At 42.8% G+C, this 115,719-nt stretch overlaps 4 protein-coding genes, 1 long non-coding RNA gene, 2 other non-coding genes and 2 pseudogenes across 9 annotated transcripts in view; 4 read left to right on the top strand and 5 right to left on the bottom strand.

The window, feature by feature from the left end:
- The window catches only part of LOC129855812 (uncharacterized), a 5,229-nt gene extending 1,014 nt beyond the window's left edge, over positions 1-4,215 (bottom strand). Inside the window, exon 1 of the long non-coding RNA XR_008759562.1 lies at positions 3,931-4,215. This is a non-coding gene — a long non-coding RNA (uncharacterized LOC129855812). The remainder of the gene's footprint in view (positions 1-3,930) is intronic.
- Positions 4,216-16,467: 12,252 nt separating this feature from the next.
- LOC129855809 (SLAM family member 5-like) lies at positions 16,468-44,766 on the top strand (annotated as a pseudogene).
- A 101-nt stretch (positions 44,767-44,867) lies between these two features.
- On the top strand, positions 44,868-52,207 carry LOC129855808 (NLR family CARD domain-containing protein 3-like). Of its 3 annotated transcripts, XM_055923836.1 has the most exons (3): positions 44,868-45,182; positions 48,404-48,591; positions 48,866-52,207. In XM_055923836.1, exons 2-3 carry the CDS (start codon positions 48,513-48,515, stop codon positions 50,722-50,724), a joined length of 1,938 nt encoding a protein of 645 aa, XP_055779811.1. In that variant the 5' UTR covers positions 44,868-45,182; positions 48,404-48,512; the 3' UTR covers positions 50,725-52,207. The 3 variants fall into 3 exon arrangements, with proteins under 3 accessions (XP_055779811.1, XP_055779812.1, XP_055779810.1); XM_055923837.1 differs by having other exon boundaries at positions 44,868-48,591; positions 48,869-52,207; XM_055923835.1 differs by having other exon boundaries at positions 44,868-48,591.
- Positions 50,976-52,512, bottom strand: LOC129855810 (ecto-ADP-ribosyltransferase 4-like). Its single transcript, XM_055923838.1, has 3 exons — positions 52,430-52,512; positions 52,201-52,293; positions 50,976-51,789 (listed from the first exon to the last, which is right to left on the bottom strand). The coding sequence occupies exons 2-3, from the start codon at positions 52,264-52,266 to the stop codon at positions 51,034-51,036; spliced, it is 822 nt and encodes a 273-aa protein (XP_055779813.1). The 5' UTR covers positions 52,267-52,293; positions 52,430-52,512; the 3' UTR covers positions 50,976-51,033.
- A 792-nt stretch (positions 52,513-53,304) lies between these two features.
- Positions 53,305-78,669, bottom strand: LOC129856110 (uncharacterized; annotated as a pseudogene).
- Positions 78,670-78,995: 326 nt separating this feature from the next.
- Positions 78,996-81,196, bottom strand: LOC129854796 (uncharacterized). Its single transcript, XM_055921944.1, has 3 exons — positions 81,094-81,196; positions 80,059-80,652; positions 78,996-79,717 (listed from the first exon to the last, which is right to left on the bottom strand). Exons 2-3 carry the CDS (start codon positions 80,644-80,646, stop codon positions 79,481-79,483), a joined length of 825 nt encoding a protein of 274 aa, XP_055777919.1. The 5' UTR covers positions 80,647-80,652; positions 81,094-81,196; the 3' UTR covers positions 78,996-79,480.
- Positions 81,197-81,496: 300 nt separating this feature from the next.
- LOC129855807 (protein PAT1 homolog 1-like) lies at positions 81,497-104,589 on the top strand. Its single transcript, XM_055923834.1, has 18 exons — positions 81,497-81,612; positions 82,857-82,959; positions 89,130-89,632; positions 90,028-90,108; positions 90,354-90,560; positions 91,157-91,264; positions 91,603-91,689; positions 95,960-96,162; positions 96,374-96,518; positions 97,460-97,577; positions 97,893-97,990; positions 100,493-100,552; positions 100,956-101,101; positions 102,702-102,861; positions 103,022-103,147; positions 103,307-103,398; positions 103,722-103,871; positions 104,285-104,589. The coding sequence occupies exons 1-18, from the start codon at positions 81,598-81,600 to the stop codon at positions 104,304-104,306; spliced, it is 2,424 nt and encodes an 807-aa protein (XP_055779809.1). The 5' UTR covers positions 81,497-81,597; the 3' UTR covers positions 104,307-104,589.
- Positions 104,590-105,743: 1,154 nt separating this feature from the next.
- Positions 105,744-105,816, bottom strand: trnak-uuu (transfer RNA lysine (anticodon UUU)). The gene has a single exon. It is a non-coding gene; the product is annotated as a tRNA-Lys (tRNA).
- A 513-nt stretch (positions 105,817-106,329) lies between these two features.
- Positions 106,330-106,421, top strand: trnar-ucu (transfer RNA arginine (anticodon UCU)). The gene is given in 2 exon segments: positions 106,330-106,366; positions 106,386-106,421. It is a non-coding gene; the product is annotated as a tRNA-Arg (tRNA).
- The last annotated feature ends 9,298 nt before the right edge of the window (positions 106,422-115,719 follow it).

Genomic DNA, 115,719 nt, shown 5'->3' with positions numbered 1-115,719 from the left:
ATTGAACTCTAAGGCCTGAATGCCAAGCACCACGTTTGGAGGAAAGCTGGCACCATCCCTATGGTGAAGCAGGGAGGTGGCAGCATCATGCTGTGGGGATGTTTTTCAGCGGCAGGTACATGCGAGACTAGTCAGAATCAAGGCAACGATGAACGAGCAAAGTACAGAGAGATCCTTAATGAAAACCTGCTCCAGAGTGTTCAGGACATCAGCCAGAGCCCAGATTTGAACCCGATTGAACATCTCTGGAGAAAATAGTAAAAATCAAGAAAAACCCTTGAATATATATATACCCTTCAATATATATATATATATTGATATTATATATTGATTTTGATTTCTGTATGTTATTTTTTTTTTATTGTAAAACTACATACAATCATGGTTTATTTTTGCTTTCTTGAGTAAGGCAGCTCCAAAATGCAGGTGTTTCCGCCTAGCTTAGTGCTTTCTGTGGTAGTGGGGCAGCCAGTAGAAAATACGGAGTGTGGGGGTTGGTAATGTTCTCTAGTTGCGCCATGATTGGCTCAGTGTTCTGTCACTCATGGGGACACTACATCACTGCAAAATCTATGGGTAGAGCAAAAAAAATCAAGCCCTTTGTGCGCTGCCATAGATTTACATTAGAAGTGATGAAAATGTCAGGCCTCTCTCATCTTTTTAAGTGGGAAAACTTGCACAATTGGTGGCTGACTAAATACTTTTTTGCCCCACTACATATATAGGGTAACTAAGAAAGTAATACTAAGCATATGTTGTGTAGTAAGGTGTTAGTAACCCATGTGCCACACCTTAACAATATGGTCCCTTTCCCCCTCCTAATTTAGCCTACTATTCTGACTTGGTGGTGCACATGTAGCCTATAGCCTGTTTTAGAGAAATGTCATCATCTAATATTGTAATAGCATTCATTGTCTGCTTATGTTCCCCCTTGTTAAATCTTGTTAATTATCTTCAATTAAATAAGTGACTGTTTTCTAAGTAGCTCTGATTGTTGGTTTAAATGTCCGATACAACGTACTTCGGTGATATCGTTAACAACCTACTGCAGACCTCTTACAAATATAACTTTTTGTGTGCAGGGTGTGCTATTAACTTGATAACACTCTTTAAGAGAGACTGGTAGAACAGCTAGCATAGCTAGCCATCGCTAGCCATTCACTGGTTGAAGTTGAAGTAACATTTGAGTGTAATGGAGTGGACTAAGACCTTAATATATATCATTAAGATGTCCAGTCAAAAACATATATTTTGACCAGAGGGTAAAATAGTATGTTAATTGTGTAGATACTCCTCTATGAAAACCAATGGTCCAAACCCGCATGTCTCATTCATAATCTGTTCAAAGGTTTTTACCCTTAGCGATAGCAAAAATTAGGGTGACTAAATCAATAGAGGCCGGAGAAAAAAAAGTGGTCAAAAATCTGGAAAATTGCATTGTGTCAGCTAGGCTGGATGATGTGCGAGAATTTAAGGCTAACTGAAAGGCTCGCAGTTGAACTCATCATCTTTCTTCACAAATCTGGAGGATGTAAAACAATATAGAGGTAAGATAGATACCAATTTCGAGTCATTTCTATTTGCATTTATTCCATGTCCCCATTAGCTACTCTTCCTGGTGTCCAGTCACGATTACGCAATTACATACAAACTAAAACAGTACATAACAACATATTATTACACTCTACCACAACATATAAATAATACAAACACAATAATATAGTAATATTACAATATTAAAATGAACATAAATAACAATAACCTAGACTGATAAATGACGCTTTCATATTTGGCTACCAAATGTGATTCAAACAATAAAAGTAGCATCGACATGGCATATTCCACAAATGTTTACATTTTTACTCACAATAATGTCACAATAATGGCACATTGGCACACAAATGTGTGACTACAGTCTAAAGCATAGAACGGTTAGAGAAGATTTTGGTTGCACATGATTTAAGATACACTTACACAATTTACAGTACACTGTCTCAGAGCGAAACATTGTGTATTATGTACAGTATACAGTATACTGAAATATAAAGATTTCAACCACTAGATGGGGGAAAAGGATTGGAAGAAAAGGCCAACGTTTCCTCAAAACAAAGCTTGAAATTGTATAGGATTTTGAAATAAAAAGTTAGTAATTCACTGTTTACAGTCATACTTGTTTTCAAATGTGAAATGTACAGTTTTTATGGCATGCAGTGAGAGGACAAATGGTCACACACACTTAGACTCACTAAATAAAGAATCCACCAACCAATTACAGTGGTCCCTCCTATTTGACCCTAGAAGTAGGTTACATTAAAACCACAACATGGAGTTGTGTCTCTGGAGAAATGTCTCTGGAGAAATGTTGCCACTCTCAAACTCATAGAAGCAGCTATGGATTCAAGGAATGACAGTTTACACAGGTATTCTGAAGCCATACATTGTTTGTTTACAAAGATTTAAATGACAACGAAAACGGAGAGTGGCGTGATCTAACATAATATTTGGGGTTGCGATAGGGCGTGTAACATTGGTATATACTGTATTTCATGCATGGGTATTGATGACTGTTAAACATCAGGATTTTCTTTTTTAAATGTATGACTTTAAATGAAATGTTTGGGTAAGTCTATGACCCAGTACAACATGTTTATCTTTATCAGTTTTAATAAATCAAGAGATATTTTAAAATTGTGTAAAGTGAATTATATATTCATATTCAGTCTTAGTACTTACTAGAGTAGCAAAAAATGAAATAGCCCACAGTGCAACAACTCACTATGGTATTGACAGATTTTGTAGTTTCGGGTCATAGTAACCTGTGCTGGCACAGATATATACAAAGGCTGCACTAATGTAGGTGGAGCACAAGGAGAGTGTACAGAGTCTGCAGGAGGGAGTGATTGTATTCTTAAGGGAGGATGTGCTACAGATAAGGACAACCAATAAATTGTCCGTCATAATAAACAAAACAAGCTAATTAAAAGCTACAATTTAGCCTAGACCTACTGTTTGCGAAAAGCATTAAGAAGAGGAAAATGTCACTCAAGATCAAATGGAAAATCAAGATCTGCCCCTCAGAAATGTTTCAATACAACATACATGGTGAAAGGACAACATATCTATGGACCTTTCAATTCTAAAGGAGCCTAACAGCCATAGCTTCTAAGGAGTAGGTGGTTTTATCTCAAACGCCTGCTCTTTTTATATTATGTACACAGCTACTATCCACCGGCAAGCTAAACAATGAACAGCTATAAAAGATACAGGGGAGGCACCTACATGTGGTAACAGAACAGACATAACTGAAAAGAAGCTTTGGACCAGCAGTAGCATAGCAAACACACTAGTGAATTGGATTAGAGGATAGTTCCATTTGTTTTAACTTATACATTGGGATTTGGGACAAGACATTTAAAAAGACGGAGTATCCTGATCCTGCTACTAACTCAATGCATAGTTATTGAATTGGTCCTTATCAGTGGATGTCATCGAGGCCCCTATTTGACAGGTCTGTGAGAATGACCTACAAAGAAAGCCTGAAATTATAACATCAGCGCAACAGTTCCAGGGCATATTTCTCCCATAAAGGTGGTAGAGTTTGCGGGGAATAATAAAGGTATATTCTTTAAAAGAGTATGTATATCTATATAGGTATGTGTAGGTATATATGTGTATATGTATGCATATGTGTATGTATATGTATATGGATTTATATATTTACCCAAAAATATATGGGGGATTGGAAATGATGCAGACAATTACATTGATGGAAGCAACAATCTTTCCGCAATATTAAGCTGATCCACCACTTAAAAAACATTTTTTTTTACCTAATAGATATTATAATATCAGCCAACAGTTGCAGAGGGATTTTCTTCCATAACAACTGTGCCACTAAAAGGTTTTCTGGGTGAATCATTTTTGACTTACATTTTGTTTCAACGTCCTCTTTATGATATATAGTCCTCTACATGATGTGAGTTATCATGTCGGCCTCTCGGTGACTTCCCGTTTTGCTCCTTCATGCAACGTCATAAACTGATGTCAGGTTAGGGTTTTACTCCACGCGACTCCAATCTGGTTTACCTGCTCACTCCTCCTCAGCTCGTAGTGGGAGGGTGTTAGGGGAGGGAAGGACGGATGGAGAGGGACAGAGAAAGAAGGGGCAGAGGGAGGGGAGATAAAAAGGGGTAGGAAAGCAAAAAAAAGGGGGTTTATGCTTCTTAGAAACGTTGTGTGTGTGTGTGTGGGGGGGGGGGGGGGGTCTGTACAGTAAGTTCTATACAGCACATTTCTATCAGGACCACACCATGCTCATAGAAAGAGACGTAACACTCTGATCTGATAGAGGCAACAAGCGTAATACTCTTTGATCCCCAACAGTATTGAAAAGATGTAGCAGCTGCACTTTTTCGAGCATTTTCTTATTAACTGCATTTGTCTTGACACATGAACTACCATTTACCATTCTCCCTAACGGACATTAACACTCAGTAACCTCCGTTGTAAATGTACCTAATTCTCCTTCAGTAACCTTCATTGTATCTACATAATACCCTGGCCTTCAGGCAGGTTTTCTTTCTATCTAATGCATCATATTTCATAGGTTGATTGAAAATTTGATGCAATAGATAATCTGCAGGTGATGGCTTTATCAATCTGTCATAAAGAGCAGGGTTTACCAAACTTGGTCCTGGGCCCCCTCCCCCTGGGTGCCCTAGCACTACACAGCTGATTCAAATTACTAACTCATCACCAAGCTTTGATTATTTGAATCAGCTGTGTAGTGCTAGGGGGGAAAAACAAACATGCCCCCAGGGGGCGCCCCAGGACTGAGCTTGGGAAAACCCTGATCTAGAGAGACACCAGAATAACCTGTTCAAGTGTCAAAACACCTTGATATCCTATTCAATGTAAACACACCAGATCAACTAAACAACAACCTTATGAATAGCAAATTGAGGTACCGGTAAAGTTATATGCAGATATGATATTGATGATACATTCAGCACTGTATGTCTGATTGTGGACAGGGTAAATTATTCATTTAAACGTTAAAGCAGTTCAGGAGCTCTTTTCCAAGACACATTTCAGCCCCCTACACAGCTTGTTTCTCCCCCCACTCATACCAAGTACAATCTTCTAGCTTTCACCTGGCTGAGTTAGCCGACACAACACACCCACACAGATCTCTGGTTACCACACACAGGCCCCCAACCGTCCCACAATCTGTCTGCTCCTCCCAAACGTATTCCTGAGGAAGATGTTTTCTTTGTTCAGTCACCTGCAGCCCAGCCTTAAATCAGGGAGATTCCAAAGACTCTTCCAAGCAGCATTGTGTTACAAGTCAATTGGTTTTCCATTTCAACTAACCTACTTTCTCTCTCTAACTTTGTTCTCTGCTTTTCAAAGGATTGGTCATCCACCATCCATCAACATTCAAAGAATCTCTGGATAATATGAAGTGAGAGAATGAATGCACACAGAATGGGTTAGACAGAATCAGCTCTTTGAGAGGGACACGTACAGGATACGTGAACTGTATTACAGTAAATGTATCTTACCTTTGTTGGCCTCTTATTCACCCTATGGTGAATAACGCTGCAAAGATTCCTGGGAACACCACCAAGGCTGCTACTGGGATAACAGGACAGTATCTTCCTCCATGCCTCTTGTCTTTGTTCTGTGGAGTTGTGTTGTGTGGGGGGGGAAAGAAATACAATACATGACATACAGTGCCTTCAGAATCCAAGCTTGAATGAAACCCTTGTGCATTCGGAAAGTATTCAGACCCCTTGACTTTTTCCACAGTTTGTTATGTTACAGCCTTGTTCTAAAATTGATAAAATAGTTTTTTTCCCTCATCAATCTACACACGATACCCCACAAAGACAAAGCAAGAACAGTTTTTTAGACATTTTTGCAAATGTATATATAAAATTAATGAAATACCACATTTACAGCGGGCTCCAAAATTACTGACACCCCTGACTGGCAATGCAAAAACAATACTTAAAAAAATATAAACAATATCATTATAGAGATAAATTCAAAATACCAACATGTGAGAAATACTTGACTTTATTAGTGTTTCAATGAAACCAACCAAAATCAAACAATTATTTAATACAAAATACATTTTACCAAAATCAGGGTTTCATAATTATTGGCACTCCTCATTTAGTACTTAGTGCAACCACCTCTGGCAAGTATAACAGTGTGGAGTCTTTTCCTGTGATGTTTGACAAGGTTAAGGAACACATTTGGAGGGATTTTGGACCATTCCTCTGTGCAGATCCTTTCAAGATCCTTCACATTCTTGGGTTTGCGCTTATCAACTGCCCTCTTCCACTCAGACCACAGGTTTCGATTGGATTGAGGTCCGGCGACTGTGATGGCCACGGCAGAACATTGATTTTGTTGTCACAGAACCATTTCTTTGTGGATCTTGAGGTAAGTTTCGTTTTCTTGTCTTGTTGGAAAGTCCATCTATGGCCAAGTCCCAGCCTTCTGGCAGAGGAAACCAGATTGTCAGCCAAAATTGCCTCATATTTGGTGGAATTCATTATGCCATCAATCTTAACCAGTACCCCTGGACCTCTGGAATTAAAACAGCTCCAAAACATCACTGACCCCCCTCCATATTTCACCGTGGGTATGAGGTTCCTCTCCTTGTATGAATCTCTGTTTCGATGCCAAACATGCCGATGCTGTATCTGACCAAAACGTTCAATTTTGGTCTCATCTGACCACCTTCTGACCACCTTCTTCCAGTCATAATTTAAATTACGTTTGGCAAACTCCAAGCGCTTGCGTCTGTGTCTTGGGGTGAGAAAAGGCTTTCTTCTGGCAACCCTTACAAAGAGCCTGTGGTTGTGGAGGTGGCGTCTGGTGGTGCTTTTTGAAACCTGGTGACCCCAAGACGCCACCAAGGCCTGCAATTCTTTCACAGTGATTCTTGGGGATTTTGTTGCTTCTCTCACCATCCTCATCCCTAACCTGGGGGGTAAAATGCATTTGCGTCCTCTACCCGTGAGGTTTTCAACTGTTCCATATCTTAAAAATGTTTTAATAATTACCCTGACAGTGCTCAGTGGTATATTCAATCGTTTGTGGATCTTCTTGTAGCCATTACCAGATTTATGAAGGTCTACGACCATCTGTCTCTTTTGAACTGCCAGTTCTTTTGTTTTCTTCATGGTGTTGGATGACAGTGGGATATTGCATGTGTGTTACCTTATTTTTATACCCTTGTGAAACAGGAAGTGATGTAATGGCTCAATATAGTTCCTTAAGACTTCGATAAACTTAAATAAGTGGAATTTAATTTGCGGTTTAATTTTGGTTGATGTTATTTACAACAATCTTTAAAGGTGCCAGTAATTGTGAAACCTTGATTTGGAGGACATTGATTTTTAATTAAATCAATCAATTATTTTGGTTGGTTCCATTGAAACATGAATAAAGTACAGTATTTCTCACATGTTGGTATTTTGAGTTTCTCTGTAATTATATTGTTTGTATTTGTTTAAGCATTGTTTGTGCATTGCTAGTCAGGGGTGCCAGTAATTTTGGAGCCCACTGTACATAAGTATTCAGACACTTTACTCATTACTTTGCTGAAGCACCTTTGGCAACGATTACAGGCTCGAGTCTTCTTGGGTACGACGCTACAAGCTTGGCACACCTGTATTTGGGGAGTTTCTCCCATTCTTCTCTGCAGATCCTCTCAAGCTGTGTCAGGTTGGATGAGGAGCGTCGCTGCACAGCTATTTGCATGTCTCTCCAAATATCTTCGATCGGGTTCAATTCTGGGCTCTGGCTGGGCCACTCAAGGACATTCAAAGACTTGTCCTGTTGGAAGGTGAGCCATTGCCCCAGTCTGAGGTCCTGAGCACTCTGGAGTAAGTTTTCATCAAGGATCTCTCTGTACTTTGCTCCGTTCATCTTCCCCTCAATCCTGACTAGTATCCCAGTACCTTCCACTGAAAAACATCCCCACAGCATGATGCTGCCACCACCATGCTTCACCGTAAAGATTGTATTGGCCAGGTGATGAGTGGTGCCTGGTTTGCTCCAGACGTGATGCTTGGAATTCCGGCCAAAGAGTTCAATCTTGGTTTAAACAGACCAGAGAATCTTGTTTCTCATGGTATGAGAGTCCTTTAAGTGCCTTTTGGCATACTCCAAATGGGCTGTCATGTGCCTTTTACTGAGGAGTGGCTTCCGTCTGGCCACTGTACCATAAAGGCCTGATTGGTGGAGTGCTGCAGAGATGGTTGTCCTTTTGGAAGGTTTCCCATCTCAACAGAGGAACGGTGGAGCTCTGTCAGAGTGACCATCGGGTTCTTGGTCACCTCCTGGACCTAGGCCCCGATTGTTCAGTTTGGCCGGGCTGCCAGCTCTAGGAACAGTCTTGGTGGTTACAAACTTCTTCCACTTAAGAATGATGGAGGCCATTGTGTTCTTAGGGACCTTCAATGCTGCAGACATTTTTTGGTTTCCTTCCCCAGATCTGTGCCATGATACAATCCGGTCTCGGAGCTCTACAGATAATTCCTTCGACCTGATGGCTTGGTTTATGCTCTGACATGCACTGTCAACTGTGGAACCTTATATAGACAAGTGCGTGCCTTTTGCAAATCATGTCCAATCAATTTAATTTACCACAGGTGGACTCCAATCAAGTTGTAGAAACATCTCAAGGACGATCAATGGAAACAGGATGCACCAGAGCTTAATTTCTAGTCTCTTAGCAAAGGGTCTGAATACTTATTTAAATAAGCTATTTGGGTGTAGATTGATGAGGGGGGGGGGGACTATTTAATCAATTTTAGAATGAGTCTGTAATGTAATAAAATGTGGAAGAAGTGATGGGGCTGAATACTTCCCAAATGCACTGGATGTACAATGCCTTTAGAAAGTATTCACACCCCTTGACTTTTTCCACATTTTGTTGTGTTACAGCCTGAATTTAAAATGGATAAAATTGAGATTTTGTGTCACTGATGTACACACCATAATGTTGAAGTGGAATTATGTTTAGACATTTTTACAAATTCATTTCAAATGAAAAGCTGAAATGTCTTAAGTCAATATGTAACCAATCCCTTTGTTATGCCAAGCCTAAACAAGTTCAGGAAAAAATAAAGTCACATAATAAGTTGCATGGACTTGTTAGGTTCGAAATATTTGAGTAAGAACTCAACGTACACTATGAAATCTTAAACCAAGTTTAAAAGCCCTAAAAAGCCTCCTCATGCTTTCGCCCAGTCTTCCCTATCAGACCACAGGATCCAAGAAGTATTCCCAAGCCATGTCATTTGCACTTGGTTCCTCCTTCTTCCTCCATTGCCACCTGATAGGCACGTCACCTGATAGGCAACGATACATCTTCTCGAGGTAACTCAGCACTGTATATGCTTTCACATCAATTCCTCAAAAATTTTGTTTAGGGTACAATTACCCCAACATCAATCCTTTTATATGATGCATTAACCAATAAAGCAACTAGTGTTTTAAGTGGATCCCAGACCCAACCCATCTGCATGTCTACAGTGGAATCTAGTCTTTCTCTCTCTCTCTTTAGCTCCGAATCCTCTGTCATGGCGTCTTCTAGCTCACCCATTATGCAGCTGGATCTCACTTCCCGTGAGAAGTGTGAACCCACTGCGGAGAGACATTACGATCTTTACCGCTGCAGGTGCTGCAAGGAGTACCGTGTGTGGACCAGACCAATGCTGTTCCAACACACCGCCTGGTGTATCTTGATGTAAACTCAATCTCCAGAATTCATCCCGTGCTCTCGGTTATCTCCTGCTCCTAATGTGCCGCTTTCACCTGGGAATATACACAGTGCAACGCAGGGGTCATTTCCTGACAAAAGGACAACAGACTCTCCCATTATGGCCAGATCACCCATCTGTGACATGTATAACAGCCCCCGGTACTCCCATCGGTCTCCCAATTACCAGCTACTAGGCCATGTGGCATGAATCCTCACAATGATATCTCAACAATGCTACTAAAGTAACCCCTGCTACTACTGACACTGCCCATGACGCATACCTCAAAATCCCTCATTTGCGCCGTAGTCCAGTTCCATGCTGTTACTATATCCTCCTTCGATTACTGTCCCTACAGCAACTGCCGTGAGAATAACTACTGCATGGAATCTGTTAAGTGTTCGCTGGCTGTTATAAATGGGGCAGAGGTTAATGACGTTGAAAGAATATCCAACCTAGCAAAACTCTGAGTCACAGCTTCCCTGGAAGTTGACAATAGTGTCTGAAATGCCAACCCTATCTCTGCTACTTTCACCATGATCTGGGTATGTGTAATAGTCCCGATATTGTGCACAGTTAGCTCGTAAGAGAGGGAGGACAGCTATTTCCTGTAACAATATACGGAGTGGTATCGTATTCCCGGAGACTATCATCCCGACCTCAATTTACGAGCCCCCACAGATCTCCACCCCAGTCACATTCCATCCCAGTTAACAGCCTTATGTAAACATTCTGTCTCAAACACAGGCCTCATGTGCACCTTGCCTCCTGCTACAAATACGTTTGACCACTCTTACATTCCACAACACCTAAAAACATATTGTCTTGAAAGGGAAAGAGAAAAAGTACATGTTTAATTATTTCACACCATCCTTGATGCGACTAAAACTGGGGACAGAAACGTCCACCCGTTCCGTTCTATGCCCATGTCATGCTGGTCATTATGCACGACTCCTTCATTTTCATTCTTGGGTGTTAACGCAAGACACAGACTGAGCCTTGTATGCAATTAATTGCACCGTATCATCCAGAAATCTATATGTATCGATGTGATTTAACATAAAAATTCTGATGACATGGTAAAACAACAACAAAACATGTCATGGTTGAACCAAGCTATCATCCAGTGAGTTCTCTAATAACCTCCCTCTCGGAGGACACTTAAAGATAATGTTTCTACAGAGAAAAATCCTCCCAAGGCCCAATAAAAACCCTCTCCTTTGTTTTGTTGATGTTGAGTGTGAGGTTATTTTCCTGACACCACACTCCGAGGGCCCTCACCTCCTCCCTGTAGGCCGCCTCATCGTTGTTGGTGATCAAGCCTACCACTGTAGTGTTATCTGCGAACTTGATAATTGAGTTGGAGGCGTGCATGGCCACACAGTCATGGGTGAACAGGGAGTACAGGAGAGGGCTAAGAACACACCCTTGTGGGGCCCCAGTGTTGAGGATCAGCGGGTGGAGATGTTGTTTCCTACCCTCACCACCAAATGCTGAGCTGTAATTGATGAGCAGCATTCTTACATAGGTATTCCTCTTGTCCAGATGGGTTAGGGCAGTGTGCAGTGTGATTGTGATTGCGTCGTCTGTGGACCTATTGGGGCGGTAAGCAAATTAGAGTCGGTCTAGGGTGTCAGGTAGGGTGGAGGTGATATGATCCTTGACTAGTCTCTCAAAGCACTTCATGATGACGGAAGTGAGTGCTACAGGGCGCTAGTCGTTTAGTTCAGTTACCTTAGCTTTCTTTGGAACAGGAAAAATGGTGGCCCTCTTAAAGCATGTGGGAACAGTAGACTGGGATAGGGATTGATTGTATCTGTCCGTAAACACACCAGCCAGCTGGTCGGCACATGCTCTGAGGATGCGTCTAGGGATGCCGTCTGGGCGGGCAGCCTTGCGAGGGTTAACACGTTTAAATGTTTTACTCACATTGGCTGCGGTGAAGGAGAGCCCGTAGGTTTCGGTAGCGGGCCATGTCAGTGGCACTGTATTGTCCTCAAAGCGAGCAAAGAAGTCGTTTATTTTGTCTGGGAGCAAGACGTCGGTGTCCGCGACGAGGATGGTTTTCTTTTTGTAATCCGTGATTGACTGAAGACCCTGCCACATACGTCTCGTGTCTGAGCCATTGAATTGTGACTGTACTTTGTCTCTATACTGACGCTTAGCTTGTTTGATTGCCTTGCGGAGGGTATAGCTACACTGTTTGTATACTGTCATGTTTCCGGTCGCCTTGCCATGATTAAAAGCCGTGGTTAAAGGCTTTCAGTTTTGCGCGAATGCTGCCATCAATCCACGGTTTCTGGTTGGGGAAGGTTTTAATAGTCACCATGGGTACAACATCACCGATGCACTTGCTAATAAACTCGCTCACCGAATGAGCGTATACATCAATGTTGTTGTTTGAGGCTATCCTGAACATATCCCAGTCCACGTGATCGAAGCAATCTTGAAGCGTGGAATCAGATAGGTCGGACCAGCGTTGAACAGACCTGAAAACTGGTGTTTCCTGTTTAGTTTCTGTCTATAGGCTGGAAGCAACAAAATGGAGTCGTGGTCAGATTTTACGAAAGGAGGGCGAGGGGTGGCTTTGTATGCGTCGCGGGAATTTGGAGTGGCAATGATCGAGAAATTTGCCAGCATTCGATATGCAGATAAAATTTAGGGAGCCTTGTTTTCAGATTATACTTGTTAAAATCACCAGCTACAATAAATGCAGGCTCAAGGTTATGTGTTTTCCAGTTTACATAGAGTCCAATGAAGTTCTTTCAGAGCCGTCGAGGTGTCTGCTTGGGGGAGGGGTATACAAGGCTGCGATTGTAATCGAAGAACATTCTCTTGGTAGATAATGAGGTCGGCATTTGATTGTAAGGAATTCTAGGTCAGGTGAACGAAAGGACTTAAGTTCCTGTATGTTGTTATGATCACACCACAACTCGTTAATCATAAGGCATACACCTCCGCCCTTCTTCTTACCAGAGAGATGTTTGTTTCTGTCTGCGTGATGCGAGAAGAAACAAGGTGGCTGTACCGACTCTGATAAGGTATCCCGAGTGATCCATGTTTCCGTGAAACAGAGAATGTTACAATCTCTGATGTCTCTCTGGAAGGCAACCCTTGCTCGAATTTAGTATTAGTAGTATTCCTGGTTGTAATGTTGGTAAGTTGACGTTGCTCTTATATCCAATAGTTCTTCCCGGCTGTATGTAATAAGACTTAAGATTTCCTGGGGTAACGGTGTAAGAAATAATACATAAAAAAACAAAATACTGCATAGTTTCCTAAGAACGAGAAGCGAGGCGACCATCTCTGTTGGCGCCATAGTCCAAAGTTCACTATCACTGTTGTTGATAACACACATTACCAAAATAATTCACACTTGTCTTCCTATTTCCACATAATCTGTCACGGTTCACCGCACCAATAGGGCATAACAATCTCCTTATTGCTACTGCTCGTATACTCTAATCATGTTATCTTTTTCCTTTTCGAACCATGGATGAGGCTCTCCTCCAGACACTTTATCCACCCACTGGCACTATGCTGCCTCACAACCACTGCAGCTGAGACTTTCACCCTCTCATTACAGGTTTAGCAGGGAACCTACCCCACCCGGGTCTTACCCCCTAGGATTTTGCAGGTACTAACCTGCTCGGGCTTACCTTCCGGGACTTACCCTATACTTTATAGTAGTCACATGAACTAACCCACTATGGATTTACCCCCTAGGACTTACCCTATACAGGTACCAACCTATTCGGGATTACCTTCCGAGACCATATACCACAAAGCTACGACCGGTCGTAATACAATGGGACTACTGAATAAGCTCAGGCTTTCTAGGTCCGTATCCTATAATTGGTTCAGACTCTCATCTCTCCAAGATGTCAGAGTTAGTGATAACAGGTGTCAGAACTGTGCCTACCTTGTCTCTGGTGTCGGCTCCTGTTTCACTAATCCGAAATCTCTAGTTCAACTGCAAATCGTGGTGAACCCTGCTCTCAGCCCCAACTGTTAGGTTCTAAATATTAGAGCAAGAACTCGACAGAGACTATGAAAGCTTAAACCAAGTTAATTCATCCCGAAGGCACGAACAGCTGAACCGACCAAAACACATTTCCAATAGCGGTGGTATATGTACTCCAATTTGGGGTGGAATCTCCTCCTTCTCTCCAAACACTACATCTCTGTTGCCAGGCAGGAAATGAAGTGACGCAGGCAATAAACTGTTCCTTCTCCCTTAACGTGACCTGACCTCGACCCGCTTCATCACTAATCCACGGCTCTCTCCCCTTATCAGTGCTGCCACATGTGATCATTTTCCCTGCAATCAGCACATTCCAAGCTCAGTTGCACCCACCATATACCTTCCTCCTACATATAAGCATTAACTTCTGGTGTGGACCCTCTAGACAATAGCACTCAATATTTCAATAGTATACCTGATAATTAACCCTATTCCAAGTTTAGAAGTTAGAACCCAGTACCCATCAGACTTTACAGTATGTGCAATAATGATGTTTAACATGATTTTTGAATCACTACCTCATCTCTGTACCCCACACATACAGTTATCTGTAAGGTCCCTCAGTCGAGCAGTGAATTTCAAACACCGATTCAATCACAAAGTCCAGGGAGGTTTTCTAATAACTCACAAAGAAGGCCACATATTGGTAGATGGGTAAAAATATATTTTTTAAACAACATTGAACATATCCCTTTGAGCATGGTGAAGTTATTCATTACACTTTGGATGGTGTATCAATGCACCCAGTCACTACAAAGATACAGACGTTCTTCCTGACTCAGTTGCCAGAGAGGAAGGAAACCACTCAGGGATTTCACCATAGGGCCAATGGTGACTTTAAACAGTTACAGAGTTTAATGGCTGTGATAGGAGAAAACTGAAGATGGATCAACAACATTGTAGTTAATCTACAATACTAACCTAAATGACAACGAAAGAAGCCAGTACAGAATAAAAATATTCCAAAACATGAATCCTGTTTGCAATAAGGCACTAAAGTAAAATTGCAAAACAAATGTGGCAAAGAAATTGACTTTATTGTCCTGAATGCAATGCGTTGTGTTTGGGGCAAATCCAACACAATACATCACTGAGTACCACTTCATATTTTCAAGCATGGTGGTGGCTACATCATGTTATGGGTATGCTTGTCATCGGCAAGCATTTAGAAGTGTTTTTAGAATCAAGCAAACGGAATAGAGCTAAGCAAAGCCAAAATCCTAGAGGACAATCTTGTTCAGTCTGATTTCCAACAGAATGGGAGACAAATTCACCTTTCAACAAGAAAATAACCGAAAACAAAAGGCCAAATATACACTTGAGTTGCTTACCAAGACAACATTGAATGTTCCTGAGTGACCTAGTTACAGTTTTGACTTAAATTGGATTGAGAATCTATGGCAAGACTTGAAAAGGGCTGACTAGCAATGATCAACAACTAACTTGATGGAGCTTAATGAATAAGAATAATGGGCAAATATTGTACAATCCAGGTCTGCAAAGCTCTTCGAGACTTACCCAGAAAGACACAGCTGTAATTGCTGCCAAAAATGCTTCTACAAAGTATTGACTCAGGGGTATGAATATGTCAATAAGATGTTTCTGTATTTAATTTTCAATCAATTTGTAAACATTTCTACAAATATATTTTAACTTTGTCATTATGGGGTATTGTGTGTAGATAGATGGGTGAGAGAAAAATATATTTCATCCTTTTGTAATTTAGGCTGTAACACAACAAGATGTAGAATAAGTCAATGGCTATGAAAACTTTCTGAAGGCACTGAGTGTACAAAACATTAGGAACATCTTCCTAATATTGAGTTGCACCCGCCCTCAGAACAGCCTTGATTGCCAGGGCATGGACTCTACAAGTTGTCGATAGCGTTCCACAGGGATGCTGGCCCATGTCGACTCCAATGCTTCCCACAGTTGTGTCAAGTTGGCTGGATGTCCTTTGCGTGGTGGACCATTCTTGAGTGATGAGTTCAAAGGCACTTAAATCTTTTGTCTTACCCATTCACTCTCTGAATGGAACACATACACAATCCCATGTCTCAAATGTCTCAAGGTTTAAATATCCTTCTTTAACCTGTCTCCTCTCCTTCATCTACACTGATTGAAGTGGATTTCGCAGGTGACCATAACATCAATAAGGGATTATAGCTTTCACCTGGATTCACCTATGTTATGGATAGAGCAGGTTTTCCTAATGTTTTGTACACTCTGTGTATATACCTCACATAATAGAACATATAAGGTTACCATACAAGATGATGCACACAGTTCACTGTGAAATTCAAAAAAAAATCCACTAGAAGGTGCTCTTTAACAACCTACAGTACACTCTGGTTCATCACTACACAACAAATCTACTAACCGCTCCCAGTCTCAAGAGGGATGGGTGTTATAATCCAATGAGTTGATGGCAATAATGGAGTATATGATTTCTCACACATATGTCTTCTCCAAGTCCTCCATCTTCACAGGGTGTTGTGATGTTGACTGTGATGATGTGAATACTGACAGGTTTGGCAACACCACTCAGGGGTGTAATCATTAGTCCAAACAGTTGCAACTAAAATGAGAGTTTCTATTGGATAAATTCAGGTAGGTCCCTCCCCATTCCATTTGCTTCTGTTTGAGAAACGTTTTGCAACAGAATTGGCAAAATGAATAAACCCCAGAGGACTGCTGGTCTGGTTGAGTCTATTCTCTCCTCTCCTCTGTACAACGACAAGATCACATCTTTCAGGTTCTACACAGTGCGCACCACTGAACAGCTCGAGCTTAGTAGCAATGAACCATTTGTTCAGATGGAGAAGGCTTGCCAGACTGACATTCATGCTGCTATATTTTCTCATTGAAGGTATGTTTCTTTTGTTGTTACTGATTTGCTGCACTAACTAAAAGTGTAAGTGGGAGATGATAGATAAGTAGCCTAAACATTATATTTTTTTAAATGTTCAATGTATTAATTAGTAACTTTGGGGGAAAAAAACATTTAGGTCTATCTTTGTATGTTTGTTGTGTCTCCTGATAAGAGAGGCTAGCAGCCGTAGTGCGTTGAGCACAGACCGAATGGGAATTTCCCTAATCCCCCTCCCCCCTTTTAAGTCAAATTGTAAACGCTAAATCATTTAAACAGTGCCACATTTAAACAGTGTGTAGCATATCGCTAAGACTCATTCCAAAATAGCATTCCTCTCTCTATCCTCCTGTATCCTGTCCGAGCATTAGACAAATATTTACAGTAAGGGATAGATACAGACAGCGACTAGTTTCTTAAACTGAGCTCTTAAAGGGGAAGAAAGAGGTGTAGGATATAAAAGTTTGTGATCTATACACCAACTACAGAGTATGCCAATACTTTATTGATTCATAGAATAATTTAGATGAGAGATTAATAATCTTTTAGAAACAACAGACTGAAAACCTTTTATAGTTCTCTTAGACTGTAGCTTGTCATTTGAAACTAATTTGCAATCTATTCAAATTTTGGCCAACTGACAGAGCTCACAGGTTCACTTTGTTTAGGCTCACAGTGCCTGCCCATTGATGTCTGAAAAGACTAAAGACTATGGATGGGATAGTAAAACATGCAACTTTATGATGTTGTGACTTGGGAAATCCCTCAACAATGACGAATCATTGAAGGACAATGGGCATGGCTTTATCCCCAAATGAAGAAATGATTTGTAAGGGGGTGCGTATTGACGGCAGAGAAGTCAGACGCAGGAGAGAAAAACTGTTCCCAACGGCACAGTTTATTAAACAAAAACCACCGGGAAACATACCAAGTATAACATGGGTAAAAAAAAGAACCCTACGCACGCCAGAACCAACGTGCACAAACACTTACGATAAACAATCACTGACAAGGACATGAGGGGAAACAGAGGGTTAAATACACAACATGTAATTGATGGGATTGGAACCAGGTGTGATACAAGACAAGACAAAACCAATGGAAAATGAAAAGAGGATCAGTGATGGCTAGACGGTCGGTGACTTCGACCGCCAAACGCCGCCAGAAACAAGGAGAGGGACCAACTTTGGCGGAAGTCGTGACATTATTTCATGGATATCAATATCTAAAAGTCATTAGGTAAAAAATAATATTCAGACTCTGTGGTATTTAAGCTACATTCGGGTGGGACATTAAACAGGAAATGTTTGTGGTTTCCTGTGATTATGTGGTCAGAGGCTGTCTGACACATATATGGATGGAAGAGCGAGAGGCAGGTAGTTGGAACAGGCAATGTACTTTGTTACAAAGGTCATGGTCTGGTCACTGGTCAGCTCACCACAAATGTGATGTTCATCTGGTCATAGCGTGGGACAAAAAAGCTATGTTTTTTAGGGTGTAAGTGTCTCGCTTGAAAGTCTTAAAACTGAGAATGAAGATGTTCAAGAGCCACAAGAGCTACACTACATGACCAAAAGTATGTGGTTAGCTGCTCGTCAAACATCTCATTCCAAAATCATGGGCATTAATATGGAGTTGGTCTTCCCTTTGCTGCTATAACAGCCTCCCCTCCTCTGGGAATGCTTTCCACTACATTGCTGCTGGGACTTACTTCCAGCATTAGTGAGGTCGGGCACTGATGTTGGGCGATTAGGCCTGACTCGCAGTCGGCACTTCTATTCATCCTAAAGGTGTTTGATGGTGTTGAGGTTAGGGCTCTGTGCAGGCTCTGTGCTTCCACACCGATCTCGACAAACCATTTCTGTATGGACCTCACTTTGTGCACAGGGGCATTGTCATGCTGAAACAGGAAAAGGCCTTCCCCAAACTCTTGCCACAAAGTTGGAAGCACAGAATCATCTAGAAAGTCATTGTATGCTGTAGTTTAAGATTTCTCTTTACTGGAACTTAGGGGTCTAGCTCGAACCATGAAAAACATCCCCAAACCATTATTCCTCCTCCATCAAGCTTTACAGTTGGCACTATGAATTCGGAAATGTAGCGTTCTCCTGGCATCTGCCAAACTCAGATTCATCCGTAGGACTGCCAGATGGTGAAGTGTGATTCATCCCACCAGAGAACGCGTTTCCACTGCTCCAATGAGTCCAATGGCGGCAATCTTTACATTAATCCAGCCTACGCTTCGCATTGCGCATGGTGATCTTAGGTTTTTGTGTGGTTGCTCGGCCATGGAAACCCATTTCATGAAGCTCCCGATGAACAGTTCTTGTGTTGGCGTTGCTTCCAGAGGCAGGAACTCGGAAGTGAGTGTTGCAACCGAGGACAGACAATTTTTACACGCTATAAGCCTACTATAGGCTAATATCAACTAGCTGGCCTGGCACATCATTGCCAATGAAAGGAAGTTAGGCTCGCTAGCAAGCATTTTATCCAGGCAGCCTAGAACAACAACAACCTGAAAGCGTTGAGCCTTCTGTATGACCGTTTCCAACATGGAAGAGGAGGATGGCATTGGCGTTTCTCTAAAGGTAGGGTGAGTCAACATTTATTTTCTACTTGCATGCCAGCACGCACACTCACAGAAATTAGTACCATATTTTTATTTTATTTAACTAGGCAAGTCATGTGTTTTTTAATATATTTTAGTTGTCACTGTTTTAGACTAAGCGTAGGTGATTAGATGATGCTGAAATGCTGAAGTTGAAATGGTGCTGGAATAGTGGAGGCAGAGCCTGTTTTCTTTGCAACATCTGGTAACTCTGGGGTTCTAAATCAATAGTTGTTTAGTAGTCCGAAAATGTCGGAAACATTAACTTGCTTGACCATGCTGTAGGTCATGTAACTGTTTGTCATAAGCAATATGTTTTGTGGACTTCACCTGACAGATGTTGCTCTACGGGTTTTGATCGAATAAAGGTGTTGTTAAATGTATTCTATCATTGTGTCTTCTTAATGTCTCAGCCTTATAGGCCTGGCCTATAGGTCTGGATTCAGTCTGATGTGGTAACATTTAAAATAGTTTTTTTTTTAACATTGGATAAAAGTAGAAACTCAGAGCTGGAAAATGGTATATCATGGAATGCAGTTCAGGAACAATGTGAAAGTAATTGTTTTGAAAGTTGATAAACTTGTAACCTCACTTTTGAGAAAACGTACCTTGAATGTTTTGGTACACCTATTGGAGAGCTCTTTGTCGAGACTTATTCAGCAATGTTCACACCCTCTTAAGCCTTAGCCCCACCCAGCCAATGATTTCAAGACCAAAACTGGTGAAAGTAGTAGCCTACAATAAGGAAAAACTTGATGTAAAAATATACTTTATCTACTCCTTGACCTATGTCTTAATCTGTCTTTGAAAGTGTCCAGAAAAAAATATTTTATAATTATTAGATGATGCTTACCCAGACATTAAATTGATGGGAAAATCAATGCTATAGCAACCCCCCAGCCACATCTAGCTAAGTGGATAGGTCACTATTGTCTAGACATGTGCACATGTTCATGAAATAGCTAGATAGCTAAACAATGAACTGTAATCCCAACCCATAGCTACAGGACAAACGGATTGGCATAGAAAGCCCCCATCCATGAAGTTTGAATCTGCAGGTAGCTAAAGCTAACCAACTAGGTTCAATGTTAGCTAGCTAGCTAACATATGGCTATAACTAGCAATACAAATGGGTTTCTGAGATCGTAATAATATTACTAGACAGATCATACACATAACATTAGCTAGCGAGCCAGCAAGCTAATGTTTGCTAGCTAGCTAACAGTACACTTTAACTTGCAATGAAAACGACTTTGACTAAATTAGATGTTATGCTGGTGAATGAGGACCCAAAAGCGACTTAACAGAAACAGAGTTTTTATTCCAGTCTTAAACAAAAAACGATACTCCTGGATATATCTTAGGTAAATACAAAACAGGAAAACTGAAATCCTCTCGTCAGTAGAGAGGAACGACTGGAGACGCGACCACAGACTGCAGGTCGCTTCGGGAAGGCACAGGCCGTAGCTGACATAGACACCTGCTCACACGCAGCATCTGAAGAAGGCAAAAACACGACAGGGCGGAACAAGGACACAGAACAGCAAACATCAAACAAGGATCCGACAAGGACAGAAGCGGAAAACAGAGGGAGAAATAGGGACTCTAATCAGAGGGCAAAATAGGGGACAGGTGTGAAAGAGTAAATGAGGTAGTTAGGAGAATGAGGAACAGCTGGGAGCAGGAACGGAACGATAGAGAGAGAGAGCGAGAGAGGGAGAGGAAGAAGGCACCACGGTACCGGCGTCGAGAGAAACAGACAGATAATCCTCGAGAGCCTTACGTTCGGGAGCCGACAGAGAGTATAGTCTACCCCGAGGGGGAGTGGTACCCGGAAGGAGATCAATACAACAATCATACGACCGGTGAGGAGGAAGGGAGTTGGCTCTGGACCGACTGAAGACCGTGCGCAGATCATGATATTCCTCCGGCACTCCTGTCAAATCACCAGGTTCCTCCTGAGAAGAGGGGACAGAAGAAACAGGAGGGATAGCAGACATTAAACACTTCACATGACAAGAAACGTTCCAGGATAGGATAGAATTACTAGACCAATTAATAGAAGGATTATGACATACTAGCCAGGGATGACCCAAAACAACAGGTGTAAAAGGTGAACGAAAAATCAAAAAGGAAATGGTCTCACTGTGGTTACCAGATACAGTGAGGGTTAAAGGTAGTGTCTCACATCTGATACTGGGGAGAAGACTACCATCTAAGGCGAACATGGGCGTGGGCTTCCCTAACTGTCTGAGAGGAATGTCATGCTTCCGAGCCCATGCTTCGTCCATAAAACAACCCTCAGCCCCAGAGTCTATCAAGGCACTGCAGGAAGCAGCCGAACCAGACCAGCGTAGATGGACCAACAAGGTAGTACAGGATCTTGATGGAGAGACCTGAGTAGTAGCGCTCACCAGTAGCCCTCCGCTTACTGATGAGCTCTGGCTTTTACTGGACATGAAATAACAAAATGTCCAGCAGAACCGCAATAGAGGCAAAGGCGGTTGGTGATTCTCCGTTCCCTCTCCTTAGTCGAGATGCGAATACCTCCCAGCTGCATGGGCTCAGTCTCTGAGCCGGTGGGAGGAGATAGTTGAGATGCGGAGAGGGGGAACACCGTTAACGCGAGCTCTCCTCCACGAGCTCGGTGACGAAGATCTACCCGTCGTTCTATGCGGATGGCGAGTGCAATCAAAGAGTCCACGCTGGAAGGAACCTCCCGGGAGAGAATCTCATCTTTAACCTCAGCGTGGAGTCCCTCCAGAAAACGAGCGAGCAACGCCGGCTCGTTCCAGTCACTGGAGGCAGCAAGAGTGCGAAACTCTATAGAGTAATCCGTTATGGATCGATCACCTTGACATAGGGAAGCCAGGGCCCTGGAAGCCTCCTTCCCAAAAACTGAACGATCAAAAACCCGTATCATCTCCTCTTTAAAGTTCTGATAATCGTTAGTACACTCAGCCCTTGCCTCCCAGATAGCTGTGCCCCACTCCCGAGCCCGACCAGTAAGGAGTGATATGACGTAGGCGATCCGAGCTCTCTCTCTTGAGTATGTGTTGGGCTGGAGAGAAAACACAATATCACACTGGGTGAGAAAGGAGCCGCACTCAGTGGGTTGCCCAGAGTAACATGGTGGGTTATTAACCCTAGGTTCCGGAGACTCGGAAGACCAGGAAGTAGCAGGTGGCACGAGACGAAGACTCTGAAACTGTCCTGAGAGGTTGGAGACCTGAGCGGCCAGGGTCTCAACGGCATGACGAGCAGCAGACAATTCCTGCTCGTGTCTGCCGAGCATTGCTCCCTGGATCTCGATGGCAGTGTTGCGAGAATCCGTAGTCGCTGGGTCCATTACTGGTCGGATCCTTCTGTTATGCTGGTGAATGAGGACCCAAAAGCGACTTAACAGAAACAGAGTCTTTATTCCAGTCTTAAACAAAAAACGATACTCCTGGATATATCTTAGGTAAATACAAAACAGGAAAACTGAAATCCTCTCGTCAGTAGAGAGGAACGACTGGAGACGCGACCACAGACTGCAGGTCGCTTCGGGAAGGCACAGGCCGTAGCTGACATAGACACCTGCTCACACGCAGCATCTGAAGAAGGCAAAAACACGACAGGGCGGAACAAGGACACAGAACAGCAAACATCAAACAAGGATCCGACAAGGACAGAAGCGGAAAACAGAGGGAGAAATAGGGACTCTAATCAGAGGGCAAAATAGGGGACAGGTGTGAAAGAGTAAATGAGGTAGTTAGGAGAATGAGGAACAGCTGGGAGCAGGAACGGAACGATAGAGAGAGAGAGCGAGAGAGGGAGAGAGGGAGGGGGAGAGAGAGGGATAGAAAGAGGGAAAGAACCAAATAAGACCAGCAGAGGGAAACGAATAGAAGGGAAGCACAGGGACAAGACATGATAATCAATGACAAAACATGACATTAGAAATGTATAATATCTGAAAATGTATCTACACTCTTAACCATATGCATGGATGAACTTTTCACGGCATCGTAGCTAGCTACACCTTGTTTGGACAATTGTTATGTCAAGTCACTCCGGTCAACTGTGTGCAGAAAGTTATGTTAGTCCATCACAACTTTTTTACACTGATCTTTGAGAGCAGTTGCAACCTCTGCGTATTGTGGATTCAGCACTATCGTTCTAATACAACTCAAGAGGGTTTTCATTAATGGAACCTTTTCTAATGTCAAACATGTAAAGTGTGGTGTACCACAGGGCAGCTCTCTAGGCCTTCTACTCTTTTTTTATGTTTACAAATGACCTGCCACTGGCATTAACAAAGAGTTGCAGTCTGTTTTGGAATGGGTGACCAGTAATAAACTTCTGTAGTCCTGAACATCTGTAAACTAAGAGCATTGTATTTGGTACAAATCATTCCATAAGTTCTAGACCTCAGCTGAATCTGGTAATGAATAGTGTGGCTGTTGAACAAGTTGAGGAGACTAAATTACTTGGTGTTACCTTAGATTGTAAACTGTCATGGTCAAAACATAGATTCAATGGTTGTAAAGATGGGGAGAGGTCTGTCTGTAATAAAGAGATGCTCTGCCTTTATGACACCACATTTCAAAAAAGCAAGTCCTGCAGGCTCTAGTTTTGTCTTATCTTGATTATTGTCCAGTCGGGTGCTGCAAGGAAAGACCTAGTTAAGCTGCAGCTGGCACAGAACAGAGCGGCACTTCATTGTCATCAGAGGGGTAATATAAATACTATGCATGCCAGTCTCTCTTGGCTAAGAGTTGAGGAGAGACTAACTTCATCACTTCTTTTGATAAGAAACATTATGTTGAGAATTCCAAATTGTTTGCATAGTCAACTTACACACAGCTCTGACACACACACTTACCCCACCAGACATGCCACCAGGGGTCTTTTCATAGTACCCAAATCTAGAACAAATTCATGAAAGTGTACCGTATTATCTAGAGCCATTATTGCATGGAACTGCCTCTCATAGTGCTTAAATGAACAGCAAACCTGGTTTTAAAAAACAGATAAAGCAACACCTCACGGCACAACGCCTCCCCCCTATTTGACCTAGATAGTTTGTGTGTAGGCTACATGTAACATGTTTTAATTGATGTAGTTGTCTGTTGTCTTTTAATGTCCTGTATTATGTCATGTTTAGTGTGGACCCCAGGAAGAGTAGCTGCTGCTTTCACAAAAGCTATGGGGATCCCAAAAAAATACCAAAATCATTTTGATAAAAATAAAAAATTTAATAAAATGCCTCTCCAGTGAAGTAGTGACGTGCAATCATCGGCGCCTGAGGCTTGCACTGACACTCAGGATAAAGATGAGGCTGTGACGGTAGGAGTGACATTTGGAGGAGGTGACCCCTTACCTTTTGGCTGATCCATTTCTGGTTTCAGGGTGGGTGAAATCGGAGTTGGGTGCTGTTGAATTGGTGAAAGTAACCCGAAATTGCCTTGTGATACTTGTTTGTGTTTCTGCTGGTCAGAGGGAGCAGGCACTTCTCACCAAATTAATTGGGACAAGAGATGTGAAATGTTTTGCTCTCAAGAATAGGGTGCCATTGAAAGAAGTGATTACTGGGGTAGCGGTAAATGTGAAAGTGGACCAAATGTGAAACTGTTTGTGTTACTCATCATTTGGTGCGATGCAGACATGGTGGCATGACTGGTGAAACAGAAGAGTCATGGTTTTGAGTTTTCATGTTGAGTCTCTGCCCGACAAAGTGATATTAGGATATTTCAGTTATCCCACATGAGCTTATGTGACAAAGTGTCCGGTGCGAGAGAGGCAGGTTGAAGTTACTAGGGTTAGGGTAGAGCAGAGGGTGTTGTATGCTGAGGCAGTAAAGAAAGTTGAGGAAGATGGGTCAAGGGGGCGGGATACTGAGAGGAGTCGTGTGAGTAGTAGATCTGTATCAGTACAGAGGGATAGGCCAAAGAATGATATATGCTTCAGTAAGATTGGCTTTTAGCATTCATAGCAATGGATATCAACAGCTGCAGAGAAATATTTGGATGTACGAGATTTAATGTTGAAGTCGAAAGTTAAAATTAACATACACCTTAGCCAAATATATTTAAACTCAGTTTCACAATTCCTGACATTTAATCCAATTAAGAATTCCCTGTTTTAGGTCAGTTAGGATCACCACTTTATTTTAAGAATGTGAAATGTCAGAATAATAGAAGAGAGAATGATTTATTTCAGCTTTTCATTCTTTGATCACATTCCCAGTGGGTCAGAAGTTTATATACACTCAATTGGTATTTGGTAGCATTGCCTTTTAAATTGCTTAACTTGGGTCAAACGTTTCGGGTAGCCTTCCAAAAGCTTCCCACAACAAGTTGGGTAAATTTTGGCCCATGCCTCCTTGCTCGCACACGCTTTTTCAGTTCTGCAGTCTTTCCTGAGAAATTGTGCATTGTGTCCACTGCGCAGCACACAATTTAAATTTAGCCTTGAATGATGCATGCCAAGATATTCCAGAGATAACGGGCTGTTGATATTGCAACCACATAACTCAAACGCCGGTTTACGAGGATGAACGAAATCGCAAACAGCTTTTTATGTTCAAGCTCTCAAGAACTGTTTATCTGCTAATTTATTGGCTCTCTAGTATTTAGACGACCTGTCCCCAGGCCGGCAGTTAAGGAGAATGGGAGGCACAATTAAAGATGTCACAGAATTGCTGTATTTGAAGCACAACTCCCTTCTGCCCAGTTTCCCTGTTGTTGCTATGACAATCAAGCGGTAACTGTCGCTTCTGCAGAGAGATCCTTTTCTAAACAAAAATTCATAAAGAACTACCTACACTCTAAAAAAATGCTGGGTTATTGATATAGGACCCAGTGGGTGGGTTAATTCTCCCGCCATATCAAAGTTATCCAGCAAGCTATTGAATGAGTATTGTTGCAGCTGTAGCAAGTCTACCAGACAGTGCAGCCTGCTCATAGTGTAATTACTTTGACGGATAAATTGGCAAGTAGTTATAGCTGACCAAATACTGTGAGGAAAAGTTAGCTAACAACGCTAATTATCCAGTCAGGTTAAATAGACCTAACTATTAAAATTACATATCTCAGTCATTGAAAATTTTAGATAATGTTAGCTAGCAAGCTATCTAGCAAACAACACCATGCATGCTAGCTCAAACATTAGCTAGCTAGTTAACGTAAACTCACTCACTTTTGTACATCGCCTTGGTCCGTACAATTGACCTTATTTTAGCGCCCCATAAACGTAATACTTCCAGATCAACTGTAATGTCAATACCATTGTAAAGCACAATTTCTCCCCTTTCCAACAAAATCAATGACATGAGCTCCACGCTGCCCATTTCTACATAATTCAAGAAGGCAATGAGCTCTGTCGGGTCTTTTTAAAATTGCCGGGTGGGGAAGCGAAACTAATGCGTGATAGTGAGAAGGACAGATGTCATGTGGGAAAACTGCTTTTCTTCACTCGATCTGTCCAATTTACCACCTTATCGCCTCTAAAATGTAAATAAAACACGATAAAGAGTTTGTGTCATTACATACCTGTTTGAAGGTTTTTGTCGAATTTTAATCGGGTTTTTGTGGCGGTGCTAAAATGATCTTCAGAAGTAAACATTGTCTTTTGAGAGTCATGATCGCTTGCAGTGACGACACAAAAAATGACTAGGTATGCCGCATTACCCCGTCACTGTCCATTTCTTGTTTTTAGACGATGAGAGAAGTGCTACACCTGGTGGAGAGTGATTGTAAGACATAAATAGTTGCTTTATGCGTGCTGTACGTTACGGCATGACACATCACGATATAACGGACGGTCAGTTTATTTCAACTTTTCTCCAATATAATAGAGCCATTACCATGTCGATCAACGCTTGAATAGAAACGTAGTTCACACCCCAGATTTTGAAGTCAACACAGTCGCTACAGTCCCATTAGTTTTCTTTGCAGCCTCGTTTGAATGTCGTAGTTGCGCACATTTGTACGGAATGGGGTGAGTTTACATTATCTACTTAGCTAACGTTTTATAACTTAGCTGGCTAGCTAACAATTTATTTTATATGCTGTGTGTGGTATCAAAAATGTTAGTTTTTTTTTTTTTGTCGTTTGGCTGGCTATGTCAGCTATGTCAGTGTCTGTAGAAAGCTTGTCTTCTGTAAGCCTAACGTTAACGCTATTGTGTGGTGCTGTCACGCCCTGGCCATAGAGGCTTTTATTCTCTATTTTGGTTAGGCCAGGGTGTGACTAGGGTGAGCATTATAGTTTCTTTATTTCAATGTTTTGGCTGGGTATGGTTCTCAATCAGGGACAGCTGTTTATCGTTGTCTCTGATTGGGAATCATACTTAGGCAGCCTTTTTTCCTTTGGTGTTTGTGGGTAGTTGACTTTGTTAGTGGCACTAGCCCTAGTAAGCTTCACGGTCGTTTCTTTGTTTCTTGTTTTGTTGGCGACATTCTAAATAAAAGAATATGTACGCTCAACACTCTGCACCCTGGTCCGGTCGTTTCCACCTAGATGACTGCCGTGACAGGTGCATTGTTTCATGTCAGGTAGTTAGCTCAAACTTTAGGTTTCCCACCCAGTTTGGCTAGCTAGACCAGCTAGCTAGCTATATATTTTACTAAGCTAGGCCTATTCCCTGTCTCTGAGTTAATGTAACATGGTTGTAACTAGTTGGCAAGCTTGTATCTCATGCTTTTAGTGACTATGTTTTTTTGCCTAATTGTTTATATTAGTTAGCTAGCTAGCTGGCTACGTAGTTTCAATCTGGATGCAGACACAGTTACTTTAGGTAGCTATAGCTAGCTACATATTAAAATGAAAGGAGTGTTTCAATTGTTCACACATGTTTAGGCTATCCATTTTGACTCTCCACTTAATGGGTTAGCTAACATTGTCTTTGTCTCCCAGATACTAAAGACGACATAGCCCTGAGAGTTCTTCTCCAACCACCAGTGTACTGAGTGCAGGTAGCTACATATTGAAATGAAAGTAATGTCTCAAATGTTGTCCATTTTGACTGTCCCCTAAAACCTTGTAATGTATTTGTCCCCTAAGAAACTAAAGATGGCACAATCCTGAGAGTGTTCATCCCACCACCAGTGTAACGAGTTGGAAATAATACTGCCCGTCCAAGCATTGATGAGGCCCAAAAATCATATTGTAGCATAAGTATACCTGTGGAATATTGAATAATATGTAATACTGTAAACCAGAGGTGGGAAGTAACTAATTACAAAAGATCTCATTACTGTAATTAAGTAGCTTTTCCAAGTACTTGTACTTTTTAGTATTTTTCAGTCAGTAATTTTTATATAATTAAAGTAACAGTACTTCTACTTGATTAAGATATTTCAGTAGCCTTTCCACAACTGATATTAATTCTTTCTTGGAATGTTTAATTTCTTTTCAAATGTTAATTGTATATTTTACATACAGATGTGCCTTGTTGCAGCTCATTAAATAAATGAACCTAGTTCCGACAGTACATTAATTTCCTCTATTACTTTTTCAATTTAATGCATGGAAATATCTGTAACAAGATGTGTAACAACATTTAGATAACCTTAGCAACATTAGCTAATTGTCAAGGTCAATGTTTGTTTTAAAAGTAACTCAATTACTTTTCCTCTGAGTACATTTTAAATGAGCTACTTTTGACTTTTACTTGAGTATTTTTTTTTTACACAAGTAGTTTTACTTTATGTTAGTCAAATGTAATTGAAGTAACAGTACTTCTACTTGATTAGGATATTTCAGTACTCTTCCCACCCCTGCTGTAAACCAATCACAAAGTGTCTGGACTCAGCTCAGTGCAGATTAACGTCCTTCACACAGGCTTGAGCAAGAGTGTGATGAGTGTCTTGATTATTGTTCAATGTTTTATAATCCTATTCTAAAATTCCCAGGCTGGAACCAATATGGCTGAATATCTCCGCCAAGTGACCAAAAAAAACAAGATACCAAACCCTTCGTTCTGACTCTGGGGACAATCGCCTGGCATTCATCATCATTGTTTATCTTTTGCATGACTTCCTTTTATAGCTAAAATGTATTTCTTAAAATAAACATTTTGTATTTTATCTACAATTTGTCATGATTGGCCATATGTCATTTTAAGAATGTCATAGACCGTGTACAGTAGTAACGTTGTAAAATGGATTGTTATTGTTAGAAATATTTGTAAGTTTACAAATGAACAGATTCTGTAATAGAGAGAAGGTAAAACAAAATAATCTTGCAATAATGTAGGAAATAACCCACTGCTGGGTCAAAAATACATGAATAAAAATAATCTAGCAAAACAGTAAAAAGCTACCCACTGCTAGGTCAAAATAGCCACATTTTTGGGGGTAAATCAAGTAACCCAACAGTGCTGGGCTAAAATAACCCAGTGCTGGTTATGTGCTATAGTGATCCAGCGCAGGATTTTTTAGAGTGTAGGAAGCATTAGGCTTTCGGTCTGATATGCGCTTTGAACACCTGAGTACGCAGAGGCTTAAAGTAATTAAGTAAAAATACTTTAAAGTACTACTTAAGTAGTTTTTTGGGGGTATCTATACTTTACTATTTACATTTTTGACTACTTTTACTTCACTACATTCCTAAATATATATATTTTTTACTTTTTACTCTATACGTTTTCCTTGACACTCAAAGTACTCATGACATTTTGAATGCTTCGCAGGACAGTGAAATTGTCAAATTCATGCACTTATCAAGAGAACATCCCTGGTCATCCCTACTGCCTCTGATCTGGCAGACTAACGAAACACAAATTCTGAGTTTGTGAAGATGTTGGAGTGTGCCCCTGGCTATCTGTAAATAAAGTATGACAATTGGGTACTTTTTCCACCGCTGCAATTGAGTGCAGGAAATGCAGAAATGATAAAAATGCTGAAATTAGTTTTGGTTGAATTGAACAGTATAAAACAATCAGAATGGAGAAAAAAACGAATTGAAATCATTTAGGATATATGTGTTGCCACCCTAGGATCACTCACTACTCTTAAATCAAATGTATACCGTGATATTATATTTTGGCCATATCGCCCAGCCCTAAGTCCACCACAGAGTCAGTTTTCCTAGCTTTGGCCCAGGCCTGCTTTCTCATCTGAATGAGCTTGGTTTTCTTCTGAGCTATTTTTGTTTAAAAGGGGCGTGTTTAACTGCAAGAAAAATACATCTGAAGGAAATATTTTCAAGAGCCAACTCGGGGTCAGGAATACAGGGGACAGCTAAATCAGAATAGAACCCTTGAGAAGAGAACTTTTTCAAATGTTCCTTCTTAATTAAACGAGGAGTAGTATTTTGCTGTTTTGTATCTCTAATACATACTATGGGACAATGATGACTGAGACCATATGCAAATATTCCACTTGACAAATATTTATCGGGGTTATTAGTAAGAATTAAGTCAATCAATAAGGAGTTAAAAGGGTTTTTCACATTTAGCCGTGTGAGTTTTGAGATCAATTGAGTCAGATTCAAATCAATGCATATACTCTTAAATTGATCTGAGGCTAGGGATAGCCGATCCAGATCCATATCCCATAAAATGACCGACTCCGAGGACCAGAAAAGGTGTTAAACACTCAGATATTGCACTAAAAGCATCCGCCATGGCAGCAAGGAGGGTGGTAAATCCCAGCAACAAATAAATGTGTGTTCTGGTTTATGGACACATAAACACATAGACAACCAGGAACTCAAATATATTGGGAACATAAATATTTAAAAATTGGGTTGCAATGAAATTAGATAGTACATATATGGCCACCCACCTTCCTCTTTCTGTAATCTGTCACATCTAAATACATGATAATCATTTACTTCAATGTCTTTATCAGAGGCAGAACCATTTAATCATGTTCCCAAGAGAACCAGAATGTCAGGACATGAGTATTGTACTCAAATGTTAATTCTGTCATTTTTTTATCATCATACTTTGCACATTTAGGTGCATTAGCCCGAACCCCCTACGAGAGTTAAAGTCAAAGGGGTTATAACAGCTCATTCCCAATCAGAGCTAACAGGCATAGGGCCATCTGCAGCTATTTGTTGAGTGACCTGAGACCTTTTCCAAGGTCCCTGGCCAACCACGTGAAAGCAGAGCAGACTGAGCATTTGACAGACCTCTCTCAAGTCGTTGGATGCAAGGGCTGGCGCGGGAACTGGGAGAGCAGTGTTGGCAGCGCTCAGTCCACCTGGATGAAGCTCCTGCCGAAGGAGTGGAGCTGCTGCAAGGGACTAGAGTGGCTGCCAATGCTCCATTCTGGGTGTGCACAGGAAAAGGAAAGGGGGATTCCTAGTCAGTTGTACAACTGAATGCCTTCAACTGAAATGTGTCTTTCACATTTAACCCAACCCCTCTGAATCAGAGAGGTGCGGGGGGCTGCCCTATTCGACATCCACGTCTTCGGCGCCCAGGGAACAGTCGGTTAACTACCTTGCTATGGGGCAGAACAACAGATTTGTACCTTTTCAACTCGGGGATTCGAACCAGCAACCTTTCGGTTACTGACCCAATGCTCTAACCACCAGAGGCCTTGGCGTGGCTCCTGTTGCAGAGTTGGCTCCTGTTGCAGAGTTGGGGCTGCTATTGGGGGCTTGAATTGTCCTAGGCCTGTCCTGGGGATGGGAATTTCTTTTAATTTTTTTTATTTCACCTTTATTTAACCAGGTATGCTAGTTGAGAACAAGTTCTCATTTGCAACTGCGACCTGGCCAAGATAAAGCATAGCAGTGTGAACAGACAACAACACAGAGTTACACATGGAGTAAACAATAGACAAGTCAATAACATGGTAGAAAAAAGAGAATCTATATACAATGTGTGCAAAAGGCATGAGGTAGGCAATAAATCGAATAATTACAATTTAGCAGATTAACACTGGAGTGATACATCATCAGATGATCATGTGCAAGAAGAGATACTGGTGTGCAAAAGAGCAGAAAAGTAAATAAATAAAAGCAGTATGGGGGTGAGGTAGGTAAATTGGGTGGGTAGTTTACAGATGGACTATGTACAGCTGCAGCGATCGGTTAGCTGCTCGGATAGCAGATTTTTAAAGTTGTTGAGGGAGATAAAAGTCTCCAACTTCAGAGATTTTTGCAATTCGTTCCAGTCGCAGGCAGCAGAGAACTGGAAGGAAAGGCGTCCAAATGAGGTTTTGGCTTTAGGGATGATCAGTGAGATACACCTGCTGGAGCGCGTGCTACGGGTGGGTGTAGCCATCGTGACCAGTGAACTGAGATAATGCGGCACTTTGCCTAGCATAGCCTTGTAGATGACCTGGAGCCAGTGGGTCTGACGACGAACATGTAGCGAGGGCCAGCCGACTAGGGCATACAGGTCGCAGTGGTGGGTCGTATAAGGTGCTTTAGTAACAAAACGGATGGCACTGTGATAAACTGCATCCAGTTTGCTGAGTAGAGTATTGGAAGCTATTTTGTAGATGACATCGCCGAAGTCGAGGATCGGTAGGATAGTCAGTTTTACTAGGGTAAGTTTGGCGGCGTGAGTGAAGGAGGCTTTGTTCCGGAATAGAAAGCCGACTCTAGATTTGATTTTGGATTGGAGATGTTTGATATGAGTCTGGAAGGAGAGTTTGCAGTCTAGCCAGACACCTAGGTACTTATAGATGTCCACATATTCTAGGTCGGAACCGTCCAGGGTGGTGATGCTAGTCGGGCGTGCGGGTGCAGGCAGCGAACGGTTGAAAAGCATGCATTTGGTTTTACTAGCGTTTAAGAGCAGTTGGAGGCCACGGAAGGAGTGTTGTATGGCATTGAAGCTCGTTTGGAGGTTAGATAGCACAGTGTCCAGGGAAGAGCCGGAAGTATACAGAATGGTGTCGTCTGCGTAGAGGTGGATCAGGGAATCGCCCGCAGCAAGAGCAACATCATTGATGTATACAGAGAAAAGAGTCGGCCCGAGAATTGAACCCTGTGGTACCCCCATAGAGACTGCCAGAGGACCGGACAACATGCCCTCCGATTTGACACACTGAACTCTGTCTGCAAAGTAGTTGGTGAACCAGGCAAGGCAGTCATTAGAAAAACCGAGGCTATTGAGTCTGCCGATAAGAATATGGTGATTGACAGAGTCGAAAGCCTTGGCCAGGTCGATGAAGACGGCTGCACAGTAATGTCTTTTATCGATGGCGGTTATGATATCGTTTAGTACCTTGAGCGTGGCTGAGGTGCACCCGTGACCGGCTCGGAAACCGGATTGCACAGCGGAGAAGGTACGGTGGGATTCGAGATGGTCAGTGATCTGTTTGTTGACTTGGCTTTCGAAGACCTTAGCTAGGCAGGGCAGGATGGATATAGGTCTGTAACAGTTTGGGTCCAGGGTGTCTCCCCCTTTGAAGAGGGGGATGACAGCGGCAGCTTTCCAATCCTTGGGGATCTCAGATGATACGAAGGAGAGGTTGAACAGGCTGGTAATAGGGGGTGCGACAATGGCAGCGGACAGTTTCAGAAATAGGGGGCCCAGATTGTCAAGCCCAGCTGATTTGTATGGGTCCAGGTTTTCCAGCTCTTTCAGAACATCTGCTATCTGGATATGGGTAAAGGAGAAGCTGGGGAGGCTTGGGCGAGTAGCAGCGGGGGGGGCGGGGCTGTTGGCCAAGGTTGGAGTCGCCAGGTGGAAGGCATGGCCAGCCATTGAGAAATGTTTGTTGAAGTTTTCGATTATCACGGACTTATCAGTGGTGACCGTGTTATCTAGCCTCAGTGCAGTGGGCAGCTGGGAGGAGGTGCTCTTGTTTTCCATGGACTTTACAGTATCCCAGAACTTTTTGGAGTTAGAGCTACAGGATGCAAATTTCTGCTTGAAAAAGCTGGCCTTTGCTTTCCTGACTGACTGCGTGTATTGGTTCCTGACTTCCCTGAACAGTTGCATATCACGGGGGCTCTTCGATGCTATTGCAGTTCGCCACAGGATGTTTTTGTGCTGGTCGAGGGCAGTCAGGTCTGGAGTGAACCAAGGGCTATATCTGTTCTTGGTTCTGCATTTTTTGAACGGAGCATGCTTGTCTAATATGGTGAGGAAGTAACTTTTAAAGAATGACCAGGCATCCTCAACTGACGGGATGAGGTCAATATCCTTCCAGGGTACCCGGGCCAGGTCGATTACAAAGGCCTGCTCGCAGAAGTGTTTCAGGGAGCGTTTGACAGTGATGAGGGGTGGTCGTTTGACCGTGGACCCGTGGCGAATACAGGCAATGAGGCAGTGATCGCTGAGATCTTGATTGAAGACAGCAAAGGTGTATTTGGAGGGCAAGTTGGTCAGGATAATGTCTATTAGGGTGCCCATGTTTACGGATTTAGGGTTGTACCTGGTGGGTTCCTTGATGATTTGTGTGAGATTGAGGGCATCAAGCTTAGATTGTAGGACTGCCGGGGTGTTAAGCATATCCCAGTTTAGGTCACCTAACAGAACAAACTCTGAAGCTAGATGGGGAGCGATCAATTCACAGATGGTGTCCAGGGCACAGCTGGGAGCTGAGGGGGGTCGGTAGCAGGCGGCAACAGTGAGAGACTTATTTCTGGAGAGATTAATTTTTAAAATTAGAAGTTCGAACTGTTTGGGCATAGACTTGGAAAGTATGACAGAACTTTGCAGGCTATCTCTGCAGTAGATTGCAACTCCTCCCCCTTTGGCAGTTCTATCTTGACGGAAAGTGTTATAGTTGGGTATGGAAATCTCAGAGTTTTTGGTGGCCTTCCTAAGCCAGGATTCAGACACGGCAAGGACATCAGGGTTGGCAGAGTGTGCTAAAGCGGTGAGTAAGGCAAACTTGGGGAGGAGGCTTCTGATGTTGACATGCATGAGGCCAAGGCTTTTTCGATCACAGAAGTCAACAAATGAGGGTGACTGGGGACATGCAGGGCCTGGGTTTACCTCCACATCACCCGAGGAACATAGGAGTAGTAGGATGAGGGTGCGGCTAAAGGCTATCAAAACTGGTCGCCTAGAGCGTTGGGGACAAGGAATAAAAGGAGCAGATTTATGGGCGTGGTAGAATAGATTCTGGGCATAATGTGCAGACCAGGGTATGGTGGGGCACGGGTACAGCGGAGGCAAGCCCAGGCACTGGGTGATGATAAGAGAGGTTGTATCTCTGGACATGCTGGTCTCAATGGGTGAGGTGACCGCATGTGTGGGGGGTGGGACAAAGGAGGTATCAGAGGTACGGAGAGTGGAACTACGGGGTCCATTGCAAACCAAAACAATGATAACTAGCCTGAACAACAGTATGTAAGGCATATTGATATTAGAGAGAGACATACAATAAGGCATAAAGTGATTGCAGGTCATGATTGGGAGAGCTAGCTAAAACAGCAGGTGAAATAACAGCAGCTAGTCAGCTAACACAGCAACAGAAGGTAAAAATGGCGACGACTGGGCAGAGAGGGTCGGATTAATTACACACAGATCCTGAGTTAAGGCACAGAGCCGACAGATAAAACACAAATAAACAGAATGGAGTACCGTGAATTAATGGACAGTCAAGCAGGCATCAGCTATGTAGCCAAGTGATCATAGTGTCCAGGGGGCAGCCGTAGATGGAGTAGTGAGGCCTCCACTAAGCTAGCACGCGTTTAAAGTTAGTAGCCCGGGGGGGTGGTCTGCTCAGACGGAGGGGGTCTGCTCAGACGGAGGCCGGTTGAGGGCACCGGTTGAGGGCACGTCTGCAAACCAGACGTGGTCGTGTCGACAGAGAATCCAAGCCGGATAGCGATGGCGAAAGAGAGGTTGTGAATTGTAGAATTGTGTTTGCTAACTGGTGCTAGCTTCCTGGCTGCGCTAGCTGCAAGATAAGCTAGCAGTTAGCAGACCGGGGCAGGCAAGTTAGCCTTTGGGGGACGTCGCGATGGGGGGGAAGTCTGTTTTTGCCTCTTCGTGCGGTGACGTCGATAGACCAGTCGTGGAATTAGTAGGGTTCCAGGTAGCTCTAGGTAGCTAACAGGCCTAGTAGGTTAGCAGAATGGGCCTTCAGCGGGCGTCACGCCTGAGGGGCCTGTTGGAGTCCCCGGGCAGATTATGTCGGTATTCCAGTCGTAGAGGATAGGCGGGGTTCCGTGCTCCGTACCGGCAGTAAATGGGTCCGGGTCTTGTAGCCCAGGAGTGGGCTTCAGTGGTAGCACAGGAGCCCTAGCCAATTAGCTTCAGGCTAATTGGTGCCTGCTCCGGTGCCTGCTCCGGGATGGAAACGCTAGCCAGGAGTGGTCACCCGGGATTGTGGTTAGCTAGTTGCGAAGATCCAGATGAAAATGTTCAGAGTTTGCGGTAGGAATCCGGGGATATGGTGAGAAATAGGTCCGTTATGCTCTGGTTTTAGTCACGTTGTTCGAACTAGCGAGAGCTTTCCGAGCTAAAGGTTAGCTGATGACCGCTAGCAATGGTTTGCTAACTGATAGCTGGTAGGCAGTTAGCTGGCTATCTTCAGTAGATGGATTCCAGATCAGAAGTAAATAGAAATACTTTAGAAAAAAAGCAGATCCACGCCACATTGGGTGAGGCGGGTTGCAGGAGAGTATTTAGAAGTTGAGGTTTAAGAAAGTATTTTTAAAAGATATGCGAAGAAAAAGATGTAAAAAGATATATACAAGGGACACGGGACACGACAGGACAAAGACGTCTACACTGCTACACCGTCTTGGAAATGTAGGGTAACCAAAACTTTCCTGGGAGGGAAGTAGTGGGGGATAATTGAGGAGGGTGGTGTGAAGGGCAGCGTGGCTGGTGAAGCTCCAAACTCAGCATCTGAGGGCTGATGATGAGAATAATACATGGTGTGGATGGCATCTTGTGGTGCACTACCCTCAACAGAGTTTTTCCAGAGCCTAGGGTAGTGGTCGGTGATGTGTAGAGCTGGGCTGAGTTGAGGTGTGCTGGGTCTGGTTGTGCTGTGCTGTGATGGGCCGGGCCTGGTTGAGCTGTGCTGAGACTGGTCGGGTCTGATAGAGCAGTGCTGAGGCGGGCCAGGTCTGGATGAGCTGTGCTGTGATGGGCCGGGTCTGCTTGAGCTGTGCTGAGGCGGGCCCAGGTCTGGTTGTCTCTCCGATGGCTGCTATCTCCTTGGATAGTGGGGAGGTGGGGGGGGACTCTGTTGCTGGGCTGGTATAATTGTGGAACTCTGCCTAACATGGCATCCTTCAGGTCCTTGGCAAAGATTCTGACTCCCTCATGGTCCAGGTGTACATGGTCGTACAGGTGCTCACCCTGAATTACGTCATCTCCACTTCAAGTAGGGGAGGCAGTTCTGGATTTGTTTTACCAATAATATTTTTGTGTGTGCACACAGCTGCTACAGGTGAGGGAGGGAGTGATGTACTGTGGGCCTCCTGTTTTGAAGCCCAGGTTTTGGGAGTTGCAGGTGTTGTTAGTGGAGACATGTCCGTTTTTAGTTCATCATCCACAAGAGGTTTTGTCGAACTCTTCTTCAAACAGCTCTAGACTGGCCTCAGAGACTTGGATCATTACTGTTCTGTTATTATATATATCAATATTGCATTTCGGGGTTCTGTCCACATACAATTGTCTCATGGTCTTGTTTACAGACATTTTAAGATGTTTGTTTGCCTTGCGCATATCTGCATGCCAAGCATTTGGACGTTCAGTGAAAAAGAGAAGATCCACCTTGATTTCTTTGTATTTTTGTTGTATAAATTCTGCTTTTTGGGTCTCTGCGTGCTCTTTGTTTATATTTTTTCAGCCCTGCTTCACTGGCAATAGCTTCTGCATATTGGATTGCAAGGTTTCTGAGTTTGGGGCTTGTAAATTTATCTGTCTTAGTTTATTACAGCTGGATACAGTATGTGTTATAGCTGGTTTGCACTTGGCTAGTTGTAGCTAGACATTTTTTTATGAAAACAAAGCATACCTCACTTGTTATCTGTCTGAATTGTTTTCTCTTGCTTATGTAAGTTTAGGTACTACTTTTCCTGTCTATTATCCTGTCCTTTTTGATTGTCCTTTTTGTTATTTGTTAGCTAGCTAGGTTTTTTAAATATCAGCAGGTGGCCAGTAGGCAGGTAGCCTAGTGTTTAGAGCGTTAGGCCAGTAACCGAAAGGTTGCTGGATTGAATCCCTGAGCTGACAATGTAAAAATCTGTCATTTTGCCCCTGTGCAAGGCACTGTTCCCTGGGCACCGATTATGGCAGCCCCCCGCACCTCTCTAATTCAGAGGGGTTGGGTTAATTGCGGAAGACATATTTCAGTTGAATGCGTTCAGTTGTACAACTGACTAGGTATCTCCCTTTCCCAGTAACTACAAACTCTTAGCAACTCCCTAGAAACGTGTAAACAACTGTCAGCTTGTTAGCCAATGCTTTTTTATTACAGTTTTACTGTTACAGTAGCCAGCTGCAGAAAATGCCCCTCAACCATTGCCAACGGGGTTTTTTTATAGTTTTTTTTATCATAAGTCGCTGTCTGTGTGTTGTCGATCCTCTGTTACTATGGCGATGCTGAGAAGTATGTTTATTCTAAATAAGCAGGACTTTGGTTTTTGTGGGTGAGACATAAACACAGCTTATTTGGCTTATACCATATGCATACTTTATTATCAAGTGTCTGGAGTATGTAAGCCGGAGGCTAGCTTCCTTGTGCTGAAGAACATGCAACATTAGGGAGGCTATCACCACAATGTTCTTCGTCTCATCACCAATTTGCATAGTTCATTTGCTTAGAGAATGTGAAAACAATGTTGTATAAAAGTACTATAGTTACACTCCTAGGCCTTACCCACCCGTGCAAAATAGCCTTCCTTTTCCCAGTGCAATTTCACTTTCATTTTTAGAAATCCAAAGACCCCTATCAGGTCTACATTGATCAGACAACTGAAAGAATTATAAGTCGCGGGTAGACCTTTAAGCATTACAGAGAACTATTTGTTTGCTACAGTGAAAAGTATTCATTGCAGTGGAAACTTATTTCCCCACATAGGCCTGCGTGTGAGATGGGACTGTATGGGGCTGTTTCACAGTGTGGTCAAACCCCTAACGTGACAGAAAAAGGCAGACCACACGATGTGACAGACTGATGGGAAAGGAAACGAAACACAGTCCCATTCAGATAGACAATATATACAGTTCGCAATAGGAGGACAAATACATTATGTCCGTAGGGTGTGCATGAGTTTTCTTCTATCCACCTGTAGAACGAATACTGAAAAGTTGTTACTGTACAATCCCAATAATATACTGTTGGGCCTATGAGCCAAGAACCAGATTATTAAGCTAATGACCTGGGTAACATAATGCCTAATTGAGCCCACCTGCTGCATACATTAATACTATGTCTCCTCAGAGGATGTGACACTGAAACATTTGTTCTACCTTACTCAACACCTAAAACCATAGCCGTGGGAAGTAGGAGTGCTGAGGGTGCAGAGTCTGGCAGACTCACTAAATATAAATGCTTAGTTTGTAAATTATGTCTGAGTGTTGGAGTCTGCCACAGGCTATCCGTAAATAACAAAAACAAGAAAATCGTGTGGTCTGGTTTGTTTAAAATAAGGAATTTGAACTGATTTATACTTTTACTTTTGATACTTACGTATAATTTAGCAATTACATTTAGTTTTGATACTTAAGTAAATACTTTTACACTTTTACTCAAGTAGTATTTTACTGGGTGACTTTCACTTTTTATTATGGTATCTTTACTTTTATTCAAGTATGACAATTGGATACTTTTCCCACCTCTGATTATTGATATACATTACTTCTGTCTAGATAATTACATTTGAGTAATTTAGCAGACACATTTCTACAGGCTACAGCTGCTTATATTCAGAATATTTTTGCAGTGTCCATTTGTACAGAATTCCTGTCTCTTTCCTACTGCTAGTAGGACAACCATCATGCCCCTGATCCCTGTTTCTGTGTTGTCAACACAACACCTTGTTTCAACAAATAACACATAGTCTAATGCCTACATTAGTACTCTGTCATGCTGCAATGTTCCTCTGACCCTGAAATTCAAAGGATACAATCTAGGCTGTTTAAGAGGCTGTAGTGGAAAATGATGTTACTTGGTAATGAAATATCTCTGTAAAGTCATGTGCTTTTTCAGTGATATCCTTGACTTTTATTTTGCCGAAAAAAACAACAGTCAATTGGGGAAGAACTTCCCTCACTCAGAGAATGCATTTCCATGTGAACTTAATTTCAGACAAAATATACCAATACACATTGGTGTGGCTGGATTCCGGGTTAAGCAGGCATTATGTCAAGAAGCAGTGTGGCTTGATTGAGTCATGTTTCGGAGGACGCACGGCTCTCGACCTTCGCCTCTCCTGAGTCCGTATGGGATTTGCAGCGATGAGACAAGACACTAACTACCAATTGAATACCACAAAATTGGGGGAAAAGTTTTTTTTTTTTAAATAAGTAAATAAAGGACTGGGGTATGCTTCAAGTCAGTAGTGTCATTCCAGACAACTACATTGCAGACGTGCAGCAAAAATTAACTAATGATTGAATGTCATTGTCATCTTCAGTGTCATTGTCATCTTCAGTGCAGTCTGATATCAGATCACAATATCATGTGGATGCAGTTACTGACATGTTAAACACTTATCCAGGTATTGTGAAATTTAGTGTGCAACTGCAGTCATTGTGTTGATATTGAGTCTCTCTCTTTCCACAGTACTCTGTGCTTCTCAGCAAACAGTCCAGTCTGAGATTCAGCAGGTGAAAGGCATCGTGGGACAGTCTTTCTCTTTTCCAGAGAGGGTGATCAAGTCTGGCAATTTACTTTATGGAGAACTTGGCAGTATTGCAAATGTGTACCCTGGTAAACGAGGCAAAATCACCCTTGAGAAGAGATTTGAAAACCGCCTCCACTTGAACAATGTTACAAGATACTTCACTCTATCAGACCTTCAGATAGACGATGCTGGGCTTTATACTGTTGAGAATACAGACGAAGGGAAAAAAACAAAAATTCAGCTCACTGTATACAGTAAGTGTGTGTGTGTGTGTGTGTGTGTGTGTGTGTGTGTGTGTGTGTGTGTGTGTGTGTGTGTGTGTGTGTGTGTGTGTGTGTGTGTGTGTGTGTGTGTGTGTGTGTGTGTGTGTGTGTGTGTGTGTGTGTGTGTGTGTGTGTGTGTGTGTGTGTGTGTGTGTGTGCGTGTGTGCGTGTGTGCGTATCTGTGTGTGTGTGCTGTATATTACAAACACATTTAATATAGGTTCCAATTCCAATTTATTCATATTTTTTCTTCCAGATGTTGTTTCCAAACCTCAGGTGACAGAGTGTGACAGCAGATCCTGTAGTGTGGTGTGTTATGTGGACAATGAAAAAGAGGTGACCTTGATCTTGTACAGAGGAGAGGAAATAATAAACCAGATCAGCAGTCCTAACCTCACCACTGATCTCTCTCTCCATTTGGAGGTAGAGGGAAAGGACTACTACTCCACCTACAGCTGTGTGGCTGCTAACCCTGTCAGCAATGAGACAGTTCATGTCCCAAAATGTTGCAGTGAAGATGGTCGTCCTAATGATGCAGGTAAGACACATTTTGAATTAAATCCATCCAGAAAATAGCATTTACCAAGTGAAAGGGAAGTTTAGTTGAGCTCATTCAAAACGTACTTCACAAAAATTATTTCCTTGTGTTTTATTTCAGACAGTGGTGAGAGGAGTCGGGGTATGCTTATTATTGCTGTAATCTGCGTTTTGGTTGCCTCAGGGCTGGTTGGACTTGCAATCTATCTAAAGAAGAGGGGAAATGAACACTCACAAGGCAGGTATTTATCTTCTAGAGGTGTGAGGTCACTCCACAAAGTTAAAGCATGCTTAGCCTTTTTTATTTTTTTACAATCAAGGTTAGTGTTTTGGAAAAGGTGGGAAATGTTTGCTTGAACACAGGATGCAGGTCAAATAAAGTGTCATATTTTCCACACTTCCTCTGCTGTTCTCAGACAGTGTCATTATCCCAGACAAGTTCTCTAAATGTTGAAAAGGCAGAAGGCACACACACACACAGACACACACAAACGCTCTCTCTCTCATAATGATTACTTGAATAGCTTGGCTTATCTGACACCAACATGACTGCAACCACAGAGACCAGTACTCATAGTAACAAATGAGTCCTGAGTGTTTACAGAACCTGTCCTGGGGGCTGAGCGTCTGTATGTCTCTGTCAGTTAGTCACACCTCACTTTAGGCCCATATTTACCTTCCTTTATTTGTTTTCACAGATTCATCCGAAAGAGTGCAAGTTGACATTGATTATGCATCGATAACTCCTAAAAAACGAACAGATCATCAGGTTAGTAAAAATCAGGTTAGCTTTAGCAGCCCTCGTGGCTACAACTGTAGGCTTTAGCTCTGTGTCAGTGGGTTAATGAGGTCTTGAGTTGCACAGACCACCTGAGTTTGATACCTGGCCTGATGTCAATGCAACCAGTTTTGCCCATATGATATGGTTGGGTTGCACAATGAGAAGCCACATAGCACATACCGGAGTGCCAGGTCTAGGTCCAAAAGACTTCTTAACAGCTTCTACCCCCAAGCCATGAGACTTATGAACAGCTAATCAAATGGCTACCCAGACTATTTTCATTGCTCCCCACACACACTTTTACGCTGCTGCTACTCTCTGTTTATTATCTATGCATAGTCACTTTAACTCTACCGACATGTCCATATTACCTCAATTACCTCGACTAACCGGTGCCCCCACACATTGACTCTGTACTGGTACCCCCTGTATATAGCCTCTGTATATAGCCTCGCTATTGTTATTTTACTGCTGCTCTTTAATTATTTGTTACTTATCAATTTTTTACTCAACTCTTATTTTTCTTAAAACGGCATTGTTGGTTAAGCGCTTGTAAGTAAGTATTTCACTGTTGTATTCGGTGCATGTGACAAATACAATTTCATTTGATTAGTAATGCCTTCGATCTTCATGTAGTCTTTTACAGTATTTGCAAAGTCTGTGGACTTTTAAAGTCAGGCTTTGTGATTCCTTCCACTAGCTTCAGGAAAGGTTCTAGATGTGTGGTGTTGACTGTTGAGTTCCCTACTGCAGAACAATGAGAGTAGACAAGAGAGTGTCAGGAATGTCCTGTTTCCTTCCTTCCTCTGGCACAACGTTTATAATAAAGAAGCATAAAATCCTCTTATTTTTGTTGTTTTCCCATCCCTTTAATCTCCCCTCTCTGCCCTTTCTTTCCCTGTCCCTCTCTGTCCTTCCCTACCCTACTTCCCTCTCCCTGCCTAGGAGGAGCGAACAGAGATACCAGAATAGGAGTCGTGTAGACAACCCTAACCTGACATCAGTTTATGATACACTCCTGTTACATCGCATGGCTGCCAGCAGGGATGTTGACACAGCATGAAAGGGAAAAACGGGAAGTCAATGGGAGGCCGAAATGATAACTGACATCCTGTAGAGGTTGGTATATCATAAAGAGGACGTTTGAAACAAAATGAAAGTGCAAAAATATTCACCCAGAAAACCTTTTAGAGGCACAGTTGTTAATGGAGAAAAATCCCCTGGAACTTTTGCACTGCTGTTATAATTTCAGGCTTTCTTTGTAGGTCATTCTTATTCTGTCAAATAGGGGCCTCGATGACATCCACTGATAAGGACCAATTCAATAACTATGCATTGAGTTAGTAGCAGGATCAGGATAATCCGTCTTTTTAAATGCCTTTTGTCACATATCCCAATGTATAAGTTAAAACCGAATGGAACATATATTTTAATACAATTCACTAGTGTGTTTGCAATGCTACTGCTGTGCCAAAGCTTATTTTCTGTATTGACTGTTTTGTTGTTTAAAGGAAGGTTCCTCCCCTGTATCTTTTTATAGCTGGTCATTGTTTAGCTTGCCGGTGGATAGCAGCTGTGTACATAACATAAAAAGAGCAGGTCTTTGAGATAAAGCCACCTACTCCTTAGAAGCTATGGCTGTTAAGCTCCTTTAGAAACTAAAGGTCCATAGATAAATATTTTCCTTTCACCATGTATGTTGTATTGAAAAAATCTTTCTGAGGGGCAGATCTTGATTTGCCATTTGATCTTGAGTGACATTTTCCTCTTCTTATCGCTTTTCGCAAATGGTAGGTCTGGGCTAAATTGTAGCTCTTAATTAGCTTGTTTTGTTTAAAAACAATTATGACTGTAAACAGTGAATTACTAACTTTTTATTTAAAAATACTATAAAATGTACAGCTTTGCTTCGAGATAACGTTGGCCTTTTCTTCCAGTCCTTTACCTCCATCTAGTGGTTGAATGTTTTTATATTTCAGGATACTGTAGACTGTACGTAATTGCCAGTGTTTCGCTCTGAGACAGTGTACTGTAAATTGTGTAAGTGTATCTTAAATCATGTGCAACCAAAATTTTCTCGGACAACCTTTCTGTGCTTTAGACTGTAGTCACGCCTTTTTGTGCCAATGTGCCATTATTATAACATTATTGTGAGTAAAAATTAAAACATTTGTCAAATATTTGGTAGCAAAACATGAGAGCCCCATTTATCATTCTATGTATTTATGTTATGTTCATTTTAATATTGTAATATTACTTTATTATTGTGTTTGTATTATTTATATATTGTGGTAGAGTGTAATAATATGTTTTTATGTACTGTTTTAATTTGTATGTAATTGCGTAATCGTAATTGGATCCCAGGAAGAGTATTTAATAGGGACCTGGAATAAATACATATAGAAACGTTATGTAATTTAACACGAAATTCAGATTGCGCAATATTGTAATTTGTTCAACTCCAATGTTTCGTTACAGGAAATAAGTAACCTTCCAACAGTGGTTCCTCCTTTAAAAATTGTGCGTTTACACCGCGGAATTTAGAGCTATATAAAACACACATTCGTTTTCAGTCTGTAGCAGCATGGACAACGTGGTGAGTACCTTTACACTTTTAATTTGATTCCTGATCTATAGCATAACTCCACGAAGTTACGTTTTGAACTGAAATCATGGAAGTGGGGTACGGAAGCAATCTTTCCCAATTGAAAGCAGTTAATCCATGCGTGAATTCAAGTAATAACGACACTGGATTATAAACTCCCGTTATAACTGATTATAGCTCCCGTCCGCCCACTCTAAATTGATGAAAACGCGCTTTGGTGATGAAATGTAACTTCCTTATGTTATAATATACATTTGACCGAGTCAAATATGATTATTCATGTTCTGCGTCGTTCAGTGGGGTCTTTCTCTGACATATCATTAACATTATATAAAGAAAAGTTGGATTTCGTAACTTCATGCTTCCGATAATAAACACCGAACTCTGTTGACAGAACGGTGGTGCTTTCTCGCAGTAACTTTTGAGGGTTTACATGGGTTGGTCCTCTGCAAAATTGATTGTGAGAAATCTTCGAAAAAGAACTGGAATTTTTGTATGAAAAACGTACAGTATATTAAAATATGAAAATACTACATGGCATGTTTTATGTCCTCCAGATTCGAGAAGAAAAATGATGAGGTCAACAGTTAACTTGTCAATTAGCCTAATACTCTCACAGCATCCAGCCTAGCTGACACAATGCTATTTTCCCGATTTTTTTACCACTATCATTCTCTGTCCTCCATTGATTTAGTCACCCTAATTTTGTCTATCCCTACGGGTAAACACTTTTGAACGGATTATGAATGAGACATGGGTTTGGACCATTGGTTTTCTTAGAGGAGTATCTACACAATTAACATACTATTTTACCCATTGGTTAAAATATGTGTTTTTGATTGGAAACCCTAATGACATGTATTCATCTAATAGTTCACTCCATTACACTCAAAGGTGATTTAAACTTCAACCAGTGAATGCTAGCGATGGCTAGCTATTCTACCAGTCTCTCTTGGAGTGTTAGCAAACTAACAGCACACCCTGCAGTCACATTTATTTTTAAGGGATCTGCAGTAGGTTGATAACGATATTACCAAAGTATGTTGTATCATGAGAAAACAGTCATGGTATTTAATTTTCGAGAATGAACAAGATTTAACAAGGCAACCTTGGGGCTAATTTGACTGCGCGCAATGCAGTAGAGAGGTGTGGCTGCTGTGAAACGATATTCCATGAGGAATTTACAGAGGCCCGGACGTTGGTGACGTCACCACGTTTTATTAAACAAAACCCCTGACTTTAATCATTTGGTAAAAAGTCTTTCCTCCGTGACCCGAAAAACCGATAAGTGGTCAAGGAGAGTCTCAATTCGTTAGTAGGCAAACGGAACACGGTCCTCCCCTCCTTGATATCCTCCTTTTGGCGAGGATGAACAAGAGAATCCTACCAGTTTTCTGAAGAGTTTTGAAATCTGCCACACCCCATTTGAATCAGCTGTTTTCTTGAAGGAGAAACGTTTAAAAACTATATGCTACTTATCCTTTTATGTATAAAATGAACATCTAGCTAGATTAATTTTTATTACATTCAAGCGTATTCTCGTCCACTTTCATTTGAGAAAAGCCCCCTTGTGTTTACGCTAGAGACGTTCAGTTTATTTGCATGGGCTGCGTCGCATTCCACTGAATCCGCCTTTATCGGCCATTCGCATATGTGGTGGATAGGCACTTGTCAGCGCCTTTATTTGCCAGACATGAGAGGATACCGACAAGTTACTTTTCACGAAATCGTCTGTCTACTCTGAATGGTTTGAGTTAAAAACGACCCCCCAAGTCTTAGAGTCAGATTTACAATGAAAAGGGTGCAAACAAGGTCATGGCATTTATCTGATCCTCTGTTGTATCTCAGGTTTGTACTGTTAGCTGTGAATCAGGGTTGGGCTCAATTCATTTTTTTAGAATTGATTCATATGTTGAAATTCACCACACCCCTACACCCTCTAAGTGGTGTAGAATTTGAGTTGGAATAGCAGGAAGTAGAATTTAATTGATTGCAATTGAAGATTGTCTATTATATTGACAAGATTGTCAAATGACCACTTGTCAACAATGGAAATAGATGTCCTCAAACATGGAAGGCGGGTGGGAGGAGGTGACATCAGGTGGGAACATTCTATCCAGTGAGAGGGCAGATACATGTGTGAACAACAGGCCATAGAGACAGATAGAGGACTCATTGAAATATTTTAACTTTTTATTTAACTTTTATTTAACTAGGCAAGTCAGTTAAGAACAAATTCTTATTAACAATGACGGTCTATCCCAGCCAAACCCGGACGACGCTGAGACAATTGTACGCCACCCTATGGGACTCCCAACCACGGCCCGATGTGATACAGCCTGGAATCAAACCAGGGCCTGTAGTAACGCCTCTTGCACTGAGATGCAGTGCCTTAGACAGCTGTGCCACTCGGGAGCATCTTTGTATCTGTGCCATTATAGCATCTGTAACAGCATGGGCAGCGCCATTAATGCTATCTCTATTTTAAAGTAGTCTGTTTCCTTCTTCTTCATTGGCTGATTGCTCCCTTCTCATAGGAATCCTCACCCAGTTGACTACTTTAAAGTGGTTGAAGCCCTCAATGGCAATGTCCATGCTAAAACAGGTTATATCAATGATGAGTCCTCTATCTATCTCTATGACAACAGGCACAACTCAGTTAAAGTCATTTTTTTCAAAGTTGCCAAAATGCCACGTGTGTCCACTTATGTGCATTCATAACAACCTAACCATTACAACATTTCTGTTCAATCAAATAAGTCTCACGTAGCAAATTAGCAATAACGTTTTTTGTTGACTAAATTCGACACCCTCATTGACCTCAATACAAAATATTCTCACTTTGTGGGCTTATTTTTGTGGACAGAATATAGAATAGAAGAGGCATTTTTTATTTCACCGAGTTCAATTCTATTTCCTTTAATTCAATTCCATATCCTGTTTACTACTTCGATTGGAATTCAATTAAAATTCAATCATTTAATTGGAATTTATCAGACATTCTCAATTCAATTCTGAATTGAGCCCAACCCTGTTTCCTATGGAAGATTGACAGTATCATTTAAAACAACTGATATTCCCATTCGGGTCAGCATTCTCTGATGTGACCCTCCAACCATCTTTTGAGGTACCATTTGAAAGTTGACATTTCTATTGTGTTCTCATTTTAGTACATTTAACAGCCAAAACATGACTCCCACCCTTTATTCAAGAGCATGCTGAATTGAGCCCAACCCTGCTGTGAATCTCTTCCGGGAGGAAATCACAAGTGTATCCCAGACCAACCCCACGGATTGTGACGTCAGCCTGGCTCAGACTGCGATGGAGGATTTTGGCCAACAGGGGGTGACCTTGCCACACACCGAGGGAGAACGTACAGCCCATACTCAGAGGAGCAAGTGTAAGTAATTTATCTCTTCATGATTTTCATATGCCTGGAATTATATACTGAATCTACTTCCTATTGACATTTCTTCTGTAGCTCATCTCACTGTGCACACAACATTTAGAGCTAAGTTCACTGGAGACAATAATATATTTAGTTTCATTCAGAATGTTGCTCTCTTGTAGGTATGCATACATACTTGTACACCTGCAAAAATTCCAAAACAATCTAATCTGAATTCCCTGTGTCTCTCTATCTCTCACTGTGTGTGTGTGTGTGTGTGTCCCAGCAGTAGGAGGAGTCAGAGAGAAGCTCCAATCAGAGCTGAGAGGGAGGTGCGTGTCTTTGTGTGATGGAACCCCAGCAGGACAAGAGGTGCGGAGTCACTGCCTCACACACTCCTATGTGGAACTCCTCATCACCGAGGGCAACGTCCAATGGCACAACGATAGGCATGCTGCCACGCGACCCGTAAGGCCACCATCAGATATGCCCACTGCTAATGAGGAAGTAACGATCAAGCTTGACGATATCTACAAACCGCCGCTATCTCCGGATCGGCCTCAAGTAAAAACCGTCCTGACGAAGGGTCCCGCAGGCTCAGGGAAGACTGCGAGTGTCCAGAAGTTTGTTTTGAACTGGGCCGAGGACAGAGCCAATCAGGAAGTCGACTTCTTGTTTGTCTTTCCCGTCAGTGAACTCAATTGGCTGATAGACCGGAGCTTCAGTCTGAGTGGCCTCATCAGCCACTTCCACTTGTCCATGACGTCGGAGAGTGAGAACCCCGGTCTGGATCTGAGTCGGTCTAAGGTGGTCTTCATCTTGGATGGTTTGGACCAATTCAACCTTCCCCTGGACTTTGAAAGCATATCAGTGGAGTCTGATATCAATAAGGAGATGCCTTTGCCCATCCTCCTAGCGAACCTCATCTGGTGTCAGCTGCTTCTTCCCTTTGCCTACGTCTGGGTGATCACCAGGCCTGCGGCTGCCAGTTTCATCCCCATCGACTTTCTCCCCCAACAACAGTGCTTGACAGAGATACGGGGCTTCGACGACACCCAGAAGAGGGAGTTCTTTAGAAAGAGGTTTGGCAATCAGAGTCTGGTGCACAAAGCTATCGCCCTAGTCATGAAAGCTATTGCACTAGAGTCATCACGGAACCTCTGCGTCCTGTGCCAAACACCGTTGTGCTGTGAGATGTTGGCGACCATTTTAGAAAACACTGAGGCGGGAGAGTGTGTCGAGATAGACACTCTGACGCAACTATACACTCACTTTTTGCTTGTTCGGATTGGTTTGAAGAACGATCGAAATGGTGAACACTCGGAATCAATCAGAGAGGTTATTCGTAAGCTTGGGAAGCTGGCTTTTCTACAACTGGAAAGAGGAAGCCTCATATTCAGCGAGAGCGATGTGAAGGAATGCGGAATCGACGTCTCTAAAAGTTCCACATTCCACAGGTTGTGTAGGCCGCTCATCGCAGGGTGTGAGATGTACCTGGAGGAAATGTACCGCTTTGCGTACGCAGGCATTCAAGACTACCTAGCTGCCCTGCACGTGTTTCTCACCTACACAAATAAAAGGAGAAACCTACTACTCCAACCTACTACACTCTTTGATCGATTGAAAGGGACGTTCAGGAGAGCAACCCTTTTAGACCTCCACAGATGCACCGTGGACAGGGTTTTACGGAATACGCACGGAACTTATGACCTCTTCCTCTGCTTCCTCCTTGGCCTCTCAACAACACCCAACCAGACTCTCTTAGATCTAGCATGTCTAGGGGAAAGTTTAAAGGTCACAGGCTCCAAGGGGATTACAGAGATCACGGCAGAATACATCAAGCAGGCGATCAAGGCTGAGCCTTACCCTCAGACCACACTGGCGCTTTTCCGCGGTCTGCGGGAGCTAGGGGACGCCTCGCTGGGCAGGGAGGTCCGACGCTACCTGGCCTCCGAGTCCCGGTGGGGGTTCCTGCTGGAGCCCGACCAATGCTGGGAGCTGGCGGACATGCTTTGGGCAGGCCGGGAGATGGAGAGGGAAGTGTTTAGGGAGATGGAACGTTTGAGTTGGATGCGCCGAATGAGCATGTGGGGCTTTTGGAGGATGCAGACCGTACTGGGAGACAGACACTGGCAGGTCTACTAGAAAGACATCACTACTGTATGAATGGTCTACTAGGGAGACATCACCACGGACTGTACTGCCACATATACTATATTGCCACTGCATGAGACTGTTGAGGAATGTCAAGTTTAGAGAGGTGTATAGGTACATTTGGAAGGTAGGTTTGAGTGTTTTTTTGTACAGAGAAAAAGTGATGATTGCAATCCATGTTTATGGATCTGAGTAGTGGGTAGTAGTGTCTACTGAAAAATCTTAAAATCAATCAATCAATCGATTCTTCAAACAAACAAACTTTATTTGCTTAGAGCTTTGTACAAGCTAACTTGCCGATCACATGGCAGAAGTCATAGCGCAGTTGAGATTGGTCATAGTGCCAATAGACTCCAGGTAGAAGTGCCATGTCAGAGCACCTCTCCAGTTGTTAGGTACCTTCTTTACCGCCACCACCCTGAACAGCTCGTAGGGTGGCACCAGCACATTGAGGCCTGAAGAGGAGCGGCAGTGGCGCGAACGCAAGCGGGGCAGCAGGTGCCCGTGGCACGTCCGGATGGTCAGGTCAAAGCTGGAGCTGTACCGCCGCGTGGACGCCAGGACAAAGTGCCCGGTGCGCACCTGATCCCCCACCTCCCCTCGCAAGTTGTCCCCGCGCCCGCTGTCAGCATACACCAGCAGGCAGCCCTTCCCATCCTGCTCCGCCTCTGCCTCCTCCCGCCCTATCAGGAGCCGCAGGGCGTCGGTCAGCAGGAAGTGGAGGGACTTGAACAGGAAGTACTGGCGGTAAACATTGGCGTCGGGGCCCAGAGATCTAGCTTCCACGTCAAAGATCAAAGGGAAGGTGCGGTTGTATGTGTTTGTGTAGAGGGTCAGCGCTGTGACATGGAGGTTGGTGAGGTTCGCCACCGTCACATTGCAGCGTTCAGCTTGCGACCAGGCGGTGGAGAAAGAAGGGCTGGCCTGGCGTTCCCTGGTCAGCAGGTCGCCCGCGGTGATGTTCCCCATCATCTCTTCCCTGCACGTCGGGTAGCGGTCGTCCACCGAGCTCAGTTCCATGTTCAACCGCTCCTCATCACACCGACACTGGCACTGCTGAGGAGAGCTATACAGCATTACAATCATTCTGACACTACTGAGGACAGCTATACAGTGTTAGAATCATTCTGGCACGGCTGAGGACAGCTATTCACTGTTAGCATATATACTGTATATTGCTACATATATAAATATAAAGCTCTGGCTTCCTGTAAATTGTGTCACCAATATATTCAAATAATATATACAACTGGGGTGACAGGTAGCCTAGTGGTTAGAGCGTTTGGCCAGTAACCGAAAGGTTGCTAGATCAAATCCCTGAGCTGACAAGGTAAAACTCTGTCGTTCTGCCCCTGAACAAGGCAGTTAACCCACTGTTCCAAGGCCGTCATTGTAAATAAGAATTTGTTCTTAACTGATTTGTCAAGTTAAATAAAGAATAAATAAAATAAAACTGGGGTCACCCACCTCTGCACTGTTGACTGGCGTGAGCATTGTTGTCAAGAGCAACAGGACACCGGCCAAGTATTTCATAATAATGCAGGTTGACAGCAAAACAACCTGTTGATAGAATGTTGGAAAATAATCTCTAATTTCCTAATACTGGTATTTTTACAATGAAACAACATGACTGATAAATCTTGGTCAGTCAGTCGTAACTGCTGGTGTGTGTGTGTCAGCAAGTGTGTGTCCTTACCGGATCTCTGTCCTCTCTTTGTCCAGTCCCAGATAGTTTTAGCTGACAGTATAGGTCTATCCTGTTAAGCAGTTCTGTTTTTAACCCACATGAATTCAGATGAAGGAAAGGAAACTATTGAGATTAAACTACTGTTTGACCCAGCGTGCGCTGACCCTTAACGCCCACACATGAATTGGCCAATATCACCCACACTCACTCTCTCCCAATCCTTGTGAGTTGGTTTCCCAAAGGCCAGAAGAAAATATAGTGTACATGCCATAACTTTTGAAATCGTGGGTGTGTTTTATGTGGTGGCAGACTTAAAAATACGTATATGCAACCCCCCCAAAAAAATTGCATGAGCTAATTAACAATAAATGCGTTTATTTTCAGAATGCTGGATACAATAATGCTCGAACGCAAGAGAAAGCCACCAGCGTTGCGCACATGTACAATCCATGTCTCAGTTGTCTCAAGACTTAAAAATCCTTCTTTAACCTGTCTCCTCCACTTCATCTACACTGATTGAAATGGATTTCACAGGTGACATCAATAAGGGATCATTGCTTTCACCTGGATTTACCTGGTCAATCTGTGTCATGGAAAGACCAGGTGTTCATGTTTTGTAAACTCAGTGTACGTGTGTAATATTATCACATCTGACATTAACTTAATTACTGTTTAAAGATTTGCATTTAACTTGTTGATAATGTAAAAAAAATGCACTACTAATTGCCATTCTATTATATCAAAGAAACCATAATTAAATGTACTGATGTCAATTATTATGTTATTATTCAAATTAGATTTTAGTCATGAATCTAGGCTAAAGCGATTGCTAACTCTAAAGGATATCACATTCTGTTTGTATAGTGAAAGGATGTTATCGTACATTATGACACGTTCACTGTGCTCTCGCATACCCATTGATTAGTTTATGAGCAGGGCTTGTCACTCCATGACTGAATAGATCCAAAGTAGGGTGAATTATTGAAACTGTTAAATACCACACAATCCTCACTACCCAGATTAATATCTGGCTGTCCTTGTCTCCAGAACCTACGAACCAACAAGTTAAGAGGAAGATTATATTAAGTCTTCAGCATTTAGTAGAAGATCCAAGAATCTACACAATCCATTTGTATTTTTAAAGAGGTAATAACAGCTAGACTTGAATCACCTCCAACTGACAGGACAGCATCCTGCAGAAGGAAAGCATATCTGTCAATACAGTCATATAACTTCAATAAATCATAATACTTTTTTCACATCAACTCAAATTCAAACTCAAGTTCATTCTGAGATCTTTCTTTCCAAGCTCTGCCATTGTCCTTTGTAACTGGTATTTCCCTTCAGCCAAGGTGTTAAAATGGGCCTGTAACTGGTCCCTGTCTTTATTCAAGACGTTGAAAGAAGTCTCCAGCTGGTCTCTCTCCTTAGTCAGGTTTTCGTAACTAGTTCTTCCTTCTCTGAAGTATGGTTGGCAGTTAGAAGAGAAAGACTTCTGGACAGTTGATTGTTGTCATCGCCATCTGTGATGGAACAGAGAACAAATTGATCATATTATGTTTCTTTACACACAGAAAAACCCTACCACCTGTGAATGTTGAATACTCACAGTGTACAGAGAGACATATATATTATTTTTTTCACCTTTATTTAACCAGGTAGGCCAGTTGAGAACAAGTTCTCATTTACATCTGCGACCTGGCCAAGATAAAGCAAAGCAATGCGACACAAACAACAACACATGGAATAAACAAACATACAGTCAATAATACAATAGAAAAGTCTATATACAGTGTGTGCAAATGAGGTAAGATAAGGGAGGTAAGGCAATAAATAGGCCATAGTGGCGAAATAATTACAATTTAGCAATTAAACACTGGAGTGATAGATGTGCAGAAGATGAATGTGCAAGTAGAGATACCGGGGTGCAAAGGAGCAAAAAATAAATAACAGTATGGGGATGAGGTAGTTGGATGGGCTATTTACAGGTGCAGTGATCTGTGAGCTGGTGCTTAAAGTTAGAGAGGGATATATGAGTCTCCAGGTTCAGTGATTTTCGCAATTCGTTCCAGTCATTGGCTGCAGAGAACTGGAAGGAAAGGCGGCCAAAGTAGGATTTGGCTTTGGAGGTGACCAGTGAAATATACCTGCTGGAGCGTGTGCTATGGGTGGGTTCTGTTATGGTGACCAGTGAGCTGAGATAAGGCGGGGCTTTACCTAGCAAAGACTTATAGATGACCTGGAGCCAGTGGGTTTGGCGATGAATATGAAGCCAGGGCCAGCCAACGAGGGCATACAGGTCGCAGTGGTGGGTAGTATATGGGGCTTTGGTGACAAAACGGATGGCACTGTGATAGACTGCATCCAATTTGCTGAGTAGAGTTTTGGAGGCTATTCTGTAAATGACATCGCTGAAGTCAAGGATCAGTAGTATAGTCAGTTTTACGAGGGTATGTTTGGCAGCATGAGTGAAGGATGCTTTGTTGCGAAATAGGAAGCTGATTCTAGATTTAATTTTGGATTGGAGATGCTTAATGTGAGTCTGGAATAAGAGTTTACCTAGGTATTTGTAGTTGTCCACATATTCTAAGTCAGAACCGTCCAGAGTAGTGATGCTGGACAGGCGGGCAGGTGCGGGCAGCGATCGGTTGAAGAGCATGCATTTAGTTTTACTTGCATTTAAGAGCAGTTGGAGGCCACGGAAGGAGATTTGTATGGCATTGAAACTCATCTGTAGGTTAGTTAACACAGTATCCAAAGAAGGGTCAGAGGTATACAGAATGGTGTCGTCTGTGTAGAGGTGGATCAGAGAATCACCAGCAGCAAGAGCGACATCATTGATATATACAGAGAAAAGAGTCAGCCCGAGAATTGAACACTGTGGCACCTCCATAGAGACTGCCAGAGGTCCGGACAACAGGCCCTCCGATTTGACACACTGAACTCTGTCTGAGAAATAGTTGGTGAACCAGGCGAGGCAGTCATTTGAGAAACCAAGGCTGTTGAGTCTGCCGATAAGAATGTGGTCTTGTGACTGCGGTCAGCAAGATAACACACAGCAGTCCCAGAGAAACTGATGCCAGTCTGTAAGGCTGACAGTTCTGATTCCCAAGTTTCAGTCCTGCAGGTGTAGAGGAACAAATATAATATACACCTGACTTAGTCCTACTGTATCTATCTTAGTCTTTCCAGCTGACCAGTTTCTCCCTCATAAACCAATGCTGTTCTGATACCAAGAGGAACTGATGCTGTGGTCTTCAACCACACACAGACAGACAGTAACAGCAATTCTGTCCTCTACTACCATTTCCATGAAATAATTTGGTTCCAATTCAAAAGGAATTTGTTTTGTGTGAAATGTGTCATTACTACATAGAAAGAAAACATATGATGATTTTGAACATGATTCTGATTGATTTATTGATTTATAAAACATGTCAGCGTTTGCAGCGTTTCATACATACTTATTACAGGTGTTAATATTATACATGCCTTTAGTATTAGCAGTGTGTTAGTGTTAGTAATATGTCTCCTCCATGTCCCCTCCATATGTAGTACATCTTTCATTTGAGTACACAGATATTTCCATTTATATCCAACAGCAATGTGTTTCACTTTCTCAGTGCAATGTGTTGACCTCTGTGTTGATAAAATATCCCTATGTCCTCGTCGCAGTTTTTTATAGTGTCTGATGTGTTTAGGTTGTCTGTTTTGCATAGAATATTTCCATGATTAGATGTTCACCTGCCCAGGGACTACAGATGGAAAATAGGTCTTAGCTAAATCTGGTGTGACTCATCATTTCTCAGTATCTCTCAGATGTATGTTTTTGTCCCGCAAAGTAAACGTAATAAATAAATAAAGATCTGTTTAAGAATCTGTTAACACACTTGCTTGTTCCAGCCTGTGGACTCTGGTGTAAAGTCTCACAACCAGCAGCCAGATCATCACAGCCTTTCACACTGACCTCGTCTACATTGTTATAGACGTCCCCTTCTTTCTCCATATCTCAATGATAACAACTGGTGTATAATGTATACGGTGTAACTCTATGGTCTCTATCACTCTCTCCCTCTTTGTCTTCTGTCTCACTGATGCTCTGAGAATGAATTCATTCCACAGTCCCAATTGAAATGAGGTGAAAAACGTGTGTATGCACTCTATGTATGAGAGAGAGAGAGAGAGAGGTTTCTTTTCCCCAATATTCATGTAAATAAACATAATTGTATTTTTGTTTAATTGAGGTGAGTAAAATACTGGACAATTTGTAGATTTTATTCAGAATAGCCACACAAATGGAGGGGCTCAAGCCTGGGATCCGTAGGGAAAATGGTCAAGAATGGTCAGTGGCTAGGTCGCTGGCCTGAATCAACACCTACACCTGTACTGTACAGTACAGTGTGCACACACTCTCCTCCAATCCCATGAGTAGATTATCCCACAGTTACCAGAGGAATTGAATTGGTCCCATGTTTGCATTGCTAAAGCACAAAGCTCTGTTTCACTTCATTATAGTTATTGATAGAATATGTCATTTGATTAAGTGACATTATTATATTAAACATCTTGACTCTGAGTGCGTGTTATTTTGACAACACAACACAGATTTCTAAAAAAGCATATGAACAAAGGTCAAATGATTAATACTTTTATTGTCAGTTTGCACGATACAATAAATGAAAAGATGGCTGATCTTTTAGCTTCTAAAATGTTTATTTGTAAAATCATTCCATCTGACAAAGAAATTATCAGTTTAAAGCAGCTGTCTTGTTCACAGTGGAAGCCACTGTTGTATGGATAGATTATGACTGAACCTACATGTTGCATCAGCTTCCAATTTAGTTGCATTCTCATATTACAACACAATCAATTCTCTTAAGCAATCTGAAGTAATTCTAGCTACTACTGTAATGTTCTGCGCTTTGACCTTCTATATGCCTTTCTAGTCAGTAGAGGGCGCACGTTAGTCATAGTTAACTGGAATGTTTTGTCAAGATTCATTTTAATTGTCTCTACAATTTGTGCTACTAATGAAATGCAGGAGAAATGAACCTTTATGTCGAAAAATAAATCTAAACGCTTTTGCAAATTCAAAAGGGAGTTCAGATGATCTGAAACATATGCCAAAACAGCCGATTTGAAGAATTAACGTCTGACGTAGATTCAATGTTAGCTTTCGTTAATTTTAATCGTTAGCTAATTAGCGGGACTTTTTTAACATGTGTTATGGGTCATCTGTTTTCCTGCCAGGACTTGTCAGCATGAATTTGTAGGAGATGCTTAGTTCTGTAACAATGGAATTCAGATATTCTCCTGTGGGCAGATGCCATCACGATGTGTAGGCCTATTAGGACGACACGTTAGGTGTGTAGTTGCATACCCAATGGGTAAGCAATGAGCAAGGCTGGTCATTCCATGATTGTATAATTCCCAGGTTATCGCTGAAGCTGTTGAAGACTGCACAGTTCTCACCCTCCTGGGCATTATTTGGCTCTCCTATTCTCCAGAACCTAAGAACCAACCAGTTCAGTTAACAGTCAACCCAGGAAGAATAACAAGTGATTATTGGTTACTCTGCCTGCTCCATTGTAATTGACATGTTACTCTGCATTTCACTCACTGTGTTGTGGTTGGTGTTGGTGTTGTTCCATCTACCCACTTCCAGATCCCTTCCTTCTCTGAGTCAGTCAGACCAATCCAGAAATGCATTTTTTCCCCCAATGTGTTTAGAAAATGCTGCATACAAGAAAAGCAGTAAATGTAGTCTCTCTCTCTTTTTCTCTCGCTATTGCTCTCTCTCTATCTCTCGCTCTCTCTCTCGCTCTCTATCTCTCTCGCTCTCTCTCATGTACCCACGTACACACCTGTTCCTCTCTGCTGTTTATGATCAACAGGTCTCCTCCTCTCTCTCTGCAGTCTTGTCTGCTCTCACTCCAAGTTTTACTGTTATTAGAGAAGTAATAACAGCTACATCTGAGTCTCCTCCAACCATCAGGACAGGGTCCTATAGAAAGAGGATGAATACAGCTAATTCAGCTATACAGACCAGTTATTATATACTATAATTATATAATACAGAACAATTGCTATTGATCATTATATCATCCCCTACATTCACATTCTTACAACATCATATTTACCAAGCTCGGATATCTTCTTCTCCTGCTCTGAAACTGTTCTCTGCAGCTGGAATTTCTCCTCGGTCAGGTTGTTGTATGAAGTCTGGAGTCTGGACAGTGCGTAATACTGTTCATCATCTGTGATTGAAAAGAGAAGAGAGCACACACCAACAATCTTTTTTTGGCTCACTCGTTCTTGCACACACATTTGCAAACACACACATAAATACACATGCAGGTACATGCGAGTTGAACACTCACAGTGCACAGAGAGGCTTATGACTGTAATCAGTAAGACAACACACAGCAGGCCCAGAGAAACTGTAGCCATCCTCCAAGGCTGAGATTTCTGATTCACATGCTTCAGTCCTGCAGATGTAGAGAAACAAGTGGTTACATACACCTCACAAACCAATGCTGTTATACCAAGAGGAACTGGGTCTTGTGGTGTTCAACCAGAAATCAAATGTATTTCTGTCCTCCTCTACTATCACTTCCATCCAAATTATATATAAACATTTAAAAAAAATAATGCTTGAAACAAGTCCCTCTAAAAATTAGGAACCTTTCCACGAATTGCCTCACTGTTTCTCATTAATGATGATAATAAACCTCTTGATATTGATGTTGTAACCAGAGAACTTCTTTAAAGCTGCTTTGATCCTTAGGCCCACTGAACACATCTGCTATTTTTGCTGATCCCCAGCTGAATGGAGATGACCTTGTTGCATAACACGGGGGACCATTTATCATACTGATTTAAATGACTATTTGGCCCATGTGGAGAATATTCTGAGGTGTCGGGATCTGGGACTTTCATCCTCACTCGGATGTATTTAAATACCTTTAGTTTGGAGTGTACTCATATCAAAACGTACTTCTCAGTCATTATTGTCTGTAAACACACTTACTTGTTCCAGCCTGTTGGACTCTGGTGTAAAGTCTCGTAACCTGCAGCCAGATCATCACAGTCTTTCACACTGATCTCCTCAACATCGGCATAGATGTCCTCTTCTATCTCCATATCTCAATGATGATGATACCTGGTACTGTGTGTATAGTCTCTGTTGCTCTGTCTCTGTCTTTGTATGCTGTCTGTCTCATCGATGCTCTGAATGTCCTTACAGTCCAAATTGCAATGAAGGGAAATAAATGTGTATACACTCTATGTGTGTGTGTGTGTATTTGTGAGAGACAGAGACAGAGAGAGAGATAGGTGGGGGTGGGGGCTCTGTTCCCCAACATCCATATAAAGATACACAACAATATTCAATGGGGAATAAAATACCATAACAGTTGTATTTTCTCTTTGCTTTAAAACAATTTATAATATGTATCACATGGACAGAGAAATTATGCCTGCAATGTACAATACAATTCAAACATTTCTGTTCTGTTAGCTTTCAAAATATGTCTTTAATGTTATCCACAAATTGAACACATTGAGGCACTTGCCTTGTTCACAGTTTACTGTTAGATGTTTAGATTAGATTTGACCCTGCATGTCAATTCACTACATTAGCTTTCAGGTTAGAGTTTCACATTCATAATACTATGGTTCTTCAAAAGTAATTCTATATTATATAAATTAAATCATTACAAATCATAACTAATGTTGTAATAGATTTAAATTACACTTCAACAATAATCTGTGATAATACAATTGCTAACTCAAAAGGGAAATCAGATATTATTCTCCTGTTGTGGATGGATTTGTTATGTTATGACACTTTAGGTCTGCTCTCACATACCCATTGGGTACTCACTGAACAAGGCTGGTCATTCCATGACTGAATAATTTCCCAGTCCCAAGACAGATCAATAAACCTGTTGAATACAACACAATCCTCCTCCCCATCAGCGTTATTTTGCTCTCATCTGCTCCAGAACCTAAGAACCAGTTCAGCAGAACATGATATCAACATGATATTAATTTAAGAAACAATACGCTTCAAAAATAAACTACAAGAAGTAAATATTACTCATGTTGTTGTTGATGTTGTTCCATCCACCCATTTCCAGAACCCTTCCATCTCTGAGTCAGTCAGACCAATCCAGAAGTGCACATCTTTTCCCATTTTGTTTAGAAACACCTGGAAATAACATAGTTGGTATGTTTAGTCTGTCTGTCTGTCTGTGTGTCTCTCCCTCTCTGTTTCTCTCTCTCATTCGTTATTTCCCCCTTTGTTTCTGCTCCTCCGCTCTCTCACCTGTTCCTCTCTGCTGTTTATGATCACCAGGTCTGCTCCTCCCCTTATACAGTCGGCTGTTGAAAGGTAATAACAGCTACAGTACCAGTCAAAAGTTTGGACACACCTACTCATTCCGAGGTTTTTCTTTATTTTTACTATTTTCTACATTGTAGAATAATGGTGAAGACATCACAACTATGAAATAACACATTTGGAACCATATAGTAACCAAAAAAGTGTTAAACAAATCAAAATACATGTTATATTTTAGTTTCTTCAAAGTAGCCATCCTTTGCCTTGATGGCAGCTTTGCACACTTCTTGAGCTCCTGTTCCTCTTATAGAATATTTGCTCAAAAGTATTGTGGAGCTCCTGCACCACAGTATCAGCACCCAAAATGAGTACCGTTACCGATTTCAGTCTAAGTCAAGCACTGCACATACATACACTCACAGACAGACACGTTAAAGTTAGTACCTTATTTATGGTGACTACTTTCTGAAGATGTGGTGACTAGTCTGCGACTGTGACAGACAGTCGCAGACATGACTGATTGTTGCCTAAGTAAGAGGTGAGAGGGAGGGACTGCCATGCAAGAGTTCTTCAGGCTGAGGAAACCAAACTCAAACATTGTCATAAGAACTCTGCTGGGGTCTATGTGTGTTTTCATGTCTGCATTAGCTTTACTGTAGATTACTGTGAGTGCACAATAATGTTTTATGTAACTTTGAAGGCAAGATTAAAATGTAGGTCAATGGACCTTGCACCTAGTCACACACAATAATAAATCGCATGCATATGCATGCGGTATGATAATAAAACAATGATAGCCGAATTACTTGATCTAAAGTGCAGAAGTATGAAAAATAATATTGTTACAATGGGAATAAAGGAGGATGAAAACGAAAACTATCAGTCAAAGGAGGAAAAAGTCGTCAATGAAACGTCAACTCAAGATGACGGACGAACAGGTGGAAACAATTTATTTACAAAAAGCTCACTGTTTCGGTGGCTGAGCAGAGGGAAGGCCCCGTCTGATCGTAGCTATGCTGACCCACTACAAAATGAAAATTGTCTTGTTACAACAAGGTAGGGAATTGAAGAACACCCTATTCTCTATTAATGAACAATTTCCTCAAGAAATAGTGCCCTGTAGCCCACTTTCAAAAGGCTCCAAGCAGAGAAGCAGATTAAAAATATATATATATTTAACCTTTATTTAACCAGATAGGCCAGTTGAGAACATTAACATTTACAAGTGTGACCTGGCCAAGATAAAGCAAACCAGTGCGACACAAACAATAACACAGAGTTATACATGGAATAAACAAACATACAGTCAATAACACAATAGGGGGGGAAAATATATGTACAGTGTGTGCAAATGAGGTAAGATTAGGGAGGTAAGGCAATAAATAGGCCTTAGTGGCGAAGTAATTACAATTTAGCAATTAAACACTGGAGTGATAGATGTGCAGAAGAGGAATGTGCAAGTAGAGATACTGGGGTGCAAAGGGAAAAAATATATATATATGGGGATGAGGTAGATGGATGGGCTATTTACAGATGGGCTATGTACAGGTGCAGTGATCTGTGAGCTGCTCTGACAGCTGATGCTTAAAGTTGGTAAGGGAGATATGAGTCTCCAGCTTCAGTGATTTTTGCAATTCGTTCCAGTCATTGGCAGCAGAGAACTGGAAGGAAAGGGAGGAATTGGCATTGGGGGTGCCCAGTGAAATATACCTGCTAGGGCACGTGCTACGGGTGGATGCTGTTATGGTGACCAGTGAGCTGAAATAAGGCGGGGCTTTACCTAGCAAAGACTTATAGATGACCTGGAGCCAGTGGGTTTGGCGATGAATATGTTGCGTGGACCAGCCAACGAGAGCATACAGGTCGCAGTGGTGGGTAGTATATGGGGCTTTGGTGACAAAACGGATGGCACTGTGATAGACTGCATCCAATTTGCTGAGTAGAGTGTTGGAGGATATTTTATAAATGACATCACCGAAGTCAAGGATCAGTAGGATAGTCAGTTTTAAGAGGGTATGTTTGGCAGCATGAGTGAAGGATGCTTTGTTGCGAAATAGAAAGCCGATTCTAGATTTAATTTTGGATTGGAGATGCTTAATGTGAGTCTGGAAGGAGAGTTTACAGTCTAACCAGACACCTAGGTATTTGTAAATGTCCACATATTGTAAATCAGCACCGTCCAGAGTAGTGATGCTGGACGGGCAGGCAGGTGCGGGCAGCGATCGGTTGAAGAGCATGCATTTAGTTTAGAATTTAGCATTTAGATTTAGCATTTGGAATGTTCGTCTAGTGGTCGATAAATTATATGTAAACAACCAAATGTTCAAGAACTCGAAGAGTACAACGTGGCTGTGAGCGATAGCTACCTCCTGTTGAAGTAGTCGCCGATGCATATTTACACAGTATAAATATGGATTAATTTGTTTTTTTACAAAAACTTTTTTTTTGCATGAACAACTTTTTTTATTTATGTTTTTATTCATGCAGTATGGAACCGTGGGCTATGTGGACTTAAAATATGTTTGGATTCATGGTAATGGAGAATGGGTATGAGGAACTTTGAATTTTTCTATTCAGGCAATATGGAACTTTGGACTTTATGGATGTAATATCAGGGGTTGGCGCCCTCCCCCTTGGGTTGTGCCGTGGCGGAGATCTTTGTGGGCTATACTCGGCCTTGTCTCAGGATGGTAAGTTGGTGGTTGAAATATCCCTCTAGTGGTGTGGGGGCTGTGCTTTGGCAAAGTGGGTGGGGTTATATCCTGCCTGTTTGGCCCTGTCCGGGGGTATCATCGGATGGGGCCACAGTGTCTCCTTGGAGTAGTTTATGTGTCAGGGGGCTAGGGTCAGTCTGTTATATCTGGAGTACTTCTCCTGTCTTATCCGGTGTCCTGTGTGAATTTAAGTATGCTCTCTCTAATTCTCTCTTTCTCTCTCTCGGAGGACCTGAGCCCTAGGACCATGCCTCAGGACTACCTGGCATGATGACTCCTTGCTGTCTCCAGTCCACCTGGCCGTGCTGCTGCTCCAGTTTCAACTGTTCTGCCTGCGGCTATGGAACCCTGACCTGTTCACCGGACGTGCTACCTGTCCCAGACCTGCTGTTTTAAACTCTCTAGAGACAGCAGGAGCGGTAGAGATACTCTCAATGATCGGCTATGAAAAGCCAACTGACATTTACTCCTGAGGTTCTGACTTGTTGCACCCTCGACAACTACTGTGATTATTATTATTTGACCATGCTGGTCATTTATGAACATTTGAACATCTTGGCCATGTTCTGTTATAATCTCCACCCGGCACAGCCAGAAGAGGATTGGCCACCCCTCATAGCCTGGTTCCTCTCTAGGTTTCTTCCTAGGTTTTGGCCTTTCTAGGGAGTTTTTCCTAGCCACCGTGCTTCTACACCTGCATTGCTTGCTGTTTGGGGTTTTAGGCTGGGTTTCTGTACAGCACTTTGAGATATCAGCTGATGTAAGAAGGGCTATATAAATACATTTGATTTGATTTTGATTTAGGGGAAGGCAAGGATGGGTAAGGCTGACTTTTTTTTCTTCATGATTTTTTATGTATTTAATTTGAAGATTGTACATTAGAAATACCAACTTAGTCTTTTTTTGTTTAATATGATATGTCAAAATTGTAGAGGTCGAGTATATTACGACATAAAAGCTGTTCTATAGTGCGGCCCTTGTTCGCCGTGTGAATCCGAACGATTAGCTTTTTAGATAAAACTTAACAAATATGAATAGATGTATTATAGGGCTAGGATAAAGGATTATATCATTTAAAACCTGCCTAGGTTCTCTTTTGGAATAGGCCTAGACGATCCTAAAATAATTTGTATTGCCCTATAAAATAAATCTCAACATAAAAATGTAAAGGATGATTATTCTTCTGATACACACCGGCAAATGGATAGATTAGGTATTGTCAACAGGGTTGATGTCTCTACTGTGTGGCAGGCTGGTTAACACTGGGATACATTGATTCAAGTTAACGGTAGAACTAATACAATAATTGGCTTATGGAAGCACTTCTCTAAGCGAGAGAAATGTATATTATATATTTCTATGTAAGCTATTTATCCTACCTTTTATATTCTTGATCCTAATGATATAGGCCTAGGTGTAAAACAGCCGAGGTGAAAGAGCAACAACCCTGGAATAAAAAACTTAATGTGTATGGGTGGAGAGAGGGTTGGATTTACAGGTTTACTCGCTCTGGATTGCCAGTACTGCATGTGTTCTTGGCTGTCGTGCTGTGGCTGTGTCGGAATCGATCGTGAGTTGAACTTGGGTATGCCTTCCCGTAAGGGAGTGCCCGGGGTTGGCTTGCGGTCGGCTCTGGCACCACCATGGCGCGATACAACAGGAACACAACAGGATATAATGTGATGCCTAAGACGAATTTTTACTTGCAGTCATTTGCGGCAGTTAGAATCTATGTGCCTTTTTCCTTTTTCGTTTTTTTTTGTCGGAATATAACAGGATATAATGAAGACTAGATGAAATATTTCTTGCATGTAATGGACATAAAAAAGGACTCGTCTTGCGTTGCGATATCTTTAGGTTGTTTTCTCTTAATTTGTTAAATTATTTTCGAACAATTGAATCCAATGAACTGAGCAGGCTGGGCTGACATGCTTATAGCCTTGCTCGGCCTTTCAAATATGAGCATGCATGTACAAGATTGTGCTGTTATTATTTATATTAATATTATCTATTATTATTACTCTTTTTTTTCGGACTGTTTTCCATGTTGTTTGGTTAGTTCTCTTAAGCATCCTCATAGATAATTATGTTATCATGGGACTGCCCATATTTCCCTCTGGCCAACGTCATTTGGCGGCCAAGGGTTTGCCTTAGGACGCAAAGGTGTGTCATGAGTCAGTGAGATGGTCTGATGGTCTAAGTGACAACAGACCTAGATATGGGGGGAGGCTTTAGTGGGTGGAATGTTAGGACAATTGGAGGTTTACAAAGTTGCAGCTACAGTACGATTAACAGTGCAAATTATTATGGTACAGCTATATGGACACTTAATCATCATGGTGCTTTTTAATGGTAAGTTTACAAACATGGGTTGTGGTAAGTATAATTGAAACTTGGTTGTCATTATGTGGGGATATAAGTATAGCAAGTTATAATTGTAATGGCTTAGCAGATCATACAAAAAGGAGATCCATTTTTAAATGGCTAAAAGAAAAAGACTATAATAAATATTGTTTACAGGAAACTCATTCTACAAATATAGATGAGGTTGGGTGGGAAAAGGATTGGGAGGGAGAAATATATTTTTGTCATGGGCAAAAAAAACTCAAAAGGGATGATTATACTAATTAATACAAATTTTGATCTCATTGTGCAAACAGATGGATTATTTAAATATGCTATTGGACCAAAAACAGACCTGGCTAATTAATGTATATGGGCCAAATAATGATGATCAACACTTTTTCGAAAGTATATATAAAAATCTATTGAGCTCACAAGCAACGAAATAATCTATTACTATGGTGGGAGATTATAATGTGGTTTTAAGTACCTCAATGGATCGTGAAGGAAATCATTCTACAAACCATCCCCATCAAGCACTTAAGGAGATCACAAAGATCATGGATACATTAGAACTAGTGAATATATGGAGGTTGAAAAACCCTGACCTAGTGAGATATACATGGAGGAGATTTAATCAAGCTAGCAGTCTTCATTACTTCCTGGTCTCGTTCTTGCTGGCATCAAAAGTTTAAAAAGTATTAATAGGAGACCGAATGCGATCAGACCACCATCTAATTGGCCTCCATATAACTCTTAGAGAATTTCCACGTGGACGGGGATACTGGAAATGTAATCAAAGTCTATTGGATGACAATTTGTTCTTAACTAAGACAAAATAGATCATAAATGACTTTTTTTTGTATAATTGTTTTTGTATAATATAGGTACCGCAATAAGGTACCTGTCACGCCCTGGCCTTAGTTATCTTTGTTCTCTTTATTATTTTGGTTAGGTCAGGGTGTGACGAGGGTGGTTTGTGTGTTTTTGTCTCGTCTAGGGTGTTTGTACTGTCTAGGGGGGTTTTGTAGAGTTATGGGGTTGTGTTCATTATAGGTGTTTATGTAAGTCTATGGTTGCCTAAATTGGTTCTCAATTAGAGGCAGGTGTTTATCGTTGTCTCTGATTGGGAACGATATTTAGGCAGCCATGTTCTTTGGGTATTTTGTGGGTGATTGTTTCCTGTGTCAGTGTTTGTGCCACACGGGACTGTTACGGTTTGTTTACATTTATTGTTTTGTATTGGTGTTCATAGTTCAGTTTTCTATATTAAAACATGGATACCTTCCACGCTGCGTATTGGTCCGATCCTTGTTACACCTCTTCAGAGGAAGAAGAGGATGACAGCCGTGACAGTACCCTTATTGTATGGGACATTTTCAAATGTACTTTTAGAGGCCATTCAATACAATACTCATCATTAAAACAAAAACAGTTTAGGTCAAAAGACATTAGACTAATAAAGGAAATAGAGGAAGTAACATCACAGGTAGATGGTCATGGAAACTGTACTATAGAGGCACAAAATAGGTTAGAGAAAAAACAAAAATAAATGGAGGTACTTATTCAAGAATGATCAAGTGTAATGTATTACAAAAATAAAGCCAATTGGATGGAAAATTGTGAAAAATGCACAACATTTTTCTTGAATCTTCAAAATAGAAATTCTACCAAAAATAATTTACAGAAACTCGTTTCAAATGGAGTTATCCATGATTCACCAAATTATATTTTGAAAGAGGAAGCAAAATATTTCATTAATTCAGATGAAGGAAAGGAGACTATTGAGATTCAACAACTGTTTGACCCAGCGTGCACTGACCCTCAAAACGCCCACACATGAATTGGTCAATATCGCCCACACTCACTCTCTCCCAATCCTTGGGAGTTTGTTTCCCCAATGCCAGAAAAAAATATAGTGTACATGCCATAACTTATTAGTATAACTTTAAAAGTATTGGGTGTGTTTTATATGGTGACAGACTTACAAATACGTACAGTTGAGGTCGGAAGTTTACATACACTTAGGTTGGAGTCATTAAAACTAATTTTTCAACCACTCCACGCATTTCTTGTTAACAAATTATAGTTTTGGCAAGTCGGTTAGGACATCTACTTTGTGCATGACACAAGTAATTTTTCCAACAGTTGTTTACAGTCAGATTATTTCACTTATAATTCACTGTATTACAATTCCAGTGGGTCAGAAGTTTACATACGCTAAGTTGACTGCCTTTAAACAGCTTGTAAAATTCCAGAAAATGATGTAATGGCTTTAGAAGCTTCTGATAGACCAATTGACATCATTTGAGTCAATTGGAGGTGTACCTGTGGATGTATTTCAAGGCCTAACTTCAAACTCAGTGCCTCTTTGCTTGACATTGTCACGCTCGTCGAAAGGATTGGACCAAGGCGCAGCGTGCGTAGAGTTCCACATATTTTAATAAATTGAAACTCCCCAAACAATACAATAAAGCACAAGAACAAACGAAACGTGAAGCTACTGGTGTGCACACAGGCAACTATCTGTAGACAAGATCCCACGAATTACAAAGAGGAAATGGCTGCCTAAATATGATCCCCAATCAGAGACAACGATAAACAGCTGTCTCTGATTGGAAACCATACCAGGCCAACATAAACCATTAAACACCTAGATGACCCACCCTAGTCACTATCACGACCCAACCAACAGGGAATAAACAGCTCTCTATGGTCAGGGCGTGACAGACATCTTGGGAAAAATGAAAGAAATCAGCCAAGACCTCAGAAAAATAATTGTAGACCTCCACAAGTCTGGTTCATCCTTGGAAGGAATTTGCAAACGCCTGAAGGTACCACGTTCATCTGTACAAACAATAGTACGCAAGTATAAATACCATGGGACCACGCAGCGGTCATACAGCTGTCACGTCCTGACCATAGGAAGCCTTTATTTTCTATGGTAGAGTAGGTCAGGGCGTGATTAAGGATTTAGTCTAGTTTATATTTTCTATGTGGGGCAGAATATCCCATCAAAACAGGACCAAGCAGCGTGCCCAGGAGAAGAAGACATTCTGGACTTGGGAGGAAATTATGGCTGGAGACGAAAGCCTTCTGTGGAAGCAGACGCAAGCGGTGAGGGAAGGACAGCGACGACGCCAGGGTTCGCGGCCACGAAGCAAGCCCAAAAGACAGCCCAAATCTTTTTTGGGGGGGGGGGGGGGGGGCACACGGGGTGGTACACACGGGGTGGTACACGGGGTGGTCGGCGATGCTGAGGGGTGAGTCAGAGACCGAGGAGGAATATTGGGACAGATTGAGCGAGGGGTGGGTGGCGAAAGTTGAGGAGAGTGATGATGGTTTGGTGATGATGGAGAGAGCTGTTGGTTTGGCTGGAGAGGCAAGACAGTCGCCCTGAGGAGCGTGTTAGACGTCCGATGCCACCTGTGTCAGCTCTCCGCACTCGTTTTGAGGAGAGTGTCATCGTTCCGGTAAAATGTGTGCCGGTTCTACGCACCATGTCTCCAGTGCGCCTCCACATACAGGTACTTCCTGTGCCAGCTCCCCGCACTTGCCGTGCGAAGTTTGTCATCTGTCCAGGACACGTTGTGCCAGCTTTACGCTCCAGATCTCTTCTACGCACCGTGTCTCCAGTGCGCCTTCAAAGCCCAGTACGTCCTGTGCCAGCTCCTCGCACTTGCCGGGCGAGGTGTGTCATCGAACCGGTACCATTGATGCCGGCTATACGCACCAGGTCTCCCACCAGGTCTCCCAGGTCTCCCAAGTGCGTCTTCCCAGTCAGGTACGTCCTGTGCCTGCTTCTCGCACTTTCCCTGAAGTGCGTGTCCCCAGTCCAGTACGTCCTGTGCCTCCTCCCCGCACTCGCCCTGAGGTGCGTGTCACCAGCCCGGTGACACCTGTACCGGCCCCATGCATCAGGCCTCCAGTGCGCCTCCCCAGTCCAGTACGTCCTGTGCCTCCTCCCCGCACTCGCCCTGAGGTGCGTGTCACCAGCCCGGTGACACCTGTACCGGCCCCATGCATCAGGCCTCCAGTGCGCCTCCCCAGTCCAGTACGTCCTGTGCCTAATCCTCACGCTCGCCGTGAGGTGCGTGTCACCAGCCCGGTACCACCAGTGCCGGCCCCACGCACCAGGCTTCCTGCGATGATCCCCAGTCCAGAGCTTCCGGTGACAGTTCCCAGTCCAGAGCTTCCGGCGACGGTTCCCAGTCCAGAGCTTCCGGCGACAGTTCCCAGTCCAGAGCTTCCGGCGACGTTTCACAGTCCGGAACCTCCAACGACGGTCCACAGTCCGGAACCTCCAACGACGGTCCACAGTCCGGAACCTCCTGAGATGGTCCGGATACTTCTGAGACGGTCCACGGTCAGGAACCTCCTGAGACGGTCCATGGTCCGGAGCCTCCTGCAACGGTCAAGGGTCCGGAACCTTCTGCTCCATGGCCCGGAGCCTTCCCCTGCACCGATGCCCAGTCTGAGCACGGCGTCCAGTCCCGTTCCAAGGCCAGAGTCTTCCTCTGCGCAGGTGCCCAGTCCAGGCACAGCGTCCAGTCCAGCTCCAAGGTAGGTGCCTTCCTCTGCACCGATGTCCAGTCCGAACATGGCGTCCAGTCCAGCTCCAAGACAGGAGCCTTCTTCTGCACCGAGGTCCAACCCAGGTACAGTGTTCAGCCTGGGTCCATGGCTGGATCCGCGGGATGAGCGGGTTCTTCGGCCCGCACAAGAACCACCACCAAAGATGGGGGATCCGAGAGCTGAGCGGGTTCTTCGTCCTGCCCCAGAGCCACCTCCAATAATGGCAGATCCGCGGGATGAGCGGATACTTCATCCCGCACCAGAGCCGCCACCGACACTAGACACCCCCCCCTAACCCGTGACTAGGGATTTAGTCTAGTTTATATTTTATATGTGGGGTTCTAGTTTGTTTTTTCTATGTTGGTGTTTTGGTGTGATTCCCAATTAGAGGCAGCTGGCTATCGTTGTCTCTAATTGGGGATCACACTTAAGTTACATTTTTTCCACCTGTGTGTTATGGGATATTGTTTATGTTTAGTTGCCTGTTATCACTGCATTGTCGTCACGGTTCGTTTATTCTTTATTTGTTTTGTCTTTGCTTAAGTTTCACTTTATTCATTAAAATTATGTGGAACTCAAAGTATGCTGCGCCTTGGTTCGACATTCATTATTACGAACATCGTGACAACAGCTCAGGAAGAAGACACGTTCTGTCTCCTAGAGATGAACGTACTTTGGTACGAAAAGTGAAAATCAATCCCAGAAAAACATCAAAGGACCTTGTGAAGATGCTGGAGGAAACAGGTACAAAAGTATCTATATCCACAGTAAAAACGAGTCCTATATCGACATAACCTGAAAGCCCGCTCAGTAAAGGAAGAAGCCACTGGCCCAAAACCACCATAAAAAAAGCCAGACTACGGTTTGCAACTGCACATTGGGACAAAGATCGTACTTTTTGGAGAAATGTCCTCTGGTCTGATGAAACAAAAATAGAACTGTTTGGGCCTCCCAGGTGGCGCAGTGGTCTAGGGCACTGCATCGCAGTGCTAGCTGTGCCACCAGAGACTCTGGGCTCGAGCCCAGGCTCTGTCGCAGCCGGCCGCAACCGGGAGGTCCATGGGGCGATGCACAATTGGCCTAGCGTCGTCCGGGTTAGGGAGGGTTTGGCCGGTAGGGATATCCTTGTCTCATCGCGCACTAGCAACTCCTGTGGCGGGCCGGGCACAGTGCACGCTAACCAGGTCACCAGGTGCACGGTGTTTCCTCCGACACATTGGTGCGGCTGGCTTCCGGGTTGGATGCGTGCTGTGTTAAGAATCAGTGCGGCTTGGTTGGGTTGTGTTTTGGAGGACGCATGGCTTTCGACCATCAACTCTCCCGAACCCGTACGGGAGTTGTAGAGATGAGACAAGATAGTAACTACTAACAATTGGATACCACGAAATTGGGGAGAAAAGGGGGTAAAATTATTATTATTTTTTAAAGAAAAAAATAGAACTGTTTGGTCATAATGACCATCGTTATGTTTGGAAGAAAATGGGGGAGGCTTGCAAGCCGAAGAACATCATCCCAACCGTGAAAAACGGGGATGGCAGCATCATGTTGTGGGGGGGCTTTGCTGCAGGAGGGACTGGTGCACTTCACAAAATAGATGGCATCATGAGGAAGGAAAAGTATGTGGTTATATTGAAGCAACATCTCAAGACATCTGTCAGGAAGTTAAAGCTTGGCCGCAAATGAGTCTTCCAAATGGACAATGAACTCAAGCATACTTCCAAAGTTGTGGCAAAATGGCTTAAGGACAACAAAGTCAAGGTATTGGAGTGGCCATCACAAAGCCCTGACCTCAATCCTATAGAACATTTGTGGGCAGAACTGAAAAAGCGTGTACGAGCAAGGAGGCCTACAAACCTGACTCAGTTACACCAGCTCTGTCAGGTTGAATGGGACAAAATTCACCCAACTTCATTTGGGAAGCATGTGGAAGGTTACCCGAAACATTTGACCCAAGTTAAACAATTTAAAGGCAATGCTACCAAATACTAATTGAGTGTATGTAAACTTCTGACCCACTGGGAATGTGATGAAAGAAATAAAAGCTGAAATAAATCATCCTCTCTACTATTATTCTGACATTTCACATTCTTAAAATAAAGTGGTGATCCTAACTGACCTAAGACAGGGACTTTTTACTTGGATTAAATGTCAGGAATTGTGAAAAACTGAGTTTAAATGTACTTGGCTAAGGTGTATGTAAACTTCCGACTTCAACTGTATGTCAGTTTGATTTCGGAGCATTCAGGATGGTATTTTTGCTGATCCCCAGCTGAATGGAGATGACCTTGTTGCATACCAAGGGGGACCATTTATCATACTGATTTAAATGACTAGTTGGCCCATGTGGAGAATATTCTGAGGTGTTGGCATCTGGGACATTCATCCTCACAGAGCCGTTGTCTGTAAACACACTTACTTGTTCCAGCCTGTTGGACTCTGGTGTAAAGTCTCGTAACCTGCAGCCAGATCATTACAGTCTTTCACATTGGTCTCCTCAACATTGGCATAGATGTCCTCTTCTATGTCCATATCTCAATGATGATGATACCTGGTACTGTGTGTATAGTCTCTGTTTCTCTGTCTCTGTCTTTGTATGCTGTCTGTCTCATCGATGCTCTGAATGTCCTTACAGTCCAAATTGCAATGAGGTGAAATAAATGTGTATACACTCTGTGTGTGTGTGTGTGTGAGAGAGAGAGAAGGCATTCCATGCCATCAAAAGGAACATAAAATTCAACATACCAATTAGGATCTGTCTAAAAATACTTGAATCAGTAATTGAGCTCATTGCCCTTTATGGTTGTGAGGTCTGGGGTCCTGTCACCAACCAATTCACAAAATGGGACAAACACCAAATTGAAACTCTGCATGCAGAATTCTGCAAAAATATCCTCCCTGTACAACGTAGAACATCAAATAATGCATGCAGAGCAGAATTAGGCCGATACCCACTAATTATCAAAATCCAGAAAAGAGCCGTTAAATTCTACAACCACCTAAAAGGAAGCGATTCCCAAGCCTTCCATAACAAAGCCATCACCTACAGAGAGATGAACCTGGAGAAGAGTCCCCTAAGCAAGCTGGTACTGGGGCTCTGTTCACAAACACAAACACACCCCACAGAGCCCCAGGACAGCAGCACAATTAGACCCAAGCAAATCATGAGAAAACAAAAAGATAATTACTTGACACATTGGAAAGAATTAACAAAAAAACAGAGCAAACTAGAATGCTATTTGGCCCTAAACAGAGAGTACACCGTTGTAACGGGTGACGCTCTCCTCATCCTCGGACGAGGTGAGGAGAGAGGGATCTGAAGACCAAAACGCAGGCTTTGGGAAATAAGCCATCTTTTATTTAATAACGATGATGGCAAACACGAAACGAAACAAACACTTTCAAAACTACAAAATAACAAAACGACGTTGACGAGACCTGAACATAAACTTACATAACTAAACATAAACTTACGTACAGGAAACAGACGACATCGAAACGAAAACGAAACAAACAAACGCTACAGTCCCATGTGGTACGAACAGACATACGGACACAGGAGACAATCACCCACAAACAAACAGTGAGAATGCCCTACCTAAATATGACTCTTAATTAGAGGCAAACGCAAACCACCTGCCTCTAATCAAGAGCCATACCAGGCAAACCAAAACCAACATAGAAACAGATAACATAGAATGCCCACCCAACCTCACGTCCTGACCAACTAACACACAAAAACTAACATAAATAGGTCAGGAACGTGACAACCGTGGCAGAATACCTGACCACTGTGACTGACCCAAACTTAAGGAAAGCTTTGACTATGTACAGACTCAGTGAGCATAGCCTTGCTATTGAGGCCGCCGTAGGCAGACATGGCTCTCAAGAGAAGACAGGCTATGTGCACCCTGCCCACAAAATGAGGTGGAAACTGAGCTGCACTTCCTAACCTCCTGCCCAATGTATGACCATATTAGAGACACATATTTCCCTCAGATTACACAGATCCACAAAGAATTCGAAAACAAACCCAATTTTGATAAACTCCCATATCTACTGGGTGAAATTCCACAGTGTGCCATCACAGCAGCAAGATTTGTGACCTGTTGCCACAAGAAAAGGGCAACCAGTGAAGAACAAACACCATTGTAAATACAACCCATATTTATGCTTATTTATTTTCCCTTGTGTACTTTAATTAACCATTTGTACATTGTTACAACACTGTATATATACATAATATGACATGTATAATGTCTTTATTGTTTTGAAACTTCTGTATGTGTAATGTTTACTGTTAATTTTTATTGTTTATTTCACTTTTGTATATTATCTACCTCACTTGCTTTGGCAATGTTAACACGTTTCCCATGCCAATTAAGCCCCTTGAATTGAATAGAGAAAGAGAAAGAGAGAGAGAGAGAGAGAGAGAGAGAGAGAGAGAGAGAGAGAGAGAGAGAGAGAGAGAGAGAGAGAGAGAGAGAGAGAGAGTGTGTGTGCGTGTGGGGGGGCTCTGTTCCCCAACATCCATATAAAGATACACAACAATATTCAATGGGGAATAAAATACCATAACAGTTGTATTTTCACTTTGGTTTAAAATAATTTATAATATGTATCACATGGACAGAGAAATTATGCCTGCAATGTACAATAAAATTAAAACATTTCTGTTCTGTTAGCTTTCAAAATATGTATTTAATATCATCCACTAGGAGCTAAAATGAATTAGTAAGTAGCCTATAATTATCATCCCATCTGATGGCACTTGCCTTGTTCACAGTTCACTGTTAGATGATTAGATTAGATTTGACCCTGCATGTGAATTCACTACATTAGCTTTCAGGTTAAAGTTTCTCATTCATAATACTATGGTTCGTTATAAGCGATTCTATATTATATTAATTCAATCATTACAAATCATAACAACAATCATTACTAATCATAACTAATGTTGTAATAGATTGAAATTACACTTCAACAGTAATCTGTGATAATACAATTGCTAACTCAAAAGGGAAATCAGATATTATTCTCCTATTGTGGATGGATTTGTCATGTTATGACACTTTATTTAGGTCTGCTCTCACATACCCATTGAGTACTCACTGAGCAAGGCTGGTCATTCCATGACTGAATAATTTCCCAGTACCAAGACAGATTAATAAACCTGTTGAATACCACACAATCCTCCTCCCCGTCGGTATTATTTGGCTCTCCTCTTCTCCAGAACCTAAGAACCAGTTCAGCAGAACATGATATCAACATGATATTAATTTAAGAAACAATACGCTTCAAAAATAAACTACAAGAAGTAAATATTACTCACGTTGTTGTTGATGTTGTTCCATCCACCCATTTCCAGAACCCTTCCATCTCTGAGTCAGTCAGACCAATCCAGAAGTGCACATCTTTTCCCATTGTGTTTAGAAACACCTGGAAATAACATAGTTGGTATGTTTAGTCTGTCTGTCTGTCTGTCTGTCTGTCTGTCTGTCTGTTTGCGTGTCTCTCTCTCTGTTTCTCTCTTATTCGTTATGTCCCCCTTTGTTTCTGCTCCTCCGCTCTCTCACCTGTTCCTCTCTGCTGTTTATAATCACCAGGTCTGCTCCTCCCCTTATACAGTCGGCTCTGCTCTCAGTCCAAGTTTTACTCTCTGTTGAAAGGTAATAACAGCTAGATCCGAATCTCCTCCAACCGTCAGGACAGCATCCTGCAGAAAGAAAGCACAGTGATCAATATAGTCAAACGCACAGAAAATAATTTGTCAACATGTCATAATCAGCTCAAATTCACAGTTATTATCATGGAAATGATACTCACCCAGTTCTTCTGATATCTTTTTCTCCTGCTCTGAAATTTTCCTTTGTAACCCATCTCTCTCTCTAGTTAAGTTGATATTATGAGTTTGTGACTGGTCTCTTTCTTTAGCCAAGCTGTTATAACTGATCAGTAACTGGTCTCTCTCCCTCTCCAACTGTTCTTTCTCTTTAGTCAGGTTTTCATAACTAGTCTGAAGCTCTTTCTTCTCTGTGGTGTGGTTGGCTGTTAGGAGATAATGAGTGTAGTCATCGTCATCTGTGACGGAAGAGAGAGCTGTTATCCTTCTGTTGTTAACTTTCTTACACACGCATAACTGCACTCAACCTAAAGTCCAACATGTGAGAATGGAATACTCACATGGCACAGAGAGACCTATGACTGTGGTTAGTAGGAGAACACACAGCAGTCCCAGAGAAACTGTAGCCAGCTTGTAAGGCTGACAGTTTTGATTCTCATGGTTCAGTCCTGCAGGTGTAGAGAAACAAGCGGTTACATACACCTGACCTCGTCCTATCTATTCTATTCTACCTCACAAACCAAGGCTACTCTGATACAATGAGGAATTGATGCTGTGGTCAACAATAATTATGTCTTCCTCAACTCAGTCACACTTTCACATGACTGAAAATAAATTCAAACCAGAGGTACCATGCCCCCTCAGATTTGTCATGTAAAAAAGTATATCATTTAAATTGTACATTTGTTATTGTTGTTTCTCTATGATACTGCTAGCCACCTAGCAATTTTATGAAGTCGGCTTTAGCTAGCCGAGATTGGTTTCCAATCTCCAAACCTCATAACTAGCTACCAAGAAGCCATTTCAGTTAGAGTAGCTAGCTCGTCTAACTAAGCTGGCACGCATGCTGGCAAGGTTGGTAGACTTTAGAAAAATAAGCAATTACTAAATGTACTGAATAAGACTGAAATTCATTTCAATCTTTTACTCAGATTTTAGCAGAGAAGCAGAAAAGCATATTTAGTTTATGAATATTTTTTAAAGAGTCAGGAGAGGAGGATACAGACAGCTCGAGAGGTACGCTTAGATAAGCAGTGATGGGTTCAGATTGCTAAACTTTAAATATTATTAATCATTAGTTATAATAGAGACATGAGGGGTGCCATAGTCTAGGGTCTACACCAGAGGTTATTGGTAGGAGGAAGGGTTATGGTGGGTGCAATGAAGCTTGGAATGTACTGAGTGCAGGGAGAACGATTGCATGTGGCAGGCATTGATAAGAGGGAGTGTCACATCCTGATCTGTTTCACCTGTCCTTGTGATTGTCTCCACCCCCTCCAGGTGTTGATTACTATCCCTGGTGTATTTATCCCTGTGTTTCCTGTCTCTCTGTGCCAGTTTGTCTTGTTTGCCAAGTCAACCAGCGGTTTCCTTGATCCTATTCTTTCCCAGTCTCTTTTGGTTCTAGTCCTCCTGGTTTCGACCCTTGCCTGTCCTGACTCCGAACCTGCCTGCCTGACCACTCTGCCTCTTCTGTCTTCAAGCCTACCTATCCCCTTGTACTGTTTGGACTCAGATCTGGTTACTGAACCCCTGCCTGGCCTGACCTCGAGACTGCCCTTCGTCTGGTACTGTTTTGGACTCCGACCCGGTTTATGAACTCACGCCTGGCCCCGACCTACCTTTTGCCTAGCCCTTGGATTATAATAAATATCGGAGCACAACCATCTGCTTCCTGTGTCTGCATTTGGGTCTCGCCTTGTGTCCTTATAGGGAGAGAGCCGTGGATAAGGGGGCCGAGGTCAGGTCAGGTCACGTTAAAAGAGAAACCGTTTATTGCCCGTATCACTTACTTTCCTGCCTAGCAATAAAGATACAATGTTTAGCGAGAAGGAGGAGACTCTAACCAAAGTGGGGTACATATACCACCAATTCTGTAAACATGTTTTTGTCGGTACAGCTGTTCGATCCTCTGGGATGAATAAACTTGGTTTAAGCTCTCATATTGTCCGTCGAGTTCTTTTTTGCTGGAAATGTGTAAATCAATGAAATATGTCCCTCTAAAGGTTATTCATATTTTCACTGTAGTCTCTTCCCAAGATAGTTTTACCATTTCTACAGCGCATTCCACAGCATCCAGATTCCATCCACCATTCCCTCAGAACTGTCACCTACGTGTGAATCTGCCATGTCTTTGGACTCTTTAGAGCAGCTCTTATTGTAGGTCTGGTTTACACATTCTTATTTATGATCAAAAGAGTGTGTGTGTGACAGTCAAAGTCATAACTCTCAGTAAGAATCCGTAAAACACACTTACTTGTTCCAGCCTGTGGACTCTGGTGTAAAGTCTCATAACCTGCAGCCAGATCATCACAGCCTTTCACACTGATCTCCTCTACATTGGCATAGATGTCCTCTTCTATTTCCATATCTCAATGATGATGATAATAGCGGGTACTGTGTGTATAGTCTGCCGATTTCTTTGTATGCTGTCTGTCTCAGTGATGCTCTGACTTCAGTCCAAATGACAATGAGGTGACAAAGGTCAAGTGTTTATGTAGTGTGTGTGTGTGTGTGTGTGTGTGTGTGTGTGTGTGTGTGTGTGTGTGTGTGTGTGTGTGTGTGTGTGTGTGTGTGTGTGTGTGTGTGTGTGTGTGTGTGTGTGTGTGTGTGTGTGTGTGTGTGTGTGTGTGTGTGTGTGTGTGTGTGTGTGTGTGTGTGTGTGTGTGTGTGTGTGTGTGTGTGTGTGTTTTAGAGAGGTTCCTGTTCCCTATTTGTATAAAGAACAGAAATATATCACGGAGGTGAAATAAAGGCAAATTATACAACTTGCCTTCTTTGTATTTTATTCTAAACCGTTATCTTATTGATTACAAAAATATTTAAAAAATAACATTACATTTCATATTTTAGTAAGTTAACAGACACTCTTTACCAAAGCGACTAACAGTCAGTGCATTCACCTAAAGAATGTAACGACAACCACATATCACAGTCTTTGGAAGGAAAATACGTGAAAAATCAGTGCCAGTGAGAAGAGACAAGAGCAGAAAGACATACAAGAGTAATGTGTTATAAGTATTGAGTTAACATAATCATAAAACATAATAATACAACTATTTCATTTATGATCTACGGCCGTCAGGGTTAGGGTCAATTAGATTTCAATTCAGTCATTTCCCAAAGCTTTTCTGTTCGGAAAAGTTGTAATTTCTGTTTACTTCCTGAATTGACTGAGTTGACATGGAATTGACCCCAACCCTGATGGACCAACCGCAGCACAACGGCTACGATGACTGCTATCTCTACAACTTCCCTAAGATGACCAAAACAATCAAAGTGATGGCCAGGAGAACCATTAGGATGACTACAAAGACACTAAAGACTTTGCAAGATCTGGTGCACCGTTTTCTTTGTGATAGTCCCGTCTGGGAAGAGGTCTGGTCCTGCTCCAGATCCCAAGTGTTATGGTCTGAACCAGATCGTTCTGAGGGTTGGGAAGGTTCGGAGTCATACTCCCACGAGATGACATCCGGGTTTTTCTGTAATGAAACGACAACAGAGATGACATTGTTTGCTATAATGAAACAACGACAAGAGACGTATTTCTTCTTTGATTTTTACAAAAAATAATCATAGAAAGAAAGTTTCCATTCATGTTTTTAAACAGATAATATATAATCTGTTGGAAATGATAACATACTATTTGTAGCATAACTATTTTACTATTTATATAATAATATAACTATTGTATTTAGTATATGACCTATGACCTAACCTATAAACGCACAATGGCTAACATCAGACGTGTCTCTCTACAAATTCCCAGAGATGCTCAGAATAATAGAAGCGATCATTAAGAAGACACAAACAAGATAAAGACCTTGAAAGCTCTGAGGAGGCGCTCTCTCAGCGACAGCCCCATGTAGCCCGTCTGGTCCAGGAATGTCGCTAGCTCCAGCTCAGGGTCCCGGATGATGCGGATCAAATCCGGATTTACAAGGTGGGTGCGTTCGGAGTCAAACTCCCCCCGGCCGCCATCCTCCTTGTGCTCTGTGACATAGGTGGCCGTCACATCCCTATGCTTCAGCCTGATGATGATGCGGTCCTTGTTGCATTGGCGGTAGCCCAGGGAAAGCCCGTAGTCCTGGCTCACGTAGTCCGGTAGGTCCTCGGCTTTGGAATAGGTCTCTGTGTTCAGGTTGCCCACCTCGAAGTATCTTTCCCGGCGGTCTCGCGATAGAACTGGGAGAATCTCCTCGAAATTGCCAAAGTAGTGGAAGCCGAAGTCACCTCTCTCAGGGTGGCACTGTACCAGCATGTTGCCGTGGTGATTGAACGCCACACACTCGTTGGCGAACCAGAAAAGGAGTTTGAGGCCGTGTCGGGGGGGAGGACGGCCGAAGCCAGAGTCCTTCAGGTCTTGTATGGTGCTCAGCTGACTACCTTCTTCTCTGACAGACCGCACCATCTTGAACTGTAGGGATGATAAAAGATGGGATGGAGAGATAGAGAAAGAGACAGAGAGAGAGAGAGACAGAGAGAGAGAGATAGAGAGAGAGAAAGGGAGGATAGAGAGAGAGAGAGAGAGAGAGAGAGAGAGAGAGAGAGAGAGAGAGAGAGAGAGAGAGAGAGAGAGAAAGAGAGCGAGAGAGAGGAAGAGAAATTCAGGCATCAAAGTAAAGTGTTAAAACCAATATCAAAAAACGGTTTCCAAACAAGTCGGTTGCTAATAACACCCACCAACAGATAATAATGTTCGTATCACGCCTTTGCATAGATAAACCCTATGCACACGCAAGCACGGACACACACTAACATACATACACTCACACACAGACCCACAGACGCAAGCACGGACACACACACTAACATACATACACTCACACACAGACCCACAGACAATTGAAGTTAGTACCTTATTTACGTTGTGTGGCCTCCCTCTCCACTACTTTCTGAAGATGTGGTGACTTGTCTGCCACTGCTAGACTGGTTATTCAAGACTTATGCAATTGACTGATAGTTGCCTAGGTAACAGCAGGAGGGACTACCATGGGTTCATCAGGCTGAGGAAACAAAACTGAAACTTTGTTATTAGAACCTTGATCTGGACCTCGTGTGTTTTCATGTCTGCATTTAGCGCTACAGTAAATGAGTGCACAACAATGTTTTATGTAACTTTTAACCCAGCATGAATTTGAAGGCAATATTAAAATGTACGTCAATGCACCTTGAATCTAGTCATAAATAATAATACATTGCATGCACTAAAAAGTCATTGCAAGCCGTGCGGCGCAGCCGCTCCCTGCGTACGTACTCGTGCACATAGACTTGGCCGCGCTCACGCGAACCTGCGTAATTTGCGCGCAGCCTTCCTCAAGAGACACTTGGGAGAATTGTACCTTTCACGGACTAAAGATACATGTTCCGTTTTCAGGTGAGCAGTGTTTATATTACGTCTGGCAATTTCTGTAGACATTTTAGCTAGCGTTCCCACAAGACGAGTTGAAATGTGGCCAATACGGCAATTTTCTGGGAGATTTTGGGTTTTGTTTATCGACTCCGTTGATAAAATTCCTCCGTGCGGCCTACCAAGCACCAGGCTTTTCCTGGCATATTGTCCCCCGCCCATCATGGGCCTGCTGTGTGTCCAGTGAACTGAGTATGGTCATGGCTTTTAAGTGGCTATTATGTGGCTTTTCTTCCGTAAAAGTCAAACACTAAAGAATGGTGGAATTGTTTGAGTGAATGTGCCAAGTTCGATACTATCGACTTGGATACCGTGTGATGTAATTAGCTAGCTAGTTTGCGCAGCCTTTCCTGCTAACGTTAGCTAGCTTTTCTGTTAAGCTATCTTGGCTTGGAAACATTGTCTTGATAGGGGATAAGATGGCTAGATAAATGTCCATGTTTGACTGTACAGTAACAGGTTCAGAAGTATATTAGCTATGCCACTTCTTTGTAGTGGAAATACAAGTAAGTCGATTGGTAAAGATGACATGGATCACTCTGCCTGTGAAATGCTGAACTGTTTTTTCCCACATCTTCTAAACTAGCATTTTCATAGCTTTAGCGTCTAACTTTTTAGCAGTAACGTTACATCTTGGGTTGCCACCTTCTAAACTAGTGGCATCAATCAATCTTGTTGTGGATCTAACTAACGTTAGCTGGCAAAATTGACCTCCCCATCCACGTGGGTTCTCGAAATAGTCACAATAGTATTTCTACAGGGTTCTAATAATTCGCTATCAAATTGAGGGAAATCTGTAATATTGTGCTCAGAGCCATATCTGCGGATAAGGTCAGTCTCTGCTTGAGAAGCTTGCTAAGAAATTTGAATCTGACCAGAATATAACTATCTGAAATCCTATTTCTGACATTGTTTAAATAAAATATGTATCTTGACGAAAAACAACATACTTGACTTGTTTTTTAAATCTTTCCATTTCTTGATGATCTCACCACACCCTCTCCCTTCAACAACAGTCAATATCCCAATTATCTACATCTCTTGTTGCTTCTCATATTCTCTGTCATCCATCCATATTTCTCTCTCCTATCTCTCTCACCCGCCTTCCTCTCTCACCCGCCTTCCTCTCTCACCCACCTTCCTCTCTCTCTCCTGCCTTCCTTTCTCTCATGCCTAACTCCCTACTTCCTTTAATTTCTCTCTCCCTCCAGTCCCTTGATGAAGATTGTACCCTGGAGAAGGAGGAGGGGCTGGTAGAAGAAGAAGATGAGATTGACCAGTTTAATGACGACACCTTCGGAGATGGAGCCATCGGTGAGTCACAATTGCCCGTCAACCAACTAAAACATCCAAGACTATAATAACCTTGGGCCATTGGACGTCCTCTTTAGCCTTGTTAGGGAAATGCCCTCCGTCTAATCGCAAATACACCTCGCACACAATACAGTTTTGGAAACATGTGGAGAGTAACTTTCATATGAACAATAAAAACTTTTTCTAGTACAAAAGTTTAGCAAAGTTGCACCCCAGCTGTGTTTTAAATAACACCTGGTTCTGATCAGAAATATGGAATGGTCTAATGGAAATGTGAGCGCAAGGTGAGAGGATGTGTGGTAGCTCGGCGAGAGGCTGTTTTACTGCCGGGTGCAACTTTGCAAAACAGCGTAGAGTAATTGTAGCTTTTGTGTTTGAAAGATTATTTCTCGCTCGTACAAAAGTTAAGTTCCAACGGTTTCCAAAACCTGTTAGCGAGGATTATGTTAAAACAGAGCGTCAGGATTGTAGTTCACGTGGAGCATCTGAGAACCCAAGGGAGGGGGGGCTGTAAATCCCCATGAGTTCTCGAAAGCTATGTTTCTCCTAGGCTAAAGCTATGTTTGATAAACGAGCCCATAAAGAATAGGAAGTTCACGCTTTGTAAAGTTGTATGTTTTTGAAGGACTGTCTCCGACAACAACAAAAAATCCTAGTCGTCTGTTCCTTCGAACAATCAATAAAATCAACTATATGTAGGCTACTGAGTTTGTCTAATGCTTTGAGCACACTGTGGGCTGGGGGGGGTGACAGTTCCTGACCTTCTTCCTCCAGCTGCGGCTAGCCTAAGCAGATTCTGCTGTTCCGCTGCTAATAGGCTACACCAGGGGTCGGCAACCTTTTCCATTTGGGGGTTTCAATTTATCTTACCATTTCTACAGATCTGAGTGCCAGTTATGATTTTTATATATATTTAATTTATAATAGTCTTCATAACTCAGTCATTATCATGTGATTAATCAAAATTCTAAAAGTAACTTCTATTGCCATTGCTAACTATGTAAAAAATAGCCTAGATGAAGCCAACAAATAAAAACATTGCAGCCAGCAGGTAGAAAATATCCTGATCAAAATAAATCTCCTATAAATCACATTTGGCTACACATGGCCTGTCTCCAACGAACTTGAAACATTGTATTAACTTGGGTTGACCTGAAGCTGGCACTAGCAAACTTGCAACATTGAATAAAATATTCTGGACCCTCGGAGTTTCCTGCTCTGAACATACATGCATAAGGAATAAGAAGTAATCGGGTAGGCTTATTTTATGACGTTTCCACCGGATCAGAGCAGTCCATTTCTTTCCCCCTTTCATGCTGAGTGGTAATCGAAAGGGAGAGAGAGCTGGAAAGATTTTTCAAATGGGCTACGTTGGAGAACTATTGTCATTCTCAATGGATGTAAAAAAAGACTTTGTTTACTTGCTGTTTGATGTTCCACAGTGGTGGTGAGTTACGATAATCAGAAATGCTATCAGATCCCCAAATGGGCACATTTTATAGGCCTACATTTAGGCACAGACCAGGTAGCCTAGGCCTACTTCAATGTAGAACCGGGTACGTGTCCTTACTCAACATTGTCAGGAGCGCTACAAACAAACGACCAATGAATAAAACAACTTGTTCCTCACAAGTGTTGCCTAGGTTGTGCGGTCCGCAAACAACGTGAACGCTCCAACAGTGAGAACGGTAAAAGACTGTAGTAATAATAATATTGACTGGATTAACAGAAATTACTGTAACCAAACATAAACATTGTTGTTTAGAATGATGGTTACTAACGGTAAATGTACTACTGGTGGTACTGGTGTGCCATCCCCGCGACCTCCGCAATGGATTAGTCCACTGAGACAGGCGTGAATCAGACAGGTGTCCCATGCCATATTTTATTTAGTTTTTTGTTTTTTTAGACTGCTCAACCAAAAACATTTTGGTCGACTAACCGCCGGTTGACCAAACAATCGACCAGTTGAGTAAATGGAGTGAGCCCTACTGTTTTGAGACTGTCAGAATGCAAGGCATATGGTTAGCTTAGCTATGTATGTCTGTCTGTGTCTGTCGGTCGGTCGTTTGGTGGCATGAAAGACTAAGCCAACCACAAACTCTTCTCGTTCTGAATGACAAAGGCACAGAAGACGTTATCATTTACTGAAGCTCCAACGTGTTCTATTCTGCAGCAGAAGCAAACTCCTTTGTCGGCAACTCTTTCGCCCGCGCCCGTGTGTGTGTGATTGGCTGGGGAAGTAGGCCATATGAATTAGAGGTCGGCCGATTATGATTTTTCAACGCCGATACTGATTTATTGGAGGACCAAAAAAAGCCGATAGCGATTAATCGGTCGATTTATATTTAAAGAGAAGAAAAAAATATATATATATTTGTAATAATGACAATTACGACAATACTGAATGAACACTTATTTTAACTTAATATAATACATCAATAAAATCAATTTAGCCTCAAATAAATAATGAAACATGTTCAATTTGGTTTAAATAATGCAAAAACAAAGTGTTGGAGAAGAAAGTAAATGTGCATTGTGTGCCATGTAAAAGCTAACGTTTAAGTTCCTTGCTCAGAACATGAGAACATATGAAAGCTGGTGGTTCCTTTTAACATGAGACTTCACTATTCCAAGGTAAGATGTTTTAGGTTGTAGTTAATATAGTATTTATAGGACTATTTCGCTCTATACCATTTGTATTCCATATACCCTTTGACTATTGGATGTTCTTATAGGCACTTTAGTATTACCAGTGTAACAGTATAGCTTCCGTCCCTCTCCTCACTCCTATCTGGGCTCGAACCAGGAACACGTCGACAAGAGCCACCTTCGAAGCAGCGTTACCCATGCAGAGAAAGGGGAACAACTACTCCAAGTCTCAGAGCGAGTGACGTTTGAAACACTATTAGCGCGCACCCTGCTAACTAGCTATCCATTTCACATCGGTTACACCAGCCTAATCTCGGGAGTTGATAGGCTTGAAGTCATAAACAGCGCAATGCTTGAAGCATTGCGAAGAGCTGCTGGCAAAACGCACGAAAGTGCTGTTTGAATGAATGCTTACGAGCCTGCTGGTGCCCACCATCGCTCAGTCAGACTGCTCTATCAAATCATAGACTTAATTATAACATAAAAACACACAGAAATACGAGCCTTAGGTCATTAATATGGTCAAAACCGGAAACTATCATCTCGAAAACAAAATGTTTATTCTTTCAGTGAAATACGGAACCGTTCCGTATTTTATCTAACGGGCGGCATCCATAAGTCTAAATATTCCTGTTACATTGCACAACCTTCAATGTTATGTCATAATTACGTAAAATTCTGGCAAATTAGTTTGCAATGAGCCAGGCGGCCGAAACTGTTGCATATACCCTGTCTCTGCGTGCAATGAACGCAAGACAAGTGACACAATTTCACCTGGTTAATATTGCCTGCTAACCAGGATTTCTTTTAGCTAAATATGCAGGTTTAAAAATCTATACTTCTGTGTATTGATTTTTAGAAAGGCATTGATGTTTATGGTTAGGTACACGTTGGAGCAACGACAGTCCTTTTTCGCGAATGCGCACCGCATCGATTATATGCAACGCAGGACACGCTAGATCAACTAGTAATATCATCAACCATATGTAGTTATAACTAGTAATTGTGATTGATTGATTTATTGTTTTTTATAAGATAAGTTTAATGCTAGCTAGCAACTTACCTTGGCTTCTTACTGCATTCACGTAACAGGCAGGCTCTTCGTGAGGCAGGTGGTTAGAGCATCGGACTAGTTAACCGTAAGGTTGCAAGATTGAATCCCTGAGCTGACAAGGTAAAAATCTGTCGTTCTGCCCCTGAACAAGGCAGTTAACCCACCGTACCTAGGCCGTCATTGAAAATAAGGATGTGTTCTTAACTGACTTGCCTAGTTAAATAAAGGTGTAAAAAAAATGGGGGCAAAATCAGCATCCAAAAATACTGATTTCCGATTGTTGTGAAATCGGCCATTCCGATTAATCGGTCCACCTCTAATATGAATATTATTTCACACATTGATATCTCTTCATTGTCTATAAAGAAAATAATCTGAGCTGCATGCGATTGATCAAGTCAGAATATTGTGCGTAGTGTGTATATATAGTCTACCGAAATTGATTCACTTCTGCCCTAAAATAAACGTGTTCATATGGGCAGAATATCGTGTGAAATGTTTGGATGGTTAAAGGCCAACTTTTTTTTTTTTTTAGCAGACACTCTTTGTAACATAACTAGCTAGCCTATAGAAAGGGAAAGGTTGTGATTAGTGTGCGTAGAACAGCTGGCTGGGGAACTGGTTTAAACCTGCCTTTGGGCTTACTATAGCTAGGCTTCTATCCAGTTTCTACGTTGTTGACAGAATAAATCCTACTGGGTTGGACAGTTTACTTGAACAATCTAATCTGTAAACATGCTAATAACAAATAAACCTAGGCTACATGACAAATACATTTCAATAGCAAAAAACAAAGCTCTTGCAACCTTTTTTAATACCATTTTATTTCAATTTGCTCTAGAATCAAATGATCAATATAATAAAACTAGGCCTACAATATTATTTCCTTGAAACGTAGACTCAAACCGCATAAGTCTATACGTGGCATAGTAAGGCGCTGTGCAGATTGATTCATTTTCTGTTTTGACTATATTAGATAGTCTGGACAGCGGCTTACTCGGGCCAAATAGCTTGAGGGCCTTGAACATGCTGTTTGTCAGCAACATACTGGATGTCTCTCTATAGATTTGGAGGAGTGTTATTAGGCTACTAGTGATCGGAACCAATATGGAAAGTCTATCAATTGGCCGATAAGAAGCCCATGGAAACTTGAGGTGCTATCAGCGGGACAACGTTCTGACGGTGCGCTTAACGGTTGCTGGTTGTTTTCATGTGCTTCTGTGTGCCGCCTACTCCACTGTGTGCAATTGTGTAGGCTATTGCGCCACACCCAGCGGTATTTTCCTTTACATTATTCAGGACATTTAGAATGACAACGAATCAGTTTTCTAGTGGGCTTATAAACAAAATGATCTGGTAATCCGGTTATGAAATATCAAGATTAAGTTTTTGTCCTAGATTTATTCTTGTTAGAACCAATGTGTGTCTCCTTTGATGTCGATGAACAAATGGTGCGCAATCAAATTGTGCATGTGACTTGATTTAATTTGAATTATGTGATTAACCTGATGGTGAGAGCCCAGTAACAGATTGAATGTTGTAGTCCCCTTAAACATAGGTTATTGTTACTTTGTCTCTCAAATCACAATGTTTCCATTTCTATAGTCATGAGTATTTCTTTAAAAATTAAAACGTTGAAATGTCGGCCTTTAACCTAAAAAAAATTCTGCTTGAACTGTTGTATTTTCATAACTGATCAAAATATGGTATGTTGTAGCCTGTATATAATATTCTGGCCAAATGAACACTTAACTTAGGCCATATTGAGAACAGCTATATATGATTTCATGAAAAGCAGACACATTGTTTCAATTTTGAAAAAAATATTGGACTCGGGAACAGGCAATAGGCTACAGTTCGCTTAAGTTTCGCCGCCAAATAGGCCTACATGGAAATATGTGTACAAGGGTGTACGTGGCCTAGTACCTTCCACGAAAGCATCATTTACACTCTGCAACAAATATCCAAGCCTTTCGTGCATACAGTACATGCAGGATTTGTTGTAATTTAATTGAACCTTTATTTAACTAGGCAAGTCAGTTCAGAACAAATTCTTATTTACAATGACTGCCAAACCCACACGACGCTGGGCCAGGTGTGCGCTGCCCTCAGGGACTCCCAATCACGGCCCGGATGTGATACAGCCTGGATTCGAACCAGGGACTGTAGTGATGGCTCTTGCACTGAGATGCAGTGCCTTAGACCGCTGCGCCACTCGGGAGCCAAGGATATGCAAGTCTGTTTCTGCTTTAGCTAGCTTCAGTGCTGTGGTCATTGTAAAATCTCTGTTGTGACAAAGGAATTGCCTAAAGCAGAAACACACCTGCACCCAAGGCTGGATATAAATATTGTCCTTCATCTCATCGCTCACGTTACCATTCTCAGTTAAAATTCCCTGTTGTCAGTCAGTCTTTATTACCTGGATGACACCTGTAATAATGGAATAACTTATTACCTCCTACAGACGATGACTGGCAGGAGGAGCACAAGCGGCTCGCAGAGCTCGAAGAACGAAAGAACGACGGACTCGGAGGTTTAGGTCTAGGGGGACTAGGGATGAGGGGAATGGGAGGAGGAGACTCCTCCACCGTTCAACTCCCTCCTCCTGCCAGTCGCGTCCCCCACCCGTCATCCCTCCCCCCACCACATCACTCCCTCTCTTCGATGCCCCCTCTGGGCCTGGAGGAGATGGGGGGAGGTGACTTAGCCGAGTCCCTTGCCATGTTGATTCTTGGGGCAGACCCGGCCATCGCCAGCGTGGGTGGTCCAGCCGGGCCTGGTGACCGGTCCACTGGTCTCCCTCCTCCCCCTTCCATGCCCCAGCAGCACCACCACCACCCCTCCCAGCTCCCTTCCCACCACCAGCTGACCCTGTCGGGGCTGCCCCCGGGCCCACTGCATCCCTCCCTGCTTAGCTACCAGCAGCATCAGCACCTCCTACGCCGAGGGGGGGCCCCCATGCCACAGGTGAGACAATGTAGTATACTCTACTGTAGTAACGCTGCAGATCAATGTGTCTTGTGCAGTGGTTTTCTAACCTCTCCTGGGGACCCCCAGCCCTTCCATGTATTTGATCTATGCCAGAGTTAAGCACACCGGATTCAACTTGTCAACTAAATATCAAGGTCTTGACTAGGTGAATAAGGTGAGCTGGTTACATCATCATTTTGAAATGTCTGGGGGTCCCAAAGGAGAGGTTTGGGAACCACTGATCTAGTATTCTGTAGCTCTATATGCTGCAGAACTATGTTATAGGGTTTGGAGAAGGAAAGACGTGCTGGTTCAATGAAGGATGAATATTATGCATCGCTAGTGGAGCAGCGCCTTCTGAACCTTTCTCTTCCTCTGCCTCTCTCTTTCAGATGAACTCACACAATATCTGGGAGAACAACATGGGATTTGGGCCTGTGAGCGTCACCCCTGGACTAATCACTCAAATGGAGGTAAGACACCTGCCTGTTTTGTAACAGAGCTGTACTTCCTGAATTTGTCAAATAAGAACACTGCTTCTCGGTTGCAAACAGTTTAGCTACGTTGTGCCTTGCTGAATGTGGCCCTGTACTGTACATGAAAAACTATATAGCTGGCACATTTGCACTCTGAATGACTTAACAGGTTTGTTTTAAAGCAATTTTATTAATTATTGATTGTAGACTTCGATCTAAAAGTTAAATTCTCTTCTTTCCAGGACAGTCCACTTTTGTCCATCATCAAAGAGGTGGGGCTGCCCAATCGGCCTCCGCCAGTTATGAGCGAGGATGGGCGGGACTTGTCGGAAAGGGCCCCCCCGCCTCGCTCGTCCTCTCCCGTGATTGGAAGCCCACCAGTGAGGGCTGTGCCTATCGGGACTCCGCCCAAGCAGCCGATGAGTCATGCTATGAATCATCAGCAGCAGGTCAGTGAGAGAATTCTGCCCTTCCTCGTTTTAGTAATCATTATGGACTGTTATCTCATCTCTCTGTATGCAAAATACTCCCACTTATATATAAAATAGTTATTTGCCTTTCTCAATGTAGTTTTGTTTAACATGGCCTTATTCTGCAGAAGTAACTACTGTTATAGTGTTAGGACAGTAACCGAAAGGTTGCTGGATTGAATCCCTGAGCTGACAAGGTAAAAATGTCATTCTGCCCCTGAGCAAGGCAGTGTTCCCCGGGTGCCGAAGGGGGGTTGTGTTAAATGTGCAAGACACATTTCAGTTGAATGTATTCAGTTGTCCAACTGACTAGGTATTCCCCTTTCCCTTTCATAGTTATTAGACCAGTGGTCTCAAACTTCCTTTTCACGGGTCACATCTGGCCCCTGAGTCACACTATGGAGGCCCACGGACATGGAGTTTGAGACCACTGTATAATACTATTAGTGATTGGTTATCATCCTGTTTCTGCCTCTACTCTCATCCTATCTGTTGAAAGCCAGAGTTAACCCTCCATCTGTGTACAGTTATAGGCAAATTAGTTGTATTGAGTCCCTCTCCTGTGTGTGTTGCAGATCCACCACCCCACCACCGTTCATGTGCGAGCCCCGGTCCACCACCAACACCGCTACCCCCCTTCTTTCCCTGAGCGCATCTCCCCCAACACCCTCTTAAACATGGCTGTGAGTCCCCCTACCTCCCTCTCTCCTTAGACTAGCTCTCCGGTCCTCCCTTGCTTTATTTGGTGGGGCATGTGAAGTTCGGAGTGTAAAGTTTTATTTTGGTTGTCTGAACTGTTGTGGTGTTTTTGACCAATTGTTGAATGAGGGTTGACTTTTCATGGTCAGTTACTTCCGTGAGGGTGGATATATAAATAAATACAAAATATTAATTATTCCATAGCAGCTACCTTGGTTTTGGCTGAATAACTTGGCTCATGGATGGACTCTCTAGCTCACTCCAGATGCAGGTTCCTGGTCAGTGTTGGTTCTGAGTTGGATTCTCTCTCTGTCTGTGTTAGAACTCTCCTCTGTGTCGTCCTCCGTTCCCGGCCGGCGTGGGCCCCGTTCTGTCCCAGATCCAACGTGCGCAGATGCTCAACTCTCAGGTGAGACTCAACCAGTGGTGACCCGTCATTCAGGTCAGGTGGGGCAGAGTTTAGCGTGTTGTTTTGGCATTAATGTGTCGCATATCAGTTTGCAAACAATGTAAAAAAAAATATATATATATCATTGAGTTAATAAAGCTGCATACAAACATTGTCTCTTTTTTTCCTTTCTTGAGTAAGGCAACGCCAAAATGCTGGTGTTTCTGCCTAACTTAGTGCTTTCTGTTGTGGTGGGGCAGCCAGTGGAAAATATGGAGCGTAGGGGTTGGTAATGTTCTCTCGTTGCGCCGTGATTGGCTCAGTGTTCTGTCACTCATGGAGACACTATGTCACTACAAAATCTATGGGGACAGCTTGAAAATTCAAGCCCCTTGGGTGCTGCCATAGGTACTAGAGGTCGACCGATAATGATTTTTCAACGGCGATACCGATTATTGGAGGACCCAAAAAAGCCAATACCGGTTAATCAGACTTTCTTATTTAAATTTTTTTTTTAAATTTAAATAAAAAAAATTATTTTGTAATAATGACAATTACAACAATACTGAATGAACACTTATTTTAATCTTAATATAATACATCAATAAATCAATTTAGCCTCAAATAAATAATGTAACATGTTCAATTTGGTTTAAATAATGCAAAAACAAAGTGTTGGAGAATAAAGTAAAAGTGCAATATGTGCCATGTAAGAAAGCTAGCGTTTAAGTTCCTTGCTCAGAACATGAGAACATATGAAAGCTGGTGGTTCCTTTTAACATGAGACTTCAATATTCCAAGGTAAGATGTTTTAGGTTGTAGTTAATATAGTATTTATAGGACTATTTCGCTCTATACCATTTGTATTCCATATACCCTTTGTCTATTGGATGTTCTTATAGGCACTTTAGTATTGCCAGTGTAACATTACATTTACATTTAAGTCATTTAGCAGACGCTCTTATCCAGAGCGACTTACAAATTAACAGTATAGCTTCCGTCCCTCTCCTCGCTCCTATCTGGGCTCGAACCAGGAACACGTCGACAACAGCCACCTTTGAAGCAGCGTTACCCATGCAGAGCAAGGGGAACAACTACTCCAAGTCTCAGAGCGAGTGACGTTTGAAACGCTATTAGCGTGCACCCTGCTAACTAGCTAGCCATTTCACATTGGTTACACCAGCCTAATCTCGGGAGTTGATAGGCTTGAAGTCATAAACAGCGCAATGCTTGAATCACAGTGAAAAGCTGCTGGCAAAACGCACGAAAGTGCTGTTTGAATGAATGCTTACGAGCCTGCTGCTGCCTACCATCGCTCAGTCAGACTGCTCTATCAAATATCAAATCATAGACTTAATTATAACATAACACACAAAAATACGAGCCTTTGGTCTTTAATATGGTCGAATCCGGAAACTATCATTTCGAAAACAAAACGTTTATTATTATCGCATATAGCCTGACTCTGCATGCAATGAACGCAAGAGAATTGACACAATTTCACCTGGTTAATATTGCCTGCTAACCTGGATTTCTTTTAGCTAAATATGCTGGTTTAAAAAGATATACTTCTGTGTATTGGTTTTAAGAAAGGCATTGATGTTTATGGTTAGGTACACGTTGGAGCAACGACAGTCCTTTTTTCGCGAATGCACACCGCATCGATATATGCAACGCAGGACACGCTAGATAAACTAGTAATATCATCAACTAGTGATTGTTTTTTATAAGATAAGTTTAGTGCTAGCTAGCAACTTGGCTTCTTACTGCATTCACGTAACAGGCAGGCTCCTCGTGGAGTGCAATGAGAGGCAGGTGGTTAGAGCGTTGGACTAGTTAACTGTAAGGTTGCAAGATTGAATCCCCGAGCTGACAAGGTAAAAAAGCTGTCGTTCTGCCCCAAGGCAGTTAACCCACCGTTCCTAGGCCGTCATTGAAAATAAGAACGTGTTCTTAACTGACTTGCCTAGTTAAATAGAGGTGAAAAAATATATATATATATAAATATATATACATTTGGCCAAATCGGTGTCCAAAAATCCCGATTTCCGATTGTTATGAAAACTTGAAATCTCGACCTCTAATAGGTATATTAGAAGTGCCTATCCCAAGAAGGCTCAAGGTCATTGGCCACATAAAATGACGTCAAATCACTTTATATCTACCTTACCTTTGATTGGACTGATCATGTCAACATCATACTTTTGAAATCATAGCTATCAAGCTAGCAGTCATCATGAATCAAGTCGACAACCTGCTGGCAAATCCTTTTCAATCCTTGTCATATGAAGAGTAAATATAGATCAAATGTATCGGTGCTCATCGGCAACTGGACATAAAGATTACACAGCAAGTTGGAAATCGCAAAGCAATCACTAGCCTGCTATTCAGTGGAGTGGATGTGTGGTCCAAGTCTGGGTTGAAGGGTCTGTTTTCCAAGCTTCAAAGGACAATCAACATTGGCCATGCTGTCAATTCAACATGACTTCTGCCTCTTTTAAATCAACTGGAAATCTCAGGCTTCAGTGAGTTCAAGACAACTGGGAGCTCGGGAAAAAAATGAGTTCCCACTGGGCAAATACATTTTGAGCGGTCATCCAACTCGCAATTCCAAGTCGGGAACTCTGGCCTCTTTCTGGAGCTTGGCCTGAAGATCACTAACATCATGATTCAACCTGTTTTTTTCCCGAGTTCCCAGTTGTCTTGAAAGCACCATGAATCCAGAGAATGCCAGACTTTGATGACATAATTTGCCCACCAAGGACCACTGTGCCACCTTCCTGTTCAAGTGAGCACAACAAGGTGAGTCAAATGTATTGTATGCTGCTGCATAAATTATGCAATATGCCAGGAAGATATGCATGCTGTAGCTAAGAAAGTAATACTAAGTGTATGTTGTGTAGTACGCTGTTAGTAGCCCATGTGCTTCACCCTAATAATTTGGTCCCCTTTCCCCTCATAATTTAGCCTACTGTTCTGACTTGATGGTGCACATGTAGCCTGTAGCCTGTTTTTGAGAAATGCCATCATCGAATATTGTATGAGTTTTCATTGTCTGCTTATATGCCCCCTTTATTTATCCTACGGTTCTGACTTGGTGTACAGGGAGAACACTGTAAGGACGGCCCATGTTCTGAATTCTGTCGCAGTACATTTCAAAAGTGCTGAACAAATAGTTATATTGACTACGTCCGTAGTCGCTCGCTCATTCATTTCTTAATCGAAATGACGGATTGCCTCTTATTCGCTCGTCGCCCCTTTATGCCATTGTACATCTCAATTGTCAGTAGAAACCACATTTGTTTAAGCAAGTCAGCCAAATCAGCTAATGAGGCTGAAGGAACTGTTTCGCTGCCAGACAACGCTTTGCTGATAGCCAGGTGTAACAGTGGTAAGGTGTTGAGACAGCTTTATTTAGGCCCTAACAGTTTGTGGGTACTGTTTGTCACTGTTATAGTCCAATGAATATATTGTGTTGTGGCTTTGCTGGTATGCATCTAAAAAAATCTTTGCCCCACCAAGATTTACATGCTATGATTTGATTTAAACTCCACTTGACTAAACACTCACCTGTGTTCTCATCTGTACACCTGAATACACTCCCCTTGAGCCATCTCACTCAAAAATTAGCCTCCCCGGGGTTTATTCATTCATAAGTGCACACCGTAGCAAAAATTGTGGCAGCGGTAATTTGGTCCCTCCCCATTTCAGACCTTTTGCTTCCGTTATGATGCGTAGGGAATACACCCCATTCACACTCCCTATGAGCAAAAATGATTCACATGTACAACATATCTATGAACTTGTATACATACTGTTATGTAAAATGGGTGTTTGCATAAACACATGTGGGGGAACATTTTGTCTGAAGAGAGCCTTGAATTGAATTCTCCTCTCACTCTATTTTGGTTGGTGCAGGTGACTGTGACCACCTCAGACCAATTGGCAGTACGCCCAGAACATTGCTCTGGGAACCAAAAGGAGTATCTCAGTTTCAAGGTCCCCGTAAAGAGAAGAAGCCTTGTCAGTCACATGCAGGAACCAACGTTAATAATGAATAATGGAAATCATGCTTATATAACTTGTTTGTATATAAGGACTGAAAGGGAACACCTTTTCAGAGTTTTCATCAAGCTTGGACTTCTCCGGGCGTGATAATAAAGATTGATTCATTTACGTTGAGTTTGAGTACTTAGTGGTGAATTTCCACAACACACATTCAATGCCAGCCTCCCTTCCTTTCCTCTATCTATTTTTTTTCATTCCTTCTCTCGCTTTCTGCCCCTCTCAGGTTGCTGGCTTCCCCAGGGGCTGTCAGGGCCCCCCGTTGCTGCCTGGCGGCGGAGGCTTCAGGCCCTTCTTCGGCCAGCCCCCTCCCCACAGGATGGGTCCCCACCACAACCACATACCCTGTCCCATCATCCGACACAACACCACGCACCTGCACCCCCAGCACCGCCGCATGCTCACCCAGAGGATGCAGAGTAGAGGAGGGTATGTGGACTGAAGTGTGTGTGTGTGTGTGTGTGTGTGTAAATAATTTGAGTTGTCCCGGCATCCAAATGTCTCCTCCATATCCATCCACAGTACCGTTGCCATAAATTGCCTCACAAATTTCCTTGAATTGCAAATGCATTACATTCAACTTACCTGCAGCTGTGGAGCCTCTTTCTCACTTTGCCTCCCCTATCATCTCTCTCCCCAGTGAGCGTGGCGGGCGTGTGGGGGACTGGCGGAGCAGGGACCCCTACAGTAACTTGATGACCCAGAGGGAGAAGGAGTGGGTGGCCAAGATCCAGATGATGCAGCTGCAGAGCACTGATCCCTACCTGGATGACTACTACTACCAGGTTAGCAAAGCCAAGTCAATGGAAAAAGTCACGGTCCTGTTCATTCGGCACCAAACGGAACAAAATGGACTGAAATGGAATGAGTACTTGGTCCAATAAGTAACGCCCGTTTGTTTTCTGGTGCGAAATCTTTTTAAATGTTTTTTTATTCTGTGTGCCCTAATGAACATGAGCGAGTGTTGTATTCACCAGGCACCAATGGAAGAAAATGGGTTGAAACAGGGAATGACTACATAGACTTGGTCCAATTAACGCTCGTTGTCATTTTGTTGCAAAATGTTTTTCTACGGTGTTCCCTAATGAACACGACCCAGGTCAGTGCGGGGTTGTGTTCAGGGGGGTGTGAGGTTCTGAACAAGGCGGATAGAAATGTTAGTTATAAACCAGACACAACCTCTTGCAGAGATGCATGTCGGCTCTACACAGTCTGTTTCTATCAGATCGTTCCATCACCTTCTGTCCTACTGACCAACCTAGAATGGGATTAAATAAACATGTAATTTATGGAGCTGACACCAGTCCTTACATGGACAGTAGAGCATGTTGGTTCTACACATTGGTTCTACACATTGTATTTCTATCTGATCGCTACCAGCCTAGGTGGACCGATAAGGAGGGGGCATGTCATAAACGAGATCAGGATGTATGCCAGGGAAACCACTGTTCCAATCCTGTCATTCAGATCCTTTATTAGTTCCACTTGGCTGTCTACCTCAGTCTAATCCCTGTTCACCTGCTTCTGGAGACCGATAGGTCTCACTGGCCTTTGTTAGAGTTTCACCTTTTTAACTGAGTGTTAATAAATAGTTTTAGTATGGATTATCCTAATACATTTTTATTGGATTTCTATGATAAGGAAACTTTTTTTCAGTAGTTGTTCCTGGCGGATTAAATGCACAGATGTGTAAATAAATGGACGCCAATTTTGTGTTGGCCGGCAGAATTACTTTGAGAAGATGGAGAAGAGGCAGGAGAGAGACAGAGACGGCGTGAGGAAGGAGCACACCACCAAACTCATCACCCCCCAGGTGGCCAAGCTGGAACACACCTACAGACCAGGTAATGCATTAATCATTATTAGAAAACTAGGATGATACATGATCAATAACCTGGATCAAATAGTATATATTTGTTTCAGTTAAATGGCGTTTGGCACACTACCTGGTGTACCAAATGGGCAGGGTTAGCACTTTCGGGACTATTGCATTGGTTACTTTGCAGCGGGGAGGCTCAATCTAGTATTAGAAAGAAAACCAATACTATTTTAACCAAGGTCTAATTTTAAATGAATAATCATCACATCACCTTTGTGTGTTTTGAGGATGTATCTGTAACATACGTGTGTATCGCCCCCCCCCCCCCCCCCCACCACAGTGCAGTTTGCAGGCTCACTGGGTAAGCTGACTGTGTCCAGCGTCAACAACCCCAGGAAAATGATCGACACAGTGGTGACCAGTCGCACTGATGATGAGGTACTTGCTACACACCACAATCTCTCCAAACTCCTGTGTCTCATGAGTTCTGCCGTTCTATCTCCTGCTGTTTTGCCTCTGACGTATGTTCCCTGTTCCTTATCACGCTTTGTTCTTATTATATCGTTTTTGTCTCGCTACTCCAGATGATACTGTCAGTTGTTCCTGCGTTGATATGGAGACAGCCATAATAACTAGTGTTGTCCTATTGTAGTAGAGTGGTTCCCAATAATTTTTGGGTACTGTACCCCTAAAAAACTTGCCTAAAGTACCCCCTTATGCCCGTGCGGCCACTGTGATTCCAAGATTGGATGTAAAATAGACTAAATTAGGTAGAATATCAATATTAGTCTGTCATTTTAACTGCAAATGATTATGTATTAGTCTAATAATACTCTTACATTTTTTCCAGATAAATTATACAAATACAAAGATCCCATTTTATACACATACTCCCAATACATGTAACCTGTATTTATAGACTTGTGTATGACACATGAAGACTCTCCAGTCAATGAGAAAGTTTACGCTGTCTCTCACTCTTAAGCTTTGTCAGTCTTGGGGGGCCGTGTGGCAACGAGTCTGTTCTTGTATGTGGTCTTGATTAGGGTCATGGGTGAAAATCTCACTTCATATAAGCATGCAGAGTCAAAGGGCAGCAGTTCATTCTGTGTACATTTCCTTCACACCAGAACAGTCATGTCTCTGAGTACCTCATCTTCAGGCCACGGTCTGAGGACACATACAGAAGATTTTCCTGCAGTCTGGTAGGACTGTTGTTGGTACTGTCAGTCATGAAAGGATTACTCACCCAGTCAAGTTTAGCAGACTTGTTTTCAATGTCAGGGAAGTAGGAGTTGGACTCACTTAGTTTGGCTAAATGTGAGCTTACTATTTGCACCATAGGAGCTCTGTCAACATCACCTGTTAAAAATAAAAAAAAAAGTACGTGTCAAGCTGCTGGATACAGCTTCAAAACCCCATCTTCACCTTTCTCTCCCAGAGTTTGGTCTACTTTATGAATCCACACACTTTGTCATACGTCCTTAGAATGCGTGTGTCTTTGCCTTGCCGAGTTCGATGCAGGTTGTTCAGTTTGCTGAACACATCAGCAAGGCGGGGTACACAGTCTGTGCCCTCCAACACGGCCACAAGGGCTCAGACAGAAAATCACTTTGGCCCGCAGCTCAAAAAGCTTCTGTAGCGTTTTCCCGCGGGATAGCCAACGGACGTCGGTGTGAAGCAGTAAGCTGCTGGTACTCAGTCCCACTGTCACCGCGGAGCTTTCCTAACAGTCGGGGATTCATGGGACTGGACTGGATAAAGTGAATCACTTTCACTGCCTTTATTGGTAGTGAATGATAGCGATTCCATTCAACGTCCGGCTTGACTTTGTGGGCAATTAATCCTTTCACTTTCCCAGTCATTGATGCCGTGACATCCGTGCGCACACATGTTCACAGGGTTTCTGAGAAAAGCTGTCAATGTGAAACTCATCCTGTAGTTCTCCCCGTTAGCTTCTCACCGGACCGATGGTGCTCATTAATTTCCGAAATGTCTCTATCTTACAAACGCAAATCAACTGGGCTTCCCAACTTACGTTCGTCCGTTCATCTAACTGCAGCTCAAATGAACAGGAATTTAACTTTCCCACCACTTGATCAACAATATCAATGCCCATGTCATCGATTCTACAGCACACTGTTATCTGACAATGGTACTGTCTTCAGTGCATCAGCTGCTGTCTTATCGATCATAATTTCAGTGAGGATAACGGCAGCAGACAAAATGAACTCCTAGGCTATAGAGAATGGCTTTTTTGAGTTGGCCACAAGTAGCAACATGGCAGATGAAGCCTTTCCAATGCTTTGGTCGCTTTCTTTCATTTTTCTCGACTTCCCTTAAATTTTGACCGCTTTGGAAAACGTAAACTCTGGTCTTACCCACACAGGAAAGAGGCTTGGTACTGATGTGCTGTTGTAAATGGGCTGGTTTCAGGCTATTATTTGAGAGGACGTCGCTGCAGAGGTGACAGTAGGTGACACCGAGGAGGACATACTGTTCATGAAATTGACGCTTCTTTGACTTGTGAACTTTCTTTTTTCCACGGGTTTACTTGAGCTGGCGCTAGTGCTGCTACTGCTGATTGAAACAGTGCGTTTCAGCCATTGAGCCATAGCTAGTTTCTACTCAAAGCTAGCTGTTAGCTGAAATGGTGAGCCACTAGTGTGGAGCAGAGGGTCAACAGGCGGACCGAGGCCAGGGAGACCGAGCAATGCGCACCGAAGTTTAAAAAGTAGGCCTATAAAATAAACTAGAGATTCCACACAGTGACTTCAGTAAATGTTTTCCTGTCTATTAAGATTGAAATAACTTGAACATAAAAAATATATATATTCCTCTTATTTTATTTTACAAATTTTGTTACACGTACCCCCAGTTGGGAAACACTGCAGAAGTACATTATTCTACACCTCTAACCGCTCCCTCTGTCCCACACAGGAGAAGAGAGAGAAACAGGTGTGGAATAAGAGACGGCAGATCCTCTACACTGTGGAGAAGGTAAAGACACGGAACGGGAGAATGACCTGTCTCTACAGCGCTGTGGTTGTTTTGATGATGTTACCTTGATTTGAACTTCCTCTGCCTGTTATGAACCACCTGCAGTGCTCTCACTCTTAACATGTATTATATCTGTAGACACTCCATTATCTCTTTGTAACCATCTTGTGTTAGTATCTGCTAGCTAGTTACACAAGCAGGTACTATGTGCCTAAATGTTAGTGATGCCTATAAAATTATTGGGAGCGTATATAGTGTGCAACTATCTTTATATTTTTTTACACATGTGTAACCAGTTATTACTACCTATATTCTCTATGAAACGCTGCACTATTTGTCATGTTACCAGGTATCCCCCTAAAACAACGCGATCTCCCTCCCGCTCTCTCTTTTTCTCCATCAGATGTACAGTCTGCTGCTGGAGGTGCAGGACTTTGAGAAGCGCTTCATGCAGACGCCGGAGGAGCAGAGAGAGGCCCTGCTGGAGCAGCACAAAACCCACACACTGCAGCTCTACGCCTCCCTCAAGGAGAAGGAGTGGGACGACAGGTGAGACTGAGGGATGGGGTAGGTGAGGGGGGGGACGACAAGACCCACACTCTACAGCTCCCTCAAGGGGAAGGAGTGGGAAGACGAGATGAGCAAGGTCCAACGTTAACTTTTTTCTTTTGTCACTGGCCAAAAATATTTTGGCCCCAGACTTGGGATGGTAAAAATGCATTAAGGTCTTGCAGGGCCTAGAGGTTGGCATGCTTTCTCTCTATATTCAGCTAGTAATAGGCTACATATTGTTATTATGGTGTGAAAAGGCTGTGTAATACGATTTAGGAAATGTAAGTCGTTACATTGTATTAGTTGCAATAATTTTGTTTCTATAGTATGTCAGTTTGAGAATAAAAAATGTTACATTTCAAAATAGGACGTTACCCCTTTAAGACTAATGCATTCCAGAAAATAGATATCTATCTGGCTCAAGGTCAAAACGAATGCTAGGTGTGTTTTTTTTATGTGTAGCTTTCTTTTTGCAGTCTATCAGCAGCTGCCAGCAGTAGGTTCACTATTGAAGGTTTACTTTTGTAATTCACTTCCCTTAAATTAAATAAGCGCAGCGAGTGGACTGAAGAGCGCTTCTTTTTGCTCTGGACAGCCCGCATGTGCTGTGTGAATGCATCAACTCCTATTCTGCTCGAGCAGTTGTGACTTGCGGGAGTGTGGTGGTCCTTGAATGAACGGCCAATCATTTTACGTGTAGTTTTCGATAGTAAGACTGCGACAGAGCATGTAAATGATGAACTGGAACGCAGAAATGCGCTGAGAAGTTGACGAGATCCACTGGGCCGACACATTTTTACTGGCCCCGGGGCAGCGGGCCATCGTTAACGTCAGAGCCTGGGAGAGGAAGGATGGAGGGGAACGTGGCTCCCTGAATTCCAAATTGACCCGTAGCTGCTCCTCTAGAGACTTGTGTAGATCTGAAGGGTTATGTTAGGTGTAAGAAATATGGTGGAAACTAGTCTAAAGAAGGACAGTTTTACTGCTTCAATCAGCACAACAGTTTTCAGCTGTGCTAACATAATTGCAAAAGGGTTTTCTAATCATCAATTAGCCTTTTAAAATGATAAACTTGGATTAGCTAACACAACGTGCCATTGGAACACAGGAGTGGTGGTTGCTGATAATGGGCCTCTGTATGCCTATTTAGCTATTCCACTCAAAATTAGCCATTTCCAGCTACAATAGTCATTTACAACATTCACAATGTCTACACTGTATTTCTAATCAATTTGTTATTTTAATGGACAAGAAATGTGCTTTTCTTTCAAAAAAAATGACATTTTTAAGTGACCTCAAACTTTTGAACGGTAGTGTACATGATCGCCTAGGGTGAAGGGGCTAGGGAATGATTTGGAATTAGGGGGGAAGAGAGGGGGTGACATGACCCCCATACCCTGCATCTCTACCGCTCCCTCAGCGATCCAGCAGTCACTAATGTTCACTGTTAAGTTTCAGGTAGTCAACATTTTTTCCCTCTGGCACTATTTGGCGGAAACCCTAATTGTCCCGAAAAGCTTTGCTTCCCCCATCATTAATATTCACCACAGACTCACTCTCCTTCTCCTCCATCTGTCCCCCCCCCCCCATCCTGCAGAGTGAGTGACGAGCAGTGTCTGTTGATCATGTCGGTGCGTAAGGGAAAGCGCCTCATCTCCAGGCTCATCCCTTTCCTGCCTCCGCTGCAGGCTGCCACCGTTGTCATGGGGATTGCCCGGAACCTGACCGCCCTGGCCAAGAAAGACAAACAGGACCAGGTATAGATAGGTGCACACATACACACACACAGTGGGTTAGCGTCGGATCTTTATTGCAAAAATGTATTGTTCTCAATGAGATGCTCAAGCCCACACAGAGACAGACTCACCTACGTAGACGTATATAGTGGTCTATAATTGCTCATCCCATCTCCCCCAGGCGCTGTGCTGGTTGGTGGAGCCCGTTGCCGTGGTGATCTCTTCCCTATCTAGCGCCGCCCTCACAGACTTGCTGCAGGAGCTGCAAGGCAGCGAGGGTCAACTGTCCAAAGTGTTGCAAAATAAGGTACCTGCACTATGCAATCTGCCTGCTGTTAGAATGATGCAAAATAGTGCACCTATCTCTGTCCAGCAGTGCTGATAAATAAGGCCATGATGGCATGAAGTCAGGGCACTCACTTTCTGTCCCCATCTCTTTCCTTTTCTCCTCTCTCCATCATCCCAGTTTGGTGTGACGCTGCTTTACCTGATCCTGAGTGAAGGAGAGCGAATGCAAAGCTCCGACCTTAACTGTCAACTCATGGATGACAATCGATGGTGAGCACAGCCCTCCTTTTAGTAATTCAGAAACCTGTGTGTGTTTTTTGATATGCAAAATTTTAAATGGTTGTTAGATTTTACATTTATCAATATTAGCTAGTATTGTTCCATCAGAAAGCTAAAAACAAGGTACCAGTAATAGCTAACGATGCATGGTCAATGTCTCCACTTAGTGACAGGGTTTGGAAACACACACCGCAACTACAAACCTATACATATATATTTTTTTTATGGGCAAAACACAAAGGTTTGTTTATTGTGGTTGCAGTGTACTAACTCTCTCCACCTTGTCTGTGTCCTTTTGCTTCTCTCTCTCACAGGACAGAGTTGGTGTTCTCTGTGACCAGGGAGTTGCTCAACGTGCCCCCCTCGTCCCTGTCCCCTCCTCTCTTCACCCCTCCCAACCTGCTCTCTCTCTTCTCGCGCTACGTAGACCGACAGAGGCTGGAGCTGCTGCAGGAGAAGTTACAGTGAGTACAGTCTCACGTGTCCTTAGCCCACTTTCAATTCTCCCTGAAGTGTGCTGTTCCTCCCTCCCCATTCAATGATTTGAAAAGCATGGGGGGGGGGGGGGGGGTTAAAGAAGTTAACATGCACAATGCCTTGCCGCTTTTTGATTACACTGTGTTAAGGTGCTGATGGTTGTCAGTTTGCGTCCCAGTTGGAGGTGGAATTTCAACTCTGTCACACACACACTTCAGGAAGAATGAGGGCGGTAGTTAGCCTAGCGGATAAGAGCGTCTCCTAAACGACTAAAATGTAGAATGGGAGGAATTGGATTTAGGACACCACTTTCTTCTTTGACAACCTGATATTTACTTTTGTAACCCTATCTGTTCACTACTTTCACACAATAAACCCTCCTCCCTACTGTCTTTCTCAGGATCTCCGCATTGTCCAGGTAGAAGTGACTCCAGACATCAAGAAAACCCCAGTTGAAGTGTGTGCGTGCACTATTGTATGTGTGTGTGTGTGTGCAGAAGAGAGTAGGATGTCTACTGGGGTTGATGATGATTTTAATCCAGCAGAATCTCTTGTCAGTTTTTTCTTTGTCCATTAGGTGTGTATGGGGATGCGTGTGAGAGAGCTATGAACTGAGAGAAAATAAAATCAGCTTTTTTTTATTATCTTGTTAACGTTGATGCCTGTGATAAAACATCAAATTAAAAGTATTTCTATTGTATACAACTGTTTTGTGATGGTTTGTTTCACTCATCTCATTTGTGAAAGACTAGCAACCAACAAGGTGGAGCTGCCAGGGTCGTGGGTTCGATTCCCACAAAGGCCACATGAAAATGTATGCACTCTACTATAAATAGATTTGAATAGAAGGGAATGCCGAATTGCATATATTGTGTTAGTGTGTCACTTACACATGCATCGATGAGATTGTGTTGCAGGATTCCCAAAAATAGCAATACTGTTCCATCAGAGAAGCTGGAAATAAGATGTCTATAGACCACTTTCTGTGTTTGCAAACATTGCCACTAGGGTGACTACTACTGCAAGTTTGGTGCAGAAGACGGGAGTTCTCATAGAACTACTGCAACAACAAAAAACATGCATCTAACGTTACATGTTACTTATGAGTTCATTTCACACAACTTTTGGATTGTAATTGAATTTTAAGGCTTGTATGAATGTCCTGCAAATCAACTGCATTATACATAAACACGTCAACTTCAACAAGTAAAATGTCTCGGGCTAACTTTTGCTACAGACTATGTCAATGAGCGTTAGGGTTCTAGCTAACAACTGCTACATCCAAAATAATTTAGCAAAGATCACCACCAAATATAACCTTAGTGACTGTTAAAACGACATTGTAAGCCTATGAGAACTCAAACGTTATTTTGTTAAGAAGTAATAGAAACGTAATTATTGGCTACGTTGAATGGTCGCCGATGGCGATGGCTTTCTTTATGTAGCCAAGTCGCGCGCTTCTGTGTGTTGTGTACTGAAAAGGGGCCTATGTCAGCCCATAAAGACAAACAGTACATGGTCAATGTCTCCACCTAGGGCATGTTTGGGAAATGCCCAGATGAGCCCCACATCGAGAAACGTTCACCAGAGTGCCCCGAAAGTGATATTCCAATAAAATCCGGTAAAAGTAGACTGCTATTTATTATTGGCTCTATTACGTAATTACAGCTTGGAGGCCTTTCAAACTGGTAAATAAGAAACAAACCTTATGAATACAACGAATTAGTGTAAAATAATAAAATTTAGGCGAGGTATTCAAGGTGCCTGTGAGTGCAAAATTCTCAAAAAAAAGCCATGCTAGCTAATGAAATGTAGATTGTCCAGCAATATTTAGCAGGTAAAAATATCTAAAATAGCATCGCCCGAACAGGGACTTGAACCCTGGACCCTCAGATTAAAAGTCTGATGCTCTACCGACTGAGCTATCCGGGCTCTGGCTTCAGGAAGACACGTATGTTATTTCAACGATTTCTAAACTTCTGTTCCAACCTCGTCTCATGGGCAGCTGTTCATTTAGTTACAATGTCAGCTAGCGCCATATATTCGCTTGTTTCACTAAACAACATGTGATTCTTTCTCTATTGACAGTGCGAAAGAGCTGTCCCTTTCTGTTCAATTCACTGCAAAACTGTGTCTGTGGCAAGCTAAACTTAAAACTGTTTCAGATCTCGGCCAGCAGCCACCTGCAAATGTAATTTGTTACTCAATGTATACTTTAATCACTTACAATGCACTCGACAATTATTTTAATTTTTTTTGTGGAACTGAGTTGTTTATTGTATGTACACAAAAACAGCACTCGAAATCTACACTTGTCTTGCTTCACGTATGACGCGACCATTGTGACGTTAACACGTAAAAGCTATGCCAAAAGCATCGTTACTGTGCAAGGTTTTTCGGAACGCCGCAACGTTATATCAGCTAGCGCGTAGCCTATCAACAGGTGGCTCCGTGGCGCAATGGATAGCGCATTGGACTTCTAGTCAAGCACTTGAGGAGTGATTCAAAGGTTGTGGGTTCGAGTCCCACCGGAGTCGCATCTTTTGCCCACGAGATTCTTTACTGTAGCGTAACCAGTACGGTCTTTATACTCCTCAGGGCATATCAAACATATTTGTAATGTCTATACATTTCTCACGTCAAGTTTTTTACTTGATAAAACCATTTTTAATAGCATATATCTAAATAACATTGCAATAATAGTTAGTGTAGACTATTATAATCTAGGTAACAAATTACTTTGAAAGGTTTAAATTTGTTTGTCACGTCAATGTCCAAGGTAGACCTATTTCAATTCATGGGGATTAATGACGAACACTACTGAGTGGGGTGCATTTTTCCTTTAAGAACACTGCTTTAAACCTCCGTGAAAGGAGAGCACCACCCGGGTAAAGTGGACCCATAGTTTTAAAGAAAGTGATAAGCTAATATAGCCAGAAGGCTAATACATTATGAACAGTGTAAGCTAACATAACATTATAAAAAGTATAAATCCATACATAGGCAAGCATAAATTAGAACGTTAGCATTCCTGTTAGCATGCTATGTGGTTAATTACACTCGCATGCTAATATAAACAAGGCTATGGGAGCCGCCATCTTGGAATGATCACATGACAATAATAACAACTGGAAGCGGCAGCCGTGGCCATTTTAAGCCTATATGTTTCAATGGCAAGGGTGTCACCACATATATAACATATAACATATTTGATGTTACTAATTAGACAACAACCAAAGTAGGCCTACTTATTATAACTCAACCAAAAGTGTACAAAACAGGCGATGTAACATGGCATATTACTTACAGGTGAAATACTAACCAAGTTATACTGGCTAACAGTTAGGTATAGTTGGCTAGTGACAATGTAATAAAGGGATTGTTACATATTGGGAACAGGAATATACAATATGTAGGCGAATATAACTTGAAGTAATAAAGGCACTCTGGCTCCTCAAAGTCCACTTACATGGGCAGTGAAGTACAAACACTAAGGAGTCCAGAGGTTGTAGGACAAAAGGTGTCCACAGGTGGATGTCCTGGGATGGGAGAAGTCCTAAGGTGAAGGGCACAGCACAGATATACAGCATCTAGTGGTGGAGACAGGTCAATGTAGCCTAATCGATACAAACCAGATAATTGCCTGCAGCTGATTGGCTAAACATGTCTGGCATCAGATTAATAGTTGCCCAGCAACATGGCAACCAATCAGAGGTCAGTTGGCCAAGGTCAGGGAGATGAGAGAGTTCAATAGCCAGACATATTGGCACCAGAAGATGGAGGGTGTTTGAGTGGGCTGCAGAAACTTCTATGTTATAGTGGAGCCCGACCTGTGCTGTGAGAAGTTATTATATGTATATGCAGCGCATATGGAGGACATTGTTTAGCGTGATGTCATTTTATCAATGCTATATATATTCCATCCTATCTTTTAATATTGTGGGGTGGTTTTGTGCTCTATGGAACACTAGTCAGATTTAATAAGGTAATACAAATCTGTGGGAAGATCATTGGAGAAAGCCAGGAACTCCTCAGGGACATCTATAAAAAACAAGTAATGAAAAGGGGGGGGGGGGGAATATCCTTGGACATTACACACACTCCCTCATTGTGGCCCTTCCTCCCGTTTACCGCAACCAATCAATCATGTCCCGCATTAAATCAACAAATTCAAACGCCACTTATTTAGAAAAAAGTTGATTTGTCCTATATAGACGTTCCAGCCTGTTTCTTTGAATCACGTTGCGCGTATGACAAGATATAATATCATAAGGTGTGGTAGGCATAATGGTGACATTAAATACCTCTCCATTGTTGAGATCTGATATTCTGCGCAGCGCAAGACTCTCATGTAGGCCAATGTCATAGGCCTATCGTCAACCAATGACTTTTCTCAAATCCTTGCAGGTTAAATTACAGCTAAAATGGAGGACAGTTAGGACTAACTAGGCCTACCTTCAAAAAGCGTGCTTCTGATTAATTAGAATAAAAGAACTACGGTAATTTAGTGACATTTGTGAGCCTCTCAATGCTCATTAGTTGTTAATTCAACATATTTTCTGCTACTTCACTCAATCTCGTTTTTTAAATATCCCTTCCTAACTGTTTTACATTCCCTGAGACCAACCAGAAATGTTTCTTTGGCCAAATATTCCCAGATTTTCATAAAACAGTCACACATGTGGTCTCTCGTGCTGCTGGAGCACACCCGAGTGTCTCTCCACCACTTACAATGGTGTGAGTAAAGTTAAATCAAAGCTGAATCAACACCTTGGAAGATCACATAATGATTCATTAGTATTCTACATAACAGAAACACATATAATAATATTGTATAAAACGTTACTGTTACACCAATAACACCACCTAATTTCTTATGAGATTTTAGGATGGTTAGCTGAATAGTCACACTTTTTTCTCATGTGGCCAAAACTCAACCACGCGCGCCACTAGGCAGAATGTGATTCCATTGAAACAAAATATAGGAAGGCTTTATATTGTTCTTAAGAGAATATATATGGGCATAGGCAGACGTTGCAATTGGAGGATGCATTTTATGTATATTATACACTGAACAAAAATGTAAACACAGCATGTAAAGTGTTGGTCCCATGTTTCATGAGCTGAATAAAATATCCCAGAAATGTTCCATACACACAAAAAGCTTATTTCTCTCAAATGTTGTTTACATCCCTGTTATTGAGCGTTTATGCTTTGCCAAGATAACCCACCACCTGACAGGTGTAGCATATCAAGAAGCTAATTAAACAGCATGACCATTACACAGATGCACCTTGTGCTGGGGACAATAAAAGGCCACTCTAAAATGTGCAGTTTTGTCACACAACACCACAGTGCAATTGGCATGCTGACTGCAGGAATGTCCACCAGAGCTGTTGCCCAGAGAATGTAATGTTAATTTCTCTACCATAAGTCACCTCCAACATCGTTTTAGAGAATTTGGCAGTACGTCCAACCAGCCTCACAACCGCAGACCACATGTAACCACGCCAGCCCAGGACCTCCACATCTGGCTTCTTCACCTCCGGGAATGTCTGAGACCAGCCACCAAAGAATTTCTAAACAAACTGTCATAAACCATCTCAGGGAAGCTCATGAGCGTGCTTGTCATCCTCACCAGGGTCTTGACCTGACTGGAGCTCAGCATCGTAACCGACTTCAGTGGGCAAATGCTCACCTTCGAATGGCACTGGCACACTGGAGAAGTGTGCTCTTCGGGGATGAATCCCAGTTTCAACTGTACCGGGCAGATGGCAGACAGTGTAGTGTGTATGGCGTTGTGTGGGCGAGCAGTTTGCTGATGTCAACTTTGTAAACAGAGTGTCCCATGGTGGCGGTGGGGTTATGGTTTGGGCAGGCATAAGCTACGGACAATGAACACAATTGCATTTTATCGATGGTAATTTGAATGCACAGAGATACCGTGATGGGATCCTGAGGCCCTGTAACGGGTGACGCTCTCCTCATCCTCGGAAGAGGTGAGGAGAGAAGGATCTTCAGACCAAAACGCAGGCTCAGGGAAATAAGCCATCTTTATTATAAATTACGATGGCACACGAAACGAAACAAAACACTTGCAAAACTACAAAATAAGAAAACGACGTTGACGCAACCTGAACATAAACTTACATAACTAAACATAAACTTACGTACAGGAAAACAGACGACATCGAAACGAAAACGAAACAAACAAACGCTACAGTCCCATGTGGTACGAACAGACATACGGACACAGGAGACAATCACCCACAAACAAACAGTGAGAATGCCCTACCTAAATATGACTCTTAATTAGAGGCAAACGCAAACCACCTGCCTCTAATCAAGAGCCATACCAGGCAAACCAAAACCAACATAGAAACAGATAACATAGAATGCCCACCCAACCTCACGTCCTGACCAACTAACACACAAAAACTAACATAAATAGGTCAGGAACGTGACAGTACCCCCCCCACAAGGTGCGAACTCCGGACGCACCAGCACAAAGTCTAGGGGAGGGTCTGGGTGGGCATCTAACCACGGTGGTGGCTCAGGCTCCGGGCGCGGTTCCCACCCCACCATAATCCATCCTAACTTCCTCCCTCCAAGAATGTCCACCCTCTTTTTTCCCCCACACAATTCTCTTAATAATATATTTAATAAGGATAACACCGGGACAGAGAGATAAATCAAGATAGAGGGATAGATAAGAATATAGAGGTAGATGAAGATAGAGAGGGAGATCAGGATAGAGGGGCAACTCCGGACTGAAAGGCAGCTCCGGACAGAGAGACAGCTCTGGACTGATGGGCAGTTCTGGGTATTTAGCCTTTTCAGGCTGAAGGGCAGCTCATGGCTGACTGACGAATCTCGATGCTCATGGCTGGCTGACGGCTCTCGACGCTCATGGCAGGCTGACGGCTCTCGACGCTCATGGCAGGCTGACGGCTCTCGACGCTCATGGCAGGCTGACGGCTCTCGACGCTCATGGCAGGCTGACGGCTCTCGACGCTCATGGCAGGCTGACGGCTCTCGACGCTCATGGCTCTCTGACGGCTCTGGCTGCTCATTGCGCTCTGACGGCTCTGGCTGCTCATGGCGCTCTGACGGCTCTGGCTGCTCATGGCGCTCTGACGGCTCTGGCTGCTCATGGCGCTCTGACGGCTCTGGCTGCTCATGGCTCGCTGACGGCTCTGGCAGATCCTGTCTGGTTGGCGGCTCTGGCAGATCCTGTCTGGTTGGCGGCTCTGGCAGATCCTGTCTGGTTGGCGGCTCTGGCAGATCCTGTCTGGTTGGCGGCTCTGGCAGATCCTGTCTGGCTGACGGCTCTAGCGGCTCCTGTCTGGCTGACGGCTCTAGCGGCTCCTGTCTGGCTGACGGCTCTAGCGGCTCCTGTCTGGCTGACGGCTCTGTAGGCTCATGGCAGACGGGCGGCTTTGCAGGCTCATGGCAGACGGGCGGCTTTGCAGGCTCCTGGCAGACGGATGGCTCAGATGGCGCTGGGGAGACGGATGGCTCAGATGGCGCTGGGGAGACGGATGGCTCTGGCCGGATACGGTACACTGTAGACCTGGTGCGTGGTGCCGGAACTGGAGGCACCGTGCTAATGACAAGCACCTTCCTACTAGTGCGGGGAGCAGGGACAGGGCACACTGTATTCTCAAAGCCTACTCTATCCCTGATGCGTGGTACCGGCACTGGTGACACCGGGCTGAGGACAAGCACATCAGGATTAGTAGGGGGAGAAGATACAGTGGGTTCAGGGCTCTGGAGACGCACAGGTAGCTTAGTGCGTGGGGCCGGAACTGGAGGCACCGGGCTAGATACACGCACTACAGGGAGAGTGCGTGGAGGAGGAACAGGGCTCAGGATACGTACTGGTAGCCTAGTGCGTAGTGTAGACACTGTAGGTACTAGGCTGGGGCGGGGAGGTGGTGCCGGAAATACCGGACCGTGGAGGCGTACTGGCTCTCTTGAGCATTGAGCCTGCCCGACCTTACCTGGTTGAATGCTCCCGGTTGCCCGACCAGTGCGGGGAGGTGGAATAACCCGCACCGGCCTATGTAGGCGAACCGGAGAAACCATGCGTAAGGCCGGTGCCATGTATGCCGGCCCGAGGAGACGCACTGGAGACCAGACGCGTTGAGCCAGCCTCATGACACCTGGCTCAATACCCAATCTAGCCCTCCCAGTGCGGGGAGGTGGAATAACCCGCACCGGGCTATGCACTCGTACAGGAGACACCGTGCGCTCTACTGCGTAACACGGCGCCTGCCCGTACTCCCGCTCTCCACGGTAAGCCTGGGAAGTGGGCGCAGGTCTCCTACCTGCCCTTGGCCCACTACCTCCTAGCCCCCCCCCAAGAAATTTTTGGGAATTACTTACGGGCTTTTTTGGCTTCCGTGCCAGACGCGTTCCCTCATAGCTCCGGTTCCTCTCCCCGGTAGCCTCTGCTCTCCTCCGTGCCTCCAGCTCAGCTTTGGGACGGCGATATTCTCCCTGCTGTGCCCATGGACCTCTCCCGTCCAATATTTCCTCCCAAGTCCAGAAATCCTTGTTTCTCTCCTGTCCTTTACTCCGTTGAGTTTCCCTTTGCCGCTTGGTCTTAGCTTGGTGGGTGATTCTGTAACGGGTGACGCTCTCCTCATCCTCGGAAGAGGTGAGGAGAGAAGGATCTTCAGACCAAAACGCAGGCTCAGGGAAATAATCCATCTTTATTATAAATTACGATGGCACACGAAACGAAACAAAACACTTGCAAAACTACAAAATAAGAAAACGACGTTGACGCAACCTGAACATAAACTTACATAACTAAACATAAACTTACGTACAGGAAAACAGACGACATCGAAACGAAAACGAAACAAACAAACGCTACAGTCCCATGTGGTACGAACAGACATACGGACACAGGAGACAATCACCCACAAACAAACAGTGAGAATGCCCTACCTAAATATGACTCTTAATTAGAGGCAAACGCAAACCACCTGCCTCTAATCAAGAGCCATACCAGGCAAACCAAAACCAACATAGAAACAGATAACATAGAATGCCCACCCAACCTCACGTCCTGACCAACTAACACACAAAAACTAACATAAATAGGTCAGGAACGTGACAGGCCCATTGCCATGCCATTCATCCGCTACCATCACTTCCCGTGTTAGCATGATAATGCACGACCCCATGTCATAAGGATCTTTACACAATTCCTGGAAGCTGAAAACGCCCCAGTTCTTCCATGGACTGCATACTCAGACATGTCACCACCCATTGAGCATGTCACCACCCATCTATGCAAAGAAGATGTGTTGCGCTGCATGAGGCAAATGGTGGTCACCCCAAATATGGAATGGTTTTCTGATCCACGCCCCTTTGTTTTTATGGTAGCTGTGACCAACAGATACATATCTGTATTTCCAGTAATTTAAAATCCATAGATTAGGGTTTAATGAATTTATTTCAATTGACTGATTTCCTTATATGAACTGTAACTCAGTAAAATCCTTGAAATTGTTGCATGTTGCGTTTATATTTTTGTTCATTGTATAATGAGATTCAATAGGCTACATCTGTCGGTGCTGCCTCCTCAAAAAATGTCATGTAGGCGAGACTGTCCCGTGAATGTCCCGCAAAATCATCCTGTTGTCCTGCATTTTAATATTTTAAATGTGGTCACCCTAGGCCCTTTACACAGAAAAATAGACACCAATTACAATTGGACAATAGATCTAATAACAGGGCTGAGCTTGCTTTATGCAGCATTGCATCATGTAGGCCTTTGCGTCTGTAATTCAAAAGTTATTCATACAGTATGTCATCACTATTATGTTGATTGATTCATTCCAGTCAATAAGTTGTAGGGTAACTATAGGCTCCCTTATTCAAGCTAACATATCTCTTTTACCCTGTGTTTCATTCTCTGATACCAGCTTGGTTTTCTCTCTTTCTCTGACTCTTTCTGTCTGTCTCTTGCACTCTCATATCATCAAACTCTAGCTTAATCATATCCAATCTTGTCAATCATGTATTCATTTGAAATCCAATGCTCTATTGCACTCCTCCCCTGCCTTGTTTTCAGTGTTTTATGCATTTTAATATGTTTTATATGTTTAAGTATGAAAAACTATATAGGACGAGCCCTGACTATAATACATTATTAAAGTGACAAGTGTTCAATGACTCTATGTACATAGGGCAGCAGTCTAAGGTGCAGGGGAGAGTACAGTGTCTAAGGTTCAGGGCAGGGTACCGGGCGGAGGCTAGCTAGTGATTAATGTTTAACAGTCAGATGGCCTGTAGATAGAAGCTGTTTCTCAGTCTCTTGGTCCCGGCTTTGATGCACTTTTACTGTCTCCGTCTTTTAGATCAGTGGTTCCCAACCAAGGGTACTGAGCCTATCCACATGGGGTACTTGAGAAGACTCATGAGACCATACACTTACTGGTAAAATGCACATTAGGGGGTACTTAAGGGGTACTCCTGTTGGAGCAAAATTCAGTTGGTGGTACAGTAACCGAAAAAGGTTTGGAATCACTGTTCTAGATACTAGCAGGGTGAACAGGCTGTGTTTCAGGTGGTTGAAGTCCTTGATGATCTTCTTGGCCTTCCTGTGACACCAGGTCCTGTAGATGTCCTGGCGGGCGGGCAGTGTGCCCCTGGTGATGCGTTGGACCGCACCCCCCTTTGGGGAGCACTGCGGTTGCTGGCAATGCAGTTGCCGTACCAGGCGGTGAGCTCAGTGCTGCATCTGTACAAGTTTGTGAGGGACTTAGTGGCCAAGCAGCATTTTTTCAGCCTCCTGAGGGAGAGTAGGTAGTAGAGAGATACCATTATTTGCCATTTACACTTAGTAATTTAGCTACAACACCTACATTAAAACCTACAACAGCTTCAAACCCACGCGTGCAGAGCACAATAGATTAGCAATCCATCGCCTTCACCACTCGGCCACCTCATCATGTATTTGTTAGGTTGTTTTTTGTTGGGGTTTTTTTGGCTCCAAGGTGTAAAAGGTAGCTTAAAATTAGGTACATGTTGAGGGTTTAATCAAAACTTTAGAAATAATTTAGCCACACGCTTTTGCTTCTATATCTATATTTTTTTTTTTACAGTTTATAATTTTAAACATTTTAACCAGGACCTTTTCTGGGCCGCATGGGTAAAGTGTAGGGGCGATCTCCTTATACCTTTATATCCTCATATCCCACATTAACTGGATATAATATTTGAGTCAACACTCTCTCTCTCAGCTCCAAGGCCCACTCTTGTTGTTATCAGTAAGCAGGGGAAGGGATTTGGGGATAAGTGAATTCTGGAAAGAGGAAGAAAAATACCCACATCAACCCTTGCCTAGTTACTCCTTCACCCCCTTTGTGACATCCCAATTGGCCACCTTTCGTGTACTCCTCTCTTTCCCAATGAGGCGTTAGCTTCACCCACCTTTGTCTCTGAAGCACCAATGGTTACACGTTTTATACTTCTGTGGCTCTCCAAGTAAACAGTCGATAAAGCTGTGTAAGGGCCACGCAGCCAGAGCTCACTGAATGTTTGTACCCTGGGTCCTTTCCTGTCATTGGCCCCTAGATGCAAAACAGGGAGGAAGCTTTTACTGAGATCAGGCTGCAGAGCAGTGGGACTGTCGACCATGACCAGGGCTAAATTGACTCCAATTAGCTTAAATGAAGCAATTGTTTATATGGATTTGATAAACATTTAGCTAGATTTTTTGTGTTTATATAAAATATATTGGAAATTAACCAGACTCTGACTCTGACCCCAATCCAACTGTGAAGGAAGAGATACCTCACTCACATTTGCCACTGG

The sequence above is a fragment of the Salvelinus fontinalis genome, chromosome 5 (assembly GCF_029448725.1).
Source record: "Salvelinus fontinalis isolate EN_2023a chromosome 5, ASM2944872v1, whole genome shotgun sequence".
Classification (NCBI taxonomy): domain Eukaryota; kingdom Metazoa; phylum Chordata; class Actinopteri; order Salmoniformes; family Salmonidae; genus Salvelinus; species Salvelinus fontinalis.
The sequence above is the reverse complement of the archived record's forward strand: the minus strand, read 5'-3'. Positions and strand labels throughout refer to the sequence as shown.

What these genes read in the sequence shown, in the direction of transcription:
- LOC129855808 (XM_055923836.1), top strand. Translation starts at nt 48,513, where the DNA reads ATGGAGGATTTTGGCCAACAGGGGGTGACCTTGCCACACACCGAGGGA. An exon ending in CCATACTCAGAGGAGCAAGT is followed by an intron (nt 48,592 to 48,865) that starts GTAAGTAATTTA and finishes TGTGTGTCCCAG; the next exon opens with CAGTAGGAGGAGTCAGAGAG.
- LOC129855810 (XM_055923838.1), bottom strand. Translation starts at nt 52,266, where the DNA reads ATGAAATACTTGGCCGGTGTCCTGTTGCTCTTGACAACAATGCTCACG. An exon ending in CGCCAGTCAACAGTGCAGAG is followed by an intron (nt 51,790 to 52,200) that starts GTGGGTGACCCC and finishes AGCTCTCCTCAG; the next exon opens with CAGTGCCAGTGTCGGTGTGA.
- LOC129854796 (XM_055921944.1), bottom strand. Translation starts at nt 80,646, where the DNA reads ATGGTGCGGTCTGTCAGAGAAGAAGGTAGTCAGCTGAGCACCATACAA. An exon ending in GCCTCCTCAGAGCTTTCAAG is followed by an intron (nt 79,718 to 80,058) that starts GTCTTTATCTTG and finishes GTTTCATTACAG; the next exon opens with AAAAACCCGGATGTCATCTC.
- LOC129855807 (XM_055923834.1), top strand. An exon ending in AGGATGCAGAGTAGAGGAGG is followed by an intron (nt 96,163 to 96,373) that starts GTATGTGGACTG and finishes CTCTCTCCCCAG; the next exon opens with TGAGCGTGGCGGGCGTGTGG. An exon ending in CCAAAGTGTTGCAAAATAAG is followed by an intron (nt 103,148 to 103,306) that starts GTACCTGCACTA and finishes CCATCATCCCAG; the next exon opens with TTTGGTGTGACGCTGCTTTA.